Source organism: Ursus americanus, chromosome 4 (assembly GCF_024610735.1).
Source record: "Ursus americanus isolate L20-20 chromosome 4, mUrsAme1.1.p, whole genome shotgun sequence".
In the NCBI taxonomy this organism is placed as follows: Eukaryota; Metazoa; Chordata; class Mammalia; order Carnivora; family Ursidae; genus Ursus; species Ursus americanus.
Genome location: NC_142130.1, coordinates 68,209,639 through 68,353,817, shown reverse-complemented (window position 1 = coordinate 68,353,817; position 144,179 = coordinate 68,209,639).

Genomic DNA, 144,179 nt, shown 5'->3' with positions numbered 1-144,179 from the left:
TTCATTGGAGTAATTAAGAGCAAGAGACAGATGAGAGTAGGTTGAGAAGTTCCTGGGAAGCAAGGACAAGGAGTCTATGATGTAAGACAGCTTGTTAAAGAAGTTTGATGGTGAAGAGAACTGGAAAGCTAGAGCATAAGTTAGAAGAGGAGTTGAAGCCAAACTCCCATTTTCATGTATAATAGGGTGGCAGCTGGAGGCAACTGGGCTTGCGCGCTAAATCACAGATCCTTCGGAGTTATTTTATAAGAACACAACAGGGGCACTTGGGTGGCTCAGTCGGTTAGATGTCTGCCCTGAGCTCAGGTGATGATCCTGGGGTCCTGGGATGGAGCCCCACATTGGGCTCCCTGCTCAACAGGGAGCCTGTTTTTCTTTCTTCCTTGCCTACTACTCCCCCTCTCTCGCCCTCTCTGTCAAATAAATAAATAAATAAATCTTAAAAAAAAAAAAAAAAAAGAGCACAGCAAACAGGGTAGTTATTCTGCTTTTTGTGATGTCCAGTGAAAGAGTATTATACATAAACAGAGGAAAAGATGTAGGCAAGGTGTTAGCCAATGTCCTTAAAGGGGTACCTGGCTGGCTCAGTCAGTAGAGCACGTGACTTGATCTTGGGGTTGTGAGTTTGAGCCCCATGTTGGGTGTAGAGATTACTTAAAAATATGAATCTTTAAAAACATTTAAAAAAGGTGTCCTTGAATATAAAAGGTAATGTTTTAGAGGGTTTTATTCTTCATTTATTTTTGTTTAAATGAGGTCTCACACAGAGGAGGGGAAATGGAACTGAAAATTATTTTCATAACCTTCTTTCCATTCTGATTCTAAATACCAAATGCCAGTTTATTAGTTTGTCATAGAGAAAAAGGGGACTTTCTTTTTTCCCTAAAATGAGTATATTCTGTCCTGAATTTATACAGATTTGGGGTAAATTCTGCTTCAGACCCTAAAAGACAGTTCAGGGACAAGAACATGTTGGAGTATATTAAACTCATTCTTGCCAGAATATTATAGAAAGTATCTCTAGACAGATATATTACAGGCAAGGATTAATATGCCTGCATTCAAAAAGGGGTCTATAGTGACATGCACATATCTGAAATGAAGAAATATGCTTTCTAAATGTGAGATTTCTCAGTATCTCACATATGAAAACACTGAGATAAAATCGTGCTCTGTGTTATTTCAGAGTGAGATCTCACCCAACGTATTTTGAAAATATATTCATGGAACACAATAGAGAAAATGTTATAATAATCTTCATATGGAATTAATCCTAGGCAACATAATTTAAATCTTCAGTGGTGGTCCAGCGTATATGCCTGAACAACCATATAAGAAAGGTACAAAACTTATACCAGCTATATATTTTTTTCACATAAAACTAAAAGTTTAGGAGAAAACCACAAAAAGCAATTAAAATTTTTCTAGCATATGTATCATAATTATAGAATAGACATGTGACATGTAGTGGCTGCTAAATAATATTTTCTTCAAGAATTACTAAGGTGGCACATTCTAGGACACAACACATTTTCCATATGAAGGAAGACTTACAATGAAGTCACTAATTTCAACTTGTCATAAAGCATGTTGAAGGTCAACCTAATAAGGACATTATTAAATTGTCTGGGACTACTAATTTAACTTATGACACTTTTACCCATTTAGGATTAGTTCTCTACTTAAATCTAAGTAAGTATGGTAGTATTTAGTGTGTGCTGTTTTGATAGATAATATATATTTTCGTGGGTTACTGTAAAGCTAATTTACATAATTGATCATATAATTCTAACTATCAACTTTTTAAAAAAGGAAGTGAAGTTTCATGAAAAGCAAAGAGCCAACAGACAAGTGATTCTCATCATGGGTAAGGACAGACATGAGATATAAATGAGTTACCCTCAGGCATCTTTAAATTATGCAATAGTCCTTTATTCTTAGGAAATTCAAGGATTTAATGACCTTGGCAACACAGTAACAGTATTACATGCCTATTGCAATATATTGTAAGACAATTTGACATCATAAGACATTACGATTTCTGGAGGAATAAAGTATCTTCTTAAGAATTAATATTCTTGTCTACTTGTCTAACAAGGTTTAGGTATACTCAAGGAAAATAAATTGTTTAGAAATCAATGGATCTTTTCAGAACTTAAAATACTTTGCATTGAAATATCAAAGAATGAGCTAACATTTTTGTTATCTTTTTTTCTTTACCCTCTGGATGATTACTGTATTCTAATTTTTGAATTTCTGAGCAAATGACATAAGACATTCAGATTTCTAATTCTCTTATGATACATATTGTTCAAACTACTATACTGAGTGATGAATAGGTATGCATTTCTAAGCATTTGGAAGGCTTTTGTTATGATTTATCTTTATTCCAAGAAACAAACCAGTCTGTGGATAAATGTTTCTACAACAGATACCAGGACTAGCCTGGTAATCAGTTATTAGTGCTACATTACTATAATGAATCTATATATTCATTCTAAAGTTGTTTTCATAGTAATACATTATAAAATTTCTTCCATTTTCAGTATGTCCTAATATTTAGTTTATACATTTGAATCTGTTCATCTATTTGGGAGATCAGGTTCACACAGAACTCTTCATCAATCCCAAAGTAATGTCTTTTGATAAATGTAAGAAACTGCTTCATCGATGTGCCTGTATTTTGTTCCAAATCAATTGAATTGGTTTACCATGATTTCATGGTATTAAAAATTTGAAAGTCATGTGTAATAAGATTAGGTACCTCATGTCAGGGCTTAACTGTTCATCTATCCTTTGATTCATTTCTTAAATTCTGTTTGTGATATTATTATTTATAAGAAGAAACATAAATTTGATTTTCATCCTTGTTTCTGGCACAAGACCTCTAAAACTCTTGGAATTTCCTAAGTGATGGCAAAGTTATCTTTTGTTATGGCAATGAGGTGACTTTCTGAAAACACCTAAGGACTGAGGCTGGTTGTCTGGAGAACCACTCATATCATGAAAGGGTGGGAATTTTCGGCCCCTCCTCCACCTCTGGGGAGGAGTGAGGGGCTGGAGGTTGAATTTTCATCAATGGCCAATGATATAATCAATCATGCCTAAGTAATAAAACCTCTATAAAAACCAAAAAGCATGGCGGCGGTGGGGTTAAGAGAGCTTCTGGGTTGGTGAACACATGGAAATTTGGGAGTGTGGTGAGTTCAGAGAGAGACCTTGGCAGTTCCGTGCCCTTTCCCCATACATTGCCTGGTGCATCACCTCCATCTGACTGTTTCTGAGTTATATCCTTTTGAAATAGACTGGTAATTAAGTGAAATGTTTCTCCGAGTTCTGTGAGCTGCTCTAGCAAATTAATCAAGTTAATCTGCCATTTCCCCCTTCCAATGTAATATTGTTTTTATTTATTCCCTTTGCCAATTATTAGTTTTAGAGATTTCCACTTGCTTTTCTTCGTGATGTTAGAATGTGGGAGTTACTCCAAATGCCAAGTATATTCATCCGCATTATATATTCAGGGCCAGTGAAATGATCACCCAGGCAAATCTACAGACACACTAAAAGCCAGCATTCAGCTGGGAGTCCACTGGTATCTGAAGTGGTTGGGAGAGGTGGGCAAACCTGAGGTACTGCACCCTTATCCTGAGGGATCTGATGCTATCTCTGGGTAAATAATGTCAGAATAGTGTAAAACTGCCGGGTACCCAGTTGGTGTCTGAAGAATTGCTTGGTAGTGTGGGAACCCCTCACCTTGACACACACATCAGAAATGTGATCAGAACTTTTAATATTCACAGTGAAACTTAGTTCCCTTGTCAGATTCCAAGACTATTAATAACAATAAGCCATCTGTATTCTGAATGGAGTATCAAAGATGATAAATATGACATTGAATGTTGGGGAATATGTCAAAAGTACTGGTTAATATCAGGGCAGTCCAAATATTAATTAAAAGTTTAGAAAATCTCTTTTATTTCAAAGTAAGTAAAATTATAAGAATTTAAATTACTTTTTACTTTCATTACCCAATTGTGTCAGGAATTGTTGCAATAATAGATTAAAAAGTATTCAACAAGACAAGCGCCTATTTGTATTAACCCGAAGCTTCATCCGTGGGACAGGGATATCTGTTTAGATTCCTTAGAGGATTTAACATTTCCAGACTTCTCTGAACCTTTTGAGGCTACAGCAGTGGCCCATCCTTTCTCATCAAGACCTTATCCACCCTCTGGTCTGGAAGATATTTGGAGGTCTTTCTTTCCTAAGGAAATAGGTCCTCTCGTCTTTAGCTGACTTCATATCTTCCCTTGCTGGCTGTCAGGCTGATGATAATCAGAGCAAGGCACACCTAATCCATCTAGAGATGTGCTGGACCTGATTAGGGAAGAAAGAGACGACAATCTCAAAGGACTGAAATCTAGCTAACATGTACTTGCAGGGGCCTGGAACCATCCATGCACTGGATTGACACTGAACGTACTCCATTAAGGACACCAGAAAATAAGATCCATTTAGGGAGACTTTACTGACTTGGGAAAGCTTTTTGGGGATATAAGGATTGCACTCCTTGGCCGAGACCCAACATAAATACAAATCCAAAATTAGGATGATCCCTAAAAATGTTGAAAAATGGACTGATGCTCACATTGAGCAAGGTGGAAATGCCTGAATGAGGAAGAATAAGAGGCTAAAAGCCCGTGGAAATAGGGAAACTCGGACAGAGATGTTAGTAGCACATGAAGTCCTATCAGAGAATTACATTCTGTGGGAAAGTGCAAAGGATACCAGATGTGCTAAGGCTGTCGGGAAGGAGCTAGTGAAGAGACACCAGCATCATTAAGAAGTTCAGCGATGCTTCTCCTCTGAATGGAATTGCACTTGCTGATAATGGATCCTTTGGCTCCTGAAGAGTAGAGGCCTGGTAGCAGCACTTAGTCACCAGAAGCCAGGCATGCAAGATAATTATTACAATGGCTGAGAAAATTCAGATTTGTAGCTCAAGGGATCTGACCCAGAGAGAGTTATAGCGATGGTTAATAATGCCTGGCACTCCTAGGAGCAGAATGGATGAGAAGCAAACAGAGAAACTGTTTAACGTTGTTACTAAAAGAGAGCAACATTGGATGAACAAGAAGCTGAGGGCAGTGGTGCTGATAGAAAGTTCAAAATCCCTTGATTAGTGTCTGGAACTGATCCCATTTTCAGGCACCAAACCTACAAAAATAAATAAATAAATAAATAAATAAATAAATAAATAAATAAATAAATAAAGTGGCTGTTTCCTGATGGAGAAGGCCTGGGCACTATTGCGACCAGTATGAACTTTAAAGGACTTCCTTAGTCCTTCCGCAGGAGACATCTATGGTCATTAACTTAAGTAATCTTACAATGAGAAAAAGAGAATGCCCACCTATTTTACTGTTGGACACCAGCTCTAGGGAAATGTTGATATCAGGGAACTGAAGCATCATCATGTTTTCTCAGTTAGAGGGTATACGAATAGCTTTGAGCAGGGCCTGAAGCAGGAAAGAGGAGATCCAGGAAGCATAACAAGCAGTTACGCTGTTCAGGCCATCATACTCTGCAGACCTTACAATGTCTGGGTGTCAGTAGTGGGAAAAGACGCGGTGTGCAATTACAAGGATGCCACATGGACCCTCAAGGTTCTAGAGCAATTGAGACATATATATATACACACACATATATAAATGTATATATATATACACACACATACATACAATTGAGCATATATATATACATACATATGTGTATATATACACTTATATATAAGGTATATATACCTTTGAAAAACAGCTTTTGGCATTTGAGTGAACTCTGCTGGAGAAAAAAGTCTCGACCAGAGGAAACAAGAGAACATGCTTCTGGAACTACTATCACAGGCTGGGTTATTTTGGACTCACAATCATAAAGTGGCTATAGGGGTCATCAATCGTTCATTGGATCATTTTGCAATCAAAACCAAGGTCCTGGTCAGAAGGCACAAGCAAGTTGCACGAGCGGACATCCCTCATTCCCGTGTAATCAGAATTTCTCCCTCAGCTCACACACACTGATCTCTGGAGGGCTCGGTATGATTGACATAAAATGAAGAAAAAGGCATAGCTTGCTTTGTGGTTGGGCGAACTTGGTATGAGGAAGCAATCCAAAAATAGACGGCAGTTGCAATGCCACCGGACTCAGAAGGGGCACCACCTTCCATTATGCCACAATCCAGTAGGAACTTCGTTTTTCCTATCCCTTCAACTTCGGATGCTGCCGAGTTGGAGGTCCTGGTTCTGGTCCCCAACACGGATGCAATCTTCATGCCAAGAGGCAGCATAAAGAAAAATGATCCTAATGGGCAGAGATTCAGGTGGCCCACATGGTTATCCACTCCGTATAGAAGAAGAAGTAGCAGGGCACCTGGGTGGCTCAGTCGTTAAGCGTCTGTCTTCGGCTCAGGTCATGATCCCAGCATTCTGGGATCGAGCCCCGCATCAGGCTCCCTGTTCAGCAGGAAGCCTGCTTCTCCCTCTCCCACTCCCCCTGCTTGTGTTCCCTCTCTTGCTGCCTCTCTCTCTGTCAAATAAATAAATAAAACCTTAAAAAAAAAGGAGAAGTAGCCTGTATTTAGAACATACATACACTTATAAAAAGCATAAAATTTTCTGGATAGCTGGTCTGGCAGGAAAAATATTGGAAGATGAAGGACACATTGATCTGTGTTAGAGACATGGGCATGGGCATATGAGAGTGGGTATGAAGTAAAGATCTTTCTCTCACATGTTCATGCTCACCAGGAAGCCTCGACCATACAAGAAGAACTGCAAATCCAAGTAAACGAAATGTCTCAGTCCGTTACTGTCAGGCAGCATTGCTAGAATGCATCCCAATGCTGTGGGCACACATGTTCGGTGGCCACGGAGGAAGGGATGGAGGCAACACAAGAGCTCCACAGCGCAGACTGCCACTTACCAGGGCCCACCCAGCCCTGCAGCCACTGTTTCTAGCCTTTCCGTGACATGAGAGCTGTCTGACACTATTCCTCGGAGAAACAAATCGACTGCCTGGTGACATGTTGACTACATTTGTCCCTCCTGTACTTGAAAGGCCATTGGTTTGTTCTCTAGAAATAAACCCTTATTTTAAGTTAGAGTTTGTCTTTCCTGTCCATAGGACCTCCAGTTTCACTATCCAGGGGCTTACAGAAACCCTGATCCACAGGCATGGAATTCCATATAACACGGCTTCCAATAGGGTAACAACCAGAAAGTAAAAGAGTTATGGGAATGGAAACATCTCCATGAGATCCACTATTGGTATTAAAATCTTCACCATCACACAGCATGAGCACAAAAATGGCCTGATGATGGGCAAGCTGAAGTGATAACCTTGAGGCAATGCCCTGCAAGGATGAGGTACCACTTTCTAGGATGCAGTATAATTATTAAATCTGTGACCATTAAATGACACCATGTTCCCAAAAGGAAGACAAAATTCAATAACCAAGGTACAGAAGCAGAAGTGGCCCCACCTTCCATTATGCCCATGATCCAGTAGGAACTTTGTTTTTCCTATCCCTTCAACTTTGGATGCTTCCAAGTTAGAGGTCCTGGTTCTGGTCCTCCACAGGGATGAACAAGGGTCTCAAAGTACTATAAGTTAGAGATGCTACTTGGGCACTTTCGGAATCAGTAGGCAAGAAAATGAGTCATCATCTTTCAGGGTAATTGGATCTGATGATTAGGAGGAGGCGGGGCTGTTGTCCTAAAATGGGGACAGAGAGAAATATGTATAGACCTTGGCTGACTCAGTTGGGTGATTCATTGGGGTGACTCATGGTACTCCCTTGCCTACCTGTAAACAAATAAGTGCACCATTTCCAGTCTGAGGCTTCAGACATTTCAGGAACGAGTGGTTTACCCCACCTGATAGGTCACTGTGGCCAGCAAAATGGATAGCTAAGGGTGGGAAGAATTTAGCTGAATAGTGAAAGAAGGAGAAATGAGTACCAGTTGTAGCTCTGAGACCATTGGAACAATTGATCCGATCTTTTTCCCACTTCTAATTTTCCCGTTTGAAGAGATTCTCACAGAAACTATGGAGGAGCTTCTTTCCAAACCTACACAGAAGAGTGGATCAGGAGAGTAAAATGCATAGCCTGTGGCAGACGTGGGACGTGCTGCTCAGATCCCCTTTCAAGCAAGGACTCACTGCTCAGCTGTGAGGAGTGTGATCAGCTGAAAGCCTCCAGCTGTGAGCTCCATCAAGACCCTTCCTGGTTTTTGACCTCAGGTCATGTGCCCCCAGCCAAAGATTGAACAAAATAGTATTATGTGAGAGCATGCATTTCTTGGGAAAGCCCTGGACAGTGGCTGAGCAAGATGTTAGGACAAGGGCCTGACTATTTCTGCTCCTATTTGTGCATTTGCAATAGGGTATTTAAAGGATTAGTGACATTAATTGTTATTTCCGTAATTGAAGATTTCCACATGTTGTTTGTCCTCATAACAGGTTTGCTTTTATGGATCAATTTTTTCACACCGTATTTGTTACTATCTACTTCACATTCTGTTTGGAGAAGATAATGGGTGGGCATTCATTTTCGTTTGTTGGTATCGATACTCAAACTCTGTAGAATTCCTGATAGCTTTAAGAGTATACCAACAGGGTTTACTTGAGCCTTCATTCTACAAAATGAAAACCTCGGTGAAAAACAAAGGTTTGCAAGGATGCCTGGGTGGCTCAGTTGGTTAAGTGTCTGCTTTGGGCTCAGGTCATGATCCTGGATTGGGCTCCCAGCTTAGCAGGGAGTCTGCTTCTCCCTCTGCCCTCTGCCCCCTCTCCCCCGCATGTGCTCTGTCTCTCTCTCTCAAATAAATAAATAAAATCTTAAAAAAATAAAAAGAAAAACAAAGGTTTTCAGCTGATCAATAGAGTAGAGGGTTCAGAAAGAGGCCCAAAATATAAAAGTTAAGTCATAATTGACAAGGTGACACTGCAGTTTAGTGGGGAAAGTTTGGTAATGTGAATAAATGGTGCAGGATTAATTGGTTTCCATAGAAAAAATAATGTATATTGACCCCAACTTCATAGTATATGAGAAAAATGTTAGTGTAGACAGTTTGTAAGTCTAAATGTAAATAGTCCTTTTTTTTTTTTTTGAGAAAATCCATTGTTTACCTGCATATTTATCAGCATTTGACAGAACACAGCTTTCCCATCCTCCCACCCTACTCATTTTTTATCCTGAGGGTTTCCTCTCCTTCTTCCTAAGCTGGTGGAACATCTGACACATAGACACCATCAGAGGACTGATATCCTCCATTAAATCAATAAAGCCACCTGCACTTTCCCCACATTCTTTGTTTTTTTTCTTTTATTAAAATACAAGCTCTACTTCTGTCCTATCAAACCAAACCAAACCAAACCAAACCAAACCAAACCAAACCAAACCAAACCAAATTTCTCATCCATTTTATCTTTCTAGGTACTTTTTTGCAAAAGATATCTTAGATATCTCTGAATATCTGATTTTTGAGTACCCCAGGGCTGGATCTTCTCTATTCTATTCCTTCTCCCCAGGTGACACAAAAGCCACATGGTTAATGACTTCTAAGTTTCTATCAATACCTTGGATCTATCTTGAGCTGGGGACTTGAATACCTACATGGATACTTACTGTCTGTACATGTCGATGACTGAAATGGTCCCTTTTCTCAAACTTGTGTGAGTTCTGTGCTTCAAGCATCCATAAATGGTGCTGTGAGCCTCTTGGTTCCTCAAACTAAACCATGAGTGATCTTCTCTACTGTTCTTTTCTTTTCTTTTCTTTTCTTTTTTTTTTTTTTAAAGATTGTTATTTATTTACTTGACAGAGACAGAGACAGCCAGCGAGAGAGGGAACACAAGCAGGGGGAGTGGGAGAAGAAGAAGCAGGCTCCCAGCGGAGGAGCCTGATGTGGGGCTCGATCCCAGGACTGCAGGATCAGTCCCTGAGCCGAAGGCAGATGCTTAATGACTGAGCCGCCCAGGAGCCCCTCTACTGTTCTTTTCATCAGAAGTCCATCCTATCTCAGAAATGCATCTCCACCTCTCCAACTCTTCAATGGCAGCTCCCTGATTTGATTTATAAACATCTCTGACTTCTACTACTCAAGTAGTGCTGCTGCTGCTCCAACTGCTGCTGCTGTTTCTACTGCTCCTACTGCTGCTGCTGCTGCTCCTACTGCTGCTGCTGCTACTGTTGGTGCTGCTGCTGCTGTTGTTTCTGCTGCTGTTGCTCCTACTGCTGCTGCTGCTACTCCTTCTGTTGCTGCTGCTCCTACTACTGCTGCTGCTGCTACTACTACTACTGCTGCTGTTTCTGCTGCTGCTGCTCCTGCTGCTGCTGCTGTTGGTGCTGGTGCTGCTGCTACTCCTACTTCTGTTACTGCTGCTCCAACTGCTGCTGCTGCTGCTCCTACTACTACTGCTGCTGTTTCTGCTGCTGCTGCTCCTACTGCTGCTGCTGTTTCTGCTGCTGCTGCTGCTGTTGCTGTTGGTGCTGGTGCTGCTGCTACTCCTACTTCTGTTACTGCTGCTCCAACTGCTGCTGCTGCTGCTCCTACTACTACTGCTGCTGTTTCTGCTGCTGCTGCTCCTACTGCTGCTGCTGTTTCTGCTGCTGCTGCTGCTGTTGCTGTTGGTGCTGGTGCTGCTGCTACTCCTTCTTCTGTTACTGCTGCTCCAACTGCTGCTGCTGCTCCTACTGCTGCTGTTGCTGTTGGTGTTGGTGCTTCTGCTGCTGCTCCTACTGCTGCCAGTAGAACTATTATTGCTACTACCACATAGATTCCTACATCTGCTTTCTAAATGCTTTCCATACCTCTACTTTTGCTCTCTCCCTATGTTCTACACACACACACACACACACACACACACTCGCGCCATGCCCACTTTTTATTTACATAAACAGATGCTCCTATATTGAATTTTCATTAATATTAGAATCAAAACAAAAACTCCCAAATCTAACATCTTGCCAAAAATTTAAGGCGCTTCTAGGTCTGCCCGCAGTCTAAGTCTCCTCCAAAGGCTTACTAGATTTGAGCTGTATTGGCCTATTTTCTATACTTCAAATCCTCTAGATGTTACTAGACAAAATTTTGTACTTCCTGATTCCCCTGGAGGCTTTTTTCTTCCAGTCTTCATGTCTCCTTTTCTTTCTTCCACTCCCTGTGTAATTGCTTCTTCCTCAGTTCTTCCCTAAACACCCCATATGAGCTAGAAATTCCCTATTTACTCTGTGGGACAGGTCATGTTTATTTCCTCAGTGGTTCTTATTTAAAAAATTAAGATAATGTATTATTATTTTTTTATTTTCTGTTTTTTTTACTAGAATGTAAATCCCAGGAATGTGAGAACCTTGATTTTTTTTTTCTTTTTGCCTACCAGTTGATCACTAGAATCTGGTACAGTGAAATACTTGATGTTTCAGTGGTAGTTGATGTTCAGTAAATATTCTGAATAATTGATTATATCATCCCCAGATGATGTCAGATATTGATGGATTAACTCCTTGTAACGCAAAGTGTGGTTTCAGACCTGGGAGTTTGTTAGTTTTGTAGAATCTGTATTTTAACAAAATCCCAGTTGGTTTGCATGCATATAAATTTCTAGAAGCACTAGCTGAACGTGACGAGATTTTTCTTTTACATAAGTACTACCTGAGAGTTCAAGATCTTCATATCCGAGTAAAGTTAGTCATAAAAATCCTCTTGGAAATGAAGAGTATTAATAAGTACTCGAAATGTGTCAATGGACCAAATGAATATAGAGCAGGTAGGCAAAATGAAGTGTTTTAAGAGAGATTTGTAGACAAGAGCTGGTGAACCATATACAATGAGAATCAAGACTATGCAGAGTACTATATCCCCAGTGGTAATTGCACACACTTCAGCATATGGACCAGGATATGTGAAAAATGATTTTAAGTAAAGCCAATAACTAGGAACTGAAAGGTTACTTTCAGACGTAAAGAGAGGTGGCAATCACGAAGACATCCAAAATCAAGGGTTTAATATCACATGTGGGAAATTTATAACATATTGCTGTGATTGCTGAAGAAGGGGAAGTTGGCTCTACCTTTACTCTAGTTGTGATTTAATTTGGGCCTCTATCACATTTTTATATAATGTACTAAGAGGAAGGATGCTGTGAAATCAAGTTCTCTATTTCCTACCATCTTTCTAAAAACACAAAATAACAAAACTTAAATTTCCTAAAACATAAAAAGTGAAATTAAACTGATGCCAAAAGTTAGCCCGAAAATGGACTTTTTTTGTGTGTAGATTTTAATAGGCTGTCGGAAGTGACAAGAGTTTATGCAGCCAACATACCAACTTCTCCTATAAAAGCAGGAACACCAACAGGTGATTTTCATTCAGGTGATATGGCTGAGAGTTTTACATACATTAGAAGAAGCAAAAAGAGACCTACCAGTATATTTTGATTTATTTACTGAAAACACATTTTAGGTAAAAAGAAAGTAGAACTTTAAATATAACACACACATGCACACACACGCACACACACACATATCTCAAAGCTACCTGATGAATATACTGCACTTTCCTTGACAACCTTTATTTTTGAAAATGAATTTTTCTAGCTGACAGGCCAACTTTTATAATAAAGAATTCCTATATAGACTTTGTTAGTGGTAGCACAGAATAAAGGAGAATTTTTTGTTGAAAGCTTTGTACAGAATGCTAAATACATTTTTCATAGCTGAATAGAAAATTGATGACCATATTTCAAATATTCAAAATATCCAATGTACTAAACTGCAAAGTTGTACAACCAAACATATCCTGATTCTTCTGAAATCAAAATAAATTGAATAGAGAAAGGAAAATATGCTTTTGGATTATTTTTACAGAAATCCTGTCTCAATATAAGATATATCTCTGGATAACCCTGATGGTACTTAATGCCACCTCCAAATATTTTGTTATTTTGCTAACTCAAAGTAGTGGGGAACAAAAGAATATGAAAGTAAACTTGCAGTTCCTCTTTTTCTTTGGGTATACATGTTATGATTAAGTTAAGGTACAGAAAAGTGCCTTAGGTACAGTGAGCTTTTCAACATAACCTAAAAAAATATATAATTTCATTTTTTTGTGCACACTGTGTTCTCAGCTTAGAAAGAGGCTCTTATATCCATGGTTCTAATAAAATGCTTGACCAACTACCAAGACAGGCTAAAGTACACCTCCTATGGGACAGATTTCCTAATATTTACCTGATACATGTCAGAAATCTATATTAGAATGCAAGATCTCTGAGACCAAAGGGCACACCTAATTTATCTCTATATCCTCAGGTCTAGCAAAATGATCAACACCATTCTCACCCTCCCATGATTCCTGAATGAATGAAGAAATACCAGGAATCCTATTCTTAAAGTGATACTTCACTATGATTGCTTATTCAGTTTTAGTTGACAGTTTAATTTCAGAGCAGAAAGTTTACTTTCCCCACTTTTATCAGTTAGGGTAGACTAACTTTTATGATGCAGTATAAAACCTGAAAGTCTTGATGGCTTAAAGTAATGAAGGTTTATTTTTTTCTCACGTATGCCTTATGTTTATCATGGTTGGCAGGGTCCCTGCTCATTTTGGTCAGTAAAGTACCCAAGCTGATGGCACGCCAATGTGCTGGCAGTTGCCTGTTGCCGTACCACAGAGAGAGAATGATGAATTACACATTAGCTTTAAAATCTTCTCCAGACAGTGACTAACAGTGCTTCTCAAGATTGATTGGCCAACACAATTATCAAGGCCACACTTGATTCCCAGAGTAGAGAATTCCAAGGGAAAAAAGTATAACCCTATCATGTGTCCAAAAGAAAAGAACGGAGAATATTTGACCAACAGTACTAGTGATTCCTTGCTACACCAATTTTTTTTTCAAAGGACATTAGGATCAGAATATAGAGATCTTTTACCGTTTCTCACTTTGGCAAAAGAACATGCGTCTGTTGGGGGCAGGGAGTGGGAAGGGCAAAGAGGGTCAATCTTTTTTTTTTTTCTTAAAGATTTTATTTATTTATTTGATAGAGAGAGAGTCAGCCAGTGAGAGAGGGAACACGAGCAGGGGGAGTGGGAGAGAAAGAAGCAGGCTTCCCAGCGGAGCAGGGAGCCCGATGTGGGGGCCCGATCCCAGGACCCTGGAAGCAGGCCCTGAGCCGAAGGCAGATGCTTAACAACTGAGCCACCCAGGTGCCCCAAAGAGGGTCAATCTTTTATGTGAAATGCTGATAATTATTTTATCGTTGGAAGAGTTTTAATGCAGATGAAAAGCCTGTTGCTAATTTTATGACAGATGTAATGCATACTTGAGTTACGTGAGAACTAACTCAAGAAATGACAAATGTATCTCCTGTGCTGTTTTTGTGATGCTTTTCATGTTTTGAGTTATAACTGAATATATATTCATATTCAAATATATATTCATATTCAAATATATATTCATACATACACATATACACATACATACATATAAGATCTCACCTCCAACTCAAGTGAAAGAAACATCTAGAACAACATTCTGCACATAATTTGTGGCAGTCAGTAAGCTTTCACTCACTCTTATTACTAATATAGATCACATTCAGATTTCATTTATCACTTACTGCCAAACTTATCTAGAACCTTAAACACAATATTGAATGAGTTTCCTTTGAAAGTTTTTCCTGTTAGGTCCAAATTTAGAACTATTAGATCACAGAATTAAATAGCCCTGAGGTCATACTTCACAAGCATCTGAAAGTAAATATACAGAATATATACAAAAATATATAGTTTTTCAAATAATATTTGTACCAAGAGGGAGATCTTGAATTCAGATTTTTGGCATCATATCCAGTAAATACTAGATAATATTAATAATAATTATTAATTTTTAAAGTAAAATTACTAAGCAGATCCCTGAACTTACTTTGTTTCGAAGCCAAACAATTATTCCTTTAAATGGTTGTAATTTTAGAAGCATAGGATTCTGAAGCCTGAAGATATTCTTATTTAAAGTATACTGTGTTTCTAAATGCCTTGTCAAAGTGAGTTATATTCTGGAAAAGAATTCTTGGGGCACATACAGGTCAAATCCCTCCTACACACACCACTGCAATAAAAAGTTCACCAAAACAAAATGTTCATGTAAGTGCTGGCTGGTGGCCTATGTTAACAGAATCCTGTAGAACTAGAGAGAATGATTTCTCTGGCACTAAATAACTGCATCAAGAAGTTCATCTTCCAAAGTCATAATAATTTTTAATTGCCAAAGTTTTATTCTTTATTTTGAATTCTTTGCTTCCTGTGATTTTGTTGAGAAGTTATCCACTTTTTTTTTTTTGCGTAAGAATTAGGCATGAACTACTTGATTTTCAGCATTGAAATTTTTTTTGCTATAATATTTCATATTCTACAGATCTAGGAGGTTCAGGAAGGGGGATTTATAATATTGGTGGTCTAGGGAGTGGAAAGACTGTGCATTGCTGAGATTTCGTAAAATGTATCCTTCTATAGTTGTATTATTGTATTTTAATAAACAGGTAGACATTGCATATCAAATATTTGTTTTTTCTGAAATCAGAAAATATTAACACTGGGGAGGCCAGAGCTTAATGATAAGGTGATGGTTTCTATGTTAATATGGGATGGAAGGATGTTATTTTAAGGTATTAATCAACCCTGGGAATTTTCCTCTTCTTTCTGCGAGTTTGATCCCTACTTTTTCATGTACGTAGGCTTTTGGGGCTCATTGCTTTAAGAAAGTATTTTGATGATGTGAAAAACAGTTACTGTCTCTAGTTCCTTGAAAAAAAATAGAGAATACACACTTAGGGGAAAATATTTGAGAAAGACAGACAGATCTCTCTCTCTTTTGCTGTTGTCCTAAACCTCTACTGTTGTCCTCTCTGTTGTCCCTAAACAACCTCTCTGTTGTCCCTAACCTTTACTCAAGGTGAAGTTCCCTAAACCTTTACCATTAGTCCTTGCTTGAAACGCACTCGCCAGATTCCTGTGATTCCCAAGTATAAGAGGGTATGTCTCAGGCACTTGGTGGGATGGTGGTGGTATGAAATTAAGGGCTCCCAACCTTTCATTCCTACTTGCCTGGGAGCCAAGGTGGGGGAGGTTGTATGGAACCATCTAGACATTCGTATTATACCAGTCTTAATAGTAGACATTCTGTGGAATGTTCATGAGAAAGGGACCTGAGAATAATTGAGTGCCCTGATAAAGGTGTTGATTGCCAGGTCAGTGATATAGGAATGTGAGGACAGGAGAAGGAGGTTGGTAAATAAATTTAGAGGGAACTGATTTTTTACCAGAGTTGGGAGAAGTTTGAGAGTCTACAAATCACAGAGAAGGCAGAGATTGAATTCAGTAAGGAATAAAGGGGTGGGAAAAATGACGAAATGGGAGATCACTGGGCAATTGGGAGGTCAGGGCTGCAAAGCAGTATTTCTGACTAGCAGTAATTAAAGTAATTAAAATTTGACTAGGTAGGTTAAAGCTAGAAAAATTCACACCACCAATAGGCAGAGGTTAGGTTGAGGAATTTTTTTTTAATTTAATTTCAAGTTAGTTAACATATATTGTATTATTAGTTTCAGGGTAGAGTTCAGTGATTCATCAGTTGCATACAACACCCAGTGCTCATTACGTCAAGCCCTCCTTGATGCTCTTCACCTAATTATCCCATCCCCCCCACCTACCTCCCCTCCAGCTACCCTCAGTTTGTTCCCTATAGTTAAGAGTCTTTGTTTTTATCTTATTTTATTTTTTTCCTTTCCCCTATGTTCATCTGTAAGTTTCTTAAATTCCACATATGAGTGAAATCATATGGTATTTGTTTTTCTCTGACTGACTTATTTCACTTAGCATATTTCATCCATGTTGTTGCAAATGGGAAGATTTCATTCTTTTTGATAGCCGAGTAATATTTCATCGTGTGTGTGTGTGTGTGTGTGTGTGTGTGTGTGTGCGTATACACCACATCTTCATCCATTCCTCTGTCAGTGGACATCTGGGCTCTTTCTGTGTTTTGACTACTGTGGACATTATTGCTATAAACATTGGGGTGCAGGTACCTCTTCAGATCACTATTTTTGTGTCCTTTGGATAAATACCTAGTAGTGCAATTGCTGGGTCATAGGGTAGCTCTATTTTTAACTTTTTGACAAAACTCCATACTGTTTTCCAGAGGGGCTGCACCGGTTTGCATTCTTGGCAACAGTGCAAGAGGGCTCTCCTTTCTCTGCATCCTCGCCAACATCTGTTGTTTCCTGACTTGTTAATTTTAGTCATTCTGACAGTTGTCAGTTGGTCCTACATTGTGGTTTTGATTTATATTTCCCTGATGATGAGTGAGGAGCATTTCTTCATGTGTCTGTTAGCCATTTGTATGTCTCCTGGTTGAGGAATTTTTGAATAAACCAGATGTGTTTACTATAACAGACTCTCCTCACTGCCTAAGATTCATTTTTCCCATTTTTCCTTTCTAAGAGAACAGTTGCCAGTTGTAGGTACTCACACCCTCTGTTACATCAAGGAGTGGCTGTCGAATATACTTGCTACCATTGGAATGTAAATGGAAACAGCCAGGTGGTCATTCCTGGAAAGGTTTGATATGATGGTTTATTTATTTGTTTAAAGAAAACTGACTTAGCTGGCCTGGCCCTCATTCTTTGCCCTTGACCTTTGAACTAGCTGGAGCAAAAATGGATGCAGGATCTGGATGCACAGAAGCCAACATTTGAACATCAAAAGGAAGGCCTTGGGTTAAGGAGCTCTGAGCAGAGATCTAGAAGCTTAGACTCTGACAGACTCGGATAGCTCAGAGAAGCCACTTTATTATTTGCTGTGGGTGTTCTTGCAATGTGACAAAATTAACCCTTATGTGGTTAAGCCTTGAGAAAAGTTTCTGTTATAGGCAGACAAATAGGATCCCTAATTAGGAAAGGATCCAGTTGTAAAGATGTTGCTGCAGAAAATTTATGCCCTAAGGAACCAAACCTGACTCGTCAGACAACTAACATAACCTAATGGTGAATTCACTGATTAAAAAGAAGGAATTGTTTGTCTGGTGTCCTGCCATTTCAAATCTGTCTCTCCAGATTTTCAGGAATATTTACAACAAAAAAAAATGTTGGACTTCATTTATGCTAATCCATACTATGCTATTCAGTTTTATTAAAATGTTATTATTCTGTGAAACTGATCCTTAGGTTAATTTGGAGGGGAAAAAACTTGCCAGGTCAAAGTTTGAATAAATTAGAGGATGAAAAGTAGCATATATTCTCAAAAATCTGAAAATTAGTTGCAAAGTCACAGGTAATTTAATTATCTGGTCATACTGCCTTGGAATAATAATGTAGAATGAGAATTATAATAAAATTAATCAAAAATACAACCCACTGAAAATTTTAAGCAGAAAACCTACATGGCTTGGTTATCTACATTAAATATACTGTTTTGTAATCAAAGATATAATTTTAATGATAATGATCTATTTACTTCATAAGACCACATTTCCATTTCTATTGTGCAATCTAATGAAACACATTTACTATCTATTATCTCTCATACTTTCGATTACATATTTTCAAATATAAAGTCTTAGATTAAATGAATAGGAAACAATATGTAACTATAGATACCACTAGAATATAGCATATAAATGCAGACTACCAAAAATATATGATGCTTCTATAAAACCTATGTAGTCAGAACTGGTACTTTACCTGAGTATGGCTAAAAAACCTCTGAAAATGCACGATTATGCACATGATTTAAAACGTTCGCTTAAAAGCTATCTCTGGTCAGAGGGTCTAAAAACTGAGTGTGGTTTAATGTAATTTAATATAAAATAGCTTTGAAAGAGAAGATAAAACCTCCCATCCCATACAAAATTTAAGATACCAATGTGCTTCTTATTTTCATAACACACACACACACACAGGATTCCATTGTAAATTGTTTTTAAAAACTCTGTTTACAAATGAAAGGACCTACAGCTATAATTCAGTATGATTAACTTCTAATAACTAAATGATAACCGTTAAGCATCATCTAATTTAGATTCATTCCTTAGAACTGATAGTTAAAAGCTAATATTCTTAAAAATATTCTTCATAAAATTAGCTTCCTTGCCCAGATAAAATCTCTTATTACACATTCTGGATCTTATTTCTTTTTAGTGAAATCTGAATATATTCAACTCCACAGTTCAGGATAGTTTTTGCAAACCCATTAAGTTTTCTAACAGATTTTCTAATCTTTTTCTTTCTTTTCTTTTAAAGATTTTATTCATTTATTTGTCAGAGAGAGAGAGAGAGAGCACAAGCAGGGGAGCGGCAGGCAGAGGGAGAAGCAGGCTCCCCACTGAGCAAAGAGCCTGATGTGGAACTCGATCCCAGAACCCTGGGATCCTGACCGGAGCCAAAGGCAGACACTTTACTGACTGAGCCGCCCAGACATCCCTCTTTATTTCTTAATGATATTCTGTAGTCTGGAAATCCTGGATCTAACATCAGTTTTTCAATGAAATATGTAAGTTTGAATAAGCAATTTCCACTATAAATTTTTTTTTTATAAATAGACGAGTCACTGCTTCCCACTCAGCAATAATAGTATATCGGGGGGAAAATTTCTCTGATGAATATTTCTCATGCATTCTTCAGTTAAAGAACTGGAGTTGCAAATAGTTCCAGGCCTAAAAGTGCCATGGCCTTAATATCCTCTATAAAGAGACTTGATCAAAACGTTTTGTAAATGGAACTATACAAATACAAATTTTTATTCTCATGTTGCTATAATTGTTTAAATCTTGTCTTTTTAGCAATAAACATTTTTTCTTAAGAGAATAACTTTCTTAAATCTATTTTCAAAATTAACTAATTTGGATAACTATAAAAAAACTTAAAAACAATATTTTCAATCAAATATGATGCCTTATGTAATCTCATAGTTGAAATGCCTCTTAATGGCCATGTATTCTTGGGTTTCTTTTTAAAATGCTTCAAAAGTCTTCCTAGCCTCATTTCAATATCATAACATTTCTTAAAAATTTTCAGGGGGTCCAGGATCCTAAGGGGAAGGAGACTATCTTGTGTTAAGACTTGACATTGCATTTCAGATAGCTTTAATTTTATGTTAGACTTACTTCACTGCCACCCACTGACCATAATTCTGTCCTCTAAATTATGGAGAAGAGGCAAAATTCCTCAGAGTAGGAGAATCTCACGTCCAGACCAAATAGCTATCATTTCTTCAATGACTCCATATATGGGCATGTATTTCTCAGTTTCTGGTTGCTCTCCTTTGACACATCAAGAGACCAGTTGTTCTTCACATGGGCTTTCTACTCAAACAGCCTGGAATTGAATTCTTCCTTAGCAAGTCACCAACTAAACAAGTTATTCAATCTTTCTGTGACTCAGTTTCCAAATCAGTAAAATGAGGTTCATAATTGTACAGAATTTATAAGGTCATTATAAGGATTACATTAGTTAATACACACTAAGTGCTTGATATAGTGGCTAACACGTAATAAGTGTTTGATACATGTTAGCTATGACTAAGTTGTTTTATCTATACATTAATTGTTTCCACTACTACCCATATGCTGAGAACTCTATTCATTGTCCAGAAGTCTACCAAGCTTCAGACACATGTAGCCTGCTTTTGTAGATATGTGAGTCTGAACTTCCCATAGACACTCAAACTTGGCATTATCTCTCACCTTTCCAACCTTGCTTATCTAACACAAACTAGCCTATCACTTAGGTAGAATCCTGGGAATAATATATGAACTCTTTCTTCTTTTACTCAAACTGTCCTTGTCCCCTTGTCTCTCTGCCTTACCTCCCACATTCAACTGTGTTGTACCTTGAATTGTATCACGTTAAAGTCTTAACCCCTAAGACTTGTAAATGTGAACTTACTTTGGAAAACGGGTCTCCAAGGATGTAATTAAGGTGATGTCATGCCAGAGTAGAGTGGGGCCTAAATCCAATGGTTGGTGACCCAGAAGACACACAGGGTGAGATGAAGATCATGTGGAGAAGGAAACAGAGATTGTAATGATACAGTTATGATACAAGGAAAAGCCAAGGATGGCCAGCTACCACCAGAACCTAGGAAGAGGCAAGGAAAGATTGTCCCTAGAGCTTTGGGAGGTAGCATGGTCTTCCTGACACCTCATTTCAGAATTCTTGCCTCGGAAATGTGTGAGAATAAATTTTGTTTTTCACCACCCAGTTCATGGTACTTTCCTATATCGGGCCTGGGAAACTAATACAAACTGATTCTTCAATTTTTGCCTTTATAAAATTCCTTGAATCTATACCCTCATTTCCATCTCCAGTATTGATTCCAATTTCATCTTTATGTTGTCTCTCAAAATGATACCTCCATTTCTGGTCTTTTTTAAGGGTCACAGAGGAGATAAAACAGGGATAAATAGAAAACCACAGTAAGAGATGATGGAATGCTAAAATATATCATGAATATTTAAATGATAAAGTCATGGGCACAGGATATGCTTAATGAGAAATCTGAGTCTGGTGTGACATATATAACTACCCTATAACATAATAATGGATTGATACTAAGTTGCTGTTTACTAAGGTGCTAATTTTCAAACTTAGGAAATATTAGTGAGTCACTTTATTTCTTTCAAAAGGTAGATGGGTGGAGCCAGACTCTTACCCTCTTTAAATACCGTCTATGTGCTGATGACTCTACAATGTGGGTCTCTATACTGACTTCTATATCCAAATGCTTACTTGACATTTCCACTTGAATTTCCAATAAACTATGAAACTTAACATGGTCAAAATAGGACTTCATATTTTTCAGCAAAGCTGTTCTTCCCTAAAAGCTTCCTGCTTAATTCAATAATATCTAAATCCATCAAGTGCTTAGACCAAAATTTACAATGTCATTTTAGCTTCTTCTTTCATATCCCATCTTCTGACATTCGATCCATCGTCTCTGCATTATTTTCAGAGTACATCCAGAATACAATTCCTTCTCCAAACCTCCATGGCTGTCATCCTATTCTGTGCTCCTGTTAACTCTGTGCTAGACTGCCACAAGGGTACTCTAAATGATGTCTCTACTTATATTCTGTTCTATTCTGTCTCCATTCTATTCTATTCCCACATAAAACAAATATTTATTATCCATAAGCAGCCAGATGATTCCTTAAAAATGTAAATCAGATTGTATCACTCACTGCCTGCTCCAATCTTCTAATGGGTTCTATTGCCTTTAAAGATATAACCCAAGGCCTTTGACGGAGTTTACACTGCCCACCTGACTTAGGGCTTGCTACTACTCCTACTTTATTCCTTTTCACTCTTCCTCAGGATCACTTTCTCAGCTGCACAGTTAACCTTGCTTTTCTTTCAAGAAATTGAGCATTATTCTCTTCAGATACTTGTACTTGCAGTTTCCTCCATCGAAAATACTTGGCCCCAAAATATCTGCCTGGTTTGCTACTTTCTTTTTCTCCACATATCACTTCATAAGAGTGATTTAACTGACTAGACTCTTTTTAAAAAATTCCTTACAGGACTTCAAGATTTACTATGAATCTAAGGTAATCAAGACAGTGTGGCACTGGAAAAAAATAGACAAATACATCAATGAATAGAACAGAGAGTCTAGAAATAGACCCACGCAAATATACTCAACTGTCTTTGACAAAAGAGTAAAGACAATGCAACGTGGAATTGACAGCCTTTTCAACAACTGTGCTACAACAAGTGGACATCTACAGGCAAAAAAAAAAAAAAAATCAGTGTAGACATAGATCTTAGATGTTTTACAAAAATTATCAAAATAGATTATAGGCTTAAGTGTAAAATGTAAAACTATAAAAATCTTAGAAGATAACATAGGGAAAAATCTAAACAATCTTGTATGTGGTGATGACTTTTCAGATAAAACACCTAAGGCATGATCCATGACAAAATAATTGATAAGCTATATGTCATTAAAATGAAAACTTATACCTTATGAAAGATGTTGTGAAAAGAATTAGAAGATAAGCCACAGACTGGGAGAAAATAATTTAGAAGATATATCTGATAAAGTACTGTTATCCAAAATATATAAAGAACTCTTGAAACTCAACAAAAAGAAAACAAACAACTTGATGAAAAAAATGGGCAAAGATATACAGATGGGAATTAAGCATAAAAAGAGGTTCAACATCAAATGTCATTAGGGAAATGCAAGTTGAAACAACAAGAAGATGCCACACTAGGCCTAGTGAAACAGCAAAACCCTCACACACTGACACTCCAAAGCGCCAGCCACAGTGTGGAGCACAGGAGCGCTCGTTCACTGCTGATGGGAATGAAAAACGTACAGTCGCCCAGAAAGACATTTGAACAGTTTTTATAAAACTAAACATCCACTTACCATATAATCCAACAATTATGTTCCTTGGTATCACTCAAAGGAGTTGAAAGCTTATGTCTACACAAAACAGGCACACAAATTTTTATAGCAGGTTTATTGGTAACTCCAAAACTTGGAAGCAACAGGATGCGCCTCAGAATGTGAATGAATAAATATACTGTGGTACATTCAGACCATGAAATATTATTCAGTGCCCAAAATTAATGAGCTATCAAGCCATAAAGACATAGGGGAACTTAAATTTTTAGTATTAAGTGAAAGAAGCCAATCTGAACAGTCTCTATATATACGATAGGATTCCAATTATATGATATTCTATAAAAGGTAGAACTATGAAGAGAGTAAAAAGATCAGTGGTTTCCAGGCTCTGAGAGGAAGGAAGGATGAATAGACTGAGTACAGCGCATGTTCAGAGCACTGAAACATTCTGGATGATACCATAATGGTGGATACATGTCATTACATCCTTGTCCAAATCGATAGACTATGCAACACCAAAAGGGAGCCCTAATGTAAACTACGGACTCTGGGTGATAATGTTGTGTCAATGTAGGTTTATCAGTTATAAGGCATTGATAGTGGGGGAAGTTGTGCAGGGGTCGGGGAGGGGATATGTGGTAACTGTACTTTCTACTCAATTTTTTTGTGTGAACATAAATCCATTCTAAAAATAAAGTTTATTTTTTAAAAAAGATCATCACAGGGTCTATCTTAACCAGCATTTTTTATAAAAAGGTAGTACTAATTGTGTAAAATATAAGCCTTTGGAAGTGCAAAGTACTTGTTATTTTTCTGTGGTCAATGATAGTTTCAAATCAAAATCTGGAAAAGTTGATTTAAAAAAACAACACCACAGTGAAATCCTCCTAAAAGAAATCCTCTATCAAACTCTGGTCCTTTATACCACAATTCCTTTTGTCATAGCAGTGAGCAACAATTTATGTATAATTACATTTTCTGAGCGAGCAGCATGAGATCTGGGACTTGGCCTGTAATACCTGTTCACGCTGTGAATCTTTTGCACCTCACACACTGTCCAGCACTTAAATATTCAAAAGTATCTGTGGAATGGAAGGGAGGGGAAGGAAATGCAATTGAACTGTTATTACATCGTGAATGTTTTGCTTGTTTAAAAAAATATCTGAAACAATTATCACACAATATGAAGGTAGTTAAATTTGGGTGGGAAGTAACATATATATCCGTTAGAAATTTTTCTACACTTTCTGTATGTTTGAAATATCTCATAACTGGAGAAAGTTCAAATCTCTGTAAGGACCTAGAGTGAGTTTAGAATTCAGTAAAATATTGGGCAAAGAAACTCCAAAAACTTGGGGGAAAAAATAGTGACTATAATCAAATTTTCTAGTTTGTGCACGAAGGACATATCGATTTTTGAATATTTGTACAGAATGCCTGATTGTGGCTTTTTAGTGTTTGCATGTAAAATGTCATATCGGTCCTACCCAGGTTGATGAAAATCATTTCTATCTTGTTGGTAGCATGTTATCTTATTCTTTAGGAATAACACAAAGGTGGGCATGAAATATTTTCCTTGAGTATGTAGAATTTTCATATATAAGTATTTCTTGATCTTCAGATGAGCTGTGTTTCACTCTTATTTAGTTCCAAAGCTATGAAATCACCTCTACCTTTTGTCAAATGCTGGTAACTTGGATTTGTGGTTATTATACTTGAGTTTAATTTTGAATGTAGCCTGAGGCAAAGGCCAGACCCAGTGGTGTCTCCTAGTGAGCTCGGCTGGTTTTATTCTAGTTCTTCTTGAAGAACTGCCTGCCTCACTGAAAACACCAACCTAATTGGTGCCCTTGCTGTTTGCATCTAGGGAAAAGCTGTGATCTGAATACACATCAACTGATCCTCAAAATTAATGAGATGATTGGATCTCTAAGGGAATATGAAACAAATCAATATAGTTTAGAAATGGACAGAAACCAAATGTGATTTTGGAATGCTTTTATATTTTTAAAATTTTTCATTAAAGGTAATATAAAGTTTCCAGTTGAGAAAATTGAGAGACTCAAATTGTCATATTTAATTTTAGCTAGAGTCACATGCTTTTTTTCAAAATAGGTAGTGTAAGCAACTAATTAAGACCAACCATTACTTAAAAATATTTAACAGATATTTAAGTGGAATAAATAACCTCATTATTTTGGGTTTATTGCAGAATTCAATTAAAGCTGTTAAAGACGTTAATTCAGTATAGACTATATTTCCATCTTTTTATAGTATCGTCTTTGAAGATGTAAAGAACCCGGTTCCAAGTTAGCATGCTCAACGTTATCTTGATATGTGCAAATGTTTTTTAGACTATTCAATATTTCGATCATTTAGGATGGCAATTATATCCTTCAATGTCAGGTAGTTATTGAAGGATGAAATATTTTTGTGTGAATAATAAAAATTCTAAAACATTTATGTGAAACCCTGGGTTGGTGCTTCCCATACTCCTTTCAGATGTTTCCTGAGAGGGGGGAAAAGTTTTGGGAAATGCTGAAGGATTAACCTTCATTCACAGAGACCTATGCTCTACATTAAATTATTAAAGGCACTCAGGAGATATATAATTAAAAAAAAAAGTTTATCCAAACATATTCATTCACAGAGGTCTTACTTCCTAACACAACAATTAACATACCTCTGGTGAATGAGAACAACATGAAGGACTAGCAAACTGATTCAACTTGGAAAAGGTTAGGTTCATTCTGTTTGTCTTTCACTGAAAGTAATTTAAAGTGAAATTCTGGGATTGCCATGGAGGCCTCAGGTCATGAGCACTGTGCCAAGTGACTGCAACAGAAGATGTTCTGATCCCTAGAGAGGTAGAAGGAGACCAAATTACCTCTTGAAATTGCTCTGGGGATCTAGATCACCATGTTTTCATAAGGCAAAAGTGGTGAGCGTCATCATGAAGGCGTTGTCATCGCTGTCATCACGTTTTCGGATGATCTTACCATGGGCACCAGTTAACACTTTATGCTCATTGTTCCAGCAAGGCAGCCTTCCTTAACACGCTCATGTAACAGGTAAGGAATATGGGACCCAGAGAGGTTAAGACACTGGTGCTGGGGCGCCTGGGTGGCGCAGTCGTTAAGCGTCTGCCTTTGGCTCAGGGCGTGATCCCGGCGTCATGGGATCGAGTCCCACATCTGGCTCCTCCTCTGGGAGTCTGCTTCTTCCTCTCGCACTCCCCCTGCTTGTGTTCCCTATCTGGCTGGCTGTCTCTCTGTCAAATAAATAAATAAAATCTTAAAAAAAAAAAAAAAAGACACTGGTGCTTTTACTGGCATACTTTGGGACTGTGCTATACATATAAATTGACTATGTTAAAAATGTCAAGTGCCTTGAAAAGGAAGCATATATATTTTTACACATAAAATTTATTATAAAAAAAGTTAAAAATTTGCATAAGCCAAAATAAAGAGGATAATGACCTCAGAAAAATATTAAGAGATAACTTGCACTACCTTTTTCATTTATTTTCTTCCACTGTTTTCCACAGAAAATTATTTGTATACATATATTATGAATATACAGCAAGAAGAGTAATAGTTGATTTTCACTTACAAGTATTTTATGAATATTTATGTGTGAATATATATAAAGGTGCCATCATTTTACTTATTTACTTTTTAAAAAGATTTATTTATTTTAAAGAGAGAGAGCAGGAGTAGGAGGAGCAGAGGGAGAGGGAGAGAGAATCTCAAGCAGACTCTGCTGTCAGCTTGGAGCTGGAGGTGGGGCTGGATTTCAGGACCCCGAGATCAGAGCCAGAGTGGAAACCAAGAGTCAGATATTCAACCAACTGTGCCACCCTGGCTCCCCAAAGGTGCCATCGTTTTCATAACTAAACATGTTCCTTAATATGGGTATAGAATACTTAATTAACCCAATCTCAAATTCCTAGATATATAGACATACATAGACATTTCCGATTTATTTGCTTTCTCTCTCTTTTTCTTTTTCTCCCTCGATAGAGAGATAGATAAATAGATAGATAGATAGTCATTCTTTCTGTCCTGCAAATTTCAGAGAACATTTCTTAAACTCTACAAGAACTGTTTCTAAAACTTATTTTGCCTCAGGTGACAGAGGAAAAAATTACCGCCTTTCTTGTGTGTGTGGTGTCTGTTTAATTCACAAAATACTGACAATTTTCTCCAAAATGGCTATGACTCCCCATGTTCAACTCTCTTCATAGCCTGGAGGCGGGTGCTGAGTAATGTAGCCAGAGTCACCTCCACAGTCGCTTGGCACTGGCTGCATGGATGATTCAGTACCTTATTCTATGTACTTGGAAATTACTGTATCGTTTTGTACTTTGAGCCTCTGCTAAGACACTAGGAAGGGAAGGGAAAAATTAAACACTGGTAGAGAGTTCAGACACACTGGGTCTAATTATGCTTTTTATCTCTGAAGTGGACTCAAAATACCTAAGAAAGAAAACTTAAAATCCAAGATTTTGTTCTTGATCTTTCCCACATGTCATTCAGGGTACTTCGGTTGCAAATAACAGAAAATGATCCTAACAGACTGACAGAAATGGAATTTTGGGGAGCTCCTGGGTGACTCAGTCAGTTCTGCGGCCGACTCTTGATTTTGGCTCCGGTCATGATCTCAGGGTTATGAAATCAGGCCCCATGTCGGATTCTGTGCTAGGCATGGAGCCTACTTGAGATTCTCTCCCCTGCCCCCTCCCCACTTGCACTCTTTCTCTAAAAAAAAAAGAAAGAAAAGAAAAGAAAGAAAAAGAAAAAAGAAATGGAATTTTTGAAAGGATAAGATATTGCATACAAGGTTAACAACAACAATAACTAAAAATAAAAATAAAACGAGTAACCAGGTTTGGATAAGCTAGGAATGAAAGTGACCATACAGATAGCCAGTCACTTAAGAGCCACCACTGGAATGCTTGAAGCTCAATAGGAGACTAATATTTAGAGAAGGAATCTCACGTCAGGAGCTTCCAGGCATTCCTCTGATATCTTTGGTGAGAGGAAACAACATCCTGGTTTACCTTCCCACTACCTACAGGGCACACAGTGTGGGAGCAATGATGTTCCAGAAGGAAATCAGGGGCTGTTATGAATGGGTCATGGAACCTGGGAGGCCAGAAACAACAAAAGTCAGCTACACACTCAGAAACATTTCTCCTATAGCTCAAAACTGGAAAATATTGGTATGTTCAAATATTCCAAGGAAGTCAGCACTAGAAAAACTATTAAATGGTACAATCTGTTGGACTTTATTCAGCCTACCTAATCAATTTATAGTAACTTTACTCACGTGTAATAGAGATGAAAATCTCTGTACAATGTTTTCATATCAAAAGTGACTTAGAAAAGGAAAAGGATGTTGGAAAGCATATACTTTGATTTTACTGCCAAATAAAACTTAAAGCATACAAATAGTAATTTAATTTAAAAATATGGCAGGAATTCCTATACTACAAAATAAACAAACTTAAATGTAGAGTACCTGGGGAATTCTGGTATAGACCGCTAATGCTTAATGTTATTTCATATCACCCAGCGAAGCACCGTTTTTAACATCGTGAATTTACATCATGAATTACAAGTGAAAAAAAAAATCAATCTTTACATTTTTTCTACGTTATGTGTCAGCGGAACCTACATCCTAAAGATGAATTTATGTGAATCCAGTTTGATGAGTAAAATGATACAAATCATTTTGGAGAGACAGTTACTGTTGTGACATTAGTAGGTGGGAAACAGGAGGTCTCAGCTCACTCTAGAGAATCACCATCGGGACTTTAAATGGCAGACACACAACACCCTCTGAGATAGCAGTGACCTGAGAAGAATTATTGTTCCCTTCATCACTTTCCCATTATATTACCTTAGAGCTCTGATGGACCCTGAGGTAATATAACAGAAAATTTAAAGCTAAGTTATCCTAGATGGAATGTTTCAAATGACTTTCTCTGTCCAATCATACCTTTAAAAAAAAATGTTTTCTCAAGGAATTTGTTTGCTAATGGCACACTCACCCATTCTGGAACCCACCTCAGCCTCTGCTGAATATAACACCATTACTTAGAATGCACAAGGAGGGACTGGACTTGAAACAAGTGGCAGGGCACATGGATACATGTGTTGAAAAAGTTCAACCTCCAACTCTTAATCTGTTATCAGTAGGGCAACGGCAAGTCTGGGATTAACAGTGAGCTAACGTGGTGAGACACCTCAGGAAAGCGGCACAATGTTGCTAAGAGGTGCACGGTGGCAGGTGGCCCAGGTGGTTAACTAGTTAGCACCGTAATATTTTATTCCTTACTTAGCTGAGGGGCAAGACTGTAACCATACCGCTAGACAAATAGAATTACAAGCAATATAAAACAATTTTAATAGAATAAAAAAATCAAAGAAGGTGAGCACACATAGGAAATCTGAGGATATTTCATATAAACAAAATTGGACTTTGAGAAAAAGGAAGATGATGTTTTTAAAGCGGGGATGAAGACACAGAGACTAGCTAAAGCCTTGTCAACTAGCAGGGATGTGACAGTGCTGAGCCCCAGAGTGTGGGAGGGGGGCTCAGTCCCACTCTGCAATATTTAAAAACCTGTTGACAACTTAAATGGATTTCCTTCTCCCCTAGGTCTTCATATCTCAAGGTGTTTCTCCCTATCTAATGATCTGTCTCAGAATTGTTTTATTCTCATGTGATTTCTCCCCAATTTATATCGTTTTGAATATATTCGCAGACGTTTCTTCCGTGTTCATCCTTTTAGATTGCTGACTCCCTTGGTTTTACCAGTCAGTGTTTTTGGGTGAATGGCCTTCCACTGTTGTGTATATGGCTGGCTTGCTGACCGGCAGCAAATGACCATGGTCACCCAGTTGTCGTGCATGAACAAGCAAGCAATGTTTTACTGAGCTTTAAGGAGACAGTTTAGGGGTGAGGAAGAAGGCAGAGAAGAGCAAGTCAACAGCCTAAAGATACTTGCGGCTGTAGCAAGTGGAGAGATCTTAATCTTCTAGGGGAGCCGTTACCCAGGAGTTACCGGTGTATAATCATGAGTTGGATATTTTTAAAGTTTCACATGCTCTCTTGTGGAGCCAGAAATCAGAACTACAGTTATAACAGCTGGAAAGTTAGATGTGGGGGAAAAAAGAAAAGGCAATGATCTGCAAATCTTGAGGGTCCTTGAAGACCTTGTCAATGTGTCCCTGAGATCGAAACTATTTAAATAATAGCTGCATGAGCTCATTTGCCTTTTTCACCATTATTCTCTCATGACGGGACGTTATGTTTTTTCAGAGGCTGCACGATACGTGATATCAATAGATGGAAACCAGAAGCAGAAAGATGAATACAGCTGCCTTCTGTTAAGCCAGACATTCACAATCTTGTAAAAATATAAGTAATACATCACCAGTTTTTAAAAATGGAAGCTTTTAATGTGTTTTATGTGTTTTATATTAAGTAGAAATTTATTATTATTTTTAAATTAATAAGTACTTGGATCTTGTTTCAGTTTTAGTTTTTAAGCAGTGAGTTTTTATTGATTTAATAAAAAATAAACCATAATGCTTTGGGGCTTTTAATAATTTTTAGGAGTGTAAAGGATCCTGGAGACCCAATATGTTGTTGAGAACTGCTGCTCCTTGGATTGGCGGATGCCTAGTGAAGTTGTGGCAGACTCAAAAACCTCTAGATAAATAGAAACTTTCTACAGATCTGTTCGAAGAGGTATGCTAAGCATAGGTGATATTTATGGATGTGACTCCTAGCTGAGTGCTTTAAATTTAACAAGATGCCTAGCGCAGTACGCCATGTACTACTAACTTACTGATAGCTCTCTATCTTTGCCAGACCGTTAGGGATGTTTCAGCTGAACCCTAGCTTCCACCCAGGAGCAACTGACCCTTGTTGCTACATCTCTGTGTTGAGATGAATACTTCACGCTCTCAGGGCTTGAAGACATTAGGCAGTAAAATATCCAATTAACTGCTCTTGCTTTATTCCCATGTTGACTGTGAAATCATATAATTATAATTTAACTTGCCTATAGGGAAGGAATATGCTGATCAGTAAATAGAAGTAGTCAGTCCTCTTGATAGCTCTATGTTTTATTTAATAATAATTAGGTCTCGCTTGGTTGTCTTGTAAATTAGCCTTGTGACTGTGGTTAAGCCTGACTGCAGCCCCTGGAGACCGACTGACTGATTCAGGGTGCACAATCACATTCCGAAAAATCTGAGCTTCCTGTCCTAGAAATGGGATCCTTATCAAGTGAGGAGCTCTTAAGGGAAGCCACCCTTTCCTTCCCCCCCACCCCTAAATATGTTTTAGGAAATTTGCAGGGATGAGTTAAATTTTCTTTTATTTGAGCCCGTAAGAGACACCGAATGCCCAGCCGCCTTCATAACCACCTGTATCAACCTGCAGCCACTGCACACAGGAAGTGTTGAACGACTTGCTCAGTATGTAGATTTAACCAAGACTTGATGTGTCTTCAATATTATGGGGAACCATACCACCTTTCCACTTCATAGGAAAAATAAAATGTGACTGAGGAGTGAATTGCCCATTGATCTCCATAAAAACACTTTTAGTCTGTTTGGGCATTAAGTGCTTTTAGAAGCTTATTGAACTTTTGAGCTATAACTTGAGCTTTTATACTAACTCTTTACAACCATGGTTTCATCCAGAGAGATGAATGTTTTAAATTAGGTGTCCAAGAAAACCATTAACCTTGCAGGTAAATTGTGTTATTTTCTTTACTACCGTGACTTATATAACTAAAAATAATGCTGTGTACACGGACAAAGGATGTTAGCTGTGGCTCACCATAAAAAGAGGATGTACCGAGTTCTGTCTTCTGGGATGATGGATTTGTGCTGACGGTATCGTCCTCTTCACAGAGCTGCCCCTAGCATACGCCTCTGTGGTTCACTGTGCTTCGGTGGGAAAGCTGTGGTTCCTGCCAGCCTGTGTTAGCCAAAGAAAAACAAAAATCCTGAGGCTCATATAACCACCATCCCTTCATACAACCAGCTGGCACATGAGGTTTGCTTACTTGCCTAGCAATTGCCATCATTTTATACTAAATTTTCCTCTCTAAAACATTGATTTTGTCTGTTTTGCTCCTGGACCTGTGGATGAACTGGACCCAGTGTATTAAGCCAGAATTGTCATGCTTCCCTGAGGATAATCCCATTCCATCCCCTCACTCCACCCCACTTACACTCTTGGAAGCAACAGAGCACATACTTAGAACAATTAAGCATAGGTCAAGTATATATTTTACAGTGTTCAATAGTTTATTCACTGAGTACTAAAAATTTTAATATCTATTGTTCACTCAAGAACAAAATAATTAGCCCAGAAAATTCTGCCCTGAGATGGTCTGAATATAAATGGGCTGGTAGAGAAGAATTTTCCGTCTATACAAAAATAAAATAACAGTGAAATAATTTTTCCCTTCACACATTTTCCTGTGATGTTTGCCCATAGGAAATGTTAAGAATTTATCAGGCAGAAAAATTGTAAAAGAGATGTGTCTTGTCACTATTAAGAATGTCACAGCTTTGCAGGTTTTCCACAACGACGGCCAACATTTTGAGGAAGGAAAAGCCCTTCAGACAATTCTTAGAGGGAACAAGAAAAGGCCACATTGCTTGCAAAGGCTGGAGAGAATTCAAGTCAAATTGAACTAAACATAGAAATGTAAGGATCAGACTATCTCTCTCAGCAATGACACAGATCACATGAACTGTAGAAACCCCACTTGCTGTCTCTGTTTACTGCTTCAGGCCATCTGCCTAATGGCAAGCATTAGCTATCAAAGTCAAAAGGATCTGATCTTTGGTATGTGAATTTGTTGCAGTAGGACTTTAGTTATTGGCACTATTGTTGAAAACATTTCTTTTTAGATTTACCTGTATTAAGAGTCATGCATATATGAGGTGTACGAACTGGTATTCGTATATGAACATCAAAATACCTGTAAAGTTTTCTAATAAAAAAATAATCTCAATGTGATTAAATGGAAGATAGTTTATCTATCTATCTATCTATCAATCATCTATCTAACATTTGAATAGAAATTTATCCCTCCTCTGGAATAAAATAAAATAAATTATTTATCTCTATCACAGGTAGTTCAATCATAAATTTTGATTAGTTCTTTCAGTAGATCTTATATTAAGTGCACAAATCGCAACGAACAAAATGAATTTGCTTTGAAATTTTTGTTATGAAAATATATATTATTCAAACTATAAGATTTTTCAATATTAAAAATATTTATTAAACAAATGTTTATTTAACACCAACTACATGCCAGGTAATAGGCTATCTGAAGAGAATACAAAAGACAGAATTAATCCTAGCCTTTGAAACTCACTGTCACCAATTACAATTAAGTATAAACTATGAGAAAACAAAAGATATTTGGATAAGACAAGAATCTTTTCTTCTGGAAGGTGAATGTCATAAAATATTACACGAACCATTTACCTCTATATAATTCTTCAATTATGGAAACTCACTTCTGGGCACTGATTTTGTTCAAGTAACTTGTCTTCTGGGAGTCTTATAGTTTGGTACGAAGATCAAGACCTCATGATTTATTTGATTTGTTCACGTCCAGGTGTCTGTCTTGACAATGTCTTCCTTTATATTTTATACCACATGGATTCAATCTCCTTGGTTGCCATAAAGAAGAAGGAGAATATCCTGTTGTACTGGGAGGCTGTCGTAATGTTGCAACCTAATTTAACTCCAAGAGCCTTGCTGAGGAACTGAACTATCCCATTTTCCCATCTCAGAACCAGGTCTCACCGAAATCACCAATAGGGAGAGAAGAGAAAACAACTTAAACTCCTCAACACTGAGTTTATTTCCTGATTCATTAATGGTTTCAGGAAACTCGTCATTTCAAGGGGAGAAATGACTTGATTTTTCTCAAACACACATGCTTTGATTTACATAATTTATACATAACATCACCCCCCTCCATCTTTGTTCCCTGTTTGGCTGAGTCGTATTTTTATCTCCTACTTCTGTTGGCTTTGCTTGTTACATCTAAAGAATCAGCATCTCCTTTTTCTACATGCAAATTTGCCTTATTTATCTACTTAAATTGTCATGGCAGTAATAAAGGAGTGCTTTAGGATCCCAGGCTACCTTGTTTGGTTCATGGTGAGTGCTCCCCAGTGGTAATCGTGATTCCAAGTGAATTTTATCAAATTGGCGTAAACCATAGGCTGCTTCTGCATTGACCACTATGCAAAATATCAGATGCTTATTTTCCATTATATTGTATAGAAAACAGCTGGTTTTAAACTGACGTGTCTATTTTTCTACGTCTTTATAGTTTTGGTTCTCTTTTTGGTATAAACCTCTTCTTATATTTTAGAGTGAATTTGACACACATCATTTTGCTCTTTATCTTGTTAAACACCTGACTGTGATTTTTAAATTGGATACTTTGACAGCAAAGTGATAATTAAATAAAAAGCAAAATGACTATAAAGAAACAATATATACTAGTCAAGTTTATTAAGCTACTAATTTGTTTGATCATTTATTGTCATCTTAGCATGGCTAGAAAGTTTGAAGGGCCAAGTTTGACAATTTGGTGACAAAGCTATCTGTGGAAGAGGTATACGGAACGTGTAGAGGTATGAAACGCTATGTGAACATGTAGAAAGAGTGAGACTATTTGAATGCCACATGAATGCCTCTAGGCCTATTGAAACTTACTGGTCAAGATATTTTGCATAGAAACACTAGATACTTACAACTTTTGGATTTCAGAGACTCTTTCAGTGTGAATCTACTGAAAGCGTACTGAACTCATACTTGTTCGGTATGAACTTTTAGTTGAATATATGTACATTAAAGATAAGTGTATAAATCAATGGATTTCCACAGTGTGAGTGTGCCTGTGTAACCAGCATTAATATCATTAAACAAAATATTAATTAGAAACATCCAGAACCTACTCTGGCCCCTTCCAGCAATTTCCCTTTCCAAAGGTGACCAGTATCCTGACTGTAGATTAGTTTTACCTGTTTTTGAAACATATGTAAGTGTGATGATTCACTATGTTTTTCTGTGTGTCAGGTTTCCATCAATCTACAGTGTAAGATTTATTCATGTTTGCTGTGTTTAGCTATAGTTCAAGATTCTCACTTCTGTATACTATTCCATTTTATCAATAAAGCATGATTTCTTTATACATTCTTCTGTCCATAGAGGTATGGGCTGTCCTGGTTATTACAAATAATGTTCCCATAAACATTCACACACTTGTCTTTTGGTGACTATATTACACCTTTTTTTATTGTTGTGGGGTAGATACCTAGGAGAGCTGCTGGCTCAGAGGATATGCATTGGTAGGTACAAAAAATAGTTTCGAAAGTGGGTGCATCAATTTTTACTTGACATTTGTTTGACAGAAAGCTATTGTCTTCTTAAATTTTTGGCCTAGACATTTCACCTGTTACAGCTTAGTCCTGACCTTGCATTTTCTTAATGAATAATGCAGTTTCTTGATGAATAATTTACTCATTGATTATTTGGATATCCTCTTTTTTGAAGTTTGTGTTCAACTCTCGCACATTTTTAATTGAATTGTCTGTCTATTCCTCATTGAGTTTTATGAATTCTTTTTTAATATATATTTTTTAAGATTTTATTTATTTATTCGACAGAGACAGAGACAGCCAGCGAGAGAGGGAACACAAGCAGGGGGAGTGGGAGAGGAAGAAGCAGGCTCATAGCGGAGGAGCCTGATGTGGGGCTCGATCCCAGAACGCCGGGATCACGCCCTGAGCCGAAGGCAGACGCTTAACTGCTGTGCCACCCGGGCTCCCCTGAGTTTTATGAATTCTTTATATATTCTGAATGTGTCTTTTGTATAATAAATATTTTCTTCCACTCTTAACTTACCTTTTATTTCCTTAATGGTGGCTTTTGATGAACAGCGTAGTTCTTAATTTAAATACAATATAATTGATCATTTCTCCCTCTGTGGACTAGTGTCCAGTCTGAGATAGATTTGACAACTCCAAGGTGTGACAAATATTATCCTACCTTTTTCACTAAGAGTTTTATATTTTTCTTTTCTAATTTAGACCCACAATCCACCTGGAAATAACTTTTGTGTACACTTTGGAGTACAAGTCAAGATTATTTTTTTCCTATGTGGATAGTCTTGTAGTCCTTTATCACTACTGTTCAGTCAGCTTTATCATAAATTAAATAATCATATACATGAGGACTAGAGTCTCCAAGCTCTTCCACTAATCAATTTAACAATCTTTTATCAATATTATTCTGACTTAATTAATATAGCTTTTTATAGATCTTCATTTCTAGAATGATTCCTCCAACTTTCTCTTTTTCTTCTTTAAAATTCTCTTGACTATTGTTGATTTACTTATAACTTTCAGAATTTGTTAGTCAATGCCTTCCAGCCCTCATTACCATAACCAGAACTAAAACAAAAGCAAAAAAAACTTTAAGAGATTTTAAAGTATTGTATAGAAAGTACTTCGTACTTACCTCTGGGAGCGTTGTTGGGGTGGCTTAATAGGGCATATGTCTTGTCATTTAGGCTACCATATTTTAAAAAGAGCAGCTATTTCCACTTACATAAGATCGGTTAAACTTTTGAATCCTTACAAAAAACAATCGAGAAGAGCTGCTGTACAGTGATTTGTCACTTCTTAGTACATACAGGTCAGCAGAGAAAATAAAAATGATGTTATGTAGTACTGCCTAAAGTGTCTCCAGAACCTCCATGCCTTGAGTAAATTGATACTCTCGAGGCTTCTTCTCAAACGCCCAACCGATTGCTAGTGGCTCCCTGGGGCCACAAATGAGCCCAGGCAAAAGGATTTAACCATCAGCTCATGATATGTGCCGCCAGCATGGGAGATACCATCAGTGGGGGGTGCAGACGGCATGCAGTTTCCATCCCACTCCTGATATTATCATCTCTTTCTGCATTAGACCAGATTTTTGAAGCTTCTTAACTAAACTGTTTTATTTCCTTTACAGAATTCTTTTTTTCAGAATTTCAGGGTGATGTTATGATATTGGCCCACATTAAAAGAGATGTCTCTAAAACTATTGTCATACATCTTTTTACTCATCATAATATGTTGTTGAGATGCTGTTAGCTGAATTCCAGTGTTCTTTTTGTGAGGACAAATAGGGGGAAAATATCACTTTCAGGTTCCTCCCTGAAAGAATTTAGACCATCTTGTGTTTCTCTTATGAAGACTATGAATTATGTCCTCTTCTTTAAGTTGGGGTTAAAATGTTGAAAGAAATGTATAGATTATCTATAGTACATGGATAGTATTTTTTCAGAATCAATTTTTTGTTTTAGCTTTATTCCTGTCTTTATTTTTCTCATCTCTTTTTTTTTTTTGTCCGATTTTTCTCTCCATTTATTTTCTTTCATGTTATTTATTTTGGATATTGTGATTTTTCTTATACTACTGCCAATTTTAAAGTGGCTTTTTCCCCCCTCAGCAAATGATTAAGAATGAATGAATGAATGAATCTGTGAATAGAAGGTAGATAAGAGAGATTCAGGGAAACACTGCGTGAGAGAGAAAAGTCAAGTGAGTTAAAAGGACTTTGTAAGCAAATATATTTAATAGCCTTTGATCATGGAATCAACAGTATGACTTGAAAATGATTTAAATAGAAAGGAGAACATTAAGAGAAGAAGAATTAAGAGAGTGAGAAGCCCTGTCAGAGGAGGTGATTTTCCTGCCAGTCACTGAAAGGCGACAAAAGGCAGGTTGGTTATTTTCCAAGCAAACCAGGAGGCAGGCAGAGGCCTCAGGTGGGGTAATGAGCTTTGTGTGATAACGAAAGCAGGTTTATATATTCGGAGGCCGTTTACAAGTTGGCTTTGTGCCTGTAACAAACCGGTTTAAATTCAGCCCCAGTCCTCAGGTCAAGTTTCCTTGCAAAAGATGAGGTAACGCAGCCCTCAGCCCAGAACGGGAGCGCAGGCGAGCTGGGCGGTGAGTCCCACAGGCTGCTGACTGGCTCCCCCGATGCGCCGCCCAAAGACAGTAGGCGTCGAGAGTCTTAAAAATTCTTACCCAAATCCTGCAGTGTAGTTACTCAGGAACTGGGGACTTTCTTCCAGAAGCCAGGAAAATGCACACACACACGCACACACAGGCACACAACTGAGACCGTAGAGGCAAGGTCGCCCTAAAAGGAAAATCTGCCTCATGATTTAGGACAGAGAACGCTGAGGTTGGGCCTGCTCTAAGGACTATGGACATATGAGTTACAGAATGGCCTGCTAGTGAAGGGCTCTTCGGAGGCTTGGCTTGACATTTCTAACCTTACCCCTGCTGGTCAGTGATGAGGGAGCAGAAGGCTAGCTGAGGACAGAGCACAGGCTGACACCCTTAACCACCCCCCCACACACACACTCCTGGGTGGGACATGCGTGACAGTCTTCCAGGAAGCTCCCAACTGTCAGCACGTTAATGCCTTGCTAGAGGGAAAAAACAACCTTAACTTGACAATGGCAAGGCCTCCATATCCTGTGAGTCTTCTTTAACCTCCCTTTTCCTTACCTCCCCCCAACCCCATAGCATATAATCAGCCACCCCTCACAACCCCAGTGCAGCAGCTCTTTCTGCCCACGGGCCCTGTCCCCGTGCTGTAATAAAACCACCTTTGTGCACCAAAGATGTCTCAAGAATCTTTTCTTGGCTCTCCTCTCGGGACCTCACTCCACCGAACCTGACCTATATTCCGAAATGACATCAGTCAATAAAAGGAAATTTCTCAAATGGGGATGAAGAGCAACGTGGCCTAACACATAAATGCTACCATCGCTGAACAACCGCGAGTTAAGCCGCTGTAATTCTGCTGAAATCTCACTATGGAAATACTGGAAGGTAAAAAACAAACAAACAAAAACCCTTTTAGATATAAAATGGTTTTCTGCTCTATGTGCCTACCACATCCATAAATGTCTTAAACTATTGAGAAACTTTAATGGATCCTAAATGTATAAGTAATTCTGGGGGAAATGCTGGCTTATTTCCATAAGTGATACACAGACTATTACTATAAGTTCATACCTTAACCTGTATGACTTAAATTCTCTGAAAACTCAATTTCACATCAGTAGGATAGGAGTGTGGGATCACATAATCGCCCAGATGCCTTCAGGCTCTCAAATCGTGTAATGCTCTAATTACGTGTGACTATGGTGGTTGAGTTTTCTCACATTATCTCACCGACAACCACGGTGCCACACATACTAGGAAGCTAAAAATGTTTAATGCATGAGTGGATTTTAGTTTGCATTGCTTAAATTTAAATAAAGAAACTTAATGAAATATATTTCCCACCAAAAGAGTTATTTCCCACAAAATATCTTTAAAATACATTCTCCTTTTTCCAGTTGTTTCAAAATAAAGATAAACTTCAATTTGCTTTAATAACAATATAACAGATCAAAATATTAATTAACACAGTGAAAATGGAACACTACACTCAAATGGCCTTAGCAATGACTTTTGTTTTGCTCAATAACATTGCCACCCTTGTGCCTTGTTTTCATGATAACAAATATTCAAGAGATAGTTGGACAAAGATGTCATAAGGGTATGCAATTCAACCAAAAGAGCTATGTGTGACTTATGATACAACAGGTGTTTAAAAATAAAAAGACAAAAATAGTAAGGTGTTATACTGTCTGAAGGTTTGCAGTAAGGGGAAGGAAATTAAACTCACTCAAAGCTTGCAAAAGTATAATCAGATTGCAAAGCTTATTGGTTTACAAATTCTTGAAAATATTTTCTCTCTTCAACATTGGAATTTGTAGTTGGCAAAAGCATACATAGACAGTTGGATGGGATAATCAAATATAGAAAGATTGAGGCCGGAAAAGAGAAAATATTTTTATGCTTCTGCATGGTCAGAGCTTTCAGAGCAAATTTACAGGAACCTGGGTTAAGGGACAAGCTTGAGTATAAAAGATGAATAAATGGACACTGAGAACTTTGGAAAGATCAAACTTCCTAGAGGCGTGTTTTTACATATTAAAATGGAGTGAAACCTCGGGGCGCCTGGGTGGCACAGCGGTTAAAATGGAGTGAAACCAAAGCCATGGAGACATTGTAGGGGTTGCAAATCTGGAGACACCCGTGTGCTCCCCAGAGTCACTTATTTCTATTCCAAAAAGGTAGAACTTGGAGTTTCCCTTTCTCTTCCTGAGGAGAATTTATTTACATCAGGACGAGTTTCTTTCCCTCTCCTTACGAGTGGGGCAACACGTACCTGAGCTCCCGGATTCACATTTTTTGGCTTCTCTCTTGTGGTGCAGGAATCCCTTTTTGTGCAAATGCAGAGCCCATCTGGCTCTCAAAGCATCAACTAATAAAACAGAAACATTGGGGCGTGGAGAACCAATGCTGTTATTGCTCTGGGTAACAGTAACCCTGATCTCTGCTCCAGAAACTTTGTATTCAGGATATAAGTATAGATATTAAAAATCTATCAGTCACCAAACAAATGAGAGCTTTTCCTATACAGTTTCCACCAATCTCTTTATATTCGATCACAAGGAAATCTTTTTGGTTATTACAACTAACTCTCAATTATAAGTTTATTAATTCATTTATCAGTCAATTCCTTTAAATTTCAACTGTTTCAAACCCCGAATAGGTTACAAAAACGTGCAGAACCAAGCCTTGACATGAAAAAAATAAAGCTGATCAGAACAGCAAAACTAGAAATAACCAAACAACTAAGCAAACAAATAAAACCTAATTCCCTTAACCACATGATGAGAAGTGTGTTGTAAAAGATTTATGATTCATGCAGCCAAGAATAACAAGAGAATTTCATCAGAGATTGAGACGGCATCTGCCTGAAATGTACAGGGACGTTTTCTTAGTGGAAGTTTTTGATGGACATCTTTCCCATTGAGAGAAAAGGGAAACAGTGTTTGTATGAAAATATCTCCACTTTGAGAACCAGAGGCAACGAATAATACCTAATTACTCAGTGACATATTTTGTTAACAGTTTTTAATATACTGCTCATTACAATCAGGTAATTTTTCTAGGATATAAATTTTATTCATATTTAAGATTTAAAGCATCTGGCATACCCTTCTTCATTCAATACAAATAACTTGCATTTAATATGAATAATTGGGCAAATCTGAGTAAAACAACCACAAAAGATCTTTAAAATAATAAAGTATTTTTTGACTAATCATAATTAAAAGTAGATGATTTAATTTTCTGAAGAGTAAGTTAAATTTATTTTTTCTGTTTGTAAACATTGTGACAAAATAGACAAAACACAGAGTTTACCATTTAAACCATTTTTAAGCATTCAGTCCTGAGACATTAAGCATATTCACATTATTGGGCAAACATCATCATGACCTGTCCACAGATTTTTTCATCTTCCCCAACTAAGACTTTTTATCTATTAAACACTAACTCCCTAGCCTCCCCCCTGCCTGCTCCTGACAATCACCGTTCTACTTTCTGTCTCTATGAATTTGACTCCTCTAGAAACTTCATATAAGTAGAATCACACAATATTTGTTCTTTTGTGATTAACTTATTTCACTTAGCCCAGTGTGTTCAAGATTTATCCTTTTTGTAGCATGTGCCAAAATTTCTTTCCTTTGTAAGGCTAAATAACATTCAACTGTACATATAGACCACATTTTATCTGTTAATTTGCTTATGATCATTTGGGTAACTTCCATCTTTCAGGTAGTGTGAATAATACTGCTATAAACATGGGTGTATAAATACTCTGTTTGAATTGCTGCTTTCGGTTTTTGGGGGGTTCTACCCAGAAGTGAAATTGGTAGATCATATGTTAATTCAATGTTTAATTATTTTTGAAATCACTATATCGTTTGTCACAGTGAAGAGGAAAATTACCAGAGCAGGCCCAGGCCGGCAGGCCACAGAAGATGGAAAGTTATTGGAAACAGCAAGAGATAACCAGCCGTTTCTGCTTCTGTAAACAGGCTTCGCACCACAAGCTCCCTGCACTGACCGCTGTTCCTGCCTAAAGCACACCCCCCCCTCCGCCAGTTAAAACCCACCTACCAGCAGTTGGCACAGCCCTTGGAACCTGACCCACTGCACTGCCCTATAAAAGCTGTAACCCTGCTACCTGGGGCCCAGAATTTCGAGTGCGAGCTCCTCTGCTCTGTCGGTGTAAAATAAACCGAAGTTCTCCTACTTCTCTGAGTGTCACTTGGTTTCTCACTGGTCTGATTACTTTTCTGCAACATTTCTAGAGGTCCCACTGAGATTCCAACCATTCTGGCCCCTTGAGCCACCAGCTGGTGCCTTGGACTGCACTGGAGCAGGAAGGAACTTGGGACCAAACAAGACTGTGCACCACCCGATGGTATTATGGGTCCTCCTTCACCCTGGAGTTCCAACCCTCTGGGCAGTCTTGCCTAGCTGGACTCCAAGGAGAAGTGGACCAACTTGCCTGGCAGCTCATCTGGACTTGGTAAGCCTCCCAGGAAGATAATGTGTGGTCAGGTCCCACTCCACTGAGCAGAAGAGAAGCTGGATTACCTCCCAGAAATTTCCCAAAGGAATCCCACAGGTCAGGAACCTCCCTGAGGGGAGGTCCCCCAGACAGGAACCTCCCAGAAGGGGGGAGGAACTGTAATAACTTTGGTATGAATGCATAGTGAATGAATGGCCTGTGTGTATTTGTGGCTCCATGGTCTTGAGACTACAGAGTCTGAGTGGGTCCAACCTGTTTCCACGGTGACATCATAGAGTCTAGGGCAAGCCCTTCCAGACACCAGTCCAGGGCTTATATGGACTAACTGAGGCTAAGAGGCACTCACATCTTCTCCGGGAGAGCAGACAGGTGGGCATCTGATTGGTCTCTCCTTGGAGGGACACCCACCCTTGTTTGTCTTTGGGCCACTGACGCAGGGAACGAACACATGGGGTAAGCAAGAGAGCCCCCTGTTCATCATGGACAGAAGCTCTTCAAAACCTACGGTCCTAGACTGTATGCTCAAAAATTTTAAGAAGGGTTTCTCAGGAGACTAGGGATCAAAATTACACACGTTATGTGAACTGGAATGGCCCACGTTTGGGGTCGACTTGCCCTCCGAGAGTACCCTAGACCTATCCACTGTCCAGGCCATTTATAGAATTATGGTTGGGAGTCCTGGACACCATGGCCAATTCCCATATATTGATTCTTGGCTTCAGATAGCCCAAACTCTGCCCCTGTGTGTCAGATTCCGTGCTAATAGGAAGGGCCAGAGTAGGATATTTGTTACCCAAGTAAAAGAGCCCAAAGGCTGTAAAGAAGCAAAACCTATTTATCAGGGAGGCCCTGCCCAGGGGAAGCAGGGGCAGCAGCAGGATGAGCTCGGGGATGAGGATGAGCCCATCAGGAAGCCTGGCTGCGAGGGCCGGGGCGGGAACCACTGTCCTCCGACTCGGTCCCAAGGTTGAGCTGCAGAGAGAGAGGCAAAGAAGGCAACAAGACGGTCACAAAGCAAGAGCCCAAGAGGAGACCAGCCAGAAGGAGAAGCGGGTTGGTGGAAACTGCCCGACCAGAGGCTTTTCATCCCTAGTACTGTAGCAACGTTTGCTGGTTTAATTAAGATAGACATATCTTTTAAGTTATCAGCACTAAACGTGAAATTTTTATTCTACCAAGATTTACTGAAGGTTAAATAAGCTCATGTCATCTCTGTTGCAATTTGTTAGCAAAAGCTACTAAATGGTGGGTAATTGTCTGTCTCAAAGTTTTCATGGGTACTTGTTAAGAGAGTTTTTGGTAACCTGAAACTTTAAAGTTTTGTTTGGATGATAAATAGGATTAAATTCATTGTACCTCTAGGTCCTTTCCAAATAGGATAAAGTGCTGAATCATTGATAACTGGACATAGGTTTGCGCTTTTGACTTCTTATTGCGAAGAAACTAAGGGTATTTAAATCTGTTGGTAAACATGTTTTGTGCTTAATTGATTCATAAATTTGCCATCTAAAGAATTCTGGTATAACAGTTCACAATTGGTTACTACTTAGTCTTCACTGGAGACTAAGGTTTCTAAGAGTTCAAAATTCTACTAAATATAATTAAGACTGATAGGAATAAGGGAAACAACTCTGTATGTAGAAAAGAAGGAGATGTGTAAGAAAGACATGAGAAATGGGAATGCATTTTTGTTGACAGTAAAAGAAGGTAATTTTTGTCCTAAATGAGACTGGTTGTTTGGAAAGAAATGGCTTGGACAAACTCTAAATGCAAAGGAAATTTGTAGAAGGTTTGTGAAGGGAAAACTTTGGAATGGAATTTTAGCAGTGGTCAGGATGGACTAGGATTGAAATGAATGGATTTTAAAGTACACTAGTATAATATTGAAAGACTGATTTCTCTCCGTTCAAAAAGACAGATTTTCTTGGATTATTCATCTGCTCTGGATGGGAAAATGTAAACAAGGGCTTTTTTTTCTCTTTTTTTCTTTTTTTCCCAGAAAAAAAAAAAGGTTTCTATGTTTTGTTGTTTTCAGGTCTTCAATTAATTAGTTAAAACTTCTCAATGTTAAAGGAGGTAAGTTTTACTAACAACTATAGAACCCTACACATTTGCCTCTCAAATCTCTTATTGTCACCTTGGTTAAATAAAAATTGAGTTTTGTAATGATCTGTAATCCTATTCAGGCAGGTGCTAGAACTTGAAGGTTTTAGCAAACTTTCCCAAGATTTAAATTGTAAATGAAGCCTCTTTAACTCATTAGACCTTTTTATTTGATAAGCTAAATTACTCGGGGAAGTACTGTTAAACAAAGGATAAGCCTCAGGTTACTTTTGGGTACAGGCTATAACTATTCTAGAGATTATATGCAGTTCCTAAACTCCGGATGTACTAATACAAGATCACCACTCGATGTTCTGGCTCTTGAAGTGTGTGTCACTGAATAACTGAGTTGCCTTGTCATTTGTATCATGGTGAACTCTCATATTGGATCATTGGCAGTGTCTGTTTCTGAGTTTTTGCCACGTATAGTTACTCTTACTGTCCTGCAAAATGAGTTTCATCTTCAAGGAAGTTCATATAAAGGACTTTTAGGACAAAAACAGGTATTCAATATCTTTAGGATCAAAACTGAGATGAGTAAGAATTTCCAGAACTAACCAAAGCTGCATTCAAACTAAACAAGAATTAGTAACGTGGGACTAAATGAACTAAAAAGACGATTATAGTGTTGTCACTCTCATTTGCAACATTGCTGCTTCTTTAATGTTTACTCTTCCAGATTAAGGAAACTTTCACTTAAGATATCTAGGAATAACAAAAACGTGATAAAGTATTCATTTGTGAACAAATTGAAGGATTTAACTTTTCTCTCTCCCTGAACCCTCTGGTATTCTTAAGTATTCTTTGTCCCATGGCAATCACAGTCATTTGCGCAAGTTCAATAAGAATCTGTTCTCCTTGTAACAGGACACCATTGGAAACACTGGTTATTTTATCAAGACTTTGACTGGAATGTCATATTTGAGAGAGACATGCATAAACTCAGATATGACTAGACAGCTTTGTGGAACTAAAGTTGACTTTATAAAACCTGGAGCCATTAACCCCTTGGAAATGTTGGCCTGATACCTTGCTTAGGGAGTTCCCAGCAGCCTCACCAGGTGAGTAAAAAATGCCACTTCCTGGCAGGTGCAGGAAGCTCAGGATACTTTGAGGACCTCGTGGAGAGGAATCCATCCACATCTACAGGTATTGCAGGCATGTCTGATGGCGAGTGCTTGATTTGGCTTCTGGCCTGGAGAGGCTACTAAAAGTTCGACCTAGAGATTCCTTATAAAAGTTCCAGCAAAACGGTTTCTAAAAGATCTATATGATCAATCAGTATTCTTGCTGAGCTTATGCAAATAAATAGGCCAAGTTTGATAAAACTGTACTTGTTTTTCAAATAAATCAGTCCTGATTTGGCTATCTCTGATTAAAAATGAGGATTATTTTAGAGGAAAAATTATGTTTCAATAATACACCTTGGTGGATGATAAGTCCTAGTTCTGATTGTCTTTGAATGATGTTTACCTAAGCTAGACAACTTGAGGTAAACTTCAGAGATATTGCACAATAGCTCATACAGACAACCTTTGTGCTTTTTATTCTGTGGGGATAATAAATGGGCACATGATTATTTAAACAACTGGAAAATGGGATTGATTCCCCAACAACTGTATAACTCAACTAGTACCTTGACCAGTTCTATGTGGCTGTGACAATGAAATCACTCCATAAAAGCCAGAGCATGCCCCACTCAATAGGGTTAACTATGGGCTTGTGGAGATAATGGATGACCCCACTTTCTTTATGATTGGATTGGATGATGCACTTGGGGATGTCCTTATCTCTTGACAAGACTTCTCCCACTTGCCAGTGATTCCTTATAATTAGGATATTGTTAAGGCTAGACCTCAAACAAAAAGGGCTTCTTGATGGATTTCATCCCTCATAGTCGTATTTATCCTACTGAGGTACAATTGAAAACAAGGGTTTAGCCAAGCTCATGACAGCCCTCCTGGTAAAAAGAGCCTCAAAGCTCACTATGGGACGGTCCCTGACTGGAATGACCTCACATCAGGTCCAGAGTGTCTTAGAGACCAAAGGCCCCAATAGATGATGGGAGGCTGACTTATTAAATACCAGGCAATGCTTATAGATATGCCTGAAATAATACTTAAAACTTGTCAAACTTTAAACTCAGCTACCCTTATGCCTGGACCTGACCATCATACTTCTATAGAGAATAACTGTTCAGAGGTTATTGACCTTGTTATACTAGTCAACCAGATTTAAAAGATTCCCTTTTAAAAATACAGATGACAGCTGGTTTGCTAATGGCAATAGTTTTATGGAAAAGGGCTGGGTATGCTATAGTGTTCACTCATGCATGACGATTACCAAAGCCTTAAAAATTAATATTTATACTAACTCCAAATACGCTTCCCTAGTCCAACATGCTCACAGAGCAAATTGGAAATTATTACTCTTCTTAAGGCTGGATAATTTACCTCAAATTCTCTATGGCAGTCCACCTCCCCCAAATAAGCAAACATGGAGGAGACCTCAAACAGATTAGAGACTTAAAAGTGTCCTGACACCTCCAAGTCCTGGGAAAAACTCTAAGGCACATCTCCCGAGAAGTTTTATAAAGGACCCCTATTCCCATGGGTAACAGGGCCCATCCCCACCAACCAGGGGACATGATGTGGGTAAAAGATTAGAAGAAGCAGCTGCTCCAACCCACTTGGACTGGCCCCCATCTAGTAATACTGGCAACTCCCACTGCTGTTAAAACTGCAGGTATCACTCCCTGTATCCATCATTCCTCAGTAAAGAAGGCAATAGCCCCTGCAGACCCTGACAATTGGCAGACAATCTGGGACCCAACTGACCCCCTGAAGTTACAGATCCAGAAGACGACACAGCGGCCCACAGCTGCCAAGAGGGCCTCTGGCCTGACTTGATGCCCCAAGGAAACCCGCAGATCCTCTGCTTGAGAAGTCCACAACCTTGCTCCAGTTGCAAACCTGGAGGCCAACTGGTCAACGCACGGTGGAAGCTTGAGGAACTCAACGGGCAACATTTGGACACTAAAGTCTCAGTGCCACCCTATACCAGTAATAATAGTGGTACTTGTGACCCCAGTGTTCTCTGTGGGTCTAGCTGAGTCAGGCGACTGGAACTGGACACAGAAAGTCACTCTAGCCATAGTTTATATAAGTATAGTGAGTCTATTCGGTGGAATCTACTGCTTCTTATAACTGCCCCCCCGCCCCCTCTCCCTCCACTTTAAAATGAATCCCCTAATGCTAGCACTGTGGCTGTCCATTATAGGGCTAAACTCAGGCTACCCGGATGATGACATGACTGAGGACAGTCAATCCCACCAGCTGTAGGCTTTAAGGATGCTAGGGGGCACCAACCACCCGCCATGTATAGACCGGGCTCCTTCAGCTTATAGCAAGCCCCCTGAGTTTCTTTAACCTGATCTGGCCCACAGTTGACCCTCCCAAGCCTGCAGAGATAGACTCCCTAAGGGCAGTGGTACAAAATCAGACAGGCTTAGACCTGCTCACTGCTGAGAAGGGGGGACACTGCCTCTTCCTAAATGAGAAATGTTTCTACATGAACCAGTCCAGGTTAGTCAAAGACATGGTCCAACAACTACAAGATCAAATTATATGCAGGAGACAAGAATTAGCAAACTCTTAGGGTAATTGGTATAATATCTGGGGTTGGGCTGCATGGCTCCTTCCTTAGCCAGCCCTCTCCTCGTGATTCTCCTGGCACTCCTGTTCAGTCCATGTATTATTAATCTTATCAGCCATTTCATCAGCTCTCGGATGGAATCAATTAAATTGCAACTGCTGGTAACTCAATGCAGACCTCTAGACCAACAAAAAACCCCATGGTAGTGGTCGATGCCCATTCTAAGTTAGAAAAGGCATCAAAAGGGGGAAATGAAGAGGAAAATTACCCAGAGCAGGCCCAGGCCAGCAGGCCCCAAAAGATGGAAAGTTACTAGAAATAGCAAGAGATAACCAGAAGCCTCGCTGGGAGCAAGAGATAGCCAGCCATTTCTGCTTCTCTAAACAGGCTTCCTGCCACAAGCTCCCTGCTCTGACTGCTGTTTCCCCCTAAAGTAACCACCGCCCCCCCCCAGGTTCAACCCACCTAACAGCGGTCAGCACAGCCCTTGGAACCTGACCCCCTGCACTGCCCTATAAAACCTCTGTCATCCTGCTGCCCTAGGCCCAGAATTTCAAGTGCAAGCTTGTCTGGGTCCACTGATGTAAAAGAAACCCGAGTTCTCCTACTTCTCTGAATGTCACTGGTTTCTTGCTGGTCTGATTATTTTTCCACAACAGTGGCCACACCATTTTACATTTTCACCAGGAAGGCACAGGTAACACTGTTTCCACATCCTCACCAACACTTGTTGTTTTCTGTTTTTTTATACTAGTCATACTAATAGGGAGTAAGGGTTATTTTTATTCACTAGATATTGAGACATCTTCAGTATGTCATGTTTTACTAAGTAATGAGAATGAAGAGTAATTATATCTTACTCAAATTTCTGTGGTTAAAAAATTTGGTGGCAACCACTCTTTTTAATGTCTGTGAAAAATAGCCCTCTGATTATTTGTGAATAATAAATAATGCTGGTTTTACAATATATTATAAAGAGCAAGATTTGAAAATGTCCAATTACAATCTGTTTTATAATTACACTTCAGAAATTAAGAGAATGCATTTTTTCTTAGTATTTTATAGCATAATCAAGAGAACTTCTAACATGCTGACAGGAGACACAATTGAAAAATATCAATGGTTAACTGTGGACTCCGTGTATATATTTTATGGGTCTTCAAGCAGAATACATATCTAAGGAAATTAAATAGATATGCAATAATTATTGTTAAAGTAGTCATAGCTTTAATTTCACATTTCATAATACTCCTTCAAAGCACCAAAGAAAATCCCACAAATATAGGCATGTTATTTAAATCTACCAATTTTTTTTCTTTAAATAGGTTATTTACTTTTAGCTTAAGAAACTTAATGAAAAAGTTGATTTCAAAAGCAATATTTTTACAATAATAAAATTTTGCTGTATTTAGTAATTAACAGCAGAAAATATAAATCTGGTTTGGTTTATGCTTAATGAATGTATAATCATATTAAAAAGAAACAATTTCGATTTGTATTTAAATGGAAATATTTTCTGTTGTTGACTCAATTTTTCCTAAAGAATGTGATTATAGCCCACAGTTTAGAGGTTCCAATTAGAATGAATTAAAATTCATTTACTCTTACTCAAATTGGTAAATTCTACTGACTCCTTGTAATTTCCAGTAGACTGATTATCACAGGCTTGTATTTCTGCATCCCAGTAAGATCTTTTTTCCTATGTATGTGCCCAGTTTTTCTAGCTTCATCTCCTTTTATGTTTTTATCTTGGCAATATTCAGCTCTGCTTCCTTATACCCTCTCTCCACCAAAAAATCTAAATTACTAACACAGAAAATATTCTTTTGTTTTCTTACTTTCCTTGTCCTCAGACCAGCAAAATTTTTATTCTTAAAAACTCATCTTGCCTATTTGAACTTATGATATATTTTAATGCTTTACTAATTGCTTTAGATCATTTTAATAGAAAAAATCTTTTTAAAAAGAGACTTTTCTTATTGACTTTCATTTTAATGTTCTATGTGTTTTTAGAGACAGAATTCCTCTGGGGGGAGAAAAGATAGTTAAAGTAATTAAGATTGTGTTTAGGCCTATGATATATTAGAAATATAGCACTGGTATTCTCTGGAAATATGTTTGGTACTATAAAACTTTCATTTTTTTCCAAAGTTGTTTATTGAAAGAGAATGTATTGCAAAGCAGAATAATTGTGTCACAATTTTGTCTCTTCCATTTTCACATCTGAAATTTCTCCAAGGCAACTAGCATATTGCCTTCAGCTATTCATCATTAAAAGAAAAAAAAGTTGGGTAAAGAAGTTCTATACATTAAAAAGAAAAAACAAAAAAAGAAGATTAATTTTGAAACATAGGGAAAATTCTTGAACAGCCACTTTACCTGTAAGTATAATGAAATAATCGGGGACGCCTGGGTGGCTCAGTTGTTAAGTGTTTGCCTTCAGCTCAGGTCATGATCCCAGTGTCCTGGGATCAAGTCCCACATTGGGTTCCCTGCTCAGCAGGGAGTCTGTTTCTCCCTCTACCCCTCCCCCCTGCTCGTGCTCTCTCTCTCTCTCCCTCAAATAAATAAATAAAAAATCTCTAAAAAAAAGCATAATGAAATAATAAGTACGTGAAAACGTACTCAGCATCATTAGTCATCAGGAAAATGGTAATTTAAACCACATGATATATTATAAAAACAAACAAAACCCAAAAGAAGAACAATAACAAACATTGGCAAAAATGAGAGCTACTGAAGTAACCATAATGCTGGTGGGAGTAAAAATTGTCACAAACACTAGTAAAAAACTGTTGGCAGTTTTAGTAAGGCTAAAGATATATCTACCCTATGATCCAGCAATTCCAACTCCCAGGTATGTAGCAAAGATAGATGACTGTTTATATCTAACCATAACGGTGCATGAGAATGTTTATATCAATGCTTGATGTGATAATGACAAACTTCAAACAGCTGAAAAGATCATAAAATGAAGAATGTATAAATAGTACATTGTGTTAAAATGGATTATTATACAAGAGCAAGAAGAAAGGAATTATGCTACATAAAACAACATGGATGAGTACCAAGGATACTGTTGAGTAAGATAAAATTATGAAATTTAAAAACGAGGTAATATAATCTAAGGTGATAGGATTCAGAATAAAGGTTACATCTGGGGAAAGTCTGTGACTAATGGGGAGCAGGAAGGATTCTGACGTGTTTATAATATTCCTATCTTAATATTGGTGACAATTTCTCAGTTGTATATATGCATAAACGTTCATCACATCTGTACCCTAAAGTTCTATTTCTCTTATTGGATTATACTTCAATAAATGGGGTAATAACAATAATGATGCAAAAATATCTCTGTGACTTCTCCCAAATCTAAAATTCTAGGATTCTCTGAACTCCCTAATTACTTTTCTATTCTTTCTATTTTCCTTGTCTGTGTCTGAATAGTGTTCCTTTCTTCACCTGCTTCCCTGTCAATATAAATAATTCTCATGCTTGACAGTTCCCTAAAACTCAAATGAAGAATTCGACTCACAGTTTATGCCCTCAAAATTTCCACTGCTCCACTCTCAACTTTATCTTGACTTTTTCTTTTCCTTCCCCCAATAAATCTTTATAATTTAAGTATTAAACAGACCGAGGTAGCAATGTCACGCATCAGTCGTAAACTGCTTTTCTACATTGGCTTGGAAGAAGAGCATTAGAAGATACCAGTTCTATACTGATGGTATGTTAGTAGCACACTTTTAAATGACTGTTACATTTATCGACTCTGATTCAATGTTTGATCATGTTCTATTAAGGATTCAACATCACAATCTAAAAAAATATTATGGGGGGATAGTTTATTTCTTTAAATTGCAATTTATTTAAAGAAAGAAGAATTAAATCCATGTATTTAATTTCTTAATAAATCAAGAAGTGTCATCTGTTTATTTTCACATTTTACTATTTAAATGACGTTCTTAGAAACCAGTCCTTATTTATTGGTATATGTGAATTCTAAAAATAATGAGAATAAAAAACAAAGCCTTAAAATACAGGAAATCCAATGTCGGTCATTGATACAATAGCACACGGAGATTTTTTTCCAGGAATTTGTCCGAGCGCTCATCTCAGATCAATCCTCACACACAAATGTGTGTTTTGAATCCCATGTTATTTGAAGAGAGCACCTTCTCCATAACAATGTGATAGCACATCTAAATTCTAGGGGATTTTATACCTCAGTAAACATCAATACAATGCAAATGATGATTTACTGGTTTTCTTTTATCTGTGATCTTTTATTCATTGCCTCATGTAGAGCAAATGTGAAACGTAGTCTTTGTTCCTCAAATAGAGAGACAGTGTGCAGAATTCTTGGATTAGCGATCCTTCATTTTTTAAAAAAAGTAAGAAGGCAAGCATTCAACATTTTTGTGTTTTATTTTATGATAAGTCATTTCCAGCATTTTAAAAAATTCTAAAAGCAATGATTTGTCCTGAAGAAAATGAATTTGGTTTTGGTTTTTAAGTATTATATTTAAATATTTTTCTTACTCAAAAAGGATTTTGATTAAATAATAATAAAAAAGGGCAATTTTATTCCATTCAAAGAGGCAGAGCTGATATCCGCAAGCCTGCTTGGCATTTTCTCCACCTGGGCTGTGAGGGCAGGAGGAGTAGTGCAGAGACAGCGCATAAACACCAGAAGGCAGGCAGTGCGGCCTGTTAGAGGATATTGCACTTAAATATTAGTAGTGTTTAATATTTAATTTCCAAATATAACAAGTGAGAGGTCTCCCATAATCTCACAGTTCAAGAGCTCCATAATCCTCATCAAAACAAAGCATTTTCTGATGAGCCAAACCCCTTTAGAGAAGTTTCTACCAGCCGTTCCCAGATCTCGAAGTGTGTGGTAACAAGCTGCCCACTCTACCCTTGGGTAGCTCTTAACTGGGTCACTTTGCTTTTGGAGGCTGTTGTTTTGTTTCACTGGTTTGTTTTCATGTTGAGACATAACCGCTTACCTGCAATTTCTGCCGCGAGTCCCTTACAAATGCTGCCTTCTTGGGGCACAAAGAAGACCTGGAATCATGCGCCAGGATGGAAAATGCCGCAGACCCCTCTCCTGACCTTTCCGCGTCTGCGGCCTCGGGGTGATCCTCTTCGTCCTTATGTCCTTTAACCCTTGTTTTCTTTCAACACCCTTCCTGAACCCTTCCTCCCTCTCTCCACCCTTTGTCTTATTTTTCTTTCTCTTTCTTCTTGTTTTCAGTAAAAATTTAACCAGGATCTACTATAAGGAACATCATAGTTGCCACCGGGTCTATACAGGTAAATACGATAGAGACATTGTCTTCAAAGAACTGTAGTAAACTATCTGGTGTCAGCCAAGTAAATGATTACAATTCTTTAAAACAAGGTTGTAATGGAAATAAACATGTAGATTATTACTGCATTCAATCCTGACAATAATACCCTCGAGATGGGTATTATGATGTTTATTTTGCTAATTATAAAGGTAATATATGCCTATTGTAGACAATTATACATGTGTGATGACAATAACAATTATCGTTGCGGTTATTATTATGGTGAACTTCTCTTATGCACTTGCTTTGTGTCAGGCAATTTACTAAGCAGTTTGCGTTTGTTATCTAAGTTAAAATTCACAACAAAACTTTGTTGTATGTCCTATTATTATCCTCATTTTCAGGTGTAATAAGTGAGGTAAAGAGAGGTTTCACACTTCAAAATTGGTAATTCTTCCTTTGAGCGAAGACTGTTGGACGCAGGAATCTGCCCTTTCACAGTATGAATTTCAAACATGAATGTCGTTCAAAAGCATCAGTGAGCATGTTCTGGTTTTGGCCTTCCTGCATTCATTTTTCCTTTTCTTTGGCTCCAGCACCCTGATTTTTCATTCAGGTGATCACCCTAAGCTTGAAGCTTGCTCTGTTTCTTACTACTCTAGGCATGGGCCTTAAAGCAATCAGCGATGGCTTTCTCCCATGAACATGTGAGTGCTTTGTAGATGACGTGACACCCAAATCCAGCCAATGTGATATTAGGTGAAAGCTTCTGAGTAAGAAAAATTCCTTTCTTTTGCAGAAGTCACCTGAAGAAGCATAAGTTCTCCTAAGGGGAATAAGGAAGCCCTTTGAGGCTGGTGAAAGTCATGTCAATGTTGGGAAAATCTAGGTCATGTATTTTAGAGGCGAAACATAAACAAAATAGGTAAGCTGTGCTGTAGGATCATTCTTTATCTAAACAATTCACATACACATGCCAAAAATTTCCTTTTACTATTCTCGCCTGTTTGGATTGGATTTCTGTTATTTGAAAGCATATAGTCTAACCTGCTACAGGTCAATGAACAAGGTATGCTTCGCTAGTCCATAGTATAGACAAATACATAGTATAGATAAAACTGTGCTTTGTATTGTCCCCTCCAAATCTTCTCCAACTACAGTCTTATTAACTTAGTTGATCTTGACATGGAACTCTGCCATTTCTTTCCCAAAATTCATATTGATAGTGCTAAGTGTTATTCAAATAAACTAGGAAAGAGAATAGTCTTTAAAAGACTCACGTAATGAACTGTGCTGGTAAGTTTGAAGACTAGGACGGGATGGGTTATTTCCATTTATCTATTTGTTCAGTTATATTCATTAAGCCTTTACTGTGTATCTGCCCTGGGGATAGAAATCTGAACACAAAGATACAATCTCCGTACTCACAGAATTTACAGGCTTATTCTCTTCCAACGCACACATAGTTTTTAATGACACTGAATGCAGATATAGTGATCAAGCAATTTAGATGTTAGTGGGAAATAAGTGTAAAAACTTACAACATAAATTTTTCTAGTAGCACAGTCAACCTCGAATACCAAAAGCAACCTGAATGTTCAGGTTTAACAAACGCCCTTCAACTACATAGACATGAAATGATCGATAATTAGAAAAATGTCACAATGGTTCCATGTTGTTCCTGTAGGAAACTTTGCTACACGGAAGACGTGACATACATTCTACTGTTTTGACATGATGAAGTGTCAAGGGAGTGAGATTTCTGAGGTAATGCAAGGTTGAATTATGCTGACTAAAAATACAGGTTTCCACTAACTGAGCTTGAAGGAATATATGTATAACATTTGTGACTATAAACAATTAATAATTTAACAGAATTTGATTCTTTTTGAATAGTGTGAGGAAAAAACTACTAAATTAGGGGAAAAACTCCAACCCAAAGAGCGGGTAATACTGTGTTGGAAATAGAACCCATTGCATCTTTTTTTCATTTTAATACTATTACAATTCTTGTTGAAAATAGATGTTGTTTTTTTTAATACTGGATCAATGCTAAATAGACCCTTGTGAGTCAGACATTTCTAATTAGCCTTGCCTTATTTCAATAGTCATGGTGGACTATTATTGGTTCAGTATTATTAGCTGTCTGTTTGTTTTAATTTTAGATATTTCAAAATAAAACATGCAAAATATTTCCTTCTATTGTATTTTAAGAGAAAAGATTTTTTTATACTTTAATCTATTGAAAACTTGATTTATAAAGAATGCATTATCACTATCTATTCTTTATTTGTTTGAGAGAGAGAGAGAGAGAGCATGAGCTGATGTGGAGGGGCAGAGGGAGAAGAGGTACAAGCAGACTCCCTGCTGAGTGGGGAGACTGATGTGGGGCTTGATCACAGAACCCTGAAGTCATGACTTGAGCCGAAGTCAGGCACTTAACTGACTGAGCCACCCAGGCAGCCTCGCATCTATTCATAATTTTTAAAAATTATATTGTAGCGTTGAAAACCTACAAAATCTGTAATTTACAAACAGTTACCTGGATTTTTTAGCTTGTATTTATGAAAAGAAGAGGAAAAATAATGAGAATGATTGCAAAAGTCCTTTCTCTTTATTTCTTAATTCCTTTATTCAGCCTATACTCATTACATACTCACTGTATGCTAAGCAGTGAGAAAATATAAATAAGTCTATGGTCCTGGCTCAGCAAAGTGTGTATTTTAACAGGGGTAACAACTGATATGTAATATCAGTAGGTAAAAGTGCTACCAAAAAAAAAAAAAAGAAAGATATATATAGTAATGTATTGGCTTATAGTATGACAAGACTATTTTTTTTTTAAAAGATTTATCTGTTTATTTTTAGAGAGAAAGAGATAACTAGTGTGAGCGGCAGGGGGGGAGGTCAGATGGAGAAGGAGAGAGAGAATCCTCAAGCAGACTCCCCACTGAGCACAGAGCCTGACCCTGAGCTCAATCCACAAGACTGCTATTTTAGACATAATGACATAGCAGTCACAGAGACCTGAAAGAAATGCGGGTAGATGTTGAAGGAGAATCAGTCAAATACTCAGAAGAAAGGCATTCTAGGTAAATCAAAAAAAACAAGTGCAAAAATCTTGAGACACAAGGAGTAGCATGCATGGTTTATCTGTATGAACATCAAGGAGTTTCTATGGAAGAACAAGTGTGCATGAGGTGTGTGTAGTGGAAGGAAATAAGGATTGGGGAGGATGGATGTCATGCTGGCCCCCGTAAGCCATGGTAAAGACTCTGGAATTGATAGCGGAAGTTGTGGTATAATAGTTTAAATTGGACATGTATTTTAACTTGAAACACTATAGAATTTACAAAGAAAACTGAAGAATGTGTAATTGATTTTAAAAGTCTGATTTTTATTAATAATAAATGCTCAGAGGCAAAGAAAAAAATGACTCATAATCTGTTTTCACCATTTAATGTGATCAGACATTTGCGTGTAGTGAATGAGGCCTTCTCCAATGATCTGATCTAAAAGACCCCCACCTACAGAAAATCTTTTTCTGCCTAACTTTTCTTCATGGTACTTGCTGTCTCCTCACAAAAAGCTATCTTGGAATTTATATATTTATGTCTTTATTGTTTAGTTTTATCTGTTTTACCATGAAAATGTAAGCTTCATGAGGGAAGGGATTTTGTGTCTCTTCTTCAGCATTATATTCTAAATGGCTAGACTGCTGCTCATTAAATGTTGAGTGGTTGAATTAATGAATCTTAACAGTGGAAATACAATTTTGGTACATCAATGAGGGAAATCTCATAGATAAAATGGAAGCTCTAATCTAAAGGAGTATCTGTCTATTTGCACTGTAAGATTTCAATTCTTAAAGGACTGATTGGACCTGTCTTATTTACATACAACACATCCAGTTAGTACAACACTTTAAAATAAAGAAAGGCATCTGCTATAGATAATCTAAAAAAAATTAGAGTTAGCGGGACCATGCCACAGATCAACTTAATTTGGGGGGGGGGGTGTGGCAGAGGGAGAGGGAGACATGTGGCACTTGATCTCGCAATCCTGATCATGAGTCAAAATCAAGAGTCAGACACAGTCAATCGAGCCATCTAGGTGCTCCAACTCAAAATAGTTTTTGAACTCAAAGGAAAAATAATTTTGTTTAAAGGTAAGGACAAAAGAAATTGAGAAAATAACTGGCTGAAGAAACGTGTTGTGGTATAGATACTGAAAAATTGAATGGAAGGAGTCAAAAATCAAAAAGAACATAAGATAAAGACAGCAAATAAGGGGCACCTGGGCAGCACAGTCAGTTGAGCAGTGACTCTTGGTTTGGGCTCAGGTTGTGATCTCAAGGTCATGAGATCAAGTCCCATGTCGGGCTCGCACTCAGTGCGGAGTCTACTTGAGATTCTCTCTCCCTCTCCTTCTGCCCCTCCCACTCCTGCTTGCTCTCCCCTTCAAACAAATAAATAAATTAAAAAAAAAAATAAAAAAGAGTAAATGAAATTGGGAAAATGGGAGAGTCTACCTTTACTTGGTATTATCAAGTACTCTTTAAGTTATTTTTACTAACATATTTATCAATATAAAATAAAACTGCATATGATCCCATTAAGTTCTAGTCCACTTTGAGAGAATACTGACAATAATATTTTTATAGTACCATTTCCTTCATTACTATTATAACTACCTCTATAAACTAATGTTTTTTAACTTTTTTGTATATTTAATATAGTAGATCACCTAGCACATTTTCTTTATTTTTATATTACTTAATTTTGAGAGAGTTAAAATGAACCATCATATTTAAAATGTGTCTATTTTAAAGAAAGAGACTAGTAGGTACCTATGAATCCTAACTTGAGCAAAATCTGTATTATTAATTTCGAGAATAAAATTTTTCTTTGTGATTATTTGAACTAGCCAAGATTTCAATGTCACTGGGGAATTAATGCTGGGATGATCTTGGGATTTGCATAGTAATTGGTTTGACACATATGCCATACTGTACAGGGCTATGGACACAGATGGTAATGAATATACCAGCCATGTTCCCTGAGATCAGTATAAAAATGTGATGAAATTGATTTTTTTTCATTCTTTGAGGTTTATAAGTAACCATGCTGGCTAATGAGCTAATTTAGATAAGCTTTAAACAAGAATATAATCATATTAATGGTAATTATTGGAAAGCAGCACGAAATGAAGGTTTTTAGTTTCCATTCCAAGTTTTAATTAGCAATTAAACGAAAAGTTATTTGACCTATGATTAACTTTCAGTGTGTTTTTAAAGTTTATATATATGTAAAGTAGTTTTAAAGGTGTAATTCTACATAACAATGTCTCTAAAGGAAATATTACCAAATATATACCAGTAATGAATATTCTAAAAAATACATTTAAACTAAATAGCAGAAATGTGGCATAGTTCTGAATATTCTTATATATAAATTAAACTTTAATAAATGGAACCAGAAAAAGTTGTATATGAAAATATCAACTAAACTAATGCCAATTCTTAAAGAATTAAATGATTTCTTAGTAACATATTTGCTTTTCCATAACTGGGAAATTGTCTGATGGACAGTGTGCTATAATGATTGTTGTTTGTTAATATAGAAAATATTTAGTATTGACGAATAAATTAGCAAATAAAAAACATTAAAATTCTTTCTCATATATGAAATATTAGAAAAGGACAAACAATAACTTTAGAGTTACATTGTAGATTTCAATATTATTCTTATTAACTGCAAATAGGTGAGTAGAACAAATCCACAACAGAGGAAAAGGATATTTTAATTGGAAACTGTAGAAGTGTCTACTATTCTGAAGGTTATTTAAGATCAATTCTTTTCGATCAGGTTTAATTCATCAGCAAAAAATTTTTAAGGTAGCATTGCAACTTCATAGTTGACAATTTTCACGTATGCCTTATGGATGTTCCTGAGCTCTTTCATATTTTATTTTAAATGCGTGTCTCCTTGCTTGTACCTTCCCCCACCACCAATCCAGCGATTGGAGCATTGTTCATGTGAGACAAAGTCTGACTTATGTGTCTTTAAAACCTATCATTTTTAGTTCCTAGTACATAAAAGGTGCTCAATAAATGTTTGCTGAATGCAGAACCAAATGCCGCTTATCTACTATTATCTACAAGGTGAAACTTTTCAAGATAATAACTAGGGGTGTTCATATCTTTCAAAACTCTGAGTTGTTGGAAATTCCACTGGTAATTATACAAATTACATAGAATTTGCAAATATCTTTCAAAATACTATTAATCATAAAGTTTTATCAAATATCCTTCCAAGAACTTGTCATACAATGACTTAATAACATAATGCGATCTTAACAATACATAATACTAGAAAATATTTACATCTCATGGCACAGAGTTAAGTACTAAAATATTGGCTTAAAGGGGAAAAAAAAGTATCACTTGCACTCTGTGATTCCCTGCATCTTCAACAGAGAAAACAGCATATAAATTAATGCTTTCTTGATGACTTGGGGTCGTTATCACTAACCTCAGTTATGTGACATCCTATTCTGTTACAAAGACAATGTGACTACAGATGTCGATGGCATGAATCCTGTTATCAAGTTTTAATAGTCTCACGTAATTAGGTGTAAGATACATCACAAAGCAGCAATTATTTTGTCTTCTTCCATATTTTAGCCACTTTCTTTTGTTGTCATTATTTGCTAAGGCCCCATAATTAGCTAAGGAAGAAGCTCAGGGCCAGAGCTCGAGTGTTTTGATTGAAGCACAAGCTATTTGGGGCTGTGGGAGAAGAGGGAAAACAAAACAAGCCATGAAGCAAGCTGTATTCAAAAAAGAAATCCTGAGGAAAATATATAACGTACTTAAAATTTTCCATAAGCTTGGTTTAATATGTTACGCGGTACCTACAATGACCTCTAAAACAGTAGAAATTTCCCCAAATATGAGCAGCTGCACATGGTGCCAGATGTTTTATTTAACAGATTTGAAACTAAAAATCAATTTGGTTGTCATTTATTGTCCTTTTGAGGATTAAACCATAAAATGAATCAATAAAAAGGAGAAGAGGGAGACAAACAAGAGTCTCTATTTTACATTAAATGTAAAAGGGATTTTTTTTTGTAACATTAACCTATAATTGTAATAGAATCTTCTACATAGATAGATAGTCTATAGGTAGGCATACATATTCACAAACTCATAACAAATCTACTTACTCACAGAGATACTTGGTGTGAAAAAAAAAACCCTATATAATAAGAATGATATAGTCAACCACTTCTTAAAAGGGCTACCAAACATTTTAATGTGAGCCTTTGAAATCACTTAGCTATTTCTTTTACCTTTAAATTTTCAAGCTGGCAAAACATTTACAAATTGGGGAGAATGTCTCATTATTTTTAGAACAACATTTTCTTTTTTTTTTATAATACTCATAGCCAAGCAAATATTATTTTAGGTGAGTGAAGTACCTAACTTTGCAGTTTGCCTGTTATTTTTCCTGTTAGTAATGGAGTTAGGTGATCTAATCCTTTTATAGAATTACCCCTTGTGGCATTTATGTCAATGTCATTTTCATTCCTTCTATATCATCCCATGTGGTAAATAACTTCATGTTGACCTTTACTCACATGCTGCCTCCCCATGAAAGGGCATCTCGCAATCCATAGACGCAACTGAAGGGACTAGGGAAGTTAAGATGGGCTGTCATGTATACAGAATGTCGTCAGGTAGAAGGTACCCCAAGGAGAAGGCAGGTCCTCCCTCTTGCTGTGGCCGCGATGCTTCCTACGTGCTGTCAACTGAAAAGAATATAAGCTTTGAGACATGAGAGAGGAAGAGATATTTGTAAACTATTTTTTTTTCCCCTGAGGTCTTTCCTCAAAAACATATGCCTCTAATTCTTTAATACTTATTGTGTGTTCATCTATGTTTTCTGTAATTTCTTTTTTCATGCTGGAATGCAGAATTGAGCACAGTTAACTGATAAAGTGTGGTTTAATGGGGTATCGATAAAGAAGAGAAGTCTTAGGTTCCTACAAGTTGTTTCTATATCTATTGGGGCTCACTAGTTTCTTTCCTAATACCATGGTTAAATAATCAATTAATTTCAATTACAGTTCTCACAGTTTGTTGTGATGAGACTAACATATACGGCACCACCACCGCCACTACCCAAATCAGGAAAGGAAAACCTGCAGGTTATCAAGTACACAGTTGCTGGCCTGACCTGGCAGTGACTGGAATGGGCCACCTAAAGTGTCCAGGTTTCACGTTAATCTGCCAAATTATCTTAAAGGCCTTCTGGATGTAAACATTTTAACTCCTAGGGGAGATCATGCAAAATTGCATCTATGTTCCTCAAACATACGTTGCTCTTCCATAGTTTCATGCGTTTACTAATGTCTCTTCCTTCTGGAATTCATTTTACTTCACGTTTTGGGGGGAGTCTAACCTGCTTCTTCCTTCGGGACTTAAAAGAAGCACTTCTAGAATCCTGAATTAAGTACCTCCCTAGATTTCAGGCTTCTGTAATAAATCTGTTGCTCCTGCTCCATCAGCTCTTTCACCAAACAATAGGGCACTCGCCTTTTGTTGCCCTCGGTGATGATGGCAGGACTTCCCCCACCTACTGCCTAGATCTGTCCAACGTTGCTCATGTAGTCATTTTTCTTTCTTTTTTTTCTTTCTTTCTTTCTTTCTTTCTTTCTTTCTTTCTTTCTTTCTTTCTTTCTTTCTTTCTTTCTTTCTTTCTCTTTCTTTCTTTCTTTCTTTCTTTCTTTCTTTCTTTCTTTCTTTCTTTCTTTCACACTACTTCCTGACCTTTTCCCTGGGATGTGCCATTGTGAGGTAATAGAAAAAATATATATTTTCTCTAGGCACAGAGCTCCTAAAACCCTGGTGGATATTTAAGTAATAAAAACACTTTTGTTCTAATATTTGGTCTTTGACCCCAGTTCCTGACACAGAGTTCCTAAATTTCTTGGAATTTCCTGAGTCACAGGGTCTTTTGCTCTTTTTTATTTTTTTAACAGTTAATAATATTTTATTGTTATTATTTTAATTTTCAATTTTTTTCTTTAAGATCATTTTATTTTACTTCATCATAACCCGCATACTCTTTAATCCCCATCCCCTATTTCTCCCAACTCCTCCCCTCTTCCTCTCTGCTAACTAAGCACTTTGTTCTCTATATTTAAGGGTCTGTTTCTTGGCTTGTCTCTCTCTCTTTTTTCCTTTGATCATTTGTTTTGTTTCGTAAATTCCACATATGAGTGAGATCATATGGTATTTATATTTCTTTGACTGACTTATTTTGCTTAGCATTATACTCAGTAGCTCTATTCATGTTGTTGCAAATGGCAAGGTTTTAATTCTTTTTTATGGCTAAATAATATTTCATTATACATGTATACCACATCTTTACCCATTCATCTCTTGATGGACTCTTATGCTGCTTCCATAGTTTAACTTCTGTAGATAATGCTGCAATAAACATAAGGACACATGTATCCCTTTCAATTAGTGTTTTTATATTTTTTGGTTAAATACCCGGTAATGTGATTCCTGGATCATAGGGTGGTTCTATTTTTCATTTTTTGAGGAATCTCCATACTGTTTTCCACAGTGGCTGCACCAGTTAGCATTCCCACCAACAGTGCATGAGGGTTCCTTTTTCTCCACATTCTCCCCAACATCTGTTGTTTCTTCTATTTGCTCATCTACTCATTCATTAATCATTATGTATCTTCTATGGTTTTAGGTTTTCTTCCCAAATATAATATACTAAATATATAACAAGTGCATTTGGACCATATTCTTCAAATATTACAAAAATAGCTAAATCTATACTTAATATAGAGGTACTCTTTTACTGAAATTTGTTCTATCACTAGATTTTTTACTTGTATTGATGATTTCAGGATCTTGCAACAGAAACATGAGGCTCTCTGCAATCTCAGAAAACCCCTAATGTTTTTCCTAGTCTTCGTCACTTCCTGACAGCAGCTAGATTTAAGATAACACTATTACCTGACAGGCATAAGAGAGTCACCATAAACATAAAAACAGTGAAGTAAGTTTTCACAAGCTAAATCCATGTTAATAAAGAATAATTAATATTATTTTATCACTAAATTTTTAAGTTAATATTGTCCTTTCATAAAAAAGATTGATGGAGGAAAAAGATGGCAGGTTTCCAATGGTTTTTATTTGGAAAAATAAAATGAATTAATATTGATAAATAAAATAGCCCGCATCTTTGGGTCCATCCCATTTTTATTATTGCTCTTAAAATATTACCAGCCTCCAGACCAGACTCTGTTAAGGGCTTTTCTAGAGCAGACGCTGGCTATTGTTCCTGGAAATGAATCTTTGTGGATCTAATCACAGACAATATATCTAAACTGTTTGCTCAGGAGTAAATCTCAGAGTGATAAATGCATGGAATTGACTAGGAAATAATGCTTTTCAAGTAGTATTGTGCTGCTTAGAATTATAATATGAGTCTTGTGTTCCAAAGAAAATAGCATTATCTTTTAGTCCAAAATGAGTAATGTGTGGCCTTAAGGCTCATGACAGACAAGCCTGCATTCCAGCACTGTTCCTTGACTGAGGCCTCATACGCCTACAAGGAGCCTTCCTGGCATTTGCATTAGACCCCTTACACTTTGCAGCTACCCAGGAGCTCAGTGAAAGAAAAGACACTAATTATATGTTGGAAGAATAATGAAGTCATGTAAAGGAAGGAAAAGTACTCCATAGATCACAATAGCAAAAGAACATAAAATCCCTTTGAGATATTGGTTAGCAAATTCAAGCCCTGTCCCACTAACAACCATGTTTTGCATCATTAACTTTTTTGCAACTAAAATTGTTTATCTTTTCTAACCCAAGGTTTCTTTAATCAAAATTTAGAACAAGGAATCCGTATATTTCATGGTACAAAAGAACAATATGTTGACTAAGACAGTTTGAGAGGAAATTGTAAGATATTTTTGAGTTAGCCCCACCTACTGTATCTGAAAATTCACCTATTTATTTTTAATCATTGTGTATCTTGTGAGTTGTTTTCTTTCCAAATAAAATATACTGAGTATATTACAAATGCAAAATAATTGTATTCTTCAAATATTATAAAAATAGTTGTATTTTTACATAGCATTTTTAGTTGTTATACATAATGAATTATTTCAATTGCCTTAACAGATACCGTTATAAGTATGGAATTACTGTTATCACTTTAGTGGTATAAGTTGAACAGGGAAAACTTTGAAGAAAACTATTGCCATTTAATATATAATAAGATTTTTAAAGCGTTCTAAAAAAGATAGTCAAGGCAATGTGTTTAAGATACACAAACTAAACTCACAGGTTGAAACAAACTGCTTTTCTTAATTGGGTGTCAGATAAAAACAATGCAAAACAGGAAAGAAGCCTTTTAAAAGATACAACAACACTGGAGAAAAGAATAAATCCTGCCAAGACAAAATAAAACACACGAGGTAGACACTACTGTATGTCACAAAGAAAGACCAGAATCTTGGAAAGAAGACAAAATGTCATCGTCATTTGCGCAGCGCAGTTACCCTGCAAAGTTACCCCCCTGAAAACGTCTACATGCAAAAACAGGGCCAAGCCTAACTTGCAAATACCTGGCAGCAAATTATCATTTGTGAATGACATATATCAGGGGAAAAATGCAAACGCAGTGTCCCACTACCACAGTCATGCCTCTGAGTTTCCCACATTTGGGGAAAATCTAGGGGGCGGCACAGGCAGAGTGCCACAGAGAAGCCTCGTCCTGGAAAAAATGCCCTGGTGATCACGGTTATCTCTCTCCCAGGCAAGTGTCTTTTTTTCCTTTTTAATGCAATGTTGTTCTGATTAAAGTGTTCCTTAATCAGAGTTGATGTTTCATGTTATATAAAGGGCATCGATAACAATGCAATCGAGCAATGAAATAGAGAAGCCTCAATATGGTGCCCTTGCTCAGACCTCAATTTGGGGCTTGACCAGAATATTCATTATAGTCAATGCAAATTCTAATTCCAAAATAGGCTGATGGTTCCTCTCTCACAGAGGTGTGGTCTGCTTTAATAAGTAGGCTGGGGCAAAGGAAAAGGCAAATAAAAACAACAATCAGTGGTTTCGCCTAGATGTTGAAATGTAGAAATTCTGTTTAAACAAAACAAAACTCATCGGATGCAAACATAAAATTTTAGTGGAAATGGATCATCAGTTGATTCTTTTTTACATACTGCTTTCCTTAAAGAACAGATCTTTTACCCTTTGGGAAATCTTTTGCCTTGGAAAAAGTGGCTTTTCGGAAACCTATCTGTTGTTTCACCCATTCTTTTATTCATTCACAGCGCAAATACTTGAGTTTCATTGCATTCGCTATGGGGAAGATGCGGTACCGGCCTCACGCAGATGACAGCGTATATACATTTTACTCAAATGTATATACTCAAATGTATATACATTACTCAAATGTATATACATTGAAGAGTATATTAGGATTTACCTGTGACTGCCAACTGATGTTTGCTCTATAACATACTACATACTACTCGGTTATTAAAGTTAGTTTTGGAACTCTTCAGAAACCCGGTATGTAAAGCAGAGGAGAATGGAATTATGTTTACTAAAGCAGGGTCCTGGAATCATATGCTCCCGTATTTCCATTAGGTACCTGGCACAAGCTTTTCAATCATTTGAGGAGAATTTAATAAAAGGATGAGAATTTTTCAAAAGGATGAGAAGAATAGGGTAAGGGAAACAAAAAGAGAATCCATTTCCTTGGGGCGATTCCCACACTGGACCAGATGTTGTCAGGGAGGAAGTAGCTATTGGGACCCAAAATGGACAAGTGTACATGGGGTCTTTGGTGGAGGGTCAACGGCAGCCCAAAATGACCCTGTGTAGGGATGCGTAGCAATAGATACATTTATGTTTTCTATTCTTAAAGGCAAAGAATAAATTTCTGATTCTCTGGAAGATTCGGTGTTCTTTACTTTTTTTGTGTTCATAAAACAGCACTTGATTTTAGCCTAAGCATTCCTTCATTCTTTGAGAGTTGGTAATTACAGTTTTTATCTTCGGGAGTTTAGCCATCCTGACAAGTAGGAAAGCTAGTCATGGCCTGAAGAAGGATGTGGTGTGGGTGTGAGTACCGAGGTGGGACGAGCAGAGTTGGGTAGCTGGTAGATTCAGGACTCTAATTAATAACTGATATTCTCTGGGCTTCTTTGCTGGTCTCCCTGTCTTGCATTCTCATCTCTTCCTCATACTAAGTGTGGCTGAGGAGACCCAGGTGGCTGTGCTCACGCTCCCTTACGCTCTGCCCCAGTTCCAAGTCACCAGGGAATGCCGGCCTTGATAGCGGCCAGTGTCTCTGCGGCTGCCTCAGGCCAGGGAACACCAACTGAGCTGTTCACCTGGTGAGCTGCCTCCAGCTTCTCTGTTTCTTTTTTATGGGTTAGTGCTATTTCCCTATGCTTTACTTTTTACTTTTCCTCTTATTTTAATATTATTTCACCTACTTATCTGCATGTCAGAGTTCTTCCTTTTTCTTTTAAAGATTTTAAAAATTTATTTAACAGAGAGAGAGAGTACAATCAGGGGGAGCAGCAGGCAGAGGGAGAGCGAGAAGCAGGCTCCCTGCTGAGCAGGGAGCCCAACGCGGGACTTAATCCCAGGACCCTGGCATCATCACCTGAGTGGAAGGCAGACGTTTAACCGACTGAGCCACCCAGGCGCCCCCAGAGTTCTTTCTCATACTCAATTCTGAACATATTTATTGCTAGAAAATTCTCAAAATTTCCCAGCATCTCGTATTTTCATGGTGTGTTTAATTGTCTGCATCCCCTAACGCACTGAGAGCCTCCTCAGTTTCTTTTTATTCAACACTCAGCATAACGGCAGGACCTAATTACATGCTTGGCACGATAATAAACAGATTATTTAAAAAATCTGAATCTTGAAGATTTTCTTCCTATGAATATGTGCTATAGGGTAACCTAGTTATGCTCTCCCTAGATGGATGTATAATATTGGAAAAAGCAATTCTGGAAAATGGGAAAAATAATTGTGGAAAAATAGTTTCTCCTATATTTGTGTTTCTGGAGTGTTAGTCATGTTCGCTGTCTTATTACACAGAGGCTAAAAGATACGGGTTTATTTTACATGCCTAAAATCATCTTTAGACATTTTTGGGTTTCATTCTGGCTGCCTAGCTCTCTAATGAAGCATCATGTTTCTTAGCACAGTTATTGAATAGAAATTTATTGAGGTCTTGCTTCAGGCTGAAGATCTGGATTCTAGAAATGATCCATGACCCCCCCAGCACCACCCGGATATAGAGATTTAAGTTCAAGTAGGTCGGGACGGAAGTGCTCATTCCACGCAGCGACTCCTGAAAAATGTGTGAAAAATAGAGGGAATTTCTCCAGGTTCAAACAATACCTACATGTTTGAAGGTGTCTTAGGGCAGCCCAAGTTTTTCATATTACTGACAGACACGCACGTGTGAAGGAACATCCATTTCTTAAGGACATTATACATTTAAATAGGTATGTTTCAAAAATATATTCATGTAACTAACACCATTGATATTTTTCCTCCTGCTAGAGTTGCCTGTGTTATGCAGTATCATCTACTCCCATATGTGCACACGTACACTCTCAGAAATCATTTATCCTTAAATAAAGATCAACATTAATTTAAACTAACTGTTTGCCTACAACTAGGAGGCAGCTTATGGACTAGGAAAACGTTTGATTATACAATCACTTTTTTTTCAATAAACTGGCTTGGTGCTGCTGCTTTAATGAGCGCTCTATGACTTATCCTCAAATGTAGATGCCCAGCGTTCGTAATTTGAACTGGTATAATACTAATTCTTCCAGATGCACACCCCCCTGAGCCCTCAGTTGTATTTCTATTCTAACACAATATCCTGATATAATTATTTGCTTACATGTTTGACTACATTCAAAACTGTGAGCTTCTCAATGCAAACAGGCGACCTATTTATTGTTGAATGTATAGTAACTAAGGAAAATAACAGGCAATCAACATATATTTGTAGAATAAATGTATAAATGAATGAATGAATACATACATAAATGAATGGAACAATAGACTAGACTTGAGCGAGTAAATTGATTTTAGATATTCAATTCTTTGAAAAGGATTTCAAGCTATCCATTGTCTTAAATGTATATATATTATTAAATAACAAAAATTCAACCAGGTAAATTTTAAAGATTTAATTGACTTTCTTAATCGATTCATGAATCAGGCAACATCCCATCTAGCATGTAAAGAGGAACTGCAAAGGGTTACAGAGAAAGAAAGGCTTTTAAAGGTAAAAAGGGAATGGGAAAACATATTAGCAAAGGATCCATTGTTTTAGGCAAGATTGCCCTCCTAACAAGGGTGAAAGAAGCCATCAGTAATTTCCTAGTGCTGACCTGGAAATTCCTATGTGGACTGGCTAACGGTTACATTTTGGGGGACTTTTAACTGTAGTTAGGGTAGGTACTAAGTCTCGGTTTACTGACTTGGGGCCTTAACCTAAGTAATGCCGCTTTGGTCCTTTGGTTTTCTTTTAAAAGTACAAACATACATTAATATATGTCTATTTGTTCACATGCACACATGCACCTACACACACACACACACACACACACACACACACACACAATCTGAATTCCTATAACGTGCCAGACATTGGGCTTAGTGCTTTATGTACAAGTTTATTGAACGTCACTTTACATATGAGAGAAGTGGCCCAGAGAGATCAGGAACTTACATCAAGTCACTCAGATAAAAAGTGACTTGCAAACTATGATTGCTTGATTTCAAGGCTTATTACTTTTTCCTACAGAATGATTCAAAAGTTTGATATTCTCCACTAATATTATATGCTGATAAATAAAAATGCTCTGTAAAAATAGGTGTGTACAATCTTAACTCCCAGAAGATTTTGAAAGTCCAAAATCAATCAAATATAAAGAAACGTGTCTGTAGTTGAGAATGAGAAGCAACCTTAATATGATAAATCTTCCTAGAAACAATAGAGAAATTATAAAAAGAATTGAGACAACAGAGACATCATTTATTTTTATGAGAAAAATGCTGAATCAAGGGCTTTGTAACAGCTATTGAAGAGAAAGAAAACATCCGTAGCTAGGCTTTTTGTTTTCAAGTGCCATGTGACATTTGCTTTTGAGTAAGGATGAATTGAGTTGTAGTTTTGGGTTGTATCATCAATTATTAGTTGAGCACCTATATGTACTGGAATCTTCACTATGTGCTGGAATACAGCAATAAAGTAAAAACTCAATGTCTTTGTCCTAAGAGATTTTAGATTTATCAGTAAAGACATACATTAAATAAATGCCTGTACAAATATTGTGATGAATATTATAATATGAAAAAATATATATCTTCAGCATTATAAGACATAAAAGTGGGAGAAATAATATAGTCCAGGGATCAGGAAAAATCATTCAGGGGAGAAAATATTTAAGCTGAAATTGTAGGAGCTTCTACCAGTCGCAAGTTATTCAATATCAGCCTAAGAGAGTCTCTGCTTTAAAAGAGCTTCAGTGAAATTGATTGCTTTTTATGTGTCCATACTTGAAGCAGAAAGGAGAAATCTTCCTCCTGCTCTATCCCCATTTTCATGGATATCCTCTATTTGTCTGTCTTTCTGTCTATCAATCTACCTACCTACTTATCTACCCATCTACTCATTAACAAAGAGAGAGAGAGAGGGTGAGGGACAGAGGAAGGAAGGAAGGAAGTGAGGGAGGGAGGAAGGAAGGGAAAGAGTTGTAGAGGTGGCAGATGGACTCAATAAGAAAGGAAGATGACAATAAAGCAGGCCAGTGGGATATGTATCACTGAAAAATGAAGCCTTGACTCTTGCCTCATGTCATACAGATATATAGATGTGTCTGGTCTTTTTGTCCATGTTATCATTACAGCTATACACACACACACACACACACTTGTTTCCAAGATCAAACAATGCTTTTTCCCCCTATTATCTACTATAGTTTAACTAAGGTAAGGCAGTATGAGAGTCTGCAGTTCAAGTAAATTTAAATGATCATACTTTTGATTCATTTCATTTTAATTCCCAGAGAACAGCTTCCTACATATTCAATTTATATTTACATACAGTTTTGTAAAGCACCCCTGTGAATCAAGAACTTAATCCCCTTTTTAAATAAAATGGCAGCATTGGTAGAACCAGCACTCTATCTGTCTTCAGTGTCTAAGATCCACACGAGGCGAGCCTGACGATCCCAGGGAAGGAGACATGAATGCAGCCCAGTCCCACATAACATGCAGTTGAGCCTGTGCTATAAGCTCTTCGCCGTTTCAGACAGAGGATTTTTTTCATTTGCAGATGTGAACTATGCTTTTCAGGAAAACCATTTTCCTTTTGGTATGATCAGCAGTGTTCATCACGAATCCATAGACTCCGAGGCTGAATATAAGTTACAGATTTAATTGTTGTAACGGTTTTTTGTGCTTATGTTTGCCAACACTATGATCTCTTTGTATCTTCAGCTCATTGACAGTTTTGTTGGCACATCATCAGCACGAGGGAATTTTCATCACAATCATTTCATACATTGATAAAATTTCTAAACATAGCTCTATTGATCAGGTGAGCAAAACCCGTAGGAAACAGAGAAGATGGGATTTCTAAAGTGATGTATTTGAAATATAGACAGAGAATGAAGACTTTTATCTTTCTTAAACATTTTCACCATCTGAACACAGACTTAAATCTTATGTAATGGCATAAAAATTCTCCTCTAAATAATTTATGAAAAAAGATCCTATGTAAGTACAGACTTTGAACGTATACGTGATATGAGAAGCAATCTATTATTCATTCTTCTTGCAATTCTATTATATAGAAAAAGAGGTGATTATGTTAGAAAAGGAAACAAAAACATATGAAAAAAGGAGTGAAAACAAATTAAGGTTGTCAATGCTGCTAAACTAGCCTTGGGTTCCTCCCGTCTCATTGTCTATGGTCAAACCTATGTCAGACTGTCATCAGCACCAGTGGATGGATTCCCATGGACTGCTGACAAACAGCACTGCTCTCAGTCTTTCCTTACTTTTACTCCTCTTGTGTTTATTTTGGGAACTATTATACAGACATTGTCTTATGTTATTCTCCTACTAAAGACTACTACTGAACACTTAACTATTAAATTAGAAATATATCAGATGGTTAAGCCCACTGTTAGTACTTAGTGGTATTGTGAATTTATTTCCTTATATGGTTTTTCCTGAGAAGCTGTTTCTCACTGCTCCATACATGTTTTGCTTATTTTTTTTTTTATTATGCTCCATCTGCAGTGTCTTTCCCATTTTCTCTTATTGTTAAGGTAAATATATGCATTTTCCTTTTTCTGATTCAACAGTTACTGAAACAAAACGTATGATGCTGATGGCTGGAATACAGACTAGGATTTCTACTTCAATACCAGCACAGTGCTTATGTATGTTGCAGGTACAGTGAAAATTAAGGACATTGTTTAAGTACATAGCAAATTCAAGACATTCATTTTTTTCATTCATGTCTCCACTTTCAGTAAATAATAATTGGACCGTACTGCTGGACAATGTATGGGATCCGATTTAAGGTTCTTAATGGGTTGAATTTGACGCTTAATTTGAAAACAAATTTGGCTTATTGACTAACACACATCAAAATGGTCCATTGTAAAATGGACCCATATATAACCTTTAGCTCATTTCTACTGCTACATATATTGAATTCAATTAGGCCATCAAGAAGGAACTGTTGTGTGCCAAGTTTTGTAATTAGTATATATATTGAGTTTGGTTATAGGGGAGGACAGATCTGTTAAAGAAAGTGACATTAAAAAATAGAAAGAGGAAAAGACAAGAAAGGGAAGGAAAGGAAAGGAAAGAAAAGAAAAGAGAAAAGAAGAGAAAAGAAAAGAAAGTAAAAGAAAAAAGAAAAGAAAGATGAAACCATTTGGTCCATGCTTTGAAGTACTTAAGATCTATTTAATTATCTAAGTGTGAGCCAGGTAAGTGCTGGGCCATATGATTAAATGGATGTAGGCAGTTTTCCAGTGCTTCCCAGATTGTCTACAGAGACTTGAACAAAGTGAATGATCAACATAGTCCAGCGAATAAACTTCAGAGAGGCCCAGAGCCAGAGCCTTTCTACGGCGGCAGAGTCATGCCAGCACTCAAGAGTACACTTTGGGCAATTCTCTGCTGGGTCACATTTACATATTCTTCTGATGTTCTCGTCTTGCAGAGTCATCCAGGATACCAGAAAAAAAAATTACAAGTTGATATTTTATCCAGTTTTAGAACATATGTATGGATGGCATTGCACTGGAAATCTAGAGAAAGTAAATGCTCTTATTTTTTCTTTTGAGGTATCATGAAGTACTTGGGTTATAAATCAGTCATTGACAGAAGTATAATGTTTGAATTAATAAATATAATTGATAAAAACATTTAAAGGACATATTTTTGATGGACCTCCCAAACGTTTTGCTTCAGAATGGAATAGTGGGAACGTATCAACTTTGAAGACATACAAATACATATTCAGATATTAACTCATCATTTAATTTGGGGATTAATTAATCAGATTGGTTAATCTCTTTGGTACTAATTTACTCTATCAGCAGAATTCAAATCTTATTACTTGCTTCTTTGAGTTGTTCTGTGAATTGAATAATGTAACATTTATACCATTCGTGACTCATTGAATTCAAGGCTTAAACCGTGGTAGGTGCTAAAGGAATGGTGGTTGATTGATGATTATGATGATAAAGATGTTGAAGAATAAGATGCCAATTATAAAAAGATGATAAAGCCTGACAGTGAAGATAGTCAATAAATATTATTATAATTTCTTTTGAGAATATCATATTTGACTTAATGCAGGATTATGAAGTGTAAATAGAAGCCACAATGGGTCAATTTCAGAAGTGTAGTGAGTAGATTTTAAATTCACACAATGGGGGCGCCTGGGTGGCACAGAGGTTAAGCGTCTGCCTTCGGCTCAGGGTGTGATCCTGGCATTATGGGATCCAGCCCCACATCAGGCTCCTCCGCTAGGAGCCTGCTTCTTCCTCTCCCACTCCCTCTGCTTGTGTTCCCTCTCTTGCTGGCTGTCTCTATCTCTGTCAAATAAATAAATAAAACCTTTAAAAAAAAATTCACACAATGAAATAATAATTTTTTAGAAAGATTTTATTTATTTACTGAAAGAGAGGGAGAAAGAGAGAGGGCAAGCACAGGCAAGTGGGGGGAGGAGTAGAGGAAGAGGCAGAGGGAGAGAAAACCCAAGCTAACTCCCCTCTGAGTGTGGAGCTCCATCCCAAGACCCTGACTGAGATCATGACCTGAACTGAAATCAAGAGTCTTACCTTTAACCTGCTGAGCCACCCAGGTGCCCCCACACAATGAAATAATATTATGGGGGAGAAATTACATATTAACATTTGAATTTCATTGAAAATAAATACCAGTCAAGTGGTGGGCTGAAAGAAAAAGAGAGAGAGGAGGAGGGATGGAAGATGGAGGGAGGGAGAGGGAGACCCAGTAACTGGAAAAAGGAGACATAAAATAGGCAATAATATGCAGAATAGCTGCTAAATTGATTTAAGGAATTCCTCTAAACAACATTTTACTTTTGGTTTAGTAGCTTTTTAGTGAACTAGAAATTCGTCCTGTGGAAAAAGCATCAGTAATCACTTGATTATGTAGAAGAAAAAATATAGAAAATTATAGTGATAATTTGGAATATGTAATTGAGCTATCTTAAAATGTCTTGGTGACATTTAATGATTAGCAAAATAGACTTAAACCACTTGACATGAACTCTCAATATTGCCTTCAGAAGAACATCTTCATTTTTTCTCATCTTCTAAGCTTTATGGCTCTTTGAAGAAATGTTAGCTTTAATATATAAAGTTATCGTTAAGACAGGTTTGTTGTATCGTAAGAGTAAGCTTCCCTGAAGGAAATGCCACAGATCATATGACATGATATTGAAGAGCTTATTTCCTGAAAGTCTGGCAAGAACTTCTAAGAAATGTGTGCCCTCCTCTTAACTAAACCAAGAGAGAGTGCTTGTTCTAATGTAGAAAATAAGTCGGACCCATATTTTGCACAGTGGAAATAAGTAAGGATTTTTTTAACTGTTTTTAGAATTGAAGTAATTTTTAAAGTACCATTTTTTGTAGACTTATAGAATTCTTCTGTAAAAAACCTGAACTATAAAACCTTCAGGGGATGCCTGGGTGGCTCAGTCATTAAACATCCAACTCTCGATTTTGGCTCAGGTCATGATCTCAGGGTCCTAGATGGAGCCCCGCGTCACGATCTGTGGCGAGCATGCCGCCTGCTTAAGATTTTCTCTCCCTCTTGGTCTGCCCCTCCCCCCCACTTGCAGACATGCGTGTGCGCATGTGGGTGCTTTATCTCTCTAATAAACAAACAAACTTCAGAAGGTAGAAGTTTTAAAAATATCTCTTAACATATTTTTATACTTTATAAGGAAAAGACATTCGTCAGCTTTATGTTTTAGTGATGTGAAAGTTGGTTATATGGCATCTCTCCCCCCCAAACACACACACAACCTGTTATCTGTGCATACATGATACTACTATGTGATATTAGTATAAATATTATACTACTATATTAAAATATATGCATGTGCGTGTGTTTTTAAATTTTTCTTTGCCACAGCAATCTCAAGAATAATCCACTAAATTGCATTTCCTACTTCTGATAAGAATATTCATTAGTAGTTCTGTTATTTATTAAAATGATAAGTTATAAAATTATTTAAATAGTATAGAAAGGATATTGTTTTAGATGTGAAGAAATGAAATTTGATTTGGGTGATCTTTTTAAAAGTTATCACTTTCCTTTAAAAATGCTTTTTGGGTCATAATTTGATAATACAAATTAGGAAATGACATCCTTACTTAATAGGAAAATTATCAGAAGGGAACAAAATTATCTATGTTTAAAAGCCTTAAGAATAACTTAAAGTTAATACACAAGGTTTTTCAGAATAAATTTTCTTCGGTGAACATTTGAAATATTTAATGAACTAGAAGAGTATTTTTAAATGTTGAATAATGCAACCTGTTGGGATGAACTTAGTTTTCGGGTTTTTGATATCTGAGTTCCCTTTTATAAATGAATATAAATGTGATAATGATTGTTTTTATTGCCCCAATTCAACTGAATTTTTTCTTATATTTTTTCTTGTATTTATATTTCATATATATAATGTGATAAAATAGAATTTTGTTAATATTGTTAACACTATTTGAGGACCCACTGTTTATAAGATATTGTCTTAGGAATAGAAAAGATTAAAAAAGATACCAGGCTTAAGGCATTAAAGGGTGTATGTTTTCAATAGAACAGTGTAAGATGTAATAACTGAAATGTGCATGTTGCTCTGTGGGAACTCAGTAACTATTTAATCTTTCCTCAGCATTTTGTTATATATTCTACTTCAGAAATCTGAGACCATTTTGCTTTTCACCATTTCTATAGTATTCAATACGAATCGGTTCATGATAAATAATCTTACATTTTTTTGGCTCTTTGCAATATTGGTGGTGAAGCTTGGATTAATATAAAAATAATTGAAGTCTAGGGACGCCTGTGTGGCTCAGTCAGTTAAGCATCTGACTCTTGGTTTCAGCTCAGGTCATGATCTCAGTTTGGGAGATGGAGCCCGGCATCGGGTTGTGTGCTCAATGTGGAGTCTGTCTCAGATTCTTTCTCTCTGCTCCTCCCCACTTGCGTGCACACACACTCTCTCTCTCTCAAATAAATAAAATAGAATACATTTTTAAAAGATTTTATTTATTTGAGAGAGGAAGACAGTGTGTGTGAGTGGGGCTGAGGCAGAGGAAGAGGGAAAGAATCTCAAGCAGATTCCCCGCTGTGCATGGAGCCTGATGCGTGGTTTCATCTCATGACCTTGAGATCATGACCTGAGCCAAAGTCAAGCATCAGACACTTAACCAACTGAGCCACCCAGGCGTTCCTACATATAATATTTACATAATGTATACTTACTCTATTAAGGGAGATATTTTCATCCATATGTTTGTCTCAATTTATTTTAAAATTACACAATTAAACATTTTAACAAAAGTGGTACTATTTTGATAACAATATAATTAATTTAAAATGAGAACATTGGAACAAATGGGTCAAAATCAAAACACAGTAAATAACCTATGTGTTAAACCATTATTTTTTAAATCTCGATTAAATAATACCAATGTCATTATCTGACACAATGTTTTCATTCTGTTTGTTGTTAATGTATTTTTTTTGGCATTTCTATAAAGTTTTTCTTAGTTTCATTCAGTAAGCATAAATGTATTGCATGCAAATACGTAAAGTATCACGCAGACATTGGGTAATAGGATAATAATTAAACTACAACCTTGTTATGAAGGAGTCCACAACGTAATAGGAGCAATTGTCAACATACAGGCCACTGAACTACTACATGGAACAATATAAAGCATACAGTGGAAGAATTTCCGAAGAGACAAATCAATAAGGTGGAGGAGGCATTTAAAATGAGTAGTAAAGGATACATACAAATTAATAAGGAGAAAGAACAGTGTTGGGGAGAGGAGACTGAGCAATGAGGGCCAGTAACACGTCTGCAGATCCAGAATAAAGGGGAAGAGGACACTGGAATTAGAATTGTGCTCAAATTAAACGAATGTTTAAGTGAAGGCCATTTTGTATCATCCTTGGCCGTTTATCCTGAAAAGACTGCAGAACGTCCCAGAGATTGCAAAAAGGAAGTGACAACCAAATCTGCATGTTCTAGAAAAGTTTATTACTGCTGGGTAAGAAACATGGTGAGCATTCGTACATGTCAACATACCATGTTAGCAGCATTTGAATTCTTTGTAGGAAGTACATCTTGCTTGTTGATGTTTTGGAATAGAGAAAAAAATATTGTCCTGCATTGTAGTGTTTTCTACACCCTAGTAGAAAATAAGCTTCCTAAGGATGGGGACGGTAACTTTTATTCCACGCAGAGTATTTTACATAATAAGATATTAACGACCAGGCTTTGAATTCACCGACTGCTTCCCCCTTGGTCAGGTTTGTTACGGTGCACGCCAGATTACACGGAATTCAGTTTTAACGGGAAATAGATTCTTCTTTGTGGATGCTGCTGCTCTTTCCCCTCAGCAACAATCCGTTTCACTGACTTCTATTTTGGCCTTTAAAAGGAAAAAAAAACTAAAAAAAAAAACATTAATTATAGGCATCTCAGTAAGATAAGAAGATGAATTGACTTTTCTGTGTCTACCTACCAGTATCTCAGTGGTAAAATAAAGTATTTTCCCTGCTCTCTTTTAAAGGGGATTATTTTGTAGAAGTTCAATGCTACCAAGAAATTGGTAGTGTTTATTGCTTGTCTCTAATGGAAATTACATTTTATGGGGAATTGAGATTGATTATCCTTATCTTGACAAGTGAAGATTGAGGGCGTATACTACGGAATAGGAATAGCGTACAGTCTTGACAGCGGAGAGGAAATGTTAACACCTTAGCTACTAGGTGTTTAGGACCAGGATAACAGAAGGGTCTACTTGATGCAACCATTTCTAATTTTAAAATTAATAGTATTTAAGATCTATCTAGTGAACTATTATGCTTTTACTGATTTGTTTACCTCAAAACAACAAAAGGTCTTGCTTTATTGATTAAAAGATATGTTTTGTCTCAATTTTACTTCTATATCGAGGATAATAAGGGAAGAAGTAGGACAAACACAGCATAGAATTAGGTTGCAATTATTGTGAGAAACTTAATCGTGTGTTTTCCTAACATCAGATGTAAGAAAATATGAAGTAATTCATCATAATGCTGTCCTTGTAAAATATATCTCTCAACCCTCACCCTCACACTATGTTCCTAGAAATTAATAATAAAAAGAATACATTTTCTAATAATATAAAATATTATCTTAGCAATATAATTATTATAAGATATAAATTTCAGGCCTAATTATATTATAATTTAGTTGTATCTATAAAATCACTATGGACATATTGAGCTATCTAGATCCCTTGTATTATGTTCATTGTCCTAACACCAATGACTTAAAAAATGATTTAAAATAACCAAGACCCAGTTATATAGAAATCAATTCTGGAGATGCAATGTACAGCGTGGTGACTAGAGGTAATAATGCTGTGCTGAATATTTGGAAGTTGCCAAGAGAGTAGATCTTAAAAGTTCTCATCACAAGGAAAAAAGACAACTATATATGAGGTGATAGATGATAACTAAACCTATTGTGGTAATAATTTCATAATATATACAAATGTATATGATATCAAATCATTACATTGTACACATTAATATAATGTTTATGTCAATTATATCTTAATAAAACCGAAAACATTTTGTAAAAAATAATGGAGACCTAAGAATTTTATCTCACTCCTAATTTGGAAGCCAAATTTTAAAAATTGCATGAGATTATATAAATACATATATGATGACACAGCTGCTGAATCTCATTATATAATCTCATTATTTCAATGTCAAGACACCTAGGGATTAAATATCATAGAACTTCAGAGAATATTAATTGAATATAATTTTGATTGGACTGGTGTATAGATCTTATGACCTAGAGGCACAGAGAAAGGCTCACCTTTCTGAAGATATTTTAATACTGTCACTTGATATTTCACTGCTCAAGAGTGATTTTTTTGAATTCTAAAAAGTATATACAGCTAGATCATAAATACCCTCAAAGGAAGAAATCCCATCATTTTACAACCCCATGTAATATCTTTATTATTATTATTTAGTTATCGGCTTGCACTCCAACTGACAACTAGTATCTAGCACATAGCATGTTTTGACACAGAGGAGAGCAGTGAGCTTGAAGCATGAAACCATTGCCCAAAGAAGGTTCTCCTGGTTAAGCACTGTGCACCCAAAATGTAGCAAGGAAGAGCTATCCACCCGGGGGAAATGAGAACAGGGGTCAATGAGGTAGGTCAGGAGAGCTGTAGGAGCAGAGAAGGACAGTGATTACCTGGGCTTATTTCATGATTTTTGCCTAAGGCAGGGCTCGACCTCAAGTAGCAGTAAGTGTGTTCCCATCATTGTTGCACTAGCAGTAATCTATAATATTCAGTTAATTTGCTTCGCCTACTGAACAAGACGAGTTCCTTAGTTGTCATTGTAAATATAATACCTGAACATGTAGGGTCATAGAGAAAACTGAACCTGTGGGAAATCGTTTGGCTTAATAGCATTTTATCTGGAAGATCAATGTACAAATCTCTTTGAATTTAAATTATTGACCATCTTTATGTTATTAAATATTTATACATCATCTGAAGGGGAAGATTTACTGACCATTTAGACAACTGGAACCAGAGATAATTTCATTATACAATATGATATACATTAGATTTTTAAAAAGACTTTTATGTGAAATAGATACATATTTCTGAATTAGAAAAAATTATATTTGTTACTATTTTACTATGCAATGGAAGTTTGAAGTCCAGTTTATTTAGAAGTTAATTATTGAATAATATATGAACTAACATGAAGTTTTCGATATTAAAAAGGAACAAAAATGTTCTTTGTCTTTCAAGAAACTGAAAGAGAATTTGTCACAACACTATTATTTTTTAATTGCAGTCCGTAAACAACTTTAAGTTTTAATGTTTATGACATATTTTAATAGATCAGCATACTTTGTAATTGTGGGTTTTATATTTGTATATTGTGTTAGGAAATCGCGAAACTAGATTTTGTATGTAATACATGGAATTTTTTAAGGCTAACTTAGCACAAATATTACTTCAGACTTCACATGTCCATTGAATGTACTCAATAAACATTTGTTGAATGAAAGCATGTCTAATTCCTAGTCGAAAATATTTCATCTTGGTGTTATTTCGCATGAATGATCAGTGCTGAATAACAACATTAAAGCACTAACATTAGAATTACATAACAGAAAGGCAGGATGTGATTTCTCCAGGATCCTCAGAGTTTATGGGATTAGGGCATTTTATCCTTCATTTGAGTTACCATCTCAGAGCCTGATTACTCCTTACTTTCATTTATGAATCTGAATAAATATAGCACTGACCCTGTAGCTATTGCATATTCGACTTTATCCATCACCACTGCTAATGATTATTTGGCTCTGAGGATTAAGTATATCCCCTTCAGTATGCCCGTTCCCGTACTTTGTGGATGCATTAGCCCCTTTGACCTTCCCTAACTGATCAGGACACAGTTGTAAATTGCAGATTGGGAGCAATTTTTTATTTCTTTGATGTTTTCAAAACGACTGAATCATTTCACGCTGAGTGTTAAAGTAACTGGAGGTAAAGAATATTTCAAGATACGTGAAGGAAAAGGTGTGAGATGGATAATTAATTATGTTTTTTGTTACTAATGGATCGTGTTTGCCCCTGCATCCGTTCTGTCCTAAAAAAAAAAATTGTCCACTATAAGATTCTTGGAATTTTCAATACAAATAGCAAATAAGGTTTGTAGTAGAAGTCACATGTTATACTATAAATCACTATACATAAATGGTACCAATCTAATGGCTAATCGTTTTTCATGTAGAAAGTTACAATGAAATTAAACAAGCAAAGGCGATACGTAAACTGCTGTATTTACAGCATCTAGTGAAGAACAACTAAAAAACTTGGTGAGGCAGATCCAAATAGAGATTCCAGTTCATCTTCTTTGGGTCAGTTGGGGGAGCTTATTTAATCTTTAAACTTCAGTGTCTTCTGTATAATGAAATCAGTCCTGCAAGCCTCGGTAATTGTCAGCAGAAGTAAACCACACGGTACACACAAAAGCACCTGCACAGTGCCTGGAACATAGTAGGTGCTAGTGGAACGGCTGCTCTTTCCTTTTCTCTTTTCCAGTCTTTATCTAGTGAGTCCAAATAATGTCACTATTTTAAGTCTATCTTTAGATGTGTCATTTTGTATGTTTTTTTTCCCTTCTTTCATTGGGAAACGAGCGTTTACATTGACATTAGAGTGAATACATACTCTTATCCTTGAGCGTGGATTCTGAGAGATTTCAAAAGAATTGCAACACTTGCTTAGCTGTTGTAATAGATTCAAAAACTGCCATTGTAAAAAGAGTTGTGAGATGCTGACCTATAAAACTCAAACTCTAAGTTTCCTTGGTTCTTTTTATTTTTGCATCCTCCCCCAGATCTTGGGAGCTGTATTTATTTACCACAGCAATATCCTCAGAAACCTGATTTAAACGCACTCCCTGCAGAAGCTTTCCCTGAATACACAAGCCTTACTATAACTGCTCCATTTCTCTGCGTTTTATTAGTAATTATGTTAAATCCCCAAATAAAGTATCATATAGTTTTGAACATGACAATTTGTTTTTTCCTAACTTGGATAAAGGTTGGGATGTTGTTTAGTTTCTTTTACATGTTAAGAAAGGGTTTGTTAAGTAAATTAAGGATCAGAGTGGATATTTTTGTGGTTGAAGGTGTATTTGAATCGTAAAAGAAAAATATGTTTTAAGTATCTTTAAAAGTTTTAGAATCAGTTTGAAAATAATTGTATGTTAATTAGATAAAATATCTGTACATAAATGTAATTTCATCTATTAGACAACTCTACTTGCCTACATAGTTTTGGATATTATAATAATTGGACAGAGTAAAGCTGTGTTCTTTATAAGTATCTTTTTCTTTATAAGTATCTCTTATTTAAGCATTTCATTACTATTGACAATATGTATTCAAATTGCTCCTATTGGTATATTTCACAGTATTAAGTTCTTCCAGATAGACATTTTCTTGTTTAATTGAACTGTTTTTGGTCTTGTAAAGATTTTGATACTTTTAGAAAATATATGTTCAGTACCTTAAAAAAAAAACAGCCCTGGAAACTCATTTAAGAAGAAAACTCATTTCCCTTCATTGACATCTTTGTTTCTGTCCTAGTCCCATGGTCTTTCAGCACATAGGCTCAAATATTGTTGACTAACCGATTCAGAACAGCATTTCCATATATTTTTGCATGATTGTTCCTCATTAGTTGGGTAACATAAAAATCATCTCAGTGCTTGTCCCCATTTTCTAACAATGCTTTTAAATGTACATTGGTTATGGATTTGTCCTTATATAAGGAAATATTATCTTTGGGAAACTGATGATGGTTTCATGTAACTTGAGTTAGAAATTGCTAAAAGTTTAAAGGAAAGAGACTTTATAGCCATTCCAAGTGAAGAAGAGGATATTTTCGTGGCACCTCAAATTATTTATTGTCCTCAGATTTTAAATCATTTAAAAATGGTAATGGTTCACTATTATTACGTTTCAATGAATGTTAATTATTTCATGGGTATCAAAACAATATCACATAGCTATTTCAATTAAATTGTGCATAAAGAAAGTGAAATCTAATGTGCATCCTAAAAATAAAGCTTGACCCTTGGCCTCAAGGTCAACATTCCCTTTTCTCCTTCACTCTGCCTGTACTATCCGTGTTCTTATGTGTGCACTTCTATTTTACTGTCAATAATGTGCATTGTGTAGTCAAATGTATCCACTCAATTTCTTAAAATACTCAAGCTTGACTCGATTTTATTTTCTTAGTCATAAATTAGGTCATATTTCTTTATAGATCTTCAGTAAGTTTTCTAAGAAGACTATTCAGTTTATAAAGTGCTATGCATTCTCAAAATCTATTCTCAAAATCTGTCACATCTGCGTGTATCATTTGTCCTTCATGCACACTCCTGATTAAATAGACTTGTGCCTGTTGTACCTGTCCAAAAGAGAATTTGCTTCATTTGTTTATAGCCATTTCTCATAGTTCGTAAACAAACTAGTAAAAGTAGAAAAATTGAAGTAGTAGTTACAACGATGAGAAGTAGTTCTATAACTAAACATTTATTAAAGTTTTGTTTTGGGTAGCTTATTATTCTCACTTGGATCTTTGATGGCTTGGTCAGAAAACAAAATCTTATAATCAAAGGAAATATTTGGCATCAGAGAGTACAAAATGTCAAATCATGCCTTAAAATCTTATCATTCTAATCTATTGCGTAAGTATTAGAATTCTTTATTCTTTCCCATTTTCCAAGTCAAACTTACATAATAAACCTCTGTTCAAACTGGGCAAGTGGGGAATGGTCATTCTGTTTGTAAATGTAAATCTCAGTGCTTTCTTTGGATATGTAAGTTATTCATTATTTCCCCCATTTAGTTCTCAACTTTGAATATCAGCTAAATTTTTTCACCTAGCAGATATAAACAATTCATGTCTAGGAGAATAAAATGAACATCTTAAGTCTGAGCAACAATTATATATTCTAGTTATGAATTTATTTATCAGAAAGTAAACTTGATAGTTTCTCCCTCTCTCTCTCTCTCTCTCTATATATATATGTATTTAGTGGAACAACACAAAATAATCTTCATCTAATATTTCACTTCTGATTTGTAGACACAATCATCCATGCACCCAATCACGTACAATAGGTTTAGATACCGGAGGAACGGTTCTTATTTTTTTCTATCTCCCCTATCTTCCTTACCACCAATAGAAAGTCAGAGAGTGAGCCCTAAACGCTTTAGAAATATCCTCTTCATTCTATGTCTACCTACGTAATTTGGTCCAGGACATCATGTACATTTATTACAGCTATTATAGCTGCCTTCCAAATTCTCTCTGTGCTTCCAATTTCTTCTCATCCCACATCAGTCTTTAATTTTTCATCAAGCAAATTTTCTAATTTTTCTTCAAAAAAGCACATATTGTTAAAATGTCTATACTACCCAAAGCAATCTACATTTTTAAAGCAAGTCCTATCAAAATACCACCAACCTTTTTCACAGAGCTAGCACAAATAATCCTAAAATTTGTATGGAACCATAAAAGACCCCAAATGGTCAGAGTAATCTTGAAAAAGAAAAGCAAAGCTGGAGGCATCACAATTTCAGATTTCAAGTTTTATTACAAAACAAAACTGTAGTGATCAAGACAGTATGGTACTAGGAATGAGAGAGTTTCAGGTCCAAGATGGTGGAGGAGTAGGAGACCTTAGTTTTGTCAGGTCCCAGGAATTCAGCTAGATAGCTATTAAGTCATTCTGAACACCTGTGAACTCAACAGGAGATCTAAGAAAAGAACAGCTGCAACTCTACAAATAGAAAAGCGACCACTTTCTGCAAGGTAGGAGGTGTGGAGAAGTGATTCTGAGGCGACATATAGGAAGATAAACTGCAGGGGGAGGGAGCCTCCATCAGCTGGCTACCAGGTGATGCAGCAGCGGAGCACAAAATCAGAACTTTTAGAAGTCTCCTCCAGCAAAGGACATCCTGGCCTGAAAGGTGCTTGGGTAGTGAAGTGGAATGGAATCCTAGGTGAGACAGTGTGGTCTCAGGATCCTCAGGAAGGATGGGGGGGGTGGTGCATGAGCGCGACAGAGTTCCCAGGCATCAGCGTGGGGAAGCCAGCTGCAATCAGCAAGCCCGGGATTGGCCTCTCAGCTAGGTGTTGCCATAAACCATGAACCATGGCATGGTCAGGTGACTGCTCTCTAAGCAGTGGCTCAGCAAGCAGCAGAACCGAGGTGACACACCCCTCCCTCCTCTGGGAGGAGCAGCACAGGTGTGTGCCGCAGTAGGCCGCAGGGTTTGGAGACTCGAAATGGGGTTGTGTGCCTGAGATAGAAATGCTTAGTCTCACTGGGTGAGCACCAAGTGTGGACAGAGACCAGGAAGACAGGAGTGATTGACTGCATTTCCCTGAGGGCTTACTTAGGAGGAGGGTCCCTGAGCTCTTGGCTCTGGTGCCAGAGACTGGGAGGCCGCCATTTTCATTCTCATCCTCTAAGGCTGCGCAGAAAGCCTTCAGGGAATAAAAGCCACATAGGGCAAACCCGAGCAGCTTACTTAACCTGGCCCCCTGGCCAGGGCGGAGCAACTCCACCTGGGGCAAAGTCACTTGAGAATCAGCGCAACAGGCCCCTCCCCCAGAATATCAGCAAGAACATCAGGCTGAGACCAAGTTTACCGATCATAGAGCACTGCAAAACTCCAGTGGCAGGGAAAAATAGTACATGGAATTCCTGTTTTGTTCCCCATGATTCTTCAGTCTTTCAAGCTTATTTTTTCTCTTTCCCTTTTCAACCAATTTCTTATTTTATCAACTGTTTTTTAAGTCTTTTTTAATTTTTATTTTTATAATTATATTCTATCCTTTCATTGTATTTAATTTTATTTTTGTGTATGTATATACATAAGTTTTAGAAAGGGCAAGAACCATATGACCTTCTCAACAGATGCAGAAAAAGCATTTGACAAAGGACAGGATCCTTTCTTGATTAAAACTCTTCACAGTGTAGGAATAGAGGGAACATACCTCAATATCATAAAAGGCATCTATGAAAAGCCCACAGTGAATATCATTCCCAAACTGGAAAATGTAAGAGCTTTTCCCCTAAGGTCAGAAACACGACAGGTATTTTCACTCTCTCCACTGTTGTTCAACATAGTACTAGAAATCTTCGCCTCAGCAATCAGATAACAAAAAGAAATAAAAGGCCTGCAAATCGGCAAAGAAGTCAAAATCTCACTCTCCACAGATGACGTGATACTCTATGTAGAAAACCTAAAAGACTGTGCCCCAAAATTGCTAGAACTCGTACAGGAATTCAGCAAAGTGGCAGGATACAAAATCAATGTACAGAAATCAGTTACATTTCTACACACTAACAATGAGACAGAAGAAAGAGAAATTAAGGAGTCAGTTCCACTTAGAGTTGCACCAAAAATCATAAGATACTTAGGAATAAACCTAACCAAAGAGGCAAAGGATCTGTACTCAGAAAACTATAGAACACTCATGAAAGCAATTGAGGAAGACACAAAGAAATGGAAAAACATTCAATACTCATGGATTGGAAGAACAAATATTGTTAAAATGTCTATGCTACCTAGAGCAATCTATACATTCAAGGCAATCCTTATCAAAATACCATCAACTTTTTTCACAGAGCTGAAACAAACAATCCTAAAATTTGTATGGAACCAGAAAAGACGCTGAATAGCCAGAGGAATATTGAAAAAGAAAACCAAAGCTGGTGGCATCACAATTCTGAACTTCAAACTCTATTACAAAGCTGTAATCATCAAGACAGCATGGTACTGGCACAAAAACAGACATATAGATCAATGGAATAGAATAGAGAACCCAGAAATGGGCTCTCAACTGTGTATGGTCAACTAATCTTCAACAAAGCAGGAAAGAATATCCAATGAAAAAAAGACAGTCTCTTCAACAAATGGTGTTGGGAAACTGGACAGTTTTCTTATACCATACACAAAAATAGACTCAAAATGGATGAACGAGCCAAATGTGAGATAGGAATCCATCAAAATGCTAGAGGAAGACACAGGCAGCAACCCCTGTGACCTTGGCTGCAGTAACTTCTGGCTAGACTGCTCTCCAAAGGCAAAGGAAACAAAGGCAAAAATGAACTTGGGACTTCATCAAGATAAAAAGCTTTTGCACAGCAAAGGAAACAGTTGACAAAACCAAAAGACAACTGACAGAATGGGAGAAAGTATTTGCAAATATCTTCTCAGATAAAGGGCCAGTATTCAAATTCTATAAAGAATTTATCAAACTCAACACCCAAAGAACAAATATTCCAGTCAAGAAATGGGCAGAAGACATGAGCAGACTTTTCTCCAAAGAGGACATACAAATGGCCAACAGAAACATGAAAAAATGCTCAACATCACTCAGCACCTGGAAAGACAAATCAAAACCACAATGAGATACCATCTCACACCAGTCAGAATGGCTAAAATTAACAAGTCAGGAAACGACAGATGTTGGTGAGGATTCAGAGAAAGGGGAACCCTCTTACATTGTTGGCGGGAATGCAAGCAGATGCAGCCACTCTGGAAAACGGTATGGAGGTTCTTCAGGGAGTTGAAAATAGAGCTACCCTATGACTCAGAAATTTCACCACTGGGTATTTACCCCAAAGGTACAAATGTAGTGATCTGAAGGGACATCTGCACCCCAATGTTTATAGCAGCAATGTCCTCAATGGCTGAACTATGGAAAGAGTCCAGGTGGCCATCAACAGATGAATGGATAAAGAAGAGGTGGTATATATATACAATGGAATACTACTCAGCCATCACAAAAAATGAAATCTTGCCATTTGCAATGATGTGGGTGGAACTAGAGGGTATTATGCTAAGCAAAATAAGTCAATCAGAGAAAGACAATTATCATATGATCTCACTCATATGTGGAATTTAAGAAAACAGGGGATCATAGGGGAAGAGAGAGAAAAATAAAACCAGATGAAATCAGAGAGGGAGACAAACCATAAGAGACTCTTATTCATAGGAAACAGACTGAGGGTTTGCTGGAGGGGAAGTAGTTGGGGGGATGGGTAAATGGGTGAAAAAAACCCACAAATCAGTAGAATAAACACGTATTTTTTAAAATAAAGATAGTATAGCAGAAAAATATACACATATATCAATGGAACAGAATAAGAAACCCAGAAATGAACCCACAACTGTATCAACTAATCTCAACAAAGTAGTAAAGAATATCCAATGGGAAAAAAACAGTCTGTTCAAAAAATCATGTTGGGAAAACTGGGCAGCAACAAGCAAAAGAATGAAAGTGGACCACTTTTTTACACCATACATAAAAACAAAATGAAAATGGATGAAAGTCCTAAATATGAGACAAGAAACCATCAAAAGTCTTAGGGAGAACACAGGCAGCAACCTCTTTGACCTCGGCCACAGCAACTTCTTACTAGACACATTGCTCAAGACAGGGAAACAAAAGCAAAAATGAACTATTGGGAATTCATCAAAATAAAAAGCTTCTGAATAGTGAAGGAAACAATCAACAAAGCTAAAAGACAACCTTTGAAATAGGAGGTGATATTTGCAAATGGCATATCTGATAAAGGGTTAGCATCCAAAATCTATAATGAATTTATCAAACTCAACACCCCCCCAAAAAATTAATCCAATTAAGAAATGGGCAGAGAACATGAATAGACATTTTTTCCAAAGAAGACATCCAGATGGCTATCAGACACATGAAAAGATGCCCAACATCACTCATCATCAGAGAAATACAAATCAAAACTACAATGAGATACAACTTCACACCTGTCAGAATGGCTAAAATTAACAACACAGGAAACAACAGATGTTGTGGAAGATGCAGAGAAAGGAGAACCCTCTTACACTGTTGGTGGGAATGCGAACCGGTGCAGCCACTCTAGAAAACAGTATGGAATTTCCTCAAAAAGTTAAAAATAGAATTACCCTATGACCCAGCAATCGCACTACTAGGTACTTACTTACCCAAAAGATTCAAAAATACAGATTTGAAAGGCCCCAATGTTTATAGCAACATTATCACCAATAGCCAAATTATGGAAAGAGCCCAAAAGTCCATTGACTGATGAATGGATAAAGAAGGGATGGTATATATATATATAGACAATGGAATATTACTCAGCCATGACAAAGAATGAAACCTTGCCATTTGCAAGGACATGTATGAAGCTAGAGTGAATTATGCTAAGTGGAATAAGTCAGTTAAAGAAAGACAAATACCATATCATTTTACTCATACATGGAATTTAAGAAACAGATGAACATAGGGGGAAAAGACAGAGGCAAACCATAAACCAGACTGTTAACTATAGGGAACAAACTGAGGGTTGCTGGAGTGGAGGTGGGCAGGGGGATGAGTTAAATGGGTGATAGCTATTAAAGAGGACATTTGTTGTGCTGAGCACTGGGTGTTATATGTAAGTGATGAATCACTAAATTCTACTCCTGGAACTAATATTGCACTATATGATAACTAACTTGAATTTAAATAAAAACTTGAAACAAACAAAAAGCATATGTTGGATTGTTGGCTAATGTTTACATACAAAATAATATCTAGACTTCTAAGGATACCATGCAAAAAAAGTTATTTTCTAATTTCCATCAACTTGGTCTAAATCCATCTGTCACCACAACATCCTACCCATCATCTTTTCCAACTACAGTTGACTCTTGAACACACGGGTCTGCATTGTGTAGGTCCATTTTTATGCAGCTATGTTTTGATCAATACAGTACAGTACTATAAATGTATTTTCTCTTCTTATGATTTTCTTAGTAGTATTTTCTCTACCTTTTTTTATCGTACAAATACAGTAAATAACACATATAACATGCAAACTATGTGTTAATTAACTGTTTATGTTGTTGGTAAGGCTTCTGGTCAACAGTAGACTATTAGTAGCTGTGTTTTGGCGGAGTCAAAAATTATATGCAATTTCCTGGGATACATGCGCTGCTCAGTCGGTTAAGTGTCTGCCTCTCAGTTTAGGCTCAGGTCATGATCTCATGGGTTGTGGGATTGAGCCCTCACTTGGCAAGGAGTTGGCTGAAAAGATTTTTTCCCTCAGCCCCTCCCTCTGCTTGTGCTCTCTCTCTCTCAAATAAATAAATCTTTAAAAATTATATGTAGATTTCTGACTTTAGGGACGGTCTATCCACCTAACCCCTGAAATGTTCAAGAGTTAACTGTACACGCTTTATATTCTAGTCACACTGGCCCTGCTATTCACTGGAAATAACATTGTATTTCATTGTATTATATTGTGTACACATATATAATTCACTTATATACTTTATGATGTATATAATTTCTTCTTCTTGCCTCTGCCTGGATTGTTCTTTCACCTCTCTTTTGCTAAAATGTTCAACTAATATTTTAAAGTATGCCTCATGTCCAACCAGATTCTTTTAAAAGCTCATAGCCCCTCTCACTCAATTTAGGTTAAGTAATAATTACTCTGAATTTCCAAAGTATATTACACCTATATTATAACACTTCACCATATTTATCAACTTATTCATGAATTTTCTTGACTCTCCTGACTCTTCACTGATAATCTGTGCCTTGAAGAGCTTCTAATACAAAGGTAATTAATAAATGGTGAATGTGTGAATATGAAATTGCCCAACCATTCTATTAAAAACCACCAACATGATTTGAAAAATGATAATGATTTTATAAATAAGAAACAAAATCAGTAAGTTATGAATTTTTAAAAAATTTCCTTAAGAAATTGCATAGCATAGTACTTACCCTTTAAATAATTATAATATAATGAGAATCAAAATTTCATTAAATAATTACTTAGATTAAAAGGAGAAGATATCTTTAATAGCCCTAAGCTTTTCAGTTTTGGAGTTTGTAGGTTGTAATTAAGTAATTAGAAATATCCCATGTACATCTAAGTAATTATTTGTCTTTTGAATATCAGAGTAACAAACTCATACTCCTTTTTAAAATGTTGAACATTTTTAACCATTTAAAAAATAATCTGTCACCTACATTTAACTGATACTATATTTCATTTAATTGATTTTCTCTTTATTTTTATTTTAAATTATACTCAATACAATTTTAATCAGTTGTTTTGATATTAAGAGATATTATTAAAACACTAAGTGACCAACATTATTAAATATGAATATATGGCAAAGTTTGTTTTTGATCACTAATTGCATTGATATATATTTTTGTGTGGGCAGGTAGACTACATTAGCTGTGTATAGGTGAAATAAAAGATTCTTATTCCAAACAGGATATAATTTCATCTTCTAAAGTTTTTAATAATAAGAATGCAATAGCAATGAACATTTTCCTAATGTCTAATTAGTTCTTTAAGATTGAGTCTTTGCAATGAAATTACTGGGTCAAGCGTAAGGAACCTCTGTAAGCGTTTAGAAGTACATTATCAAATTAATTTCTAAGAAGGTTATACAAATTTACATCTTTGCAGGAATGCTTTAGGGCCCATAATTTTCTTGACTGAGCACATGACTTTTTAAATCTTTACTTATTTGGGCATGACACGCTCAATTTTTTTTTTCATCACCATCCACTTTTATTCCAGGTCTAAATTCAGCTCCTAATGATACCATCTACCCTTGATGAACAGCTTTGATAGTCCAGTTACTGTTCCAAGAACTTGGTATATTAGCTCATTGCACCACCATAGCACCTCTTTAGAAAGAAACTGAGTTATCTATTATAGGTTTTAACATTTTCATGATGCAGTTATCCTTTATATATTTTCTTTGTGAAAAAAGTAACTTCTCTTTATGTCTTTTGCCATTTTACTCTTGAGGACTTTCTTTTCAATTTTTATATTTAACCAATTAACTTTGACTCTTTTTATTGTATTAAAAATGCATCATAAAATTTAGCATCTTAACCAATTTTAAGTGTACAGTTGAGTACAAGCATATTTCCCTTTATTGTATTTTGAGGATATTGTGGCTTTTACAAATTGAAGGTTTGTGGCAGGCCTGTATTGAGCAAGTTTATCTGTGCCATTTTTCCAACAACAGCTGTTCAGTTCTTGTCTCTGTGGCATATTTAGGAATCCTTGCAATATTTCAAACTTTTTCATTATTATTATATTTGTTAAGGTGATCTGTGGTCATTGGTCTTTGAAGTGACCATTTTAATTATTTTGGTACACCATAAACCTTGTCCACATAAGACTGCAAACTTCATCAATAAATGTGTGTCCTGATGGCTCCACCCACCGGCCAATCATTCCGTTTCTCTCCCTCTTCACACAATATTGAAACGAGGCCAATTAATAACTCTACAATGGCCTTTAAATGTTCAAGTGGGGAGAAGAGTTGCATGTCTCTCCCTTTAAATCAAAAGCTAGAAATGATTAAGTTTAGTGAGAAAGGCATGCTAAAAGCTGAGAGAGGCTGAAATCTAACCTCCTGCACCAAACAGCCAAGCTGTGAGTGGAAAGGAAATGTTTTTGAAGAATATTAAAAGTGCTACTCCAGGGAAGACATAAATGATAAGAAAGTGAAACAGCCTTTTTGCTGATGTAGGGAATGTCTTAGTGGTCTGGATAGAAGATCAATCCAGTTGTAGCAACACTTAGGCCAAAGCCTCATCTGGAGCAAGGCCCTAACTCTCTTCAATTGTGAAGGCGGAGAGAGCTAAGGATGCTGCAGAAGGAAAGTTTGAGGCTGGCAGAAGTTGGTTCATGAGATTTAAGGAAAGAAGTCATTTCCACAACATAAAAGTGCCAGGTGAAGCAGCAGGTGCTGGTGTAGAAGCTGCAGAAGGCTAGCAGAGATCATTAATGAGGATGGTTACACCAAACCACAGATTTCCAATGTTAATGAAATACCCTCGTATTGGAAGAAGACGCCATCTAAGACATCTAGAAGATGACAACTAGGCTACAAAGGAGAAATGCGTGCCTGGCTTCAAAGCTTCGAAAGATAAGCTGACTCTCTTGTTAGGGGCTAATAATGCAGCTGGTGACTTGAAGCCTATGCTCATTTACCATCTGAAAATCCTAGGGCCCTTAAGAATTATGCTAAATCTATTTGGCTTGTGCTCCATGAATGGAATAACAAAACCTGGACGACAGCGCACTTGTTTACGACATGGCTTACTGAATATTTTAATCCTACTGTTGAGATCTACAGCTCAGGAAAAAGAAAAAGATTCCTTTCAAAATATTATTGCTCACTTAGTTACCCAAGAGCTCTGATAAAAAGATAACAGGACGACTGTTGTTTTCATGGCTGCTAACACAATATCCATTCTGTAGTCCATGGATCAAGCAGTAATTTTGACTTTCAAGTCTTGTTATTTAAGAAATACATTTCATAAGGCTATAACTGCCATAGATAGTAATTCTTCTGGTAGCTCTGGGCAAAGTAAACTGAAAACCTGGAAAAAAATTCATCATTCTAGATGCCATTAAGAACATTTGTGATTCATGGAAAAAGGTCAAAATACCAACATTGACAGGAATTTGAAGAAGTTGATTCCAGGCTTCATGGATGTTTTTGAAGGCTTCATGACTGCAGTGGAAGAAGTAACTGCAGATGTGATGGAAATAGCAAGAGAACTAGAATCAGAAGTGGAGCCTGAAGATGGGACTGATTCGCTGCAATCCCATGGTCAAACTTCAATGGATAAGGAGTTGCTTCTTCCAAATGAGCAAAGAAGGGGGTTTCTTGAGATGGAGGCTACTCCTGGTGAAGATGCTGCAGAGACTGTTGGAATGACAATAAAGGATTTAGAATGCTGTATAAACTTAGTTAATAAAGCAGCAGCAGGATTTGAGAGAACAGACTCCAATCTTGAAAGAAGTTTTACTGTGGGTAGAGTGCGATCAAACAGGATTGCATGCCGCAGACATTGTTTGTGAAAGGAAGAGTCAACCGATACATCAAACTTCATTTTAGTCCTATTTTAAAAATTGCCACCGCCACCCCAGCCTTCAGCACCTTCCACCCCGATCAGTTGGCAGCCATCAATATAAAAATGAAATATTTTTAAAATTAAGGTAAATATGTATTTTTAGACATAATGCTATTATACATTTAATAGACTACAGTAGGGTCAACGTATCTTTTATATTTACTGGGAAAGCAAAAAAAATTATTTGACTCAGTTTATTGTGCTATTGACATTATTGCAGTGATCTGGAGCCAAACCTGCAATATCTTCAAAGTATGCCTTTAGTGTTACATATATTCACATGGATGAACAAAATGTGGTACATATGTATGTGTATATACACACACTGTAATATTATTTACTCTTTAAAAGGAAGGCAATCTTGTAACATGCTATAACAGGTATAAACATTGAGGACATTAGATTTATTTTTTTAATTGAAACATAATTAACGTACAGTGTTTTATTAGTTTTACATGTATAATATAATGATTCAACTAGTCTATATATTACTCAGTGCTCATCAAAATCAGTGTACTCCTGATTAACTTATTTGATTTAATTTACTTTTAATGATTTAACATTTTTCATTTTTAATGTTTAATAAGAGAAATGGGAAATGTTATTTGATTAATAAAAGTGTTATAGCCAATTATTTGATAAGCTATACATTTATTTTTACGGAGAACATTGCATGTGACAATTGATTGAAATATTCTTTGTTCGAAATTTCAAAATTAGATTTTATGGCAACAATTGTAGAATCTATATGTAGAGGCAGCCAGTATTGTGTGGTCTTAAAAGCCATATTGATGTCAGGACCTCCAGGATCATTTGTCACTTCCTAAATATCAGACCAGCTAAAATTCTGGCTTCCACCAGACTATTCTTGAATCATGAACCTGGTCTACTTTTTAACCAGGAATTGCTAAGTTTGACTTCAAGGAGGGAGAGTAGAGTTCCCCAATATTTAATTTAGCTATGTGTTAGATTTATATACATGTCTAAATTTTAAAATATTTATAGAGATAAAAATTGAAATGGTACATTTTAAAACCTCTGTTCAAGTAGCTATATTGTTTTATACAAAGTTCATTTCACAAATACTTTCCTTGAGCAGCCTCTAATCAGACCTAGCTCATGGGTCTGATAGGGAAATAACTCACTATACTATTTTTCTAGGCTAATAATATTGGTATGTATTGGTCATTTTGGTGTACAAATCCGAATGAATTTCAGTTTCCTGATAAATAAGAATCCTTGTAAATAACCTAAGAATATGCTCTCTCAACTACTGTTATTTACACAACTGAGAAAAAGAATATTGCCATACTTATGGATTCGTTAAGCTAGTGAGGGGTTGTTATATTGTCCATATCTTTCCATTGAAATACAGTCTATATAAATATTAATTTTAAAAAAGGCCAAAATTCTCTATACATTATTATTTATTCAAACATGAAATTGGAAGAAGTTACCCCTCAAGGACCATACTTATAGCCTAATATTTGCTCCAAAAAGCAGAGCAAAAATTAACAAAACAGGAAACAACAAATATTGGTGAGGATGTGGAGAAAGGGGAGCCCTCTTACATTGTTGGTGGGAATGCAAGCTGGTACAGCCACTCTGGAAAACATTATGGAGGTTCCTCTAGATGTTAAGAATAGAGCTACCATACAACCCAGCAATTGCACTACTGGGTATTTACCCCAAAGATACAGATGTAGTGAAAAGAAGGGGCACGTGCACCCCAATGTTCATAGCAGCAATGTCCACAATAGCCAAACTAGGTAACGAGCCGAGATGCCCTTCAACAGATGAATGGATAAAGAAGATGTGATCCATATACACAATGGAATTGTGTACTCAGCCATCAGAAAGGATGAATACCCACTATTTGCATGGACAGGGATGGAACTGGAGGGGATTATGCAAAGTGAAATAAGTCAAGCAGAGAAAGACACTTATCATATGGTTTCACTTACATGTGGAACATAAGGAATAGAATGGAGGCCATTAGGAGAAGGAAAGGAAAAATGAAGGGGGGGAAATCAGAGAGGGAAAGGAACCATGAGAGACTATGGACTCTGGGAAACAAACTGAAGGCTTCGGGGGCGGGGGGCATAGGGGGATGGGCTAGCCCCGTGATGGGTATTAAGGAGGGCATGTATTGCATGGAGCACTGGGTGTTAATGCAAACAATGAATCATGGAACACTACATCAAAAACTAATGAAGTACTGTATGGTGACTAAGACGAAGCAAGCAAGCAATGGGATTCCTACTCATGATTGAAATCATATTGACAGTTTTTGTATGTGAAGTCAGCCCTTTAGGGAACAAAATCTACCAGTTAAATAAAGCCAATGTACTTGTTCAAAAAAAAAAAAAAAAAGCAGAGCAGAAGAAAACAACTATCAGAGCACGGTAAAAACTGTGTTAACTTTCTGAAGCTGTAGAATCTGGGAGTCAGGAATATGTCTGAAAAGTAAACAGAAAAAAATCCAGTGCTATTTCTGAGGTTTAATATTAATTTGTTGCACATTATGACTGAGAAAATAATAACTTTAAAGATCAAGTAATATATTCAAAATTGAAAAACATTTAGTAATTATGTTAATCTGCAATGAAGAAGAAATAAATGACTAGAGGCCAAATGTGACAAATCTAATAATTGTATAATATCCAGACACTTGGGGGAGTGTATAATTAAAGTAGGTTTTCCATTCAAAGATTTTATAGATATACTTTATCTATATAATTTATCTTTTTATTTGTATTAGTTTAACATGACTTAAATTTTTAGTTTATTATAAACATGACAGTTTTTCTCACTCTTCCTCAGAGAATTGATTCATGAAAGATTATGGATAAAGCTAAAATCATAATGTTCCTCTTGTGTTAATTCTTGAAAATTTATGTAAAAAGTATTACTTTAATATAACAGGACGTATTTGCATTGAAATAGATCATTCAAGATGTACACATTTGAATGAAGAAACTTCAGGAGATTAAGCCCTTATTTTAATAGTATTAATTTGATTGGGGAAAAAAAACTAGACTTGTTAGAATATATTCGCTATGAGAAAAATATTAGGTTCATACTGAGGCACCAAAAAAAATTCTCAACTTCTTTAACAGGACATTTGAATAACTCACACTAGATTAAACAAGAAGTAAAATTTATTGTTTCAATCAAAGAGTCAAGAGAGCTAGCTTCAGTTAATCTCTATACAGTAGCTCAAACAATGTCTGCCTTCTTTGGTCAGCTTTATGTCACATCCCATTGTACCCAGCTAAGGGCTCTTCAGTGTGTTACCTGAGTGACAATAGCAGTTTCATAGCCAACATTCTCCCATGTAATCCATTAGCTGGAGGCAAGATCTGGGTCAAACTGCAACACCTGTCACATAGGTGCATCTTCTGAGAACTCCAATCAAAAATCTTCCCTGTTTCTCCATGACAAGAGAGATGTGATATGTTGATGGGCCTAAGACAATCGTGGTATGCTCTTGGAGCTGAAAATATACTAATTTTCATGGATAGGGATGGGAGAGGGGCAAATTTCCCAACGAAAAACACCACCAGGGTCATGTGGGTGAGAGAAGTGGAAAAGGGAGAGCCAGGGAGCCCACATCCATGACAAGCAAAAGTATTAATAGTAGTGGGACTGGTAGATTGAACAAATGCAAGAAGTGTAATCAAAATACAACTATGATTTTGTCTCTCCTTGCCCCTCAGCTGGGGAAACATTTTTCTTCTACCACTAAATGACAACTCTGAGAAGCCTTGTAATTATTTTCTCATTTGTAGGTAGTAAAGAATCCCAGGGCTATTTCATTCAAAAAATGAAGTCTTGACTTCAAAAGGAGTATTTTGGATCCAATGTATTTAGGAGTCCAGTCTTCATTCAAGAGCAAGTCTTTCCCAACTCCTTCTTTCTGTCTAGATCTTGGTTGTTGGTGGACTGTCTGACTTTTTGGAAGATGTGTGGCTGGCCTCCTTTACACCATACTCACCCATTTGCTCAGTGCCATGACTGATCTCTCTAGTGTTGGAGTAACTGGAGAGAGCAAAGGGAATGTTCTGACATCACTGAAACTATCTTAAGATGGCTTTGGCAGATATTTGAAGTTCCCTCTGTGGTCTTTGGTAATGTCATAAAATTTTCAGAGGTGTCTTGCAGGATCTCTCTGACTATAACCCCCGTAGGATAGAGGCTTTCTCCCCTTCACCGGCTCTCTGGTCTTCCTTAGCTTCTTATTCTCTTTTCCTTACACTCCCTGACAGAAATCCACTTGTTTTAAATCCTATTTGGAATAAGTCTAGACTGACTTCCATGTTCTGCTCACACATGAGAGGCACACTTGCATGTTTTACCTGGCCATTTGTTGAAGGGAAGTTACTTTCTAAATGTAAGTCTCTGTCCTCTCTGCCCAGCTGTCTCAGGCTGATAGCCACATCCTCATATCTTGAGATTCATTTGATATCCCTTCTATACTCATCCAGTATGCACTGGTAATTCTAGGGGGACTCACATGAGCTGTCCCAGGGCATTTCCCTGAAGTTTCTTCTCCTAGGACCTCCCTTTGTTTCTATGAGAAAGTGAAAAGCATTAGCACTCCCTCAATAAATTTCTGCACAGATCCTTGTGACACTTTTTAGACCCTCACTGAGTGAGGGGTTCCAAGTGACAAGAATTTTGGCCCCCTCCCTATCCCATTTCTCTGTCATAATTTGCAACTTAATTTATTTCAAAACTAATTTTAGAATTTTAGGATCAGTTATCAATGGCATCACACTTAAAATTTTTCAATTTTTATATAACATAATAGTGACACCAACCTATAATATCAACACAATAAAATGAAGTACCATTATCTACACTATTTCTTAGATTTTGCTTTCCACAACGACCTGTCTGATGCACTACCCATGAAGAAAGATCAAAATGTTAGCCAATAATAGCAACTATCTATCGACTTCTTCCTATGTGATCATCTCTTTTGAAATACTTTACATGTGCTAATATATTCAATCTTTTTTAGTAGCTCACGACATACATATCAATAATATTTTAATTTTACAAATGAGGAAATGGAAGGTACAGCATGGTTAAATAAGCTTGCTCAGAATCCCAGACATAACATATGGCAGACGTAGGATTTAAAGGCAGGCATATGACTCCAGACTCCCAATTCTTAACCACCCATATTACCTCCTTCTAAAGATTACCAAATACATCGATTTCTCAAAGTAGTTCATGGTGCATAGAAAGTAATGTTGCAAGGGAGTTACTTTTCTGTAACAGAGAAACCGTAAGTTAAGTAGAAGAGGGAGTTAGTCTATCAGAAAGTATCAACATACTGTTTTTTTAGCTCAAAGAAAAGATTGAGTCCCTTCATTCTGAGTTACATATTTTACTAGCTGGGATCAGTGTATGCCCTACAATTTCCACTTTTTTAAACAAATTCTCCTCGGAGGCTGACGCCATTAGAAGGAAGAAGAACTTCCCAGAGAGAATAAGAGAAATGGCCCGCTAGCACTAGAGCCCCAGCGCTGAGTTAAATGCACGTGTGCGAAAGGAGACTCATCTCAGTAGCAACACATCACACCTACACTTTTCCATGATACAGAGCTTTGTTTGGTTAGCGATAAAAAAAACTAATTTAAAAACTCCCGTGATAGGAAGTTAAACTTTTCGGGAAATAGCAGTCTTATCGTTCAGAAGAGTTCAGTGGCTGGAAGTTCTTTTCTCTTGTTACGGGGCTAAAACATACGTCATGTAACAGGGAGCAGCTCCGGCTCTCCTCACACGCAAGTTGCAATTAGGGTCATATCATGTCATATTCTGCACACGGCGATTGTTTAGTGTTGAGCTCGGTGCCGCACTAAGTACCGTATCATTCATCCTAGATGACTCCTTTGGAAATTGCTTCTAAAAGTTTGTGCCAAAAATGCTCATGAAGTGAACAATTTACTATCCGTTAGCTATTAAGATACTGAAAACTGTCACTTCAGGAAATTGGATACTGTACCCTGTAAAACATGTTGTTGTGAAGCTTTGCTTCAACAATTACTACCTATCATCCATCAGCTTGCGAGTGTTGTGTTTAGTCAGTTGTTAAATTTAACACCGTAATAACATTCAGATGTTGGAAAAGAGAAACACTGAGATCTCATGCCGTGTTTTGCATCTGAACAAACCGAAGGTGTTCATATCTGTGCCATTGTTTGCCTCTTCTGTTTTCTTTATTTAGCTACAAGAAAGTCGCATTATTTCTGGGCATCTGCAGGTCTGTTCACCGTTACTCCCGGTTACTTGCATTGCCGCTAGTAGGCACTGCACTGGCATCGCTTGCAGAGAATGTCAGTATTGAGAACTAACATGTTTATTTCAGGTCTTTTCCAACAATATCTAATTGTTGTTTATTGAATTTCTATGACAGAGGGGTGGACTAAAATTTGCTTATTTTTTGACCAATTTAAGTGGCAAACATGCTTATGAGAAGTGAAATATATACACAGTACTAACAATTCTAAAGCCGAATAACAACTCAAATTCATGCGTAACTTTTAAAGCTCGACTTAAAGTCTTGTGCCAGTATGAAGTTATTCCAGATTTTCTCGTCCTACAGTGACTTCTCCCTGTTCTGAAATCACATTCATCCTCTTACCTGACAGGCAATCAAGTAGTCAAGTACAACCACTTGACATCTTTTGAAATAACGGATTGCCATTTAACATATGTGTTAATATTTCATTTTTAAAACCCCACAGTAATGAGCATAGTAAATGTATAGTTTGTTCAAACTGTTCTAGAAAGTCAGAATAATGGAATATAGTTCTGGCACTGGATCAGTTAAGGTCTCTCTAGCTCAGAGATTTATCTATTTACTTATTTTATTTATTTATTCTTTATTATGTTCTGTTAGCCAACATATCATTAGTTTTTTGATGTAGTGTTCAATGATTATTAGTTGTGTATAACACCCAGTGCTCATCACAACACATGTCCTCCTTAATTCCCATCACCCGGTTACCCCATCCTCCCACCCCCCTGCCTTCTGTAACCTTCAGTTTATTTCCTGGAGTCCAGAGTCTGTCATGGTTTGTCTCCCTGATTTCTTCCTATTCAGTTTTCCCTCCCTTCCCCTGTGGTCCTCTGTGCTATTCCTTATGTTCCACATATGAGTGAAACCACATGATAATTGTCTTTCTCTGCTTCGCTTATTTCACTTAGCATAATCCCCTCCAGTTCCATCCATTGATGCAAATGGTGGGTATTCACCTTTTCTGATGGCTGAGTGATATTCCATTGTATACATGAACCACATCTTTATCCATTCATCAGTTGAAGAACATCTTGGCTCCTTCCACAGTTTGGCTATTTATTTTTTTAATGAGCTTAAATTTACTTAAGGTGCGCTCCTGCCCCAGTGGCTCAGTCAGTTATGCATCCGACTCTTGATTTCTGCTCAGGTCATGATCTCATGGTCATGAGATCGAGCCCTGCATTGGGTTCTGTGCTTGCCCTGGAGCCTGCTTGCGATTCTCTCTCTCCCTCTGTCTGGCCACTCCCTCAAAAAAAAATTTACTTTAAATAAAGCACCTGAATATTAAGTGTTCGGTCCAACGAGTTTTGGAAATTTCATACACTTTTGTAACCGTCACTCAAACTTTTCCATCACCCAAGAAAATTCCCTCATTCTCCTTTCCATCCAGTTCCTACCACCATCCCATATGTGGGGCAATCACCTTCTGATTTCTATTCCTGTAGATTAATTTTGCCCTACTTTGACTTCATATGACTGGAATTACTTAGAATGTATTCTTTTATGCCTGTCTTCTTTCGTTTGACATAATATTTTTGAGATTTATCCATGTTGTTGTATGTGTCTCTAATCCATTTGTTATTCTATTCTTATGAATAAAACAGAATTTGTTTTCAATTTCTGTTCATTGACATTTGGTTGTTAAAATTTTTTGGCTTTGTAAATTTATGTCTTAACTTGTCTTCAGTAACATGAATATACTCAGTAGGTCTTGAGTAAATCTCCTTTGTGAATATTTAGAACTACACATAAAATTGTATAGTGTCTTTGTAACCTTACTGAAGCAGCTTAGTTTTCTTGGTAATTTTCTTGGTAGATTCCTTAGGATTTTTGAAGTAGACAATCATTATATCATTTAATTTTTCCTCTTTAATCTTTATGTAATTAATTTTTTGTTTCTGCATTATTGCATCTGCAAGTAGCTTTAACGCAATTTTGAATAGAATTAGTGAGAGCAAATACCTTCTCCTTGTGGTAAAATCACACCACTAAGTATGATATTAGCTGTAGGTGTTCTTTTGTAGATACTTTCTGACTAAAATTAAGAAAGTTCTCTTATAGGTTTGTTGAGAGTTTTTATCATAAAAGGGTATGACTTTTATCAAACTTTCACTGCATTATTAAGATGATTTTTATCCTTTATTCTCCTAATGTGATGAATTTTACTAATTGATTCTCAAATAATAACCCCATTTTGAATTCTTGGGATAAAACCCAACCCACCTGGTCATGACTCATTCTCTTCTCTCTCTCTCATAATATCCAATTTCCCTGTCATTATTCTGTGGTCGCAGGGTTAGGCTGGACTTCATAGCCTCCTTCTATATTTTCTGAAAGGGTTTTTCATGAATTGGTATTATTTATTTCTTTAATGTTTGAGGGATTTCACTGGTGAATCCATCTGGGCTTTGAATTTTTTTTGTGGGAATGTTTTTGATTAGGAATTAAATTTTTTCAATAGATAAAGATATATTAAGATCATCTCTTCTTGCTTAAGTAATTTGTTTCTTGGTAAATTGTATTTTTCAATACATTAGAGTTGCTGAAATTACTGAAATAATTTTTTTTCTGATATCCTCTTATTATCCTTTTACTCTCTGTTGGATCTGTAGTGATTTGCTCCTGATATTGGCAGTTTGTTTTATTTTTTCCTGGTCATTTCTCTAGGCTTATCAATTCTATTAATCTTATCATAGAACCAATTTTTACTTTGTTTCTTTTCTCTATTGTTTTTCCCTGTTCTACATAAATATTTTGTATCCTATTATTATTATTTTTTTCTACTAATGTTGCATTTAATTTGTCTTTCCTTCAAGGTGAAAGTTTAGAAGACCACTATTAAATCTTTCTCCATTTCTCATATGCACATTTTAAGCTAGGCACTTTCTTTACATGCTGATTTGGCTACATTACAAACATTTTGAAAAGTTGTGTTGTCATTATCATTCAGTTAAAAATGTTTTCTAATTTCCTTTGTGACTTACTTCTGAGACATGGGAAAGTGGGCAACTAATTGTCCTATTTTAACTAAAAGAAACATAAACTCTAGCTCTTTATATGTGTTGTCTTTTCAATATTTTTCCTGGCAAACTGCAACTGAGAAAGAGAAAAAAGTTTATCTATGAGTTTAATTAATGGCCTTTGTTGCTAGGCTACAAGATAAGAAAAGCAAGGCACTCAGAACTTTTGGCATGATTTAAAGTGTCTGTACAATTTCCTCTTATTTAAAATGAGTTTATAGAATATTCTTGATAAAGAGAAGACCATCTTGACAAATTCAGCCTTAGTTTAAAAACAGCTCTGTAGCTCTCCCCCATTTTACCACCATGTGAAAATTATGCAAACACAATATTCTAGTTAGCACAATAGTAGGGTTAATTTCCCATGATTTAAATTGTCAAGATTTATACATTGGCTTAATGTGTACAATAAGCTACCATTGTTCCCCAAAATTATATTTACAAAAATATAAAATTGTATGTGTTCTCCTTTGCTGTATCAAACTGAAACCTCCAACTTAGCTTGAACATGAATGTGCTAATTTTTAGTGGCCTTTGCCTGGTGTGCTTTACTTAACATAATCTCAATAAATATTTGAAAAATCAGTGTTATACAGAACACAGTTAGTGACTATAATACAATTAAGTTATAGAGCGATAAAAAATTAAGAAACAAAACAAATAAAATTCTATGAATTGGAAAAACTAATCATAATGGAAATTAAATATTCTTAGAAATAAATAACATCGAAATGGTTACATTTTAGAACTTGTCAAATGACATGGAGTTTTGGCATATTTAAAGTTCATCCTACTTGAGGCACTGGGGTGTCTCAGTTGGTTAAGTGTCTGCCTTCAGCTCAGGTCATGATCCTGGAGCCCTGGGATTGAACCCCCATTGGGCTCCCCACTCAGTAGGGATTCTGCTTCTCTCTCTGCCTCTCTCCGTGGTCACGCTCTCTCTCTCAAATAAATAAATAAAAATCTTAAAAAAAGAGAGAGCGAGAGCTTTAAAAAAAAAATGAGGTTATCTTAGCCAGTTTACTTTTTTCAATGTTGAAGTACTTTGTCAGAAGTTAGATAGTCATTATGGTCAAAACAGATATGATCTTGCTTTCTAAGAACTTACAATCAATTACGTTTTATTTGTTCATTATTCTCTCACACGTTTGCTCATCAAATTGAATCCTTATGATGTGAAAGTTGATGCAGGGGCATATAGATTATATAGAACCTGTTTTCTAGACATTTTTAGCTGATTAGAAAGGACACAGAATATAGATTATATATATGTATATACATATATTTTATGTTGCTCATTATAATATATATTTTATTATATATTATAATACATAACTCTACTGAAAATGTATAATGAAAATTATGCAAGGGAGAAGCAATATGTATAAAAAAAGATGCAGATAAAAAATATTATGTAAGTTCAAAACAGAGACAACTTGTTCTGCTTGGAGAAGTTAACCAGGATAACACACACAAATGATAGAGAATTAAAAGAGTATTACTGCAATAATGATTATGTTATTTTTTTTTAAATTTATTTATGAGATAGAGACAGCCAGCGAGAGAGGGACACAAGCAGAGGGAGTGGGAGAGGAAGAAGCAGGCTCACATCAGAGGAGCCTGATGTGGGGCTCGATCCCATAATGCCGGGATCACGCCCTGAGCCAAAGGCAGATGCTTAACCGCTGTGCCACCCAGGCGCCCCATTATGTTATTTTATTGGACATATGCAAAACATTTCCAAAATTACAAAAGTATTTGTTATTACTTAAGGTTGTGAAAGAGACTTTTTTTAGGGTAACATCAAATAGGAACATACTGATAGGCGTGGAATCTGCACAGAGTGATATCTGTTACTTATCAAATCCAAAGCATTTCTCCATCTTTAAGCAGGGAAAGGGCTGTGGCCGGTAGTAGAGAAGGGCATGGGCAAGGAGGATCTACTGGCAGAAAAGTGTCCTTGGGTCTCTCACGTTCCTGTATATCTTGCTAGCAGATGCCTTGATGGCCTTTGTTCTGGACTACATTTTCGAAGATATTTGTAGTGCCTACATCTGGAGAAGCACCAAGCATCTTTATTGTCCAGTGTAATAAAGATAAAGTCTCTTTCCAGGCCATAAGGCCACAAGGTGTCTCCACACTGGGCCCTGAGACCCGGGGTCATGGGACAGGGAACTTGTGCCATGAATAATAAAATCCTTTGCCTCTGATCCAGGAATCCTGTGTCTACTGTCAGCATTCATGAACTGTAGCACCTTAACTTGTAAACTGACAAGTAATATTTCAGACAATTCATAAAGTCTCTATCATGGCCGGAAGTGAAAAAGAAACTGACTAGCCTGGAGGAGGGCAAGAATATTGAATTGACTCAAATAGGAGAGATTTTAATTGTGTTGGGGAAATATAGTTTCATAGACTGCCGAAGGTCTAAAGAATTAAGGACTCTGGTAGAATTGGTTTCAAGTACTACCTATAATTTCTTATCACATGAGGGCTCTACATCGGTGAAGTACAAGGCATGACTGTTACATAAGGACTCTTTTGCACATCTTTCAAAACAGTGTTGATGCTTGGTGAAGTAACTAGCAGCTTGACTGTACCATTTCTTTGTCTTCATCTAGAATAGACATATTGGGTATTAGTTTAAGGGAAAAAAGTGAACATTCTTATCTGATTATCATTCTGGCTTTGCCTGAATCAAATGGTGCCACAGAACTAAGTTAAAGTTCTGCAATAAAGATTACCTAACATTCGGAAGCATTGATTTTAACCAGAGATCTGGTAATGTAACATGATAAGTTTTACAGATAACTTCCCAACACACATACTATGATAAGATGGCCAGTGGGTATGCCAATACCATGGGTTCCAGAATTTAATAGGTAGTTGGATAGCTGTAGAAATGGAAGGCAGACAACTGAGCAAAAGAGAAGAGGTGATAAGATGATCCAAACAGTCTTAAATCTGACAGCAAACTCTACCCAAATTACAGATGGCTTTAGGCAGGTGATAAGACAAATGATCCAATCCTTGCTGGCTATTTGTAATCACTATTCTTTTATTTTTTTATTTTTTTCAAATTTAAATTCAGTTAATTGACATATAGTGTATTATTAGTTTCAGAGGTAGAGTTCAGTGATTCATCAGTCCTTTTTTTTTTAGATTTTATTTATTTATTTGACAGAGAGAAACAGCGAGAGAGGGAACACAAGCAGGAGGAGTGGGAGAGGGAGAAGCAGGCTTCCTGCTGAGCAGGGAGCTGGATGCGGGGCTCAATCGCAGGACCCTGGGATTGTGACCTGAGCTGAAGGCAGACGCTTAATGACTGAGCCACCCAGGCACCCCTCATCCGTCTTATATAATACCCAGTGCTCATTACATCACATGCCCTCCTTAATGTCCATCACCCAATTACCCCATACCCCCACCCACTTCCCCTCCAGCAAACCCTCAGTTTGTTTCTTATGATTAACAGTCTCTTATGGTTTGTCTCTCTCTCTGATTTCATCTTGTTTTATTTTTCCCTCTCTTCCCCTGTGATTCCCTATTTTGTGTTTTAAATTCCACATTTGAGTGAGATCATACGATAATTGTCTTTCTCTGATTGACTTATTTTGCTTAGCATAATACCCTCTAGTTCCACCCACATCATTGCAAATGGCAAGATTTCATTTTCTTTTTTTTTTGATGGCTGAATTGTAAGTATTCCATTGTATGTATGTACATACATACATACGTGTGTGTGTGTCTCTGTGTGTGTGTGTGTGTATCATCTCTTCTTTATCCATTCATCTGTTGATGGCCATCTGGACTCTTTCCATAGTTCAGCCATTGTGGACATTGCTGCTATAAACATTGGAGTGCAGATGCCCCTTCGGATCACAACATTTGTATCTTTGGGTTAAATACCCAGTAGTGCAATTTTTGTGTCATAGGGTAGCTGTTTTCAACTCCCTGAGGAACCTCCACACTGTTTTCTAGAATGGCTAGCCCAGCTTGTATTCCCACCAGCAGTGTAGGAGGGTTCCCCTTTCTCTGCATCCTCACCAACATCTGTCATTTCCTGAGCTCTTAATTTTAGCCATTCTGACTGGTGTGAAATGGTATCTCATTGTGGTTTTGATTTGTATTTCCCTGATGCTGAGTGATGTTGAGCATTTTTTCATGTTTCTGTTGGCCATTTGTATGTCCTCTTTGGAGAAATGTCTGTTCATGTCTTCTGCCTATTTCTTGACTGGGTTATTTGTTCTTTCAGTGTTGAATTTGATAAGTTCTTTATAGAATTTGAATACTGGCCTTTTATCTGATAAGATATTTGCAAATACTTTCTCCCATTCTGTCAGTTGTCTTTTGGTTTTGTCAACCGTTTCCTTTGCTGTGCAAAAGATTTTTATCTTGATGAAGTCCCAGCAGTTCATTTTTGCCTTTGTTTCTCTTGGTCTTGGAGACATGTCTAGTAAGAAGTTGCTGTGGTCAAGGTCACAGAGGTTGCTGCCTATGTTCTCTTCTAGGATTTTGATGGATTCTTGTCTCACATTTAGGTCTTTCATCCATTTTGAGTCTATTTATGGTATGGTATGGTATAAGAAAATGGTCCAGTTTCATTCTGGACTATTCATTCATGTGGCTGTCCAATTTTCCCAAATGAATGTTGATAAAGAAAACCAAAGTTGGTGGCATCAAAATTCTGGACTTCAAGCTCTATTACAAAGCTGTAATCATCAAGACAGTATGGTACTGGCACAATAACAGACACATAGATAATTGGAACAGAAAGAGAACCCAGAAATGGACCCTCAACTCTATGGTCAACTAATCTTCAACAAAGTAGGAAAGAATATCCAATGGAAAAAAGACAGTCTCTTCAATAAATGATAATTAGTATTATTTTAAAGAGCTCAGGCCAGTGCCAAGGGAAGAGAAATTTGAATTTTTATTGGGATAAAGTCAGATGTAATAAGAAAGGAATATCTTGGACACCGAGAAACACAGGGTGAACTTGACTTTGAAGTGGTAAGTGGTAATGGGTTGAAATTCAAGATTTCATTAGCCATTTTGTCAGACTCATTTATAATTAATTAGTTTTCCTATGGATTTAAATACCTTTACCGAGGGAGGAACAAGCTGAATCTACCTGAAAAATAAAAAGATTCAGAAAGAACTAGGACAGGGACGGCAATGAATACCTTTGTAGGAGAAAAGAAGTCACCTTGGAGAGCAGGTCAGTCTTGTAAAAGCCAGTAAGGAATTGAAATCTAAGCCTTATCTTTGGGGCACATGGGGATCTTTAGTAAAAATATCCTGTATTTTGATATCGATGTGGAAAGAATGGTGTTGCATCGTCATAAAGAAATTTTTCAAAGTTATGGAAAAAGATGGAAGTCTAGGTGTGGGGAGAAGGTATAAACAGTATTTCTTCTGCCCACCCGCACTTCCTGAAACCTGATGAATGTTGAGGTCACACACATCTGCTCTTATTCAGTCATTCAATGGAAAACATCATTTGCTTCAGATAACCTAAATGGTGTTACTCTTAGTCTTCTGTACTTGTGATGACCCTGAAATTTGCTGTGTTGTCAGAAATAATGGTTACATGTGTTGTGTCCAGCCTCAGGGAAACAACTGAAATTATGTCCCATTCTCAGTGTGCCACTTCACTGATAGCCTGGGGTATATTTTTCAACCATGCTTCTCATTTCTATTTTGGTGTGTAAAAATAGAAGCTGGGGAAAAAAGAACAGGATCTGGTATGTCACAGCTGACATGTTTCTGAGTCCTCACGCAGCATTCATTTCACTAATTCCCAGCAATCAGAGAAAGAAAGCAGGAAAAAGCGAAAGGAAGCTCTTGGGTAGTATTAATTGCTCCCCCTAGTTGGAGGGGACTTCACTGTGCATTACAGCTAAAGAGCAAGGTCAAAGAGCCTCATTGGTTGTACCACACAGAAGTGCCACACAACAGAGACTGGAAGTCTTAGATGTGGTGTTAAAAAAGATTTCATTTATTTGTCAGAGAGAGAAAGCGCGCACAAGCAGAAGGAGCAGCAGGTAGAGGGAGAAGCAGCCTCCCCACTTAGCAGGGAACCCTATTTGGGATTCAATCCCAGGACCCTGGGATCATGACCTGAGCTGAAGGCAGCTGCTTAATGGACTGAGGCCCCAGGTATTCCAGGTAAGGGGTTATAACCATTAGGCAGAGATCAGGTCTTCCTACTGAATTTGAGGATCCCAGGAAGGCATGCACTGGATACCCATTGAGATGCTTAACAGTGCATTTAAGTGCCCTTAGAGACTTGGATTGGAGCTTCTAAATAGGGCACATCGCAGCCGTCTTCTACTGAGAGAACGTGCTGAACAGCTCCAGAACCCCTACTCTAGATTTCACATGGTTTGAAATATAATACTGGAATCCAATGAAAGCATTTTCCAAATTTTCCTGGAGCCTTAAGGCTCAACAGCCTAAGGCCTCAAAAGGCCTAAAGAGAGTTTTGACAATTTGTGAGGAGTGTTTTTCTTGCCACGATGACTGGAGGGAGAGATGTCAGGAGCTAAAGGTTTTTAATGGGAAGAGGTAAGGTATGTTAGACACTCTGAAATGTGAATGTCTGGGATGATCCTTCACAATAAAGAATTATTCTGCATTTCAAAAAATTCAAAATCTTTCTCAGCTGATTACATGAAAAGGCTTTTTAAATCTTACGTGATACAAAACATGCTCTGTGTTCAAACATAAAGTATTTTTTCAGAATTTTAAATATGTACTAAAATGTCTGGGGCAGGGGGGCACCTGGGTGGCTCAGTCGGTTCATGATCCCAGGGTCCTGGGGTGGATCCCCCACCCCCACTCCAATTGGTCCTTGCTCAGCGGGGAGTCTGCTTCTCCCTCTCCCCTCCCCTCTGCTTTTGTGTTCTCTCTCTCAAATAAATAAATAAATAAATAAATAAATAAATAAATAAATAAATAAAATCTTGAAAAAAATGTCCACAGTAGGATACTACAATATATACAATATATATTTTTAAAAGACGTATTTTGTTGTTAATTTTTAAAACTACCAAGAACTAGTGTTCATTCACTTCAAGAAATTGAATTTTAGATGTCAAAAAAATCATGGTATTTAAGTTTTCAATAAAACATTTCTGTGCCGCTATACACCTTAGCTGGGTTTCCTGACTATATGCATGTGTGCGTGTGCGTGCGTGTGTGTGTGTGTGTGTGTGTGTGTGTGTAAATATCATTCTTAGGTCTTCTAGTGTGCTCATACTTAAGCATTTCTAAACAAAACTATTAATTACAATATCTTTTCTCTCATTTACATTAAAGTTAGTATATTGTGTTTTAAAATTATGTGTGGGGTAAATGAGGTGTTATGAAATATTTATTATTAAAAAAGAGGATTTTTGTTCTGAGACACTTGACAACTATTTTTGTAGACTATGGCACGCATCTAGCCAAGCGATGTGGTGGACTCTGCTCCCATCCTCACTGCTCTCCCCGTCACTGGGCCACCCAGCAAAAGAAACGTCCTGCTGAGTGCTCTTGAAGTTGCTCTTTGTACTTCCTAGTTCTCTGCAAGTGCTAGTGAGGACACTTAGTAGGATGTTTTGTTAACTCACTTGATGCTGGTGATGGGCAGGATGGGTCTCTTTTTTTCAAGCATGAATTATTATCCCTTCTTTCAACCATTTTCCCATATTATTTCCTTCGAATTCTCCAATTACCTATCTCCAATTATCTACCTATTTTTTTAGTAATATCGACAGCCAGCTGAATTCATTTGTCTCTCATTGACAATTCACAATTTTATCATTTTATATGATTTCATTTCCCCTTCTGTTTATATTAATGTTTCACAATTAATTAGAAATTGATCAAATTGATATAAAGATTCCCATAAAATTAGAAAAATAAATGAAGTAAGCTCTAGGAGAGATACAGTAATCCCTGATCATCATGTTTAATATTACATGAATTATTTTCTTCAGCATTTCTGTGGGAAGCTCTGTTTTCATTCCTGACTGAATCAGTAATGTATTGCCTCATGCAACAGGGTCTTGTAGGAACATAATTGTGTTTGGGTCACTTAGTGTAATTTTTAATAGAAGCCCATATAAAAATGCTTTTAGACACATACTCTAAAGACATGCCAGATCTGATAGCTTCCTTTCCAGCTTCTTCTTTTTCTCTGTCTCTCTCTCTTCTTTTGTAATTTGAAAGTTGGCCTATTTTAAAGCAGTTCTGTTAATGCAACAGTGGTTTTGAAACACTGTATTAAAAAAGACCACTTTAAAGGAGCCACTCAAGAAATCATTAGCAGCTTATATAAAAAAGAAAATAGCATATAAAGTAGACTTTTATGCTAAGATCTGATATTCACAACTGAGAGAAAAGGGGGGGGAGAGTATTTCTTCATTAGCAGCATGACCAAAGCACTTAGGGATTTCACTCCCTCACATCCATTATTTCATCTATTGTCCTAATTTAATTTTCCATGATTTTCCTGACAGTGAAGGTTGGCAACTCTTAAGTACAGTACAAAAGGTTTGCAGCACTCATGTTAATAATTACACAAGCTGTTGAAGCTTTTTACTGAAGGGCGTATTGTCAAAAATATCAAATTTAGACAAAAGCAGAAGCTACAGATGTGAGTGGAACTGGAATCCCTGAGTGCCTTTGTTTTTTATCCACAGACAGAAGCCACCTCGTGAGGTCTAAATGTTAATAAAGCATTCATACCATTGGGAGCCTTTTGAGAGCTCTGAACAGGAAAACAAGATCTTTGGAGAACTGCCATCAAATTGTTGCTGCTATTGTCTCTGCTGTCACTTACCAGGGTCCTTTTGACAATATGCAACTATGATTTCTAGAATCTTTCTTAGCCAAATCAATTAGTTTTCTAATGTGTGTATTCACCAGTTTTAGAACACCTGATCCAAAAATAGGGCATCCTAATTGTGGAAAAAAGCAGACTTTAGTCCATTATCCTTCTACCTTTTCTTTAAGGATACAATAATTTTCCCTCATTTTATCCATTCTTTGTTATAGGAGGCCAAATTCCCCACAATGTGAAACTGCCTTATACCACCCAGGACCATGCATTACTAGTTTTTCATACCTAGGTCCCAGACTCTCTGAGCAGACAAGGTGGCCAGGGGTTGTTCTGAGGAATCCTCCAATATCTGTGACTATCAAATATTGACCATATACTAAAGGAAAAATATCCTATTTATTTAGTACAAAACCTTCTCAACTATAAGAAGATGCTTTTGTGAAAAATAATGTATAAATACATTTAAAAGAGATACCTATATACAATAAAGCTATAGAGATATTTGATATGAAACCAATACATTTTCACGCTCACAGACAATGCTATTTTCCCCCCACCCATTGAGTAATACCATTTTAAAGAGTTGGCTTTGCAGAATTTCCCATCTTTGAATTTTAATTAGATTTCTTGAGTCAATTGAGAAATAATAGAAATAGTTGTAGAGAGAAATTTTTTTAATTTCAAAATCTTATTTGAAGAGTATGAATGTAAGAAATATTGCCTTCTCACAGGAAGGAACATGGTGTCTTTATGACTCCTGAAAGGTTAGCCTACGTGACAAGTTTGGAGGAGATTATACCAGGTGAAGGCTCCACCTGAATTCCTGCGAAGGGCCTTAGCACCAGCAAGCTAGTCCCTGCCCCTCCATATAAGTGGAAAGGGAAGTTAGGTAGAGAGAAGTTTGGTCCCATTTGTATTCTTCGGAGCTCATGAAGGTAGCTGCATTAAACAGAAGTGAGAACAAGATGTGTAGGTAGGAAGATCTGAGACAAGCATCCTATTTCCAAATAGATTAGAGTAGACATTGAAAAAACATCTCAATTCTTGGGGTGCCTGGGTGGCTCAGTCTGTTAAATGTTTGCCTTTGGCTCGGGTCATGATCCTGGAGTCCTGGGATCAAGCCCCACAATGGGTTCCCTGCTTTGCTGGGAGTCTGCTTCTCCCTCTGCCCCTCACCCCACTCATGCTCTCTCTCTCCGTCTTTCTCTAAAATAAATTTAAACAAACAAAAAAAACAAAACAAAAAAAATCTCAATTCTTATGTCACTTTTAAGTAGCTGAGAATTGAGTGGGTGGTCCTGACTAGGGTTCAGCTGAAGGTAGAGTAGAGGTGTCCCTTTAAGACAGCAACCTGTCTGGGCAGATCTAAGCCATAGTCAGAGGGAGAACACAAGAGAGTCTCTGGTTTAAGCATCACTGGAGGGGTGTGCAAAAAGTCTAAAAACCTCATAGCAGAGTGTTGATTGCGTGCAGTCAAGACAGTGACTGCGTGGCTTTAATCCAACCATGCCTCTTAGGAGCTGTGTGACTTTGGGCAGATTATTGAACCTCACTGAACTCCCATTCCATCATCTATATGAGATTATTAATAGTGCCTTCCTTTCAGGGCTATTATTAAACTAAATCAGTTATAAATATAACACACTTAGAATAGTACCTGGTACCTGATAAACATTATATGTGTGCTTGTTAAATAAGGAGAGTCAGCAGGGAGTGATGGTCAAGCTCGTTGTGAGTAATCAAGGTGTTTCTCCCTGCAAGAGAACAATCAATTTCACCAGCCACAGGCACTTCCTCACTGATGCTTATAGGACAGGGACCAATGCGCAAAGCAAGGTGAGATGAGCTTTCCTCACCATTATCCAGGGAAGAAGGCAGGAGACAACATATAGACCAGATAGCCCTTCAATGTCAATGAGTTTGTATAAAATTCTCAGTATACCAACTTGTCACACAAGGAAAAATTTTTTAAAAAGTGTATTTGAAAGAAATCATAAAAGACTGAGCATTTACCCTAAAGCAAAATAGTAACAAGTTTTCTAACCCTTTTTTATTACACGAGGGGCATTTGTGGATAAAATGAGAGATAAGATTAATTACAGGGAGGGGTGCCTGGGTGGCTCAGTGGGTTAAGTGACTGCCTTTGGCTCAGGTCATGAATGCAGGGTCCTGGGATGGAGCCCCTCATCCAGATCCCTCCTCAGCAGGAGGCTGCTTCTCCCTCCCCCTCTGCCTGCCACTCCCCTTCTTTGTGCTTGCTCTCTCTCTCTGTCAAATGAATACATAAAATCTTTTCTTAAAAATAGATTAATTACAGGTGGAGAAGCCACTTTAATTATTTAATTTTTTCATTGAATTATATATGGTAGATCTGAATCATTGTGTTAAATTCAGACCCCACAAAAATATCTTTTTGCTTCTCTATTTCTTGTCTTGTTTTAGTCAACAAATATTAAAAGTACAAATACTATCATCAGTCAAATCAGGGCAAGTTTTTTTTTTTTTTCCTTGACAAACATGATCTGGATTTTTGAAATGCTTGAGACTTACACTTTGGACCTACTGCTTCACCCTTAGTCACATCTCTATCAAACAAGTTGACCTACACCCATTTCATGGCTTTTCACTTTAATTTCAAACTGAATATGGAATCTCTAACAGCAAGAATCTCAGAAACTTTAAAGAAAATATTTTAGAGAAGAGAGAAGAGACAGCATAAGTTGAATTTAAGTAACATTACAAGTATTATGGACCTTCAGTGTCTTTATATTTTTAGATAAATTAGGACAATTACAGTTTTCTATGATTGTTCATACTTAGCTTTTTGATAACTTGAATCAGTATTGATGAAATAGTTAATAAGATACTATACAAAGTTCCCTGGAACATGTTCCTGAAATTAATAAAAAGTATGGAACATCAATTTTGATTTTATAATTTCTGGAAGTATTAAAATGCTTCTATTTTAGAATTTTACATTAATTGAACATAATTATGAATCTTTTAAAATTATTTCAAAAAATATACTTTTGTATCTGCATAAATAGGAGAGAAATACATGCGAAATTTAAATACTTTTATGTAAAGTTTAATTTTAGTAAAAGAACAAACTAATTAAGTCATGTTTAGATTGACAATGATAGTCATTATTTGGTTTGAAGTAATGTATTAATCCATTACAGCCACTCATATTAGGAAGAAAAGGATATTACTGGCTTTATGCACAATGTATAAGAATCTCCACCCATTTCAGTGAGGCAAAAGGACTTATTAAAAACTAGCGAATTAGGGGCGCCTGGGTGGCACAGCGGTTGAGCATCTGCCTTCGGCTCAGGGCGTGATCCCGGCGTTATGGGATCGAGCCCCACATCAGGCTCCTCTGCTATGAGCCTGCTTCTTCCTCTCCCACTCCCTCTGCTTGTGTTCCCTCTCTCGCTGGCTGTCTCTATCTCTGTCGAATAAATAAATAAAATCTTAAAAAAAAAAAAAACAAAAAAACTAGCGAATTAACATTCTTTACAAAAGAAATAACTTTCCTTTTAAAACATATTTTTGTTTATAGCATATGATTGTTTTCACAGCATTTGTACATACTCTTAAAAGTAAGGTTTTATACCTCACTTTCTCCTAGTATAGTAACTCTTTGAAATGACTAAAGCAAATAATAAGAGAATGAGGTAGAATCAGAGTGATTAAGTAACTTGTCCAAGGTCATCCAGATAATTAATGGTAAAGACTAGAATAGAAACACAAATCTTTAGGCTGAAGTAACATACATGTAATTGGCTAGAAGATAGTTAACCAGGAAAAACACAATGAGAAAGCAAGCTGAGGGCTTTTAACCCCAGGTTATGCAGCTGTGGCCTTTGATAGTGAATCTCAGGACTGACAAAAGCAGACTGCGCTATCATCTTCACTGCTTAAAACAGGCTAGTTTCTCCTTCCAAGGGGCTGCCATCTTTTTATTTAGGGAATTTTGTAGAAAGTACCAGCAGAGAAGACACATTCAAAAAGAATACTGAGACTCACCTTCCGCATTTAATAAGACGTAAAATAAGACCGTGAACAACCAGAAGGGGGAATATAGTCTCTGAAATCTATATAATACTATTAAGTATTTTTCTATGTTAAAACACTACATTTGGACCAATGCCAAGACCATTCCACAGTATAAGGGGTGTGCTGGGTCAGGACAAGAGGTCTGCTGGGTCAGAGAGACAATTGTGACCCTATGGAGAATGCAGCCCTATTGCAGACCATGTGCTCAGTACAGGGAATCTCAAAATGCCTACTCATGTGGCCCGGAGTCTGTTTTCAGGGCTTGTGCAAGGCTGCTTCCCAGTTCAGTCCTGCAGAGTGTAGACCTCCAAGGCCCAAGTAATAACCCAAAGGGGTGTTTTTCTGGTGAAAGGGGATTGGATAGAGTTTGGAGTCCACATGTGAATGCTTGAAGTCTTTCATCACATAGGCTGGAATCAAATGTGGAATAAGATCTCCTCGAGTTGTCAGGTTCTAGCATGGAACTCCAAAACTTATCAGAATTTCAATTTTTATGACCTGGTCTTCCAAGTCATTATGAAGGTATATTTCCATGACAGAAGGCTGGGTATATTGTATTTAATAGTTCTGTACCTTGATTTAAAACATTAAAATATTTACACATGGGGTGTGTATACAACCCTCCCTTTGTCTTCTTGACCCAGGCTCCACAAATATCAGGGGTGGGTAGGTCTTGAGATTTGTAGTTATTGTATATCTAATTATAGATTAATATCAGTCTATTTTATTTTTTTAATTTTTATTCATTCATTTGAGAGAGGGAAAGAGTAAGAGACAGGGAGAGCACAAGAGGGGTCAGGGGCAGAGGGAGAAGCAGACTCCCACTGAGCAGGGATCCTGGCGTGGGGCTCGATCCCAGGACCCTGAGATCATGACCTGAGCCACAGGCAGCTGCTTAACTGACTGAACCACCCAAGCTCCCTCAGTTAGTCTATTTTAAAACATGATTCCTAATGCCACCATTTGATTCCACTTTAGTATCATCAATTTCCAGTGCCATCATATGATTATTTCCCACTTGGCCTATGGCACCTGCCTGGGGTGCAAGAGCCCCATCTTCATCTCACCCTTCTTCCAACCCAGACTTACACCTTGCTGGCGTAATACATTTAATTAAAAATAATTCACAAAAACCTGAGAAGAGCATTCTGTAACGATAATAACATTTTGGCCCCCCTCCCCCCACTAAAGGGCTGTATTCAAACTCCTTAACGTGGGACAAAAGGCATACCTGACACTTTCATATCTGCCTCCTCTCTCTGTCTCTCATCCTCCATGCCTTTACACCAGGACATACCAGATTTGTTACATTCTTGGTATTGCTCCTTCTACCTGGAACCTCTTTCTGTTCTCTTAGACTGAAAAGCTCTTATTCATCCTTTAAGATTCAGCTCTTGTCTCTCTTCTGGGAAGCTTTCTCTAGGCCCCCAGACTGAGTTTGGTGGCCATTCTTCATGCTTCTACCTGTGGATATTTACATTGGCGTTCACTGCTAATTTTTCATTTCTTTGTCCGTCAATTCTAAAAGTTAAGCAATTGGAGATTAGTGGTTGTGGAGGTTATTTTACTTTATTCATAAAACCATCTACAAACATGTGTTCAGATCTGCTCCAATCTGTATACTGTGCAAGTCACTAGCTATGTAATGATAAAATACAGGGGCCTTGTCAGTGAGGATACAATAAAGCATGGTTACAGTCACTAGACCCTGTGACCTGGGCTTAGATGGGATTAAGTATAGCTTGTCACAGCAACTTGGAGGAAGGCCACACACTTCAATCTTCCTGGAGGAGAAAGCGTGCTGCAGAAAGTGGGGCTGGGCTGAGACCTGTGTAGAATGAGTGCCTGATAGACCCAATGCTGTTGTGTAGTGTGCATACAGGATATCCTTCATAATCCCTATGTTGGCACTAATCCAAGAATGTAACAAATCTGGTATGTCCTGGTGTGGACTGTAGAAATAATAGAGGCAAACAAGTAGAATCAGAGGGATGAAAGAAGAGGTTCTAATGAGAATCACGACAAACTCATTGTCCAGCCACTCTAAGCTGAGAAAGCATAGTTAATAGAGTCAACATAGGGGTTTAGAAAATGTATAGACCATTTATCTAAGCATTCTAGAGATGAGTTAGAGTCTTCATGACCCATTGCAGTGTTTACTCTTATTTTGAAACGCCTGAGTTTATAAACGAAAATATATATAACTAACAAATATAATATATATGGATATTTCTTTTACAATTTATGACCCATGTTAGTTAATGCAAAGTAAGTACTTCACTTCAACTTTTTGGTTCATAGGAATGGCAGTTCATCCTTTCCTCGTCTCTGGAATATGATGAAACAAGTATGCTAGGAAAGAATAATCTAATAATACAGTAATTATGAGTGAATGTTGCTTTGATCAGTTACATATTGGAGTAAGTTAACAATTCCTAATGTCTATCTGTACATAGATTTATGATAGCTGTGTAGCACTATTTAAAATCCGTTCCATATGATAGGTTCAGGTTTTCTCAGCTATTTCTTCATTCTGTTTATAATGTATCAATTTAAAAATATTAGTTATTATTAAGAGACGGATTTTTATTAGTTTAATATAGGTTTGCAGTCTGCATTCCCTCCCTTCCTTTCCTTTCCTTTTCTCTCCTCTTCTTTCCTTTTTTCTTTCTTTCTTTCTTTCGAATGAAGAAATCGATCGATAGAACACTGTACTGAATAAAGCAAACAAACAATGTGCCCATTCTCATTTAAATGTGTCATGGTTAACATGCGCCCTCCTTCTCTGAGCAAATCACAATTTGGGAATACGTGAAACTAGCCCTTGAGAAATCTTTAAACAAATAAAATTGTATCTATAAAAATTCATACCATGAGAATAAGGCTTTGTCTACTTGACCATTGCTGATTTCAGTAATGCCATTTCCCAAAGCAATCTTAATAATAATTACACTGGTGAATTATATTGAATACTCTAGCTTTAATGAATTAGTTCAGGTCATGCTACTTCAGGCGGTAGAATAGGCCTAAGTAAAACATTTCATAGATATAATTTATGAAATATAATCTTTATAAAAAACCTTTTTCTATGTAACCAATAAAACTTTCTGAAGTACATATTGAAGGGGGATAAAAATCTAAAATTTGTTACAAAATATAATTTATTTAAAATTATTTTTGGAATTGTTTCAAATATTAATTACATTTAACAAAAAGTAAATTACTATCTTTGATCAAATAAAATAGTAGATGTGAAGAGTTTTGAAAAATATACATGCTATTGCTACTTTCTAATCCTTTTATCATCAGATATGTAACTTCACTCCTTCCAAAAATCTCAACAAAAACAACAAATTTTTATAGCAAGAAACTTCTTGACAGAGATTTAGTACATGATAAACTGGACATTTAAATTAGACATATATATGTAATTAAATACTATATATATTTTTAACAGATAAATTGCAATTAAAAAAAAAGAGAGAGAGAGATGGAACCAGAAGCTATAACATAAAAATGATGAGATTTACTAACTGGTCATAACGTGTGACTTAATTTGAATCTTGAATAAAAGAAATAATCTTTAAAACATTATCAAATTTGTGAGACACTTAAAATTTGGATACTAACTTGATATTTGATGAGATTAAAGATAATTGTTAAATTCTTTAGATGTGATAACGGTATTGTTAGTATATAATACAAATACAGCCCTTATATTTTTGAGATACATATTGAAATACTTGAAGAATGATAGTTTGGGATTTGTTTAAAAATAATATAAGGAGGAGAGGATGAAATGGGAAAATGGATGAAATTATACTGACCGGGGGTTAATAACTTTTAGCGTGAGATGATAGGTTTATAGAAATTCACTGTTCTAGTCTGGATATTTTTGAGATTTTCCATAACAAAGCAAAAAGGAAAGGTGCATGTTGTCATAACACATATTACTGATTTTCTATGAAATAGCAAACCAGCAGTAAAAATTTGTTGGTATTCTCACATCTTTCATTAACTGAAAGAATAAATAAACAGTGCTTATCTCCATCTGTTCTCTCACGAAAATAAAAAAGAAAAGCAAATGGAGACTCAAGACAATAATTCTCATTATTTTAGTGTCTTTTATGTGCCATGAGCTGTATTGGATGGGGAAACCAAATTGTCTGATTTAATTCACACAATTATCCTACAATTATCCTACAGTAAATATTAGTAACTTCATTTTACACATGGGAAAACTGAGGCTTAGAGATTGGAAAAGCCAACATTAACTTCCTAGTATGTTAGTTTCAGTGTGATCCAAACACTAAGTGCTTTCATCCAAAGCATTAAGATGGTATCTTAACATTCAAGGGTCATGTAAAGTACATAAATGCTAACTAAATCAATATCTGCAAAATCAATTGAATAAATGAAAGATATTAAATTGAGTTTTGTATAGGAAATAGAAACTCCAGGAATTGCAAGTATACAGAGAATTAATATGGTGTTTTGAAGATTATTAGAAGGGCTGTGGAAATAGGAGTCAAAAGACAACCACTGCGCTACTGATTTCAAGGGCACACAAACATAGTTGGTGTTGTGTACTGAAAAAAATGCTCCTTAAAAAATGTCTACATCCTAATCCCTGGAACCTGCTAAAAAGTTATTTTTAAAGCAAAAGGGATCTTGTACATTTGATAACATTGAGGAGGATTGGTCCAATATGATCACAAGGGTCCTTATAGGAAGAAAGAAGGAAGATCAGAATCAAAGAAGGTGATAGGATGGCATCAGGGAATGTGGCCACACTGGAACTAAAAACCAAGGAGTGTTGGCTAGAGGAGACAAGGGAACAGACCCTCTCCCCAGAGCTCCCAGAAAGAATGCAGCCCTGTTGACCCATTTTGGACTTCTCGTCTACAAAGCTTTGAGATAATAAATTTCATGTTATTTAAAGACACCAATTGTATGGTAGGTTGTCGCAGCAACAATAGGAAACGAATGCAGCTGGAATCCAGATGCTGTTGCCTGCTCCCATTGCCACAGTCACTTGTAGCCAGGAGCTAGTGACTGTACTCTGGAATCCTGAACCTGGCCTCAAGCAAGAACATCTCTGTGGTCTTGGATGGCAGTAGCAATCACAGCAAGCGGATGAACTCTCCCTGACACCTTCCAAATAATTCATATATGGTACTCTAACTACAAAGGCCAGTAGAAATGTAGTGTAAACTTTATAATTATTTTGGTCCATCAAACACAAAAAAGGAAGTGACAATGGATATTGAGGGCCAATCAACTCTATTCACCACACACAGTTACCCAATTTACTCAAGTATTCCTTAAACTTTACACAGTAACTTTCTTTGGTAAAACAGACGTCCTTTTGTATTTCTGAAATTTAAAAAATGCTCACTAAACGTATTAATAGTTAAGCAATTTTTTTGCAATATTTTCTTAAGACTACATTTAAAATCTACACATTTTGCTTCCACTTGAAAAACGTTCCTTTTTTTTTTTTGAGTAAAAGTCTACCTAATTTGAATTATTGTCTCATTATCTTATGCAATAGACAAATTGAACCTGGCTTTCTAATTGTGATTTGTATAGCTCTTTACTATATGTACTCACATTCAAATTTTACGACCTACTCTATTTTTATAACCTACTGTATAATAGTTCAGCCCTAAATTAATGTGTTTTCATAGCAAGATTCAACAAAGGATTTAATATGGACTTTAAAATTTAGACAGATATTAAAATTTTAGTGGTATCTTAATGTCTGCATGTAAATAGTCATTTAATGAAACACAGTAGTAAATTCATGATGGTATAAATTACGAGAGTTTTTATTGGAAATTATGAAAATTACAATGTTTTCATCTTTCTTCAGTTGTGACACATTTTACAATGAGTACATCGTTGTCTCAGAATTAAAGAATACAAACAATTTATGAGTTTTGTCCCAAAATATTTCCATTATAACAAACAAAGAAAGTGGAAATAAGCATCAGGCAGACATTTTTAAACGTTATAAAACGTAATTCTTTAGGACATCAACTGTTCTTACAGATTGTTACATATAAGAATTATACTATCAACACTATTTTAAATGAATTTCTGCTTAGTACTACAAACATTTTTACACAAATATTTGCATATTTCTTTCTTTTCATTTTTTAACAAAGATTTGAATATTTCTAGGGTTTTTTTGGTTACATGAGAAATAAGAGAAAATTATAAGTCCACTATATTTCTATATCTGAATTTATTTTAGCTAAAATCACTCCATCAACCAGTAAGAATCATTTACATAATTCTCAGTAGCTAAGCTGGCAGGTGAATCACATAAAGGACTCAAACATGTAAAAATTTTCCAGTAAGCCTGAAGCTACTTTTCATATAGATTACTAAAATTACTCTTCAAGATAAATTTTTGTTCTCCTTGTTGATTGTGGTAAGTGTATTTTTCTACTTAAATCACTCATATTTCTTTTTAATAGGTTTGATTTAAATACAAAATAGTTGAAGTCTATTAATCAGTCAGTAATTTAAATATGAAATAATATTTAATTTTTCTTGTAGTACTAAACACTCAGCAGGAAAATATATGCTATAAAACTTACATAACATAGGACATACAAACTTAATGAAATGAAGATTTATTTGTATTTTGTGTGGTTCCTAGCCACTAGGGACAGCGGGCTCATAATCAACACCGGCAGGCTCACTCCTGCACACAGTGTGGAGACTGGGGAGCATCGCACCAAGGCGTTGGGACCACTGTCACAACTTCCTGAATGGTTTCCTCTGCTGTCGTCCATTTTATGCTCCTTCATGTGGTTTGTACGATTGCCTACAATCTAAAGCTAATAATGTCAGTCTCTAACTTCAAGTATCATTGCTCTGGGGCTGATGTTCTAAATCAGAAGAGCATACAAAGACAACCTAGCCCACCAGTGTCGCGTTCTATCTCTTGCACACGTTCTTCAGCCTCTGATGTTTTTACCCATTATGCTCTCTGTGCCTGGAGAAAGTTATCTCCATCCTGCTTGGCTCCTGTGCATCCTTCAACACTTGACTCGTGTGTCATCCTGTCTGGGAATCTTTCCAGCCCTCATCAAGACAGAGAGAGTTGCCCTTGTTCTGTATGCATAGAATCACCCACTGGGGTTTGAGGTGTGAAAATAATGTGCCAGAAGAAATCTTACTTTGAGGAAATATTCATAAGGTTCAAGGCTGTCTTCACATTTCTGGGCATCTCAGTTCCTCAGAATAGCCCTAAAAGAACAAGTTTTCCTCTGTTGGTAAAATGCTTCTTCCCCTCATTTCAATGGTGCTTTGATCAATGTTTGTTAGAGCAAACAGGAGTCCATCTCCGCCATCATTCTTGCTTTGGCTGGTAGAAGAGGTAGGGTGGAATCTGGAATTAGCCAAGTCAGTAAGTCCTTTCTCCATGAATGGGGATTGGGATAAAAAAAAATATATATGATTAGTGGGTTTTTTCCCCTTTTATTTATTTGTTTATTTTGTTCTGGCCTGTATCTCTAATCTCTAAACTCAGGAGATTTTGGCTACTATCCTTTTTTTTTGGGGGGGGGGGGTAGGGGGCAAGTATATATTTACAGAGTTTGCTACTTACTTAAGTAAGTTCTTACTTACCTTATCTGGTTGTCTTTATTTTTACTATGGATTTGAATTACCACTTGGTATAATTTCCTTATTCCAATATAGTTCTCATTCCAGGCAACTGTGTTGTACTATAATTATCAAATATATTACTTTTCTACATGTGTTAGGACTAACACTACAATTACATACACATTGTTTTACACAACAGATTGTAAAATAAGTTCAGAAGAGAAAGGAGAAGTGTACATTTGTACTGTCTTTTACAATTACATGATTATATTTACTGGTGCTGTTTGTTATTTTTGTGTGTGGATTTTTCAAGAGTGATTTGCTTTTAACCTGAAGGAATTCCTTTAGCTTGTCTTTCTTTCTTTCTTCCTATCTCTTTCTTTCTTTCTTCCTTTCTTCCTTCCTTTCTTTCTTTCTTTCTTTCTTTCTTTCTTTCTTTCTTTCTCTCTTTCTTTCTAGATTTTATTTTATTTATTTGACACAGAGAGAGAGAGAGAGCACAAAGAGGCAGAGAGAGAGGGAGAAGTGGGCTCCCTGCGGAGCAGGAAGCCCAATGCAGAACTTGATCCCAGGACCCTGGGATTGTGACCTGAGCCAAAGGCAGACACTTAACCAACTGAGACACCCAAGCGCCCCTAGTATTTCTTTCAAGGTAGATCTTCTAGCAACAAATTGACTCAGGTTTTTTTTTTTTTTTTTAAGTAATCTCTACACCCAATGTGGGACTTGAACTCACAACCTTGGGTTCAAGAGTTATTTGTTCTATTGACTGAGCCAGCTCCATTTCAGGTTTTATTTATCTGGGAATTTTATTGTTTTGACTTCATTTTTGTAGGATAATTTTGACGAATACAGGATTCCTGGTAGACAGTGTGTTTTCCAGCACTTTAACTCTACCATCCTACTGCCTTCCTACCTGTATGCTTTCTGATAAGAAATCAGTTATTTCTAATTGCGACCCTTTCACATGATGTGTCATTTTTGTCTTGCTGCTTTCAAAAGTTTTTTGTCTTTGGATTTCAACATTTTTAATTTGATATGCCTGAGTGCGACGATCTTGTGTTTATCAAATTGGAGATGGTTGCATTTCTTGGTTGTGTAGATTAATATTTTTCATCAAATTTGAGAAGTTTCCAGCCATTAATTCATTATTTTTTTTTACTCCTTTCTCTCCTTGCCTGATATTCACATGGCATGTATGATAATATGCTTAATGGTGTCTCTCATTATTCTCAGAACCTGTTCATTTTTCTCCATGTTTTTCCTTCTATACTTTGGATTGATTAATTTCTAGCAATCCACGAATTTGCCATTTTTTTCTTCTGTTAATTCAAATCTGTTGTTGAACCTCTCCAGTAAAATTTTTATTTCAATTTCAACTCTGAAATTATCATTTAGTTCTTTTTTATAATTTCTATCTTTTCAATGATATAGATCGGAGGTTCCAACCATCCCCTTCCTGGGTTTGATTAATTTGCTAGAGCCACTCACAGTACCCATTTCACTTACTAGAATACTGACTTATTATAAAGGGATATAGGAACTGCCTGATGGAAGAGATGCACAGGGCAAGGTACAGGGAAGGGGAGTGGAGGTTCACTGCCTTCTCTAGGTGTGCCAGTCTCCCCAAACGTCCAAGTGTTCACCAACCCCTATCCTTTTGGGTTTTTGTGAAGACTTCATTACATAGGCATTATTGATGAAATCATTGGCCATTGGTGATTGAACTCAACTTCCAAGCCCTCTCACCTTGGAGACTGGTGGAAGTGGGGCAAAAAGGCAGAGGGGGGGGGGACTGAATGTTCCAACCCTGCAGTCACATGGTTGGCTCCACTGGTAATCCACCTTCATTCTTAGGTGTAAGTCCAAAGGTCACCTCCTTAACATAACACACAACACTTTTGTCATCACTTAGGAATTTCCAACAGTCTTAGGAGCTCTGTGCCAGGAACGCGATAAAGATCAAATATATATTTCTTATTATAAATCACAATATTCCATTGATTGGAAGCTTGAGCTGTGGGGAGAGAGACCCGTCTTGCCAGCACTTACTCAATATGGAACTTCTAGCAAGCTGAGCTGGGGGGTGGGAGGAAATGGTTTGTTCCTTAAATGTTGCAGACTCTTGGTGTTCTTACTGAAATTTAGTAGATTCTCTTGAATAAGTGTTACTTAATTTGCTGTATGCCCTATAACAACTTCCAGAGACTCTAAGTAGTGGTTATTTGTATAATTTCCCCCAATGACAATTGTTTCACAAGGGAATAGGTACATGGGGCTGCTCATGTGCACATCTGGCCACTGTTTTTAACTATGAGAGAAGTAGCAGAGATCTATCTAGATATACAAAAGGAGGCAGACACATAGAAAGAAGAAGAAATAAGAAACAGAGACAGACATCTCCCTGGCGTCCCTAGGACTTTCCAATCTGGTTTTTGTCTATAATCTTGCTACTGTGTTCTGAGACACCACTATAGCCTTAAAACACATCAAATTTTTTGCTATTTGTGGGCAACCAAAGACACTCTAACCGAGTAAATAATTTATGAGTTAAACCACAGAAATTTGAAAGCCAAGTAGTAAGAGATGTGATTCAAGGATGGCACTGCCCACAGATTTATTTATGAAATTCTTTTTATAACAATCTAAACTTTCTAGAGTTCCAACAGACTTCTTTTCAGAATGGTTATTCACTAGGTGTATGATTTTGAAAATATTCTTGCCTCAATTTTTCCACCTGCAGTAAGGGTATAATAATAGTATCTACTAAGAGAGCTGAAATGAGTGAAATGAGTTAAAGCCTACAAAGTGGTTTTTGTTTTTTTGGTTTTTTTAAAGGAGGGAACACGTTGTGATTATACACAACTAATGAATCATTGAACACTACATCAAAAGCTAGTGGTATACTATATGTTGGCTAACGGAAAATAATAATAATAATAATAATAATAATAATAATAATATAAAGTGTTTTTAACAATATCCAGCATAGTAAGCAATCAATTGGAGCCTAAAAGTCCTTAGGCAAAACTTTGGGGACTGTTTTCTTAGGACTTGGGACAGTTACGATAAAAACCATAGTGCAACTGTATTAATGCACTGTTAATATTTACTCTTTTTAAGTTTTACTTTACAGTGATTAAATTATTTAATAAATGTAATTCTACTTAACTAGAGTCAAGGCAGGGGTCTAATCCCCCATACTGTAACTAAACACAGAGTCCCATGTAAAATTCACATGTCAGTAGCATATATCTAAAATACTGTTAGTATTTCATTTCTAATTACAATAAAATTAAATAACTTGTTTCAATGCCTATTTAATTACATTGAACCATATTTCATCAATCAGTTCAGCATTTACCAAGGCATAACTATTCAAAAGATACAGCTACATACATGGTCAAACCATAATCTATTCTGGTAAAGTGGTACTGTGGTTAAGTTGACAAGAAAAAATATCATCATTCTAGAAGATGCCAATGCATAGTTATATTCTGGACAAATTATTGTTATTCTAAACATAGAGAATTTCAAAATCTGACAAGTTATGCCATTATATAAGTAAAGAACATGATGGACTTTATTACTTTTTTATATAAGTAAGAATGTGCCATGTGAATAAAACATTTAAAAATTAAAGAAATCTGGGGCACCTGGGTGGCACAGTCAGTTGAGCATCTGATACTTGATTTTGGCTCTAGTCGTGATCTCAGAGTCATGAGATCGAGCCCTGTGTCGGGCTCCACTCTCAGCAGGGAGTCTGCTTAGGATTCTCTCTCTCCTTCACCCTCTGCCCCTCCATCCCCACCTCTCTGTCTCTAAAATAAATAAATAAATTTTTTTTAAAAGTTAAAAAAAATTAGGGGCACCTGGGTTGCTCAGTTGTTAAGCGTTTGCCTTTGGCTCAGGGCATGATCCCAGAGTCCTGGGATCGAGCCCCACATTGGGCTCCTCCGGTGGGAGCCTACTTCTTCCTTTCCCACTCCCCCTGCTTGTGTTCCCTCTCTCGCTGGCTGTCTCTCTCTCAGTCAAATAAATAAATAAAATCTTTAAAAAAAAAGTTAAAAAAAATTAATCTCTGTTGTTTACAATACACTATACAATATAACATATACAGATTTTTTATAGGAAGAGTAAAGTTTTTATCCATACACTAGGCATAATTTTAAAAAATTCTATTAATTAATTAGGTATGGAAATGGGAGAAGGCTGGATATAAACAGTGGCAAAATGCAAGTGGCTTGTTTTTAATAATCTTTCATCTTTAACTTACATTTGCCATTGTGATGATTTTCTCTAATTTTGAAAGGAATTAAAAAAAATTGAAAATTTAAAAATACAGTCCTAGAGCTTCGTATTTTATTTTAACATAAAGAATCATAAAAAAAATATTTGATGCCAACTCAGTGTTAATTTTAAAGGATGTAAAAGGCGCTAAAATATATTTAAAATAAATGATGCTTTTTGCTTACCTTATCTAGGAACCGTAAATATGTAAGTGTATTTAGAGTATGAATTAGACAAAGCACAACATATACTTCATAATTTCAGAAATACCAAGTTCTCCAAATGAGTGCCAAATCTTGACACTTCCATAATACAAGTAAGTCATATCCCTTAACATTTTCTGTATTTTTATATTCATCTATTTTCCCCCTCTGAGAATGGAAAAAACATATTATAAATCAAACAAATAACTTCTGCATGATATATTATGAAAAACATTTGATCTTTTGATCTTGAAACTGCATAGCCAAAATGCTTTTATTTCCTGGCATGAGTCCCAGACTCCAAGTGTCATTCAACAGAAACATTTTCATGATATAGTGTTTGATATTTTACATTTTGTAATTCTATTTTTTTTCCTGTTGGGTTTCTTTACAATTTTTCTTACAAATAGCTGCAAAATATGTTACCAATGGGAAAAAATTATGAAACTAATTAAAACATGACTTCCTAAGGACTTCTCAGCTATAAAAATAGCTAAGACATTATAAAGAGAGAGAGAGAGAGAGAAAGAGAACTAAAATTAAGCATGTAACAAAATCGTTCACCTTTACTGCCAGCTATACACAAAGGTTTATGCTCAGTCCCTGAACACATCAGCCCACCATATCTGTGAACATCATGAATACTTGATAAACCCACAGCAACAATAACAGAATAAAAACTGTGTTAATGTTTGCACAAGCAGAACTGTCCAAGGCTTTCAACTATCCCAGGGCTAAAACCAGAAAATAGAACATGAATCTCTTTTCCTATGACCTCTGAAACTTCCATTAGCTTTGCACACTCAAAAAAAATGGAAAATTAAAGATCTTTCCATTTGCGTCAGTTCATTTATTGCCATTTAAAATATTATTTGTTCAAACTGCAGTGTATAGAGCTATAGGTTATTAAGTGTATAGTCATGCCAGCAACTATATTTAGTAAATATATCTCTTCTGGGCATTAGGCAAGTCTACTTTGTACATTACAAAACTAAAACATATAATATAGAATATTCAGTAAGTATAGTGTGAGCAAGCCTGCTGGTTCTTTAATGCATATTTGACATACTATATTTGAAATATGTATATGGGGGTTATTTTGCTCATATAATACTACCTACTTTATTGAGAAATTACCTGAATTTTGCCTTCATTAGGTTACAAAATATTCAAACAAAAACATTTGGAAAAGCTTCATTGAGGAAGATAAATTTACAAGTCTAAATTTTTATTAATTTCAGACTAACGCACATTAGTTAATTTATTTTTAGTTAAAATACATATTTTTCATAACGTAGTTTTATAGAATTAGAACTTGGGAGAGATGAAATCTAGTCTCAACTTTCTATCTGCCTAAGTGATTTGTCTCCCTGAGTCTCAGTTTCCTGATTCAGTGCTGGAAAAACTGTATGCTTTCTACTTATACTAACAAATTATGTTTGGTGTCAGGAATACCATTGTCATGCAGTCACATCTTGGTTTTCAATTTCAAGCTGGTTATGAGACTACTTTCTCTGTAAAATTATCTGTTGGTGATGTGTCTTTGGTCATATTGCAAAGTAATTTTGCATTGTCAAGTCTTATTCAAGAATTAGAGCAATGTTTGAGGCAGATAAACTTTATGATAAGGTAAATAAGCTAAAATTCTTGTGACACAGCCTAGAAAGCTAATAGCTACAGAATAACAAAAACCTTAGTTTGGTGGACAGTGCTTTTGGACTTTTGTGGGAAAGGTGGAAAATGTTGCTTTCTAGAGAAATTATACTCCACAAGGCAGGAGCCAATCAATATCTCTTAGAAGAAATTTTTTAGTTCATTTGCCAATCATAGACACTTGGGAAATCAGAAGCAGGTCACAGAGCAGGAAAGGAATACTATGAACACTAAAATTAAGAGGAGACTGAGGGGATTCTCAGAAATAATTTGTAGATTACACACAGTCATGGTAGAAGAGGTGAATTATTCAGCCCATCAGTAATTTCTGGAAGCTGAATTAATAGTCATTGAGACCTTGAGAGCATGACCAAATATTAAACCTCTGACCATTTTTTAAAAATCCTCGTTTCTGTTTCTTAAAATAAGTACAGTCTGCAGCAATGAAAGTCCTGGCAAGAAACATACTTGGCACACTTGGCTATATTTTGATGAGAAGTTAATAAAATGACATTTCTGTATCTATCTCTGTATCTATCTACTATCTATCTTTCTATCTATCTATCATCTCTCTATCCATCTATCATCTATCTATCATCTATTGACCTTCTTTTGTATCCTATCTAATCTCTCCATGCATCCATCTCAGAAGGCATCCAGAGACTAGTAGTAGTAAGAAGCTGCCTGCATGCCCAGCAAGGAGAGAAAATCGTGTCAGCAGAACTAGTTGAGAGCTAGATCATGGAGTTGCAGTAGACTGACAGGAGCTATAGCACAATCTAGAGAAATGTGACCTCTGCAAGATATACAAAAACAAAAACAGAAAACAGGGAGAAAATGGGAAAGGGCTGATGGAGGGAGGGAAGGGGGATGAAATATTCTGAACTCTGTCCTCATACCCTCAGATCCTTCGACGGAGCCTCCCTTTGGCCAAATCCGCCTGGATGCCAGAGGGCAAGAGAGCCTGGATGATGTGATTTGTAGGAACCAGTCTCCAGGGGGCATGAAATAGAGCAGAGGTGGCTGAGAATAAATGTGTGTGTAGGGACAGGGGAGAAGTATGGAGTGGAGGTTAGACATGAGAATAAGGGTTTTCAGTCCAACTAGAATAACCTTTTGGGACCATTAAGTAGTCGAACCATGACATTTCTTGATTAAAATACAAGATGGAGAGTTTTATACCGACTTCCACTCTACTACATTAATTTAGAAAGATTACAAAAAGAATGGGATTAACCATACATTTTTACCATAAGTATAAAATGTGAAATTCAATTCTTGGAAAATTAACTGCATATATAAAAATCACGATTTAATTCATTGATATAATATATATATATAAGACACACACACACATACATATGTATATATACATATATAATATAAATATACCAGTATATATATATATATAAAATAACTGGTGTGTGTGGGTGTGTGTGTGGGTGTGTGTGTATATATATATATATATATATATGAGTTTTGTTTAAACTACTTTCTTCAACATACTCTATGCCCTGTGGAATTCTCTTAGAAAAAACAGAGTTCATTGAAATTGACTCCTAGGGTCAAATGTCTTTGGATCTTGTACAAGGTCAAGCGTGTTATCTAATGTAAGCATTAACACAGGACCAAAAGAGCCTCTAATAGTAGATGAAATCCTTTCAAAGGTTCCAAAAGGTAGGGACAAGGACGAGTGATTCATTTTGCTAAAGATTGATGATGTTTGTAAAGCAAAAGAGATTTATTGACTTATTTATTGATTTGATTTATTGGTTTAGAATGATTTTGTACCCCAGAAGCATTCATGAGTGTGCCACACATACAATCAGAGAAAATGCAGCGTCTGCAGCCTGGCGAAGAGGGAAGCTTGGCAGGCAGCTGTGGGTGAAGAGGATTTAACGAAGAAGAATGATTTTTGTGGCAGAGATATATTACACAGCACAGCACTATTTTAAGTCAATAATGATGACTAACCAAGATGGGATGAGAATTAGAGGAGCAAATGATGCCTGTGGCGTGAATACAGTAGGAGAGAAGGAAAAGACACCATGTAATTATAGCTGTTTCATTTTTCTCCCAACTATGGAGTATTACAGAATAAAAAATTGGTGAATGGAGAGGAAGTCACGTGAATTTGCGTTATAAATGAATAAAGTAAAGTAATTTATAAATAATATAAACTGTTGAGGCCCCAGCTGCTGGCACAGGTAGAGTTAATTCCAAGAGTTCCTAGTAGAAAAAAGAGTAACTAATTCTGGATAACTGATTCTAGAAAGCAAATTTGTTGGAAGGACTTTGGGCAGCTTGTGGGATCTTGGAGGCCACACAGCCAGAAATAGTTTTCAAATTATTATGCAGATCTGTTCAACCAAAGGCACAACTCCTCCTACATCTGGGAACCAGATGATGCTTGTTTGCCCCAAGGAAACTGCGGAGACCAAGTCACAGAAACTGCCTCTAGTAATGCACCCACTGCTGAGACTGGCCTCTGGATTTAGCTACAGTCATTCCAGACACCTGTCACCAGACAGCATTTTATTATGTTTCTTCTTTATGTCTCTAGCTTCTGTTTTAGAGTCACATATGATTAGCAGAAGCATAGGTGTTAGTATTTTAGCCATAAAGGACTGGGAAAGGAAGGATTCAGTATATTTGGCTTCTACATGAGACTGGGTATATTTCAGTAGTTGGGGGATTCTTCAAACACGGTATGGAGATTTAGACGTTGGGTGGACAACACGAATGACAAAGGATCTTTGTGGCAAATAAGCAAATAGAACTAAAATATCCTAGGACACGTCTATTAATGCAAATGGACATAGATTGAGAATAAAGGTGTATATTAGGGAATCACACATTTAGATTTGATTGTTAATGACTCTACAAACTCCTCTATGGAATGAGTGACCAAAGGTGGTGGTGTAACATGGAAAAGAGGATAAAGGTTAGAATTTGGGAAGAGGGGCACTTGTGTGGCTCAGTCTGTTAAGCATCCAACTCTTGCTTTCAGCTCAGGTCATGATCTCAGGGTTGTGAGATTGAGCCCCAGGTTGGGCTTGGAGCTCTCAGTACAGAGTCTGCTTAGGATTCTCTCCCTTTCTCTTCCTTCCTCTCTGCCCCTGTCCTTGCTCTCTCTCAAAGAAATAAATCAAATAAAAAAAAAAAAGAATTTGGGAAGACATATGCGTTTCGAAGGTGAGCAGAGGAAAGAGAGCCAAAAATTAGTGACCCCAGAGATAGGAAGTCAAATATAAATATGAGGTAACATAGAAGCCAAGGGAAAAAAGTACCCAGAATGAGTTGGACAGTAGAAACAAAAAATGACAAATATTGTGGAGAATGAAGACTGTGAAAAGGTTGCTCGATTTACCAACATGACAGTTATTAGTTACCCTCTTTGAATGTCTAGGCCTTGAAGTGGTAAGAGAGATAGTCAAGCCATCAACATGAGTTTAATCTGCTTAACAATCCAGACTGTAATAGTAATTCTATTCAGTTATATGCATTTGATGGTAAGAATAACCATCAAATGATGGTGATCTTCACAGCATTGGGCTTCTTTATTTATAAGACATTATACACATTCATTCGCAATCCCTCTTCCAAGCTCCTATTCCATTTCCATAAACATTGCAAATTAAGTATTCACAAGGTCAAATTCATCACATTTTCTCCCAAACTTGCTATCCCTGCAGACTTAGGACTTCCTTACTCCATATACTTTAAGGCTTAAGGGAAGCCTAGTTGCAGGACATCTGACATCTGATCTAAATTCCTATCTGTTGAATCTTAATCTCATTCCACTAGAACTGGGGATTCTGTATTTGCGTGATTATGTTCATTAAATTTTCCATGGATACTAAACCATTAAATGCCTCAAAGAGGATGATGACAATTAGAGAAATGAGAAGCTTAATGCAGTATTTCATAATTTATATATTTTATATTTTATATGTAAGATAGATACCTTATATTTTAAAACTATATATCTTCTTCACTGTCCTTTTATTCAACTTCTCCATGAGCCAAGTGAAGAAATTGGTACTCTGTCTCAAAAGCATTTGCAGTTATAAAATTTCAGGTTTCCAACTGTGAATGTCACACCTGAGAGAATTTTTGTTGCTGGTCAGCATTTTATGGCATTCAATTTATTCTGATTCTAGTAAAATCCCCTTGTGTTCTCCTAGTGACAGCTCCTCTTCATCATTTGTTTATCCCTTCAAAATATCACACACATACACGCACCCACATGCCATGTACAAACACCGTGCCATGGACCTTTTTGCTGAACACCATTGTTTTCATTGGCCTTCTGACTGAAGAACTGAACATAATACTCCATATACATTCATTCTAGTAGAGTCACTTATAATTGTAGACACTTGGCAGTATTCTCAAGGTTTTTATAGGCTGAACCAGTTAGAGCGTAACATTTCCGCTCTGACATACATTGTGTAAAGCTAGAGCTCTCTAAAATAAGCAAAGTCTAGTGATGAAGCCCAAGTTTAATTAAAATGTTGATCAAGTTCTGTTATAAGAATTTCATAAAACAAATAAGATTCAAATATTATATTTTTCAAAACTCTTGGGATTAGACACTGAATTGTTCTCCTAAAGCCCAACTACATTAGATGAAACATTAAAAATGGTAACTTGTGAGAACCCATAATGTGCCATTTCATTCCCACCTGTATGATAAATTTTAGAGAGGCAAAGATTCGAAGTGCATTTTCTTAATAATGAATATGAGAACAATGTCTTTGTTACTAATATTTCAGACTTGAGATTGCCAGTCATTGATTAATAGTCATGTATAATTTATCAGACAAAATGATTGCTGACACAGGTGCTCGAGAATAGGTGTTATGAATTAGATGAAGTCTGTTATTTTTATGTTGAGAAGCCAACATTCCTCTAACAGATAAAAACATAGGATCTCCAGAGGGATTAGCATACTAGGTATAAGTAAAGAAACCCAGTCAGCAGAAAGATGATGTCATGAATATAGTTTTCATCTCTTTCTTAAAGTCAGTTTACCTGGGATAAAAAAAAAAAAAAGAAAGAAAAGAAAAAAGAAAGAAAGAAAGAAAGAAAGAAAGAAAGAAAGAAAGAAGAAAGAAAGAAAGAAAACACAGGCTTTTGAGTAAGTTTATTTATTTGTTTGTTTGTTTGTTTTTCAGTAAGAGAAACATGGCTTTGTACATTTAAATTTATGAACAGAAGCTGATGGCCAAATGAGCAAGTGGCATTGAAAAAAATGTAAAGGGGTTATTTCTATTTGTCTTTTGCTTTTTGTTATTAAGAATGAAATTACTTTGAACATCAGTGTAAAAGTCTTTATCACCCATATTGAGACATTAATTATGGTTTTTAGAATGTCAGTATAAAAGGGAAAAATGTAAAATAAATGGGCTTATTCCACCCAACCCTACTACCAGCAATATCCACCAAAATCACTTTATCCTATTCTTATATTTATGTCTTTCATAGTTGTTTTATAATGTTCAACAATGAGCATTTAACTTTTTATCTAGATAGAACATTGAAACAATTGACTCCCCTTTAGAAAGTGCTGAGAGGTTTAGCCTCTTACACTGTTCCCATGTGTTCATTACAGCCTTTCTATACATTTTCTAACTATATTTTCCTTTAAGCTATTCCAGTGCTTACTTTTATGACTTTAAATATAATTAAACTTCCATTTCTTGTTCCAGTAACTTTAAGCAGAACTTCTAAAGAAAGATGAGTAAAGTAGAATGCAGAATTTCTTCCAACTCTTCACCACCCATCAGCCACTTTTTTTATGAGTGTGGAGGACAGAAAAAGTGTTCCCCAAAGATGCATTCATTTCTTAATCTCGGAAACCTGTGAACATTACCATATATGCAAAACGAGTGCACATTACCTTATACATCAAAAGATGTGATGAAGATAAAGCTCCGGAGAGTTTAAGTTGGGTTTTCTGGGTGTGTCTAAATGCGGTCATGTATCTTTGAGAAAGAGAAGCAGAGGGAAATTCAATGGGCACACAAAGAGAAGGCTATGTGAGGAAGGGAGCAGAGATTCAGTGATGTAGCCATAACCCAAGGAATGCGAACAACTACCAGAAACTAGAGGATTCAAGGGAAGATTCTCCCCTAAAGCCTCGGGAGGGAGTGTGACCCTGTCAACACCTTGATTTCAGGCTTCTGGCCCTTAGAACTGTGACAGAACTCAGGTGTGCTGTTTAAAGCCAAGGAATAGGTCTATTGTTTTAATTCTATTGTTTTAGCCACAGGAAACTGTGTGGTTGCTCATAACAAATTACAAGTAATTTGGTATTTGCGACAGTTCCTTACAAGCACCAGAGGAAACTTACACAGTGAATATACATGATAAAATGTTTCAAATCTTATGTAATATAAATATCATACACTAGGGAGCAAGTGTTGTGACCAGACTCCTAGAAAGAAAAATGTCAGTAAATTTAGGGTACTTGAAGAGTGTCTTAAAAGGAAATCCTTTTGTTGTTGTTTTTTAATTTATTCCACCAATTACTCAAAATCATTTCGTATTTTAATTTATTTTGTATTTGGGCTGTGGCTTTATTGTATAGCTTTTTCCTGTCTCTTTTGGGATCATTTTGCTCTCTTGCCATTCACTAGAGAAGTACTCTCTTTACCACATTAATCATGCAATTTGGGTAATAAAATGCACTATATTATTAAAGGCATTCTTCTCAGAACCCTTTGACTTTCTATTTCGCATTAGATTGATTGCTTCTTAGACTGCTACATAGCTGTCGTCCTCAGGCACTCTTTTCGTTGTTGTTTTTCACTTTTAAATTACTTTAGATGTTTTCTATCTCTTATATCTCTCTTTTTATTTTAGTCCTTTTTTGGCTTTCTGGAATTTTTCAAATGATTTTTTTTCTTAAGAGTTATTTATTTAGGGGTGCCTGGGTGGCGCAGTTGTTAAGTGTCTCCCTTCGGCTCAGGGCGTGATCCCCGCTTTCTGGGATCGAGCCCCACATCAGGCTCCTCTGCTAGGAGACTGCTTCTTCCTCTCCCATTCCCCCTGCCTGTGTTCCCTCTCTTGCTGGCTGTCTCTCTCTGTCAAATAAAGAAATAAAATCTTAAAAAAAAAAAAAGATTTATTTATTTATTTGAGAGAGAGAGACCAAGTGGGGGGGGGGCACAGGGAGAGAATCCTCAAACAGACTCCTTGCTGAGCCAGGAGCCCATAGTGGGGTTCAATCTCAGGACCCATGAGATCATGACCTGAGCTGAAACCAACTGACTGAGCCACCCAGGGGACCATCAAATGATTTTGATTTTTTAGAAATACTCTAAATTTTTTTGTATCTCTATTCTGCTCCCCTACAAGAATATTTGCTTGGCTTGCTATTAAATGCTAGTCTTAAATCATCTTTACTAATAATTTGAAAACATTGTTCTCATTATTCTTAGGATTTAGAATTGATGAAAATTCTTTTTTTTTTTTATAATGATTTTTTATTATATTATGTTAGTCACCATACAGTACATCCCCGGTTTTCGATGTAAAGTTCCATGATTCATTAGTTGTGTATAACACCCAGTGCACCATGCAATATGTGCCCTCCTTACTACCCATCACCGGTCTATCCCATTCCCCCACCCCCCTCCCCTCTGTAGCCCTCAGTTTGTTTCTCATAGTCCATAGTCTCTCATGTTTCATTCCCCCTTCTGATTACCCCCCCTTTCTTTATCCCTTTCTTCCCCTACTGATCATTCTAGTTCTTATGTTCCATAGATGAGAGAAATCATATGATAGTTGTCTTTCTCTGCTTGACTTATTTCACTTAGCATTATCTCCTCCAGTGCCGTCCATGTTGTAGCAAATGTTGAGAACTCGTTCTTTCTGATTGCTGAGTAATATTCCATTGTATATATGGACCACAACTTCTTAATCCAGTCATCTGTTGCAGGGCATCTCGGCTCCTTCCACAATTTAGCTATTGTGGACATTGCTGCTATGAACATTGGGGTGCATATGGCCCTTCTCTTCACTACGTCTGTATCTTTGGGGTAAACACCCAGTAGTGCAATGGCTGGATCATAGGGTAGCTCAATTTTTAACTTTTTAAGGGACCTCCACACGGTTTTCCAGAGTGGCTGTACCAACTTGCATTCCCACCAACAATGTAGGAGGGATCCCCTTTCTCCACATCCTCTCCAACAATTGTTGTTTCTTGCCTTGTCTATTTTTGCCATTCTAACTGGCGTAAGGTGGTATCTCAGTGTGGTTTTGATTTGAATTTCCTTGATGGCTAATGATTTTGAACATTTTTTCATGTGTCTGTTAGCCATTTGTATGTCTTCATTGGAAAAGTGTCTGTTCATATCTTCTGCCCATTTTTTGATTTGTTTATTTGTTTCTCGTGTATTGAGTTTGAGAAGTTCTTTGTAGATCTTGGATAGAATTGATGAAAATTCTGACAAATATCAATGTGTGGCCTTGGTCATTTTCTGTATTAATGGCCAAATAATTAATGTCTTTTCCTTTCATGTCCTATCTCTGGAAGGTGTTGAGGGTTTTTTGAAGGGACCTGTTTTTGTTTGTTTTGTTTGTTATTTAATTATCTTATCATGGTATGTCCTTGAGGGATTTTCTTCCATTATTTTTTTTTTTATCCCTTTATAATACTTTTCTCTTTCCTTAAAATTCCTATTAGATATATCTTAATATTCTGGGTTAATTCTAAAAGTTTCTTAAATTTTTGTCTCATTTCTCAGGATTTAACAGACTTCCTCAATTTTATACTCCACCTGTCCCATTGACTGAAGGAGTCTTAGTGGTAAAACAAAGTAAATTTAGGCTAAGTCATAATAACTACTGTCTACCTATCAAGTGGGGCTCAGCCTGACTTCATGCTAGGCATGGCATGTTCAGTGCTGTACACCAGATAGAAAGTGAGGGCATTGAAGCCTAATCAGGAAATACGTGCAAATCCATAAAATTAGGCAAAGTCAACAGGGTTAGTCACAGCTTGAAAAATGTAAAGCAATTCATTTCAAAGTTGGTCTGTAGTCCAATTAGGGTCTTAGTCAAAATGCACAGGTCCTTTTAATGGTGCTTAATGGCAACCCAATGTGAATTTTATACTTTCATGTTTATGTACATTAGGATATTTCCTAATGATTTATCGAATATCTTAGAGAAATCTGCTGTTTATCAATCAGTATTAGCCATTTGTTAGAAATCAATGATTTTGTAATTTCCGGGAAGCAGTGGATGGCCTGGTCATGGGCCCCACTGACATTTTCTTTTCTATAGACTGGGTCCCTTCTTTGAGGTGATAATACAAGGAATCCCATGCTAATGGATCAAACACTTCATAATCCCTTCGATACTGGTATTGACTAAGGCTCTGTGAGCAGAAAGGCAGACCCATACTTGAATTATATCTTATTCCTTTTAGAATCAATGCTGGGCCACTTCAAACAGAATGCTGCCAAGATACTTAGGGCTCTCTGGATATTGGTGTCAGCTCAGGTCAACAATCCTCAAAAATGTTTGGGTATTCCCTTTCTCCAATGTATAATTCCTCCATTAAATGGCAGTAATTCCATTTAGAAATAATCAGAATGATTGTTTCCATGTACACTTATCATTTCTTGTGTTGTCCTTGCTTTTAGGGACATAACCTCTACTTCAGTCAGTGGATTCCAGGTTAAAACCAGTTCAGGTCTGAAAACTGAAGAGACTATGGCTTTTTACTGAAGCAAATGTTATCAGTGTCTTGGTCATTCACTTTTGCTGGATGCCATTCTATTTTGTGCCTCCGGACATGTTTTTGGTTATCCATTTCCATTTGCTGATCAGGCCTTTTGACTACCTCCCTGACCTCTTTGGGATAATTACATTCAATTGACTTCTAACTTTTGTCCTCACTGTTCTGGAGTCCTATCTACCGCCTATCTCTTCTGATATTGGTGAGACAAGTTCCCTAACCACCTCTTTGTGGTCATCCCCAGTGTGCAGAGAAGAGCCACCACAGAGCCTCCTGGCAAAGCTGATACCCTTCTCCCTGGTTCATATTTTTATGGCCTTGATACATGGCCTGTCCTCCAGACCGTCTGTAGGACATGAGAATCTGGTAGTTTTCCAGCCTTACATGGTATATGTACTCTAGTCTTCCCACTTCTTGGATACCTTTAATTACTTTCTCTTCTTCATATTATGGCAATTCTTGCATTTCAATTTAGCATTGACCATCACTCTTTCATTTTTTGGGGAATAGTTTGAGAAGAATAGGTATTAACACTTCTTTAAAGTTTAGTAAAAATCACACTGACACTTTAGGAGACATCCCAGAAGCAAATTTACATCATTTCCTGGAATTCTTGCCTGTGTTATATCCCACATCAAAGGAAAGTGCTCCTGAATTATCTCTCTTTATTCTACTTTATTTTTGAGTTTCTTCCCTTGATCAAGAACCTCCAGAAACCAATCCCGTACCTATCCTCCTTGCTCTTTCTGATTCTTTTTTTTTTTCTGGCTAGGTCTTGGAGCTCCTTTAATATATGATCTCTTTCTTCTTTCATTAGGCCAAGAACATCCTTAGGGAAATTTGTCGTGACTTAATCCTATATTATAAGCTTAGAAGCCATGAGAGGACTTTAGAGCAGATTCTACAGAGGACACTTGTTAATTTCAGGGGAATTTTCTGAATGATTTTCAAGCAAAATGGCACAGGGCAGGGAGTAACTAGCTCTTAATAGGAAAATATCGGCAACTTCCATGAGCCCAGGGAGTGCATAAAATCCAGGGATTCAAGACGTTTAGGGGAAATCACCAAAAAAAAAAAAAAAAAAAAAAAAGAAAAGAAAAAGAAATCTTGCCATTTGCAACAATGTGGATGGAATGAGAGGGTATTATGCTAAGTGAAATAAGACACACAGAGAAAGACAATTATCATATGATTTCACTCATATGGACTTTAAGAAACAAAACAGAGAAGCACATGGGAAGGGTGGAAAAAATAAAAGAAGACAAAATCAGAAAGGGAGACAAACCAATAAGAGACTCTTAATCATAGGAAACAAAACTGAGGGTTGCTAGAGGGGAGTGGAAGGTGATGAACGGATGGCATAACTGGGTGATGGACATTAAGGGGGGCATGTGATGTAATGAGCACTGGGCGTTACATAAGACTGATGAATCACTGAACTCTACCTCTGAAACTAACAATACTCTATACATTAATTAATTGAATTTAAATTAAAAAACGAATAAAAAAGAGATTTTCAGGGGCATCAGCACAAATGTCTCTATTCCATGTCAGCATCATATTCTTTTCCAATCAGGGTCCTGAACTTGACATAGAAGACCCGTGTTAGATAAGAGTTTAATCTCATTTGGAGCTTGTCTAAGCTGGTAAGGCTAGTTTTATTGTTGTTGTTGTCTTTTTTTGTTTTTGTTTTTTAATTTTTACAGAAATGTGTGCTACTGTAGAATCCTTCTGGCTTTTACCTTTGCTTTCAGGTGATCAATTTTTCTTGACATTTTGTTATTTTTACAGAGTCCCTTTTGAGTTTAGTAAGTTTAATACCTTGTACTTAGGATTACTATTTCCCCTGTGTTTCTTAAATATCTTATACATTGCACCAGCTAATTCATCCTTTTCATCCCAGTTCTCCACTGGTACAATTTAATGGTTGGTCTGCCATGTATGTCAGGAACTCACTATGTTCCTGATATCATGATGGGACCAGTGTTGGTGCCTTATTACCAGTCAGACTGCAAGAAATTCAACTCCAGAATCATTCTGAGTGTCTGCTTTCCAAGACCATCTCAGATTGTGTTCCCTAGGACGTAGATTCTGATGTGGGGTTTAGCACGCAGGATTTTTATTAAAGTTTCCCTGTGAACAACACTTGGAAAAGGAAGGGGAAGAAGCAGCATTGGGCAGAAAGAGGAATTAAATTGCACTGAAGGCCCAGCATCAAACTCAGACAACCACACAGGGAGCTCTGAAGCAAGAATGACCTTTTATAATGTTTCTCATTGGCCTCAATGGCTGGGCCCTTCAAGCCCTGCATGAATGACTTTGGGTCTGACTGCGTGGGAAGAAGCATGGCTTTCGATAAAGCAGCTCTTGCTCTGAAGAAATCTCTAAGCAGGCTGACAGCACTTCTGGTGGCTGAGGTAACAAGTCCATCCATGAACGGTGACCTGCACAGCACATCACAGGTTCGGTCACACAGCCACTGTGTACCCACCGCGCACGTCCGCCCAGCCTGGAACCCATACAGCTACTGTGTACCCACCGCTCATGTCCGCCCAACCTGGAACCCTGACTCAAAATCCTACCCAACTGAAACGCCCTCTGCATACAGCGAGAATTCTCATCATTGCAGAAGTGTATTTGAGTCCATTCAGAAAAGTCTTGAGTTGGTATTTGTTTTAAATGGATATGAGTATTACTTTTTCCATTACTAGTTACTTTTAGTAATTGTTTGAAAGGGACTATTTGATTACATACACAGTTCATGGCAGTGCATACTTGGTTTGCTCCCTTTTTTTTTTTTTTTAAATAAGTGAGGTATGACCAAATGTTTGGGATCCTAATTTTCCAAAGAAGTCAAAGGACCTCAGAGAAAATACATTGAGGAAGAAAAAGTTCTAAGGAAGAGCTTGCTTATTGTTTCTTTATTCTTTTTTTTAATTTCATTTTAAAAGATATTATTTACTTATTTATTTGAGAGAGAGAGCACAAGCAAGGGGAGCAGCAGAGGGAGAGGGAGAGGGAGAAGCAGCAACCCCCTCCCCCCCCTTCCAAGCAAGGAGCCCAATGCGGGCTCGATTCTAGGACTCTGGAATCATAACCTGAGCCTAAGCTTAACCAACTGAGCCATTCTGGAGCCCCTTGTTCTTTTATTCTTTATACTGTTTTCATAGGAATGTTTGTCTATGGTCAGGGTAAAAAAATATGTGGTATTTAAACCTTAGAGTCAAGGAGAGAAGCTAGCTTTTTTTTTTTTTTTTTTTTTTTTTTTTAAACTTTAAAAGGACTGATGGGTAGTAAGGAGGGCACGTATTGCATGGTGCACTGGGTGTTATACGCAACTAATGAATCATCGAACTTTACATCAGAAACCAGGAATGTACTGTATGGTGACTAACATAATAATAAAAAAACATTAAAATAAAAAAATAAAAGGACTGAAATTTGTGATCTAAATATAAAGTAATATAGAGTATTCAGTATAAATTTTTTTCTGTTGTACAGGACGCACTCACTACTACCTTTCCAAACATAAGAAAAGTGTCAGATTTTTGCCACAAAATATACCTTCGTAGACATATTTTTAAAGATCCGAACTGTAAGTTCTGGAAACAGTAACTTAGCAGGTCTGCTTTATGTATCTGTTTCTTATACAATTCAAAATAGAGAAAGATTTAACTATATTTTAGTATTCTGGTTTTTATAACTTAAGAATGACATATTTTTATCCTTGTTTGTATCTCTCATTTGATATGCTGAACAGCTATTTATTAAATATAGCATGTCAGATGCAGGGCTAGTTTTGGAAAAAGACTCCCAAAAGACTTGGGTATATTCAAAGAGCTTAAAGTTTAAATGCTAGCTCAAACA